Consider the following 144,179-nt stretch of genomic DNA (forward strand, 5'->3'; position numbering starts at 1 on the left):
GCCTTCTTTGCTTGGACATCAGTATTAGGGAAGATTTTGACTCAAGATAATCTGAAAAGGAGGAGACAGGTTGTGGTCAATTGTTGTTGCATGTGTTTGAGAAATGAGGAAATAGTTGATCATCTTCTTTTGCATTGCCCTATAGCTTGGGACTGTTGGGTTACGATGCTGACTTTGTTCCGGGTTTAGTGGGTTATGCACAAGTCTACCAAAAGTTTGGTAGAGGCTTAGAGAGGTTTAATAGTGGGGGCCCAACCTCGTGACTTCTAGAGGGTCACGCCTTTATGCGACTGGTGGTGCTTGTCGCTTTGAAAGAAATAGGCGATCTTTTGAAGGAAAAGAGACTCCTATTGGCATTCTTGAAGTTCTCCATTATTAGTAATCTTTTTTGTTGGGTTTTTGGAAGAAATTGTAAATCTATGAATGAGATTGTTGATTTTTTTTGGACTCTTTGAGAGTTTAGAGGTCATATTAGGTCTTGTGTTGTTTCTGAGGGATGCGTTCCCCTTTTGAAGGCTTTTTGAATACATCTTTACTTCTTTTTTTTTTTTTTTTGATAAGTAATACATCTTTACTTATTAAAAAAAAAGCTTCCTTCATAAAACTAAACCAAACGGGACCCTTTAGTTTTATCATTAACAACCTCAACGCTTTTAATGATATTTGTAGATTCCATACTTTAGATTAATATGAGAATAATGTGTATAGTTTTATGATTTTGTCAACCTTGAGTTCCACTTTATTTTGACCACAAATTAGAAGATCTCAGGCATCCCCTAATCCGATATTAACTATACCTAGAGCCTCTACAAATATGAAACGCAATTATTAAGAGAGTTCCAGTGCACATGATCAAAAGCTTTCCTAAAATCACCTTGAAGAACCCTTAATGGCTTTTTACAACGGCAAACGAGCCAAGCCGAGCTTTGGTGTGCTCAGGTTCGGCTCATCACAGCCAAAGAGATGCTCAAGCTCAATCGAGCTTTAGCTACCCATGACCGAGCTCAGCTCGGTAGTGCGAGCTCGGCTCGGAAACTCGTTTATTTATACCAATAAATAATAATAAACAATAAGAATGTATCTCTACATATATCGATCTTCAGCGTTTGATCTCCAAAGTTTCACACAGTTGAAACGCACTCCCACTACGATTTCGATCATTATGCCAATATGAAAAGGATAGTAGAAGTGACACCAGGTGAAAGGAAAATGAGAGAGGGAGAAAGAGAACGCACTAACCTGAGCTTTGAGGTACGCTATAATGTCGGTCGCTTGAGGGGCAGGGGTTAAGTTTGATGATAGAATGAAGAGAAGAGAGAATAATGTTTAGGGTTTACAAGGGATTACAGGAAATGGGCTTAGGAATTAATGAATGGACTAGGTTAATTTTATTTTTGAAAGAGAGAATTATATCAAATTGGGTTGGGTTGTGTTGATGGGCTAGTTTATTTTTCAAAAGGGAAATTAATATAACAATTTTTTTTTTTTTTTTGATAAATAAAATTTTATTAAAAAATGCTCAAAAGGGGAGCGGATCCCAAGACAAATACAAAAGACCACAAAGGCCTCAAGCCTTCAAGGAGGCCAAAAAGTCAACAATCTCCTCCATCGAACTATGATCTCTCCCTGAAACCCAACAAAAAACAGTGGAAAGAATCGAGAATTTAAGCACCGAAATCGACATCGCCTTTCCTTCAAAATATATCATATTCCTTTCAAGCCAAATACACCACCACACACAAAGCGGCATAGCCCTCCACACATCCTGACAATGAGCCCCCACAGGGCAACCTCTCCACGCCTCAATCAACCCTCTAGAGAATCCTGGCATAACCCAAGAAAAACCAAATAAGCCAAGCATCAAATCCCAACACTCTCTAGCCAAAGAGTAATGAATGAGAAGGTGATCCACTGATTTCTCATTACGAAGACACATATAACAACGACTGACCACCACCTGGCTGCTTCTTCTCAAATTATCCTGGGTTAAGATCCTTCCCAGAACCGAAGTCCACACAAAGAAAGCCACCTTGAGAGAAGCCTTAGAACGCCAAACAGACTTCCAAGGAAAACGAACTCCAGGATCAAACGAGAGACACCTGAAGAAAGACCTCACCTCAAGCCGCCCCTGAGAGTTTGCAACCCATGACCGACAATCTGAATCCTCCTCCACAATCCTCTGGCGATACAACAGCTCCAAGAAACGAATGGCCTCCTCGATCTACCAGTCCTGAAAGAAACGTCTGAATCGAACATCCCAAACCAGTCTCCCATTATCAAGATGATAACAGTTAACCACCATGTCCTGCCTATCTGAAGCAATCCTGTAAAGCTGAGGAAAAGCGATGGCGAGAGGAACATAACCACACCACACATCCTCCCAAAAACAAATCCTCCACCCATCTCTAAGACGAAACCGAATGTGTTTGGAAAAATTATCCCAACCCTTCCGAATAAATTTCCAAACCCCCACCCCCCGAGGTTCCCTTACTTCTAGAGAGAACTCCACCCTCCTCTCATCTCCCCAAAACGACAAGCCACATCCTCCAAAGCCAACGTCTCTCCACACCAAACCTCCACAACCATTTCCCAAGGAGGGCCTTATTAAAAGGCACCAATCTACAGAGACCCAACCCACCATTCCGGATTGGCCTGCAAACCTGGTCCCATCGCAACAAATGAAACTTAAACTGTTCACCTCCACCCGCCCACAGAAAATTACGCTGCAACCTCTCAATCCTTTCCGCTACTGAAGAGGGAATTTGAAAAAGAGAGATAAAATAAGTGGGAAGGCAAGAGAAGGTGCTCTTAATCAGAATGACCCTACCTCCCTTGGAAAGATACTGCTTCTTCCAACCCGCCAACCTTCTCTCAAATCTATCCACCACTGGATCCCAAATCCCCACACACCTCGAAGGAGCTCCCAGAGGCAAACCTAAGTAAGAAATGGGAAATGAACCGGTACGACAACCAAGAATGTCAGCAAAAGCCTCAATCTCAAGGACCTCCCTAACCGAAACCAAAACACTCTTGCCCACATTCACCTAAGGCCGGAGACAACTTGGAACCAAATCAAAACACATCTCAAATATCTAATCTGGGACACATTCGCATCACAAAGAACTAAAGTGTCATCAGCAAACATCAAATAAGAAATCTCCAACTGAGAAACAGCATCCCTACCCACCCGAAAGCCCCTCAAAAGACCGAACTCGGTAGCCCTTCTCATCAATCTACTAAGGGCCTCCATCACAAACAAGACCAAGAAGGGGGAGAGAGGATTCCCCTGTCTCAAGCCCCTTGAGCTAGAGAAAAAACCAGTAGGAGCACCATTAACAAGGATCGAAAAATGAGCACTGGAAATACAAAAATGCATCCATCTCCACCACCTATCACCGAACCCCATCCTCTTCATCATGTAAAGAAGGAAGCTCCAACTCACATGGTCATAAGCCTTCTCAATGTCCAACTTACAAAGAACACCCGGGACCCGACTACGCATTATGGAGTCCACACACTCACTTGCAATAAGGACTGAATCCAGAATCTGACGACCTCCGACAAAAGCGTTTTGGAGTCCGAAATGATGCCATCCAAAACTTTCTCCCTAACAACCAACGCCCCCCCCTCCCCTCTTTCGGAATGAGAGCAATGAATGTGGCATTCAAGCTTTTCTCAAAAGATCCCCGAGAATGGAAAGCATGAAAAGTGCCCATCACCTCCCCTTTCACCACCTCCCAGCACACAAGAAGAAATTTCATGGTAAAACCATCTGGACCTGAGGCTTTATCCCCATTGCAACTCTTTAAAGCAATCAAAACTTCCTGCTCAGAAAAAGGCAACTCCAAGCCCAAGCACTCCTCCTCAGAAATAGAGTCAAACTGCATCCCTTCAAGCAAAGGTCTCCACTCAACAGTCTCTGTGAACAACTTCTCAAAAAACTCTGAAAATCCTTTGCAGATCTCCTCCTCCTTACAACGAATAACAAATGGGTTCGTTTTGGATTGTTGGGCTTGGGCTTGAAATAAATTCAAATGGTTAAAACAACTATTATAACGTAAACATATGAAATTAACCATTTGTTATAATAACCTATCAACAACATAGCTTTCTCTTCCCTTGTACCCCCAAATACCTCCATGTGCAACTTTATAATTTTGGTCCTGAGTTTTTCTAACATATACAGAACTAAACTCCTAGCTACCCAACTAATATTACATCTAAGAGCCAAAATTACTAGAAGTATTGGTGAGGGAGCTATATTGCAACCAAAAAAGATTGCACCAGATTTGATTGGACTAGATCCCAACACTAGGAAAATGGTCTTAAGTAGTCGTAGGAAAAGTTTTCCGACAGACATGGGGAAGTTTAAATGCAGTCGTTATTGGTGAGGGAAACCACTTTCATGGATGAAACATTCTTGAGTGACTCATCAAGAAGACATCTACAAATGAACTCCTGAAAGCCTCTCATGCTCTAGAACTCCCCACCTACATGTTAGACCTCTTAACGACATCAAATCCCCGGCCACACACCATGGATGTCATAAAAATCATTGCAAAAGCGGGTCAATATCTGAGCCTATTTGCCCACGAACCACACTAGTCCACCAGGAATCCAAATCTCCTAAAAGAAACCTCGCAGAAAAAAGAGTTCCATTTATTTACTACCAAAAATTAAGAAATCAAAATTTCCTAAATAACCAAAAAACCACCCTAGTAACCAAAAAAAGTTGGAAGACAGATCTAGTAAAAGTAGCCGCCTCCAAACACTTTTCACTATCTTCCTATCAGAAGATTCTACTTATAGTTTCCTATAACAAGATATCAAGGTTTGTTTTCATAATGCATTCCTCAATTGCACTTCTTTTCGCCCTAAATTCTAACCAGCAAACAGTTCAACTAATTATTGAAGAGAATCCTTGGAAACCCCTTTGCCTTGCAAAGTCTTCCTCTTACACACATTCCGGTATAAAGATACTAATCACTCTCCTCATTAGTTCCCCTTGTACCCTATTCATCTGAGCCACTAAGAACTGCATAAGATTTTCAAGCAAGGTAAGGAGCAATAAAATTTTGCACCTTCAATTTGCAAAATGCTTAATTCAAAATTTCTTCAGATACTATATTATTTCAAGTAAAGCCAGCAAAAGAGTGGTGCATAAAAGCATACATACATATATAATGGCAGCAATCACTTGTATGATTTTATTTTAAGCAAATGCCATCAAATGATCTTGTAGGACGTCCATAAATAATAATATCACAATCAAATAATAAAATCACAATCAAGAGAAGAAATTGCATGCCTAGGATATGGAGAGAGAACCTTATGACAACAGCTTTATCAGTGTATCCTTCCCGTCGCTCACGAAATGAACTTCGCACCATGCTCATTGGCTGCAACAGAACAGAACAAACAAAAAAAAAAGACGAATAATTTGATTTAAGTAGGTATAGTAGTGCTGGACATATTTTATAAGTAGTATTAAACTTTGTTTCTGGTAATAAACCTTTGTTAATATCTGCCCCAGAACTTGGGAACATTGAACAAAACCAATCAAAAAAAAAAATTCCAGTGCAGAAGAGTTTACTTACATAGTTCCTCTTTGCCAATATTAGAAGCCTAATGACTCTCTCAAGTCCATTTAAAATAAAGTACCTGGAAATATATAAATTAAGACAATTAGATTAGCGCTCTTTTTTCTTGTGGGTTTTGGGGTGAGGGTGGTGGCGGCGGTGTGTGTGTGTGTGTGTGTGTGTGTGTGTTTGTGGGGGTTGAAAGAATTCTCTTTGTAAAGTTTGACACTTATAATACCAGAATGAAGCCAAGTACAAATATAAAACAGTATATGAAAACAGAATAAAAAATTGTCGCAATTCAGAAGTACATAAAAGAAAATTTACAGTCCAAAATAGAAACAAGTAAATGTGCAGCAAGCTACAAGAACTTAAGAAATTGCATTCTAACAAGAACAGTCCATTACCAACAACAATGCTTTAGCTCAGAAACACCATTAAAATAAAGCAAAAATACACATTTACAATGCATGTGACAGGCTGATCCCTCCGAATGCACTTGGAGAACGGCAAAACAAGCAATATCAATGTGGAGCCCTACTAAAGAAATAATGGGTACAAATCCATTTCATATCTTAGATGTCTACTTTTATGGAGACATGGTCAACCAAACCCTTCTAGATCTTCAAATTTCAGATTTTCTTTTTTGAAATCAGAAGTGTGATGGAAATTAGTACAATTTGAGATATTAAATGTTTTACAAATTTTATTTTCTTGTCAACCAAATTGGTGCACATTTGGCTATCAGTTACGTGAGTTTTCTTCCTTAGGGTTGGTGATTTTATAGTTCATAAACATGTTTGCTAGGAGTTTCTTGGTTTAAACATTTGGGGATAAAAACAAATTGAGCCAGTGGGATAGAGACCAAGGTAATGGAATTTTCTAGCAATTCAAATATACTGAGCTGCTATACGCGAAATACTTGCAGAAACAATTGAATCGAATATTTCTGATACAACAATCCTTCATTTTTATGTAAACATGTTGTACAACAATTTGCTTCTGGAAATAAAATCAAATGTTAATAAATGATATTGCCCCCAAAATCATAAACAAATTTTTCATAAATAACTCATACACATAGTTGTTAAAGGCTCAAGGCGCACTAAGGCACCAAAGGCCTTCTGGAGCCTAAGCTCAAGGAACAATACAGGCGCGAGCCTGATCGAGGCGCCTGTGTAATACAATAATATTGCATATTTAAACATCTATTATTATATATATTCAGAATCAAGCACTAACTGCAATTAATGTATGTAGTGAACCATAAATTTATGAAATTTGTCAAATATTTCATAAGTTTAAACAATACAATATATGATATAGAACATTTTAATTTAGTGGTCACTAAACAAAAGGGAAAATGATATGAATAAATGAAAAATAAATAAATACCAGGCGCCCCTTTTTTGAGCCTGGAGCCTACCAAAAAGCGTGAGACTAAGGGCTTTATGTGAGTCTGAATGAAAGGACTTGGCTTGTACTAAGTAAAGGCGCTCTAGCTGAGCCTTGAAGAGCCTGGGACTTTTTTGGAGCCTAGGCGTGCCTTCAACAACTATAGTCATACATTTTTATTTTTATTTTATTTTTGGCTAGTAAAGAGTCATACGTTCTTTTTCTCCAGTTGTTATATGACTTTATAAGTTGAACCTTTGTTTGGTTTTGGTCCATTTATTTTTTGTCGTGGTTAAGATTCATTCATTTTATGGTAATTATGTTATCTACCTTTTGAAAAAATTATGGTTTCCTACTGTTGCTATTTGACCCACAACTCAGCTCAACTCAAGATAAGTTTTTTCCCAACTACTTCGGGTTGGCTAGATGAATCCTATTTTTCCATTCAATCTATCTATTATTATAGCCTCACTCAAACCACAAGTTATCATATTTTTCCTTACTCTACCTACGTTAATTTGGTCCTGGCATTCCCCTAACATTACCTCAATGTGGACAATGCCACTATTCCTAACTGGCACATTTAGCGGTCTGCACACGTTCAAACCATCTTAATATATTTTCTCTCATATCTCCAATTAGTGCTACTTCAACCATCTCACGAGTATATTCAATTTTAGATTTATCCTTTCTTGTCTTAAAATATCCATTTCAACATTCGCATTTATGCAACTCACTTTATGCATGTGTCATTTTGTAACTGACAGTTGATCTGATTGCTTTTTTATAGAACTTTCCTTTCAATCTTAGTGGGATACGCCGATTGTGAATCACACAATATACTTGATGCACTGTACCAATTTGACCTATAGAAGTATATTTGAATTGCATGAAAATAAATGATGGGATTATATTCGATTCTTTTAAAGTGCTAATAATCCAAACTCTCGAAAAAAGAGAATAGTGATAAAACAACTTGTTTCCTTCCTATTTCTATTTTTTAATTTCCATTCTCCTTGTGAACAAAGTGATTCTTAAATAAATTCTTTCATATGCCAAAATAGGGGAAAGGACATCACTTTTGTTTCCTTTATCTCTCCATTATATTAATTAATACTTCCCTTTTCATTGAATCCTCCCTTTTTCAGCTACCAAAAAGTGTAAGTGGTGTTAAAGCATTCAACATTCAACACATAACCAGCTTTAAAACCCATTTCCATAACCTTACCATTCACCTTCCTACTGGCCTTTAGCCTAAAAATTGAGATAGTGTATTTATGATTAGAAGCCTAAAGCTAATGCAATGCCAATCATGGGGGGGGGGTGTTGGTGGGGGTGGCAATAATAATAACAGCAACAACAACAAGAATAAATATTGAGATAGTGTATATATGATTAGAAGCCTAAAGCTAATGCAATGCCAATCATGGGGGGGTGGTGGTGGTGGTAATAATAATAACAGCAACAACAAGAAGAATAAATATTGCTAATGAATGAATCAATCAGATTTCTAATCACATAAAAAATTAAAAATTGAGGTACTTACCCACCCATTTCTGATGACTCTTCTTTGCGAGAAACTAGTTCATGCGGATCAGCACCTCTCAAGTAACAAAGTTTTGACTGCATATTATATTTTCCACGCATCAAATATTAGATGATAACTAAAAACGAGATCAAGATCGTATGTGTGAACAATAATAATTCACAAATAAACGTTCTCTTAGACAATGATCAGGAATCATTTTGGGTTGTAAATTAACCGATTTTGCATTGGCTTTCAAATCATTAGCAAACAAATCTAAATACATATGTCGAAAAATCTGAAGTCAGCATGCAACATTGAAGAACACACGTAATTATTGTTCAGACAAACTGTGCTTTTGCTATAAGAAACAACTAAATTTATAAATATATACCGTAGTTATTGTGCAACTATAACTTGTGCAAAAGTCAGTCTTATGATAAAAAGTCAGCTCAAACACTGAAGACATGATTTAAGAAAATTATCGTTTTATTAGGAAATTAAAATTTCACTAACTGCAAATTCAGCTTATACTGCGTTGTCCACAAGATTTTAAATTTTTACTCTGCTAAATCCGACACGCAAATCATTGTCATATAAGTCAAACACCAAAAATTTATTAATTCAGTAAAGCTTAAAGAAAACGATGGGGTAATATTTCCCTTGTTATTTGATGTTATATTGTTCCAAAATTAAACAAATCAGAATTCAAAAATAAAAGAACCAGTCAATCAAAAAAATTGGCTGCAGCAATTATCCTCAGTTTGATCTTTAACGCAGATCATTTCAGCTTATATTATTATTTCAGATAAACTTGTTAATTGGTCTAGTCCTCTATAATCTTATTCCATACTTTTTTACCCATTTTACTGTTCTGTCCAAATTTTCTGAATATAGAACATCAGTAGAACACTATATCCATCAGCAGCAATCCAAATCTAACAAATGCCACAAGGGCAAGTCACTTCTTCGCCATATGCACCATTTGTACCAACCACCAACTCAAAAGAGTCAAAATCAAAGTTACCAAAGCTGACATTTTCTAATAAAAAGGCATGTTTTTTTTAGCATTGAGATAGATAGCACATTAGCACCTGTGATAAAATTGGGAAATAGCATAAAGTAGAACTAACCTTTAACATTATAGGAAGCTGCCCAAAATTGAACTTTTCTCTTATAACAGCATCCCCAACATCCCCGTATTGAAAGCAAACATCAATCAAGAACTTCCCGTCATATGAAATTCTAGCTTGTCTACACTGTTTTCAGTAAAATTCATACAATCGGTGAATTAGAGACCAATGGTAAAGATTAATACATGGGAAGGCAAAGACTTACTTCGGAAGGATACAACTGTTCAAGCTTTATCCGGGACTTGTTTTCCTTTAGAGGTCGGTATAACTCCGGTTTCCCCAACCAGAGTATGATAAAGTCAAGAAATATACATTTAAATCAAAAAAACAAAAGAAATATATATATGTGTGTGTGTACAATCGCATATACACACATGGGCATGAATGAATGAAAGGATATTTCGAAGGGTTTTCTTTTCCTCGGAAGAGATTTTGTAGACTTGGATTGGCTTGATCTTCATGAGCATCTCTTCCAGTCCGCGTTCGATCATGTAATCGAAAGACTCTATGTGGTGCCTGAACAGCTCTCTCAACGCCTCGTAGTCCGGCGCCGTTAACGATTTCGCCACCATCTTTTTCTTTTCTTCTCTCTTCTTCTGCTGGGTCTCAGCTGAAAAAACACTCTCTGACACTCTCCCAACCTAAAGTTTTTTTTTTAGGGCGGAGGGTTCTAAAACCTTTTATAACAATAAATGAGGGTTTTAGAGTCTAGGGCATAATTGGACTTGTACAAAAATACCCATGTGGTGTGTATATGAAAAGAAAAAAGGGAAAAAAAATTACCAAATAATTTTACATTTGATGCATCTTGTACAGCATATGTGTGTGTGTATAAAAGAGATCGTTAATTCCAGAGGCACTTATTTAACAATTCTCAAAATTGAATTAGTAACGAAAACAGTTTTGAAAGTAATTTGAATATTTTTGTATAAAATGCTAATAATGAAAAGGTCCAAATCACTATATGCTTTCAAATACCATTATTTAATTTTTATATTTTGATAAACTCAAATACCATCATTACTGGATATTATTGTGTATAATACTAATAATGAAAGGGTCAATATCACTTTATGCGTTCAAATACCATTATTTAATTGTTATATTTTGATAAACTCAAATACCATTATTACTGGGTGTGTAAGTACAGTGTTATATTCCAAATCTAATACCAATTCATTAACTAAAGAAACTAAATATAAATTATAACCGATTTATTTTTAAAAATTTAATAATATATAATCAATTCTATGCGATATTATATAATGCATAATATGTTATGACTATATTACCTAATTCTATAATACCTAATATTTACATATTATTGAAATCCATCTATAATTTATCTCTCTTTATATATATATATATATAATAAAAAATGAAATATTTTTTTCATATTTTAATTTTCTTCTTCTGACTTATTTTTTTCATATAATTTATCTCCTTTTCTAATCATCTAGTGATAAAAGCATCTTCAGCGATCGGTTAAAATATTCTTTTGTGTAAAACATACGCGATCACGTATAATATGTAAATTTTTTTAACTCCACCAATCTGTTAAGATACACAAATGTGTCAAATTGTTTTGTCTTTTATACAACCACATTAGCATATTTCATTTCTCCTTAATTACAAAATTGGGGAAGTAATAAATAAGAAAAATAATTTATTTTGGAATAAATTCAATCACCCTATGTATTTTATTTATTTATTTGTGATTGAATTACATTAACTGTGAGTAAAAATCACAAGCCAAAAGTAGAGATCACTTGCTCACCTGCATTATCATATCAAACCATGCTAGAAAATGACACTTATTGGATTCCAAATCCAATCCGAGCCTACATTTTTTGCCCAATCCTGCTCAACTTTGCTTTGGATTTTAGCTGTTTTGTGTGGCTTGATGGGCTTGACGTCTTTGTTGGGATCTTGGATTGTTCCATCGTATTCTCTCTTTTGTTTGGGCTTCGCTGTTGGGCCTATGTTTTGTGTGAAATTTTGGGCTCGATCCTTACTACTCCCGTCCCTTTTTTTGTTATCCGTTTCATAAACTGTGAAATGGGTCGGAGTCCCTCCCCATAGTGCATCCAAAGAAAGCTCCTTAAGGTTTGACTCAGTACAAACAATCCCTTAAGTCTATGCTCGACTGCGTGAATTTGCTATATTTTAGTATAATACTGTAATGTACTATTCACTATTCCACCCACTGAAAATTAGTTAGAGCGTGGATGTGAATGTTATTTATGATGGGAAGGAATTGAAGTGTACGGAAGGAATGGAAATGAGGAAAGGGGGAGGAAGTGGAGCACTTCCCCTCCCTTGTTTTGGTAAAAGAGAGTTATAACACTTCCCTTCCTCATTTATTTCCCATTAAACAAAATTTAACCAAATAATACTTGAACAAATGTAGCAAATAGGATAATCCAATACAGGTGACCTAGTGACACCTCTTATTTTAAAACTTAAAACATGAAAATAAAAGCTAGCAGTGCAGGTGTAGGAATGTCCACCACCGTGCACGAACTCAACGTTGGACGAGTGGGGGGGGGCAGATGCCCCCACTAAATTTTTTATATTTTTATTTTATTCTTTAATTTTTTTAAGATTTATGAAGATGCTACCACTAAAATTACAATTTACCTCCACTGAATTTTTTTTTTTTTTTTTTTGTATTTTATACTTTAAATTTTTAAGAATTTATGAAAATTCCACACTAAAATTACAATTCGGCCCCAGATTTTTTTTTTTTTTTGCATTTTTTACTTTACATTTTTTGAAATTTATGAAAAAACCCAATTGAAATTATAAAAATTGACCTACTATATAAGTTTGCTCTCACAAATTAGAAGTCCACTCCCTTCACAAAATTTTTTGGGTCCGTCACTGCACCGCGGCCACCACCTGAAGCTAATTAATAGTTGAAGAAAGTTGAAGTTGAATAGGATCCATTCTGAACTCTCTACAAATACTTCATAGTGTTTGTCCGTGGCAATGGATTTGTACATCGTTGGATAAACTGATGAGCACAGAAGGAGCATTATGACTTGTATAATTATTTCTCAGTTTAGAGGGTATTTTTTTTTTTTTGGAATTTCATTTAAGTGTTTAGAGAGAGTAATTGATGCTGGGAATTTATGTAAAAATAAAAATACAAAAATGCTACGCCCAGTGAACCATCTCCTTCACTTGGTAAATCATTAGGTATGCAACATTCTAAATTTTTGTTTTGTTTTTTTTTTTTTTTTTTTAAAGAAAAATGGACAAAATTGGATTGCTTACATTTAGTTGAGAAATTGAAGTCTAAATAAGATTGATGCAATTAACAAAAAGAAGGGTTACACAAGTCATCAAACTCAAACATGTAAATTGCAAAACCATATATAAATCCTGATTTGTGGAATTCACATGTAAAGTTTTCCCAGTGATCTGGCAGGAAATATTTCAAAAAGAAAATATAGAAATAAATAAATACAGAGATAGGCAGATAGTTGTGAACATTAAATCGGTGGTCATAAATTCACAATAGCATTGTCTACAATTGAACTCAAATAAAGATTACTACAACTGTCATGTGCTAATTGTTTCCAGCTTGCATGACCTGTACTACGTAGTACATACCAGTCTCAAAGAGACATTAAAAAGAAGGGAATAGTCACAAGCATTGATATAATTAAACTAATCAAACATTGGGTAGATATATGATGGAAGTGGTTGGAAAACCAAAACCTATGACATCAATTGACTCGGCTGAGTTAATTACTATGCCATTTGCAAGTTCTGTGTTTTTTTTCTTTCATTATAAGTAGAAACATATGCCTATTAGGCCAGTCTGCCTAGAGAGCCTGATCAGGATACCTGTCGAGGCATTCCAGCCAAGGATTCCTTGAAGACCTCCTAACGCGGCGCATTGATCGCCAAACAATGCTGTTGCATTTGAAACCGGAGCCAAACGCGAGCTGCCAGACACGGTCGCTGCCCCTAACCCTCCCCTTGGCTTCCAAGTAGGCCAACTCGTACCAGATGCTGCTGCTGGAGGTGTTGCCAAAGCGGTGCAAAGTCACCCGGGAGGCTTCCATGTTGTTGTCACTCAGCTCCAGGTTCCTCTGCAGCTCGTCCAGCACTGTCTTGCTGGCTGCGTGCACGCAGAAGTGCTCGAATGCAAGCTTGTAGTCGGGAATGTAGGGCTTCGATGGCTGCTGCGAGCCCTGGCCACCACCGAACAAGTGCCTCCACACTAATGTTGCGAAAAAGATGAGTTGCTCAGAAAAGGGCAGCACCAGAGGCCCTAGTGTGGTGATGTTGGTTTTGAGTGCATCACCCCCTATCTCCACCAGATCTTTGCTGATTTTTAAACCCTTGAACCGTTGATCGTCTTCTTCTTGATAAACACTCCTGCAAGATGATGAATCGTAATTATGTACTTATATGTGTGTGTGCCAACAAAATCCAGACACCAACTAATAAACAGCTCGATTAATTTACAGAAACTTATAATTTGGCAGGTCCAGAATCTTGGGATCAATGCAAAATTTTGATCAGGTAGTATATAGCAATTAATTAGGTACAATAAGAGGTTACGGTTCGAAACATAAAACAACCTTTCCACGTGGAGCTAAAGTTGCATACATCAAACCATCTAGACTCTATAATGACGAGAACCACATCCGCTAGGCTAACTCCCATCCTATGATGGCCTGAATTTGACTCCTCCGGAGTCTAAAATTGGACAATGAAACATTCAGTCTTGCTTAAAATGAACAGAAAATTAAGGGAAAAGAATAAGACAAGTAATTACATCAATATATATTCATATCCTTTGCATTTAATATTGCAGTAGTTGATTGTTGAGTTCATTTATATGATCCATCGAATACACTTACGTTAAATATTAAGAGCAACCGCTCAGCAGGTGGTCCACATCGGGCCAAGTTCATCAATGAGACAGTTGGGAATTAATACCAAAAAATTAATTGCAACCAACACTACAGTTTCTTTTTCTTTGGCTTTTAACTTGTGTAACAGGATTTGATATGTACATATATATATACACAGAGAGAGAGAGAGAGAGTAAGAAAAGCTCTTATCATACTATAATACTAATAATAGATAAAAAAAATAAAAAAAAATTCACAAACCATCTACCTTTTGGCCATCTGAGAAAGCATAGTTTTCATGAAGCATATATGATTATATGGTTTTTGAAATCAGTAACTTAAAAAATATTAGTTCTGCAATCACTTTGGTTAAATTAATCCTAATGAATTTATGATCATGAAGGACTGGGGAGACTACTATCTCAGACATATATATAATATATATAGACACACAAACACATTAACACATGAATCAGTGACAAAATTAATGAAATTAAATATGTATGAAAGTGATCTATTATGAAGTAATTCATGATCCGAATAACTTTATGGTTAGAGGCATTCGAAACATTTAATTGCTTGAGTTCTCTAAAAATGGTTTTCAAAAGTACAGAAAATAATAATTATTTATACAGAATTATAAAGGAAATTAGGAAAGAGCTGTTATCTTATAATAGTTCTCTTAATTGAATTTTTAACAGATTTAAATAATTATCAAACAAGCATATTATTTCACAAATTTCAGATTTTTTAATTCTCTAACTGGTCTAAAATAATTGAACGAATTAATAAACCTGAAGCTGCGATCATCGGCGCCTTTGTGAGTGCGAACAATGTGTTCAAGGCGGTACTTGGCGCGATGGTAATCACGGCGGCGGTTGGAGAGGAGGACGGCGGAGCAGCCCATCCGGAAGAAGCAGTTGGGAATGAGCATGGACCGTTGTCGTCCCGGGTACCAGTTGTAGCCCACCATCTCAGTGCTGACCACCACCGCATGGTTGTTCGGGTTGGCCTGAAGCATGTCCCGTGCCAAGTCCAACCCTATGATGCCAGCGCTGCAACCCATGCCACCAAGATTGAAGCTCAGGATGTTCCCTCTCATCTTATAGTGGTTTATGATCATGGCCGACAGGGATGGAGTTGGGTTGAATATGCTGCAGTTCACCACCAGGATCCCGACGTCTTTGGGACGCACACCGGTCTTCTCGAACAGCTCGTCGAGGGCTCCGAACATCACCATTGATGCTTCTTCGCGGCCTACTTTCATCGTCGCGCAATTATCCGGCGAACTTATCACTCCTTTTGGGACGTAGCTTTCGTCTCCAATGCCGGATGACTGCAGAATTCTCTTCTGGAATTCAAGACTTGCCTCGTCAAATTTTCCGGATTTTCGAGCTAGTTCCACCATTTCTTCCTTGGACACCTTCATTAAATTTGGCACATGCGTCAAGACAACTTTTTCTTAGAAAATTTTAGATTAGAGGGTGATTAATATTAATATAAATGAATATAATAATCTAATCATTCTTGCATGTATACGAACTCATCATATATATGCCTTGAATTTGATATATGTATATAATATATAATCAGCAAATTACCACATAAGTGTTCAATTTTAAGTATTGAATATTGTTAAAAAAATAAAAATAAAAAATTAAGTATTGAAAAAAATTGGATTAAAATCGGTGAAATATGAATTGGAATATGTAATATCATAAAACAATATGGACTGATTTGACTTCTGCATGCAAAAATATTAAGAGTTGAAATATTTAATATCGTAATTGACTGATTTGACTTGCAATATGCAATAATATTCAATAGCCAAAAGAACAAGAGTCCTTGATGCGTAAGTGAAATTAATTAATCCCACTTTACTGCATCTATTTAGAGTCTTTATTTTTGCTGTCACCATTCTGGTTGAACAGTTTCGACTACTCTTATCACTATTCTGATCATTAGTAACATGATAAAATGATAAAAAAAATTGTTAGTTCATAAAACAAATAATTTAATATATATATACATATATATAAATGTATGTATATATATATATATATATATATATATATATATATACCTTGAGATCATCATGGGGTTTGTAACAGGCGAAATCAATGAGGTAGATGGGGCGAGGACGAGACATGAAGTAAACTGAGAGGGTGAACACAAAGACAGCAAAGAAAGAGAGCACAGTGGCAAGATCATAAGGTGCAGTGGTGCTCAAATCCCACACCTTCCTCCACAGCTCCTCCTTGCTAAGACTACCCACCTCAGCACTAAACACCAGCACCAACACCGGTATGGTGGCCAAATAGATGGCATGGTTTATCAGATAATGGTAACCCAACTTCACATACTTGAGGTTCACCGACTGCACAAAGTCCGGCAACCGCCGCCTCACCCTCACTGAGAACGTCGGTGATCCGGCATCAGGCCCCGACGACTCGATCCCCCGGTTAACGATTTCGGTCTGCAACAAATGATGCTCCGATCCCGCCATTTTTGATCGCTCCATCTCATCAAATTAAGCACAACTAGTTTAGTACTCTAGTATAACATTGGTTTGTGGGATTGGAATGGTGGTGGTAGAACATATATTGGTTTGTGTATATAGATAGATAGATAGATATATAGAGGGGGGGTTGAGGATATATAAGCAATGGAGGTGGGTGGAGGATAGTTAATGTCCACAACGAACATGGTTATGTGTAGGTGGATGATTTCAACTGCCTTAAATTCTCGCATTAATGAAAAGTAGTTCAAATTCAAAACCTCTTACTTGCATGTAAATGTATAACGTATGCAACAACAGTGTCTTTATTTCTTTCTTTTTTGGTGTTCTAAATTTTCTTGTGACGATTCATTGTCTGCGAAATTACTAAAATGTCATCCCCTTCATTTTTATCGCATTTTAGGTTCAAGATTAATTAATGACCTCCAAAACGTTGATTTGACTAGCTACCATATTCTTCAAACGTGGACTTTTGGTCACATTCTATGATACATCACGCATGTGTTTGAAACTTCAAGTTGTAAGCAAGCACGCATATGTTTGAAAGAGCATGCTTGCTTAATAAATAAATAAATAAAAGTTCATGATCTACGAACCGTTTAGTGACTGTACATTTTGGTCCATACAAAATTTAACAAATTAAATTATATATATTTATCACCTTATAATTCACTATACATAGATATGTATAGATAGGCTCGTGATTGGTGAGTTGTTCAACCAACTGTTACCAAATTAGGAGGTGGCGCCGTCCATTAATTAGAGTAATTTAGCGCATGCTAAGTGCTAGCTAGCGTGGTATTTACTATGTGCAAACATGCATGCAGGCAGTACTAAAGATTTTAAATGTTTTTTTTTTCCTTCTTCTTCTTTTTAAATAATATTAAATGGTTGGGTTACCACGTACCATTAAACTTGCAATAAGATTATCTACAGACCTTTCAAAAATAAATAAATGAGACTATCAACATGTACGCACGTGTAGTTTATATATATATTGCTCGCAGCAGCTTTATGTTTTCAATCAATTAAATATTCTAAGGACAAATTTAGTTACTATTTGAAAATTCAATTTAATATTTAATTCTGAATGTATTAGATATTTATTTAATTAAATGCATTTGATAAATCAATTTGAATATCATTAAAAATTGTAAGTACTATTTAAAATGAGATAAAATTTTAAATGATAGAGATATCACTTATCACTGAATGGTAAACGCTGAAATTTTTAAAAAAATATTTAATTTTTAATTAACACTTAAAAACTTCAGCACTTAAAATTCAATCTCTTAAAATTTTTAGTACTTAATTTTCAGTTTTATCAAACAGTACCTTAGTATTAAATATTTGATGCACCCGGTATGTATATCATGTCATTTGCATGCTCACCCAATATGAATAAACCATTGTATCATACTCAAAATAAAAAAACTTCCTTCGGTTAACTGAAATGATTATTCTAGTTGATGACGTTATATGGTATGCTCGGCTCATCCAATATCTTCTTGTATTAATTAGAGATAAACAAGCAATCGAATGAAATTAAAACATGAGTAATTTGTATTGTAACTCTGAGGCCTAGTTTGGTACTCATAAATGAAATGGGTATTTCATTCTAACCATTCTCTTGAAGTATGACATTTTAAAGTGGGAATGACCATTTTTTTGGAATGGAAATCTTTTCAAAAAAATAAAAATACATTTCCATGTCTAAACTGATGGAATGAAAATTCATTCCAATAAATAAAATTCTTGGCCACCACCACTGGTACTACCACCATAACCACGGGTTTTCGTTGCCATTGCCCTCCACTACCAATGAGAACAACAACTTCTAAATTTGCAGCAATAAAAAAATTGAGTCTCAATATTTTCCGTGTAAAAAAGTTAAATGAGAGTAAACATAAAATAATGATTATTATTTCATTCATATATATACGTCTTTTAAAATGATTATTTCATTTCATTCTCAAGTCGATGAGTCACTGAGAGAGGATCGTCAAACCCACTCCATCTCTTATTTGAATTTCGAAATTAAGACTCGATATTAGGTATGAGTCGTATGACATTTAATAAGTTGGTTCAAATCCCAGCTGTAATAAGGATGGCAATGCTGAAGAAAGCCTTGAAGGTGCATTGTGTGTTCTTTATTGGTGTCCTCACCTCAAGGCATTATTCTTAGGGACCTTGCCAAAACTCTCTTGGACTTTTCATAATCTTCTTAATCTTATGGTTCATCAATCTCGCCCCATATTTCTTACCAAAATAAAATACAAGAACACAACTCTAATTCATCAAAATGTGACGTTAATGAATTAATTAAGCAGGTAGCTCCAAATTTACTTTTAATATAGACATAATATATATGATGTTATGTTTGACAGACATGGAATTGAAACTTTGTAATTGAAATTGGTGGAATTAAAAAAAAGCAACTAAGAAAAATGAACCAAAATTTTTTCCAATTCTAAAAATTTCAATTCTAAGACTTCAATTCCATACCGCTAAACACAGCCTGAGAGACATTCAATCTAACGCATCAAAAACATTTATAAAAAATAATTCTCTTGTCCAGCATGGAGTCATAAATTTAGTTGAGAGGAGGCAGCCATTACAATAATATATATATATATATATATATATATACACCAAAATAATAAATTACAAAGGAGATATATTTTTTGAATTTTAATTCTTCAAAATTTTGTGGGACCTGTTGGAAGAGAAATGACTTGGTTTTTTTTGTTCGAATTTTGAAAAAATTGTTGGCAAATCAGTTAGAAAATAAGATGTCTTTTTGAATTTTAGAAGTTTTTCTTAACGTATTTTTTTTAAGAGTTTAGTGAGGGCATGTTTATAAAAACCAAAATTTTAGTATATAAATTACAAATAAGTATATTGTCCTCTGAGACCCGATCCAACCGCATTCGAGAGTCAAGATAATTTTGGCCCTCTCCTTACAGTTACTTGCTTGGACGACTCAAAATTTATACTGTACATGAAAGAACATTAAACAATAAAAATGATTGGTAGTGTTCACACACACACACACAGAGTATATTATACATAACCCCCTGTACTAATTTTTTCATTCAAAATACCCCCACTAAAATTAAATACCCCCCTGAACTAACAAAACCCATCAAGTTGCCCCGAAATGACAAAACTACCCTTCTAAGTTAATTGAAAATTTAAAACTTATAACATTATTGTAAGATTACAAAAATACCCTTGAGTTGGTGGGTCTACTGTTCATCTCCATCTTCCTTTGATTTTAAGCACCAGAAACCCATATTCATCTCCATCTTCCTTTGATTTAGATTTAGAGCATTCTGTTGTAATTGTTGTTTGATTTGTTTATATTGACTTGTTTGGTTGAAAAGAAAAATTGAACACGGGGGAAATTTGTGTGAAAATATAGCATTGTGGGTAGTTTTATTCGCATAAAATTAGAGAGATTCTACAAACACATATATATACACTGGACTTGGTGTGTGAATTTACATTCCTGCATATGTATGGGAAGAGTTCTTCTTTGACACACTTAAACTCATCTGCACCGAATTCTCGTGATCAATCGGACACTACTCCTCGACCTCATCGGCGATTAGAGCCATATCCAGCTCTCTCGCTGACCAAACATCCGTTGCCATTGTCGACGACGACGTAATTCTGATCAACTATATCTCGCCGTTCACTCTCAACTGCTGCGACGATCGCAGCGGCCATCACGACTGTGATACCCCCGAATTTCCGGATGCGGGTTGGCCAGGCCCACGCCCGATAACCCGAGGATATCAAATCAATTAGCAATAATCGAACACAGAATACAAATAAGAAAAAATAAGAATAAATAAATCGCTGAAAAGAAACTAGAATAATAATCCAAAAACCTCAGAATAAAATTTAATTAACAAAGAATGATTCTGATACATCCTACTTCTCTATTCCTATTACGACTCGGGAATTCATCTAGTGGACCCTTAAAATCTCTCTGAACTCAAAAGATTGGAAATGAATCCCAAGTCTAAAATATAAATTAAAACCCTGGTCATCGGTGGAGTGAATAATTGTATCTGCTCAGCACGATCCAGCTCCAAGTCTGGAACTAACAAACACCTGTAAAAATAAGAGTGGGTCAGGCCCACATGCAAATTCTTCTCTAACTACAATCCAAACAGTGACTCGATACGCAGATACACCCTAAATATCCCAACAATAGCTATCTAGTCCATACATATATATATATCCACACTAAGGGACATTCACTGGACTACAGTAGGGGTCTCAACCTGAATAGAAGGCAACATGCGAAAACGCACCCAAAGGTGGGCATGAGTACCTAGACCTAACAGGGTACACATCAACCTACTATAGCCAGCTACGCATCCACTGCATATACGCACCCTAACCAACGAGTCTGAGGCTCAAGGTCATCTCGTGGTACCATAAACATATATATAAAGTCCGTCCAAAACCAGGGTATGTAGTTCAAATATTTATTGAACCGATATACAATAAATAAGCTAGTTAGTCTATTAACTTATTCAGTTGATATGACTTAACTATCATCCATTAATCCAGGAAGCCACTCAACTTAGTTGCAGTTGATTTGACTTAACACAATTAGGATTCAATATTTTTAAATCCATTCCTTTAATCCATTAGGTTAGGTTTAGGCGTTTTGAGCTAAACCGTCCCCTAGTATGTCACCATCCCATACCGGTGCATACAATCCTCCATATCCATGTAATTGACAGAATATATTTATTCAGCAATTTAAATCTAAAACCATGTAAAAATTACAGACTATCAATAACTGTACAGCAATTTAATAACTAAAACCAAAAGTCAGGTAATTGCAGAATAGTTTATACCACACTACAGCAATTATAGTTCAAAACCATAATCCAATTACTTGTATGATAATATCTAATATCCCACAATTAACATCCAAACCATGTAAATTACAACCTATAAATAATAGTATAGCAATTTACAATCCAAAACCATCCCAAATAATTACAGAAGACTATTTATAGTTTCAGCAATTTAAATCCAAGAGTTAAACCATGTATTTGCAGGAAACGGTTTAAAGGTTCAACAACGAGCATCCATAGCATGCGTAGATCACATCTAATATGTCAATGACTCTATCATGCATTAAAAATAAGTTTTTAAATCACATTATAGTCCCATAAATTGCTAGATTAATTTGAGCAACTTAATTTTCTCCATCAGGTAACCGCGTGCTAAGTTGTATACTGATATTTTGTTTAATCTGTTAGCACAGAGCCCCAATAAGCTACAAGTCTAATTGTTATTCAAAATACTCCATCACACATTTAAACTTTAATTTAGAACTATATTATAGCCCCTTAAATTGTCAAATTAAAACTAGACAACAAATCTCCTTTCAGCCGTTAACCGTATGCACAGTTGTTAAATTAGCGTACTGTTAATTTCATTCACTTAAAGGTCAACCTTACTCAATTTAAGGACTTAATAACACTCACATCCAACCTTCTAATCCCTCTGTAAAACCCTAGAGTCAATAGAAATGTTCCCATGCTCCAACAATATCCAAACAGTTCGTAGAAATTTTTCCAGAAAATTACTATTTGAAAGAGCCTGCTCTAAATTCCAAGAGCAGGCTATTTTTTGAGCCTGGAGCCGGCTCTAAGAATGTAAAGCCGGCTCAATGAGTGTGGAAGCCAGCTCCCACATCCATGGAGCCGGCTTTTACCTCCTTTGAGAGCTTCCAGTCCCCGTTTGCTCCGTCCTCGTCCTTCTGCTTCTTCTCCGGCCTATGTCCACCCTTCAGTTGATTTCTAAAACTTATCCTAGGGTCTTATTAATACCAAAACAGACTCCCAATGGTTTTAGAATAATAATTTGAAATCAAATACAGAGATTTAACTAAGCAATTTACTAGCATACTTAAAGAGCAAAACTGGAACAGACAATAACGAATTTATTTCAGACCACTTTCTCAGACAACAGATAATGAAATTTGACATATAATAATCATGCAAGATCCATTTAAGACTCAACAAATTCCCTAGAGTCTAAAATTACAACCGGACTAACAAGCTTTTCCAATAAAACTGAAAACAGATGTGTACGAATTCTGTAATAGATTCGATTACAACCCAAACAGATTATCAATATAACATACAATTAACATGTAAGTTTTAGTTTATAATTTATTTAACTCTAGAAACTACCTAGGTGCACAGAACACAAGCTAAAGGGAAGGAGAAATTAGAAGAACTTGCCTGTAGCTTTGGTCTCAAAACTGTGTTGTCGTCTTCCTAATTTCCGGCAACCACTGACCACCTTCAAGCCTCCTATGGTTTTGGTTTAATCCACCACAACTCTCCCTTGGCCCTCTCTGTTCTCCTTCGAAGTTTTGTTCTGTTTTTCTCTCGTTCAATTCTCTCCAAACTCTCTATATTTTCACTGTGTCGTGAATAGGGTTATCAAACCTTAGGGACGTATAAGTTATATATTTATAACTAACTCCAAATCCTAAGTCAATAAAAACCCTAGACGTAAATCCTAATTAATTATGTCGGCAAGCCCATAAAAATACTAAAACCCTAAAGGATAATTCATACACTTAATTTAATTAAACAGTTACGTCCATACAAGAAAATAATTAATAATACAATTAAAGTAAGCATAGCAACAAAAAATACAATTAATTTAATTAAAATATACTTAACCAAATAAGACAATTCAAATACAAAACTAACAGTTTAAAACAAATAAACCAATTAAACATTTAAGCAACTAGTCACATAAAAATGCAATAAAGATAATTGAAATTCCAATTTTATCCTTTTTAAAACTAGGGGGTATTACAACGACTCTCTTGTAATACCCCTAATTTTAAAAAGGATATTCCTGGTATTTAATGGTATTTAATTTATTATTTAAGTGCATTTTATTTGATTATGTGTCATTATTGTTTTTATTAGGTGCTTAATTGTTTTCTTTGGTGGTGATTTAATTTATTTAAATGATATTTATTTTTAGTTATTTGATTGGAATTACTTGTTAGTGTTTTAATTATTTAATTGGCATTAATGGTTTAAGTGTAATTGGTTTAGTTATTTGATTGAAATTACTTGTTAGTGTTTTAATTATTTAATTGGCATTAATGGTTTAAGTGTAATTGGTTTAATTATTCTATGTGTGTCTTATTTTATGTGTGTCTTATTTGGTTTAATTGGGTTTACTAATTATTATTTTATTCAATTAGATTATTTGTTAAGTATTTAATGGTGAATAGGGTAATTAGGTAAATACATCTAACTAGGGTTTTAATTACAGTATAAATTAGGGTTTTATATTATAGCCGTCGTAGGTTTCTACGTTAAATGGATGGGCCGGTTAGGATTGTGAGTTGGACTTAAATGAACCTAGGGTTTAGGAAAACTCTATAAGTATAAGTTAGACGTCTGTGTAGGGTTTTTTTTTAAAAAGCACACGTTTTGTGGAAGTGGAGAAGGAAAAACGCAGTTTTTCACATTCTGCCAAGGTTTGATCAAAACTCCGATCCTGCTTCGTCCGTGGTCCGATCGAGCTGAATTTTGGAAGAAAGGTTTACGACTCAGTAACGCACAATCTGAACGGTGAAGATCAGAGTTTGACCTCCGGAACAGTGATTCGTACTCGTGAACAGTAACTGGGTCGCACAGGTTTTTTCCATTCTGCCTAGATTTCATCAAACATCCGATCCCGCTTCGTTCGTGGTCCGATCGAGCTGAATTTTGGAGGAGAGGTTCACGACTCAGTGATGCACAATCTGAACGGTGAAGATCAGAGTTTGACCTTGGGAACAGTGATTCGTACTCGTGAACAGTAACTGGGTCGCACAGGTTTTTTTTCCATTCTGCCCAGATTTCATCAAACATCCGATCCCGCTTCGTCCGTGGTCCGATCGAGCTGAAATTTGGAAGATAGGTTTATGACTTAGTGTTGTATAATCTGAACGGTGGAGATCAGATTTTGAGTTCGGGAATAGTGTTTCGTACCCGTGAACAGTAACCGGGTTTTGGAACTCGCCGGGATTTTTTAAGAAGACGACGTTGAAACTTTGAACAAAAGTTTCTGAGGCAAGATTCTATCCTTACTCTTTCCCTTAGGCTTCATACTCTTTGCACTCTTAAATGATTCCAGGATTAATGAAGATTAAACCAAACTAAAATGATATCTGTTTTGCTATGAAACTGGTAGTTACAGTAGTGTTGTATGCTTGTTCAACCTAGACTAAGCATGTTTGTGGATGCATTGTGGTTCTGTGGTTCACATTTTTCCTTACCACTGCTAGTATAAATTATTGGAAGGATGGGTCTAGATGATAGCTATCTTAACTTCTGTAATAGCAACTGTTGGAACTTAAATAGTAGGAGGATTTGAGTTTAACACTAGATCGGTTTTGTGGAACACTATAATTTGAGCATGTCTACATACATACTGTGAATATTATTTTGATGCTTACATTATCACAGTTAGTATCAACTGTGGAGGTTAGGATTTTGTGATACATACCCTACATATCTGTATGTCATTTGTAAGGTATTAAATGGAAGTTTTAATTAATTCTGTCTTTATATCAGATTAAAGGGAACAACTTAAATTGGGCATGTATATGTTGTTGTTGTGACCCTGTTTATCAATGCTTATTTTATCACTGCTAACATTGAATGTTGGATGTTGGAATTTAGTTGATATATACTTGATTTATTGGTATTATTGACTACTGGAGGATTGGAAAGTAGGCACCGGTATGGGACGGTGGCATACTAAGGATGGGTTTGGTTTTTAAAATAATACCATTACCCACCTACTTGGAATAAGGATGGGATTAACTAAAAGTTAAGTCCCGTGGATTTGTATTGTCATGGCAACTACTTGTTGAGCGGCAATACCAGGGATTTTGGATGGATTTTATATATGTACTGTTATGGTGCCTTGGTATGAGCTTGAGCCTCAGGACCGATGGCTAGGGAGCATATATGCATCGGGATGTGTAGCTGGCTACGATGGTTGGAGGTGTACACTGTTTAGGTATAGGTACATATGCCCACTTCGTGTGCGTTTTAGTATGTTACCTCTATTCAGGTTGAGACCGGCCTGTAGTCCAGTGAGAGTCCTTTAGTGTGACTATATAAATATTTACAGACTATCAGCTATTGTTGAATTGTTTAGGATGTACATGCGTATCGGGCCTCTGTTTGGATTGTAGTAGTATAGAACTTGCGCGTGGGCCTGACCCACTTCTATTTTTTCAGGTACACGACAGTTCCAGGCTTAGACGTGTTCGTGCTGAGCAGAGGTCTCTATTCACTCTTCCGACGATGTAGGGCTCCCTCTATAGTTTTATTTCTGGACGTTTATTACAGTTGTTCTATCTTCCGTTTGGATGTTTAATAGGGGTCCACTAGAGATGGATTCCCAAGTTGTAAACTGATGGAGTTTTGGAGTTTGGGTTTGATGGATTTTAATAATTATAATATTTTGCGGATTCTATTTTTAATTCCTTCCAGCTTTAATTTCATTTCTTAATTTATTTTGTATTCCGTGTACATTATAAAATATTAATTGTTTGATATTCCCTCGGGTTTGAGCCTGGGCCTGATCAACCCGTGTCTCGGATCCGAGGGGTATCTCAGTTGGTATCAGAGCACTTCAGGTTCAAGTGTCTCTAGGATGTTTTCGTATTAAGTCTTCCGCGTAGCGTTTTCTCTTGAATAGAGCTTAAGTTAGGATTCATTGTATTCCTTATGGTTCGTATAGAAAGGGTACTGACGTCTGTCTTTTCGTGTTAATAGATGGTTAACGCTAGAAAGAGACAGAACATGCAAGGAACTAGGAAGGAAAGGAGAACGACACGTAGGCAACAATATCTCCTACGGCGTCAGCAAATGGAGGAAGAGCAGCAAAGGCTTGGGTTTTATGATGACATGGATCAGTTTCAGGAGGAACAGGAGAATGTTCAACAGACTCTGGACCAGGTCAGAGATCCAGAGATTCCTCCTCACCTCAATGACCTCGTTGCTCGGGTTATAGAGGCTGGGGTAACAGCTGCACTTCGGAATCAGCCTCAGGTACAGTCGGCACCTGTACCAGCACCAGTGGTTCAGACGGATTCTTGGGGAAAGGCTAGGAGCTCTTTCACAAAGGGGAGTCCACCTGTATTCTCAGGCTGAACCGATGCGAGAGCAGCTCACCAGTGGAAACAGGACATTGAGCGTCATCTTCGTTTGGTTCAGTGCACGGAGGTTCAGAAGCAGATGCTTGCTACTTTCAAGCTAGTTGGGGATGCACTACGGTGGTGGGAGTCAGTTACCACCTCAGAGGAGAGGATGACATTGTCTTATGATGAGTTCAGTGCTCGCTTTGATGAGAAATATTTTCCCTATGCAGTCAGGGCAGCTATGAAGACCGAGTTTCTAAGTCTGTAGCAGGGAAACATGACAGTGGCGGAGTATGAGCAGCAGTTCACACGCTTGTCTCTCTTTGCACCGGAGCAGGTGGATACAGAGGAGAAGAAGCGCAACAGTTTTGTCAAGGGACTGACGTGGTCTATCAAGAGAGCTATTACAGGTAGTCTAGCCTATACTACCTATGCTCAGGTAGTAGACGCCGCTCTACAACAGTATCAGTTGACTGTGGACATCAGACAGGCTCGTGGTGAGAAGCGGGGAGATAAAGACTCTACTAGTCAGTCAGCTGAAAAGGGGAATGGTAATGGTCACCGGCAGAATGACAAAGACAAGTTCCAAGGACAACAGCCTTGAAAGAAGCACAAAGGTGGTTCAGATGCTCACCGGAATGGGGCACCTATTCAGAGGCAACAGAATGAGGGACCACGGTTGATCAACTAAACATCAATCTTCGCAATAGCACGAATCATTGTAAAATAGGGCTATTGGTCGGGTAAGTCGAACCACTGGGACTGCGCTAGTCTATGGCAACCTAAGTGTCTAGAATTATTCTTAGAATGATAAGGGGTAATAAGGGTTTGTTTGATGGTCACTAAACTAGGAATTCAAAGTGCATAAAACAATAGTGTGCTAGGAAGTAAAGAGATAGAACAATAGAGAAGAGACTAGGGAATTGACTTCACCACAAGCCATATAAACATGCAAGACAACTACAATATCTTCAAGAAGTTCACACATTCAAGAATTAAGTATAATCCATCAAAGGTTGGCATAAGTCATCTATCTAAACTAGGGTATAGAATGAAGTATCCTTCCTAAGTTATGAACTATCAAAGTCCTCAATTTGTGTGGTAAGTGCACATGAAGTCAAGAACTAAGCCATAATCCATCAAAGGTTTCCCTAAGCCATGGACTATTAAATTTCTTAGACAAAATGCCATTAAAACTGTTGCATAATCTCATCTTCATTCTCACTATAAAGATGTAAGTAGCATAATCGTGAAGAAACAATTTATAAGACAAGATAAGAGCCTCTACAAGATTAAATATGGAATGAAACACAAATACATCAAAGTGTATCTCTAGATTGGACAACTTGTTACATAAATGCAAAGTTCCCCAAATATAAACACAATTAATACATATTTACTTGACAAATGTTACATCAACTCCCTAGGAAGAGGTTTAGTTACCCATGGTAGCTCTAGATAAAGGAGGAAGCAAGGCCTCCAACTCCATTTTCGTGCTCCCTTGTGTTGGCTTGAAGAACTCCTCTTTCTTGCTCTCTTCTCTCTCCCCTAATCTTGTAGAATGAAACTTAATGTCAATGTGTGGCCTCCTTCCCTTTATTAGATATCTTATCCACTCTAAAAGGCCACCAACCAACATCTCCAACCACTTCATTAAAGAGGAAAACAAAATGAAGAAACCAAGGTGCAAGTGGGCTGAAATGAGCCATTTCCGAAGGGCATTCTGCCCAAATTTCGAGTGCTCGAAATAAGGCCTCGAGCACTCGAATTTAGTGTAAAAAGCTCCATGCTTCACTTGCTCCGCCCAGACCTACTTTGATGAAATGTCCATAACTTTGCGCTCCAAACTCCGAATGATGAACCGTTTGAAGATTTGGAGAGATAATTTAGAGATTTAAATACTTCATGTTTTGGTAGAGATCCAATTCTCAAGGATGGTTGGTCGAAAATGAAGATCAAGGCAAAATTGCATTGCTGCCAGGTAGTTCTGCGCACCTCTGGTAACAAGGCCATAACTCTCTACTCTGAGCTCCAAATGACAAACCGTTTGAAGATTTAGAAAGCTAACTCAGAGCTCTAAATATGCCATTTTATAATGGAAGTCCATATCTCGAGCTTTATGGGTCAAAAGTGGCAATCAAAATCGAGCTTCACTGCTGCCAGAATTTCAGAATTGGCTCCCCTCTTTTGTAGACATGCTACTCCACCCAAAAAGCCCTCTCTCTCCTCCAAGAAACATCCCCAACCAACTCATAAAGAGAGCATACAAAGTTAGCAAATTTCTGAGCACAAGTGGCTGATCTCGTGAAGCAATCTGCCATAATTTCGAGCACTCAAAATAAGGCCTCGAGCACTCGAAATTTGGCCAGAATGCCCTATGCTTGGTTTGCTCCGCCCGGACCTACTTTGGTAAAACGGCCATAACTTTGCGCTCTGAACTCCAAATGATGAACCGTTTAAATATTTGGAAAGCTAATTCAGAGTTCTAAAAACTTTATGTTTTGGTAGAGATCCAATTCTCAAGTCTGATTGGTCAAAATTGAAGAACAAGGCAGACTTTCATTGCTGCCAGGCAGTTCTGAGCACCTCTGGTAACAAGGCCATAACTCTCTGCTCCGAGCTCTGAATGACAAACCGTTTGAAGATTTAGAAAGCTAACTCAGAGCTATAAATCTTTCATGTTATGAAAAAAGTCCAATTCTTGAGTTTGGTAGGTCAAAATGGCGAACAAAGTTCGGCCTTCACTGCTGCCAGAATTTCAGAATTGGCACCTTGATATTCAAAAACTCTACAAAACACCCTTCTTGCTCCTTTATTGCAATTGAACCTGAAAATGCACAAAAATATACAAATGAAAGTAATCTACATAATTAAACGAACAATGGACTTAACTAATGCAATTAAGGGCGCTTGAATATGCAATATTCGGCGTTTATCAACAGGTAGGACAGGGTCAGCCACAGGCTAACCGACAGAAGAGGCCATTTGGTACTTTCCAGGGTACTTGTTACACTTATGGAGAGTATGGTCATACCACCAGGCAGTATCATAAAGTAGGACAAGGACAGGGACAGAGACAGAGACAGTATGTGCAGCAGGGACAGAGGGCGCCAGTGCCTCTACCAGCTCCACAGGTTCCACGGATTCAGGGACAGACACATCTGGCTTTACCGGTACCGCCGCAGACTCAGGGACAGACACCACAGCAGTTGCACTATGGCAGGGTGTATAACCCCATGCCACAGGATGTTCAGGCATCTCAGACTATTGAGGGTAAGTTTCTTATTCATGGTTTGCATGGACGTGTTTTATTTGATACGGGTGCTACACACTTATTTGTAGTTAGGACTTTTGTTGCTTTGTCTGGGATGAGGACGAGGGTATGCACTAGACCTCAGGGTATTTCTACACCATTGGGTGATACAGCTATTATACATGAGAGTGATGGACCTGTGACACTAGATATTGGCAGACTCAGATTTCTAGCCAATCTATTGGCCCTGGACATGCACACTTATGATGTGATACTTGGGATGGATTGGTTGTCTCACTACCATGCCCAAGTTGTTTGTTTTGATAGATCTATTATTTTTACCATACCTGGTCAGGATATGTATGTAGTAGCTATGCCACGTTCTAAAGGGGGCGGTAGCACCTATTTGTTCCAAGTGGAGGAGGAAAATGAAGAGGGGATTACTGTGTCATTGGATAACATACCGATTGTACAGGATTTCTCGGATGTATTTCAGGAGATTCCAGGGTTGCCACCTAGTCGCGAGATTGATTTTGTGATAGACTTAGCTCCAGGCACTGCGCCTATTGCTAGGGCACCCTATAGGATGGCACCGGTAGAGATGAGAGAGCTGAGGGATCAGATTCAGCAGTTACTCAGCCAGGGTTTTATTCGTAGGAGTACATCACCTTGGGGAGCACCGGTTCTGTTTGTAAAGAAGAAGGATGGTTCGCTTCATCTGTGTATAGAGTACAGGGAGTTGAACAAGGTTACGATTCGTAACAAGTATCCTTTACCCAGGATTGATGACTTGTTTGATCAGTTAAGGGGAACCACATATTTCTCCAAGATTGATCTGCGTTCTGGGTATCATCAGCTGAGGGTCATGGAGCAGGATGTTCCTAAGACAGCATTTCTCACGCGATATGGTTCTTATGAGTTTCGAGTTATGCCGTTTGGGACGACTAATGCACCTGCAGTATTCATGGACTTAATGAATAGAGTCTTCCGGGCTTATTTGGATCAGTTTGTTATTGTCTTTATTGGGGCATTTTGAACGAAAAAATTAGTACAGAGGGGTTATGTGATTTTTCCCCATATATATATATATATATATATATATATATATATATATATATATTTTCTAGTTGGTACTCACACACACATGTTTTCACTGAGATTCGAACTCCTAATCTCTTTTTAAGAGGTAAGAACTTGATATCGCTAGGCTATTGGCCTGTTGATTATTAACACATATCATACATGTGACATCATGTAACATGCATACCATACATGTAACATGTGTCAATCTTTATTAGGGATCAAACTATTTTGGTTTAGTACTGCTCGATTAATTAATGCATGTTACATATATGGTATATGTCAGCACTGTCAAAATAGTTGGACCCCAAATGAAGGTTGACACATACTATACATGCATTAGTTGATTGAACGCTTCTATATCAAAGGATTGATTGGGACCAAAGTTCGACTCCACTGTGTTGGTGGGGCCTACATATTTTTTGAATTTGGTAATGGAAAATTTGAGTTTAAAGTTAAATACATTTAATTTTAAATTCAATGTCCTAATTTAGTGCTCTAAATATAATGTACTTAATTTTGAAAATTTCAAAAATAATATTCATGATCTTACGGAAATTTGATAGGGGTCGTCTCTCAGCTCTAAAGCCATCTGCAGCGGACTCGCGAAAACCCAATTTTCGCGAGCCAAGGACCAAATGGGCGCACAGCGCCTTAGCTAAAATGCGTGGGCGCAGTTTTTGCTCGCGGGCCTGCTCGAGGTATTCAGCGAGCCAGCCCGCGATTGCTGAATTTTTTTTTTTTTTGTTTTTTTTTTTGAGTCTAAACGACGCCGTTTCTACTGCACCGTTTTTTGTCTTATTCCTTTGCTCCTTCCATAGTGTGCCGCAGATTTTTTTTTTTTTTTTAAAACCTAAAAATACTTTATTTTGAGCTCTTTTTTAAAATAAAATATATTAAATAAAAAATATATTGTTTAGGCACTGTTTGCCAAAAATAAATTTAAAAAGCTTGTTTTTTTTTGTTTTTTTCCCTTAAAATTTGTTTTATTTTTATAATTTTTTTGTTTTAAATTTTAAATATATACCACAAATAATGCATTTGGCCGTTAAAACACTGCTTGGCCGACACAAATAGTGTCTTAACGGTTATAATTTTTAAAAAAATATATATAAAAAAAATTTAAAAAACTTTTTGTAAAAAAAATAATTAAAATTACAAATTCATCTATTTAAAAATATAACCGTTAAAAATATAGCCATTACAAATATAGTCGTTTAGGAAAACTTAAAAAATATATATAAAAAATTAATTTTAATTTATTATTATTATTTTTTTAGAGAACGAAAATTCAAAGAGTATGCTGAAATGTATGTTTTTGGAGTGTGAAAACTGCAAACGTAGCCCTTAAAATTAGTGATGTAACTCTTGAAAAAATTGATATGGCATTGTCAGAGAGCCGCTGGTGCAGTTCGCCTAACACCTATGGTCAATACATAACCTTCCAAATGAAAGCTCACCACCAAAGAAAACAGTGAAAAGAAAGAGAAAAAGTCACAGAAAACAATGATAGTACTGTTGTGAAATGAAGTAGTGCTCGTCTTTGGAAATGGGAAACGATAAAATGTATCGCATGCATTTAATTTAGTCATAAAACCCTTGTGTACTATTAATATATATATATATATATATATATATATATATATATATATAACATAATTAAATAATATACATTCTACACAACTAATAAAACTTTACCCCAGTATATGTGTTAATTAATTAGTGAAATGACAAAATTAATCCTAGCATTTAATGTTAAATTAGAACATTGAGAATTATTATTTTAAAATTACAAATTAAATTTTGTGAGATCCATTCTAATCGTGCTCCTTAATTTAGTGAGTGTTTGCTTTCAATTTGTATAGACCTCACAAATGTTAAATTCGTAGTTTTAAAATAACAACTATCAATAATTTAATATAATATTAAATAGTAAGTTCAATTTTGTCACTTTACAATCCAATTAACACTTAAATTGATGGGATAACATGATAGGTTTTGTTAGTTTTGTGGATTATTTGATTATGTTAAAGTTATATGAATACTTTTAATAATACATGGAGGTTTTATGATTTTACCTTTTTAAGTTATTTAATGTTTGCTCACGATAAAAGGTGTAAAATTGTGAGCTGAAACAATAAATAAGCGTAACTTGAACTCTGACGAGGTTTGGACAAAGAGTAATGCTTTGAAAAGCACTGAATAAATTATATACGAATAGAACGCTCAACGTTTATTATTTTGATCTCTCTTAAAGATTTGGTGAGTGTGCTTAATAATACCTTTGGCATTTTATATTCGGTATAGTTGTTGACAAAATTTTATAAATCAATAATTTTGTCCTTCTTTAAAATTCAATATAGTATAATATTATAATATAAGGGTATTGTTGACTTTTTATATTCAAAATCACTTTTTGATTGCCGACAAACGAATTTAAAAGAGGTCAAAATAATAAAGATGAACGGTCTATCAGTTTGTAATTATTATTATTATTATTATTGTTATTATTTTGAATAGTAAAGCAAACTCACATATACGTGCCTCCACCGAGACTTAAATTCCTGACCTCCCATTTGAAGGACCAAGTTTGTACCAGCTGGGTTATTACCCATTTAGTTATCGGTTTGTAATTTGTTCAAACTACAGGAGAGGTTAATGTATTTTATTATTTACTTCTCTTTTTTCTTTTCACAGTTTACTTTTAATTTAATTTTTTGTTTCTTTTCACAGTTCACATATCGATTTGTAATTTGTTCAAATTACAGGAGAGGTTAATGTGTTTTATTATTGAATGGGTGTTTTGAGAGTCAATATCATTGCTCCGAAGAATTGTAAACTTACCGAAAGTCTTGTGTTGGAGTCCATATCATTGCTCGGAGAAAAAACCAAGTGAACGAAGTTTACACCACCTCCAGAAAAGCTAAAGAACTAGCTAGGCCGACTTACCGTTACTGTTATGAGTTACGCAGTACGAAAGTGTTAGTTCATTAATTGTGATTAACACTCAAAATGATATAGGTGAGGTGATTAGGTCAACTTATCCAATTTTTGTGATTGGTTAATTTATCTACAAATATGATCGACATCCACAATTACAAAACTAAATATTGAAAAGTAAGGCAATTTTAAAGATATGACACCAGAATTTTAGCGAGGAAACCAATTGGAAAACTATGAGGATCCACTATATATGAAGTAAAGTACACTGAATTTTGACTCAGGCTCACACTCCTTCACTCTATCAAGACTCAATCTGCTAAACATCCTAACTTTGCAACTTCTCGTACAACAGCTCTTGACTTCAGACTTATGCCTAGAACCTTATAGAATGATTGTTGGTAGATCAATAACACTCCACGAATGCTTTGATCCGTTTAAAGTATGATCTTCTTCATCAAATCTAAATTTTATGTGAAGGTAAATATATCACGCTTCTTAAAATTTCTGAATCTTCAATTAAGCTCCAATTCCGATGAGATAGGGACCAACACTCCTAAATCACTCTTGTGTTTATGTGTGTACTCTTAAAACAAAAACATAAAAATCTTGTTTGATTTTCTGAAGGATATCTCTAAAAAATGCTCTCTCAAAATAATGAATTTTTGTTCCAAAAAGGGGTCCTTAATTTTGAATAAACGAGAGATTACATAAAATTTTGGATGACCTAAAAACATTTGGAAAACAAGCCAATTTCGTGCACAATCAATATAGAAGAAGTTTACCAAAAATAGGAATCAAAACAAATTAAGAAACAAAGTTACCAAAAAGGTCAGAAGAACTTGAACCGGTTCATTCAAGTAGGGCTGAACCAGTTCAAGTTGGCTAGTAGAAAATTTAAGAAATCGACGTATAAACTTGAACCGGTTCAAGTGGGACTGAACCGGTTCAAGTTGGCCAGACTTCAACATCTTGAAAAGCCTTGAAAAGTTGAACAGGTTCAAATGTTGTTGAACCGGTTCAAGGTACACCGTACACAATGTAAAACTTTTCTCAAAGCCTAATTTTGAAATCCTCAAGTGTCCTCACACTCACATACCATACTAAGGCATTGTTCTCATCATCACGGACTATATCGAAGCACGATCACTTCTTCAATTCTACCAATTCTGCTTCCGATCTTAAGTTTTGACAAAGCAAACAAAAATCTACAACTCGATTGGACTTGTTTTGATAACGAAATTAGCCAAAATACAAATTTATATTTCATTACTATTTCTACAACGAAAAATTACATTCATAGTGAAAAACTAGACCGAGTTACTGATACAAACTGAAGATAAAAATGATGAGACGACAATATAACATTCTATGAACCCACGACAATATTTATTTAGAAAATATCATTACATATAATGATGTCATCATAATGTTATTTCTTAATATCTTTACTTATTTATTTATTGTACGATTGAAGTTTTGGTATTGAGTAGCCATGACTCTTTGTGTGATTGAAGAATTATAAACTCGCTATTACATATAGAAAAATTACTACGTGATCCTAAATTATTAGTATCTCACCAATCACTATTATTTAACTTTTTTAATGTATCAAAAGATAACTGACCTAAATCATTTAATAATTTCTCATCATACGTGAGGAGGGCTTTTTCATTCATGCTCCCTTCCCATTAAGCTAAGGTTGGAATTGCCAAAAGCTGGCTCTTACTTCCCAACTTTTGAGCAACACTTGAATCCCTGCAGCAATTATTTTATTTTATTATTATTTTTTTCCTTTTGATAGGCAAAAGTTTCCTTCCCAAGAGCAGAAAACATGTTGACCTTTAAAAGCTTCGCATCTTACGAAATAATTGATGCAATGGCAAATCAGATACTTGTACCCTCGTTAAGGGTGGAATTGACTTTGAGATTGTATTGTCCAATGAAATTATTGTGTGTGTGGATTACTCTCTTGACAAGATTGGTTACCAGACAAAACAGTCACTCCAATACCTTCTCCTTTTATCTCCTTCATTAATTGAATCTTGATTCAATGCAACTAACAAACAATGGAGATTGATATCCTTAATAGGGTAGTTCGATCTTGCCTAAAACACACAGCGCATTAATTAATTAAACTGTGATGGACTATAGCACCACAAAAAAACTGCTTAGAATTAAACCTTTTCTAAAAAATTTAATAAATTAAGGTAAGAATCTTGATTACTAAAAATTACTTAAATACAATAAATCTGAGTAATTTGAATTCCTTTAAGACTTAACAAAAATTTCAAGATATTTAAAACTAAAAATTTGGTCAAAAAATACCCTACTTCAATAGCAAAGTTAATGATTTCTACAAGTCGACCCATTTTCAATCACAATAGGGTCTTCCTAAGTCAAATTGTCCCGAAATTCTGTATCAACCCACCCATTTGGCTTTCTACCAGTTCAAACCCATTCGGCCTTGTAGGATCATATAAGTTTTGGTAATTAGTATATTGTAGTGTCCAATGAAAGTTTTATATTGTTTATGTGTGTATGTAATCTCCAGACAAGAATTGGTTACCAAACAAACAATCACTCCAATCCTTGATCTTTATTCGATCTCCTTTGTTGAGTGAATTTTGATTCTATGTCATAATACAAACAAACCAAGTATATTGATATTCTTGGTTGGGCAGTTCAATCTTGCCCTAAAACACATAGCACATTAATTAATCACACATGTGAGGCTCAAATTTATGACCTTTTTCTAACAAGTAAAAACTTAATACCGTTAGGTCAGTCACTTATTGTTACAAGACACTGAATTTGAGTCTCGTGTATTCTATAACTCCAAGGAAAGGAGATGAGAGTAAAAGGCCAGGGACATATTGGGGAATTTAAAGAACAATGGTGTTACTTGATAGAAAACAGGTGTTTTGACAAGGACAGAAGGTTGTTGAAGGTCTTTAGACATGGAATCATCGCCACAACAGCCAGTCAAATAAAATAAATATGTGTATATAGAGACCGTTGAGCATCCACCTACCCATCTCCAATCCACACCCAATAAATGAATGAAGAGTAATAATAGATACACCAAAAGCATATAAACCAAAATAATGGTTTTTTCGGTTCTGGGATATATATTGGGTGAGATCGCGATGGTTAAAAAAAAAAATATATATATATATATATATACATATTTAGACCTATTTATTTTAAAAGCGACAAGTGTAGTTGAATAATCTTTAGTTATTTATTAATTTATTTAAAAATTTAAAATTGACTCAATGTTCTTATCCACTTCATCAAATGAATAAAAACTCATTAAATCACATATGATCTAATTTTAGGTCTCCTATTCTTCCTAACTTGTCAAGTCCACCATCACTCCAAGCCATGACAAGATAATATGAGATATTAGACCAAAGTTGGATATCATGTCAACATTGATCAATAAATAAACAAAAATATTGGATCAAAGTTGGATATCATGTCAACATTGATCAATAAATAAAAAGTTTTAATGAAGCCACCTCTTGACAAGCATTATGAGCTTTTGATATTGGTCACAGAATTAAAATAAGAATTTTTTAATTTTTTTTTTAAGAAAAAAATTGTCTTTATAATTATAAATGTAGAAATATTTCGAGATTCATTGATCAATAAAAAAAACTAAAGTCTCTTGATAGTATTATTGTGAACTAAATATCATGATATCAACTATGTGCTTTTATACATTTTCTTGAAAACAACGGAGCCTAATTCTCTATAAAGGTTATCGAATTAAGCATGACAATGCATATGTGTGTGTGTGTGTATAAATGAATATGGCAACTTGGTTGAACATGAAATCCTAGCTATTCTAGCTGATGCTAATGTTTGAGGAATTAAAATGAGTTTTGATTGCAAGCTAAATTAATATGGGAGAGATCATGAAACTGAGCCACTGGCTGGGCCAAAGTGAAGACAAAGGTGGTTATGATGATGAGCTCACAGCTGGGAAAAAAAAAAAAATTAAATAAAAAGCAAAACAGTCAATCTGTATTTTAAGTAGTGAACAAGCAAGTTGGTAAACATTTAGCTAATTCATTAAAAGCCTTCTAAATCATCCTTATCTCAAGTCCATCTTTATCTCTTTTTCACTAATGAAATTAAGAAAAGAGATTTAAGTGTTTCACCCACTAAGGACAATAAAATAGGACAACTGAGTTTATATCACACACACACATATCATGATGCAATTATTCAGTTACCAGTCACCATAATAAGTTGGCCAAATTTAAAGAAGACCATGTGCCTTCAATTTTGCAGCACATGAAATGTATAAAACGATAATTCACCAGAGACCCCCTGTGGAAAGTTTGCTACTTTAATCCAAATCATGCTGACAAATTCAAATCAGGGATCATGTGGCTTAAAAGAAAGTTTGCTCCTTCAATTCAAATCATGATGACAAATTCAAATCATATCATGTGGCTTAAAAGAACGTTTGCTCCTTTAATTCAAATCATGCTGTCAAATTCAAATCAGATCATGTGGTTTAAAAGAAAGTTTGATCCATCAATTCGTATACGCCAAAGCTGGTTTGAGACTTTCCACTTAAAATGATATTATCATCAGCAAACAGAAGACGTCCAACTTAAATCGATTCTCTTTGCATCTCCAAACTCACATAGCGTCGTCGTAGAATTACATAGTATTTTGTATTGCTGCTTAGAACTTTTTCGTTACTCAACCCTCAGTAACTTTTGAAAGAAGGGAAAAATTGAACACTCAACACAGACATTTTAGTCGATGCTCCATTTCATCCCAAAAATCATTTAATCCACATGGTTTGGTAACATACAGTGCGTAGATATGATCATAAACCTTCTCAATATCCAGTTTGTTCAGTTGGTTATCATCTTCTATCGATTTTCTAGCTTTTTTTTCCCCCTTTTGCTGTAAGTGATTTCTAATTTTCTATAGATATAAACAAAAATACTAAGGCATACCCGCTACTTACAATGAGCTATCAGAATAAAGCACAAAAGATCTCTCAAAATAGCAAGAACAATAGCAAAACACAACTCCTACCATTACCATCTATTAGTTTGGGAGTACATAACTTTGAAACAAGAAAAGATCTTTCAATCTAACAAGCTCAGTTATATCCCTTTGAATAGATCTCACATTCTTAAAATAGATGGGAGTGATATCTACTACACCTCTTTCCCAACTAAATATAGTAAACAGATGCAGCCAATAGCAGATTGTTAATCTGATTATTTTGTTTGTTCAGTAATTCAATTTTTAATTAACCAAACAGCTTCAGGTCAGATTGCAATTGAACCACCAATTCAATCCAATTTCTTGTAACACTGCTCCAAAGCATTTAAAACACTAAAAACAGGGATTGTTACATGGGTAGCGTTAAAAAATAAAAATAAAAGGACCTTAGTTTTAGGTTTTGCATGGTGAGCTAAAAGGACCAACTCAAAGATATCCCCCAGGCATCAAATTTACCTACTAGAATAGTGGGTGAGTGGGATGACCATAACATCATCCAGATGAAGCAAAGATATCCATCAAAATTACCTTCCAGAATAGTGGATGAGTGAGATGACCTTAAAATCACCATTATGAAAGTGAGACCTACATCAGATTGGATTAAACTTCTTTGCCAGTGGACTTAGAGCTCAAGGTTCAAGTATGGTTAAAGATTTAAGCCCCTTGTAGTTTATTATTCATGATGTAGCAATACAAATTTATGATTTATGCTTCAGACATTCTTTCCTCTCTTTTTTATGATAATTACTCAAAGGTACAAAGACAAATTGAAGAACTCACCTTTATACCCTCTAGGGCTCAAAAATGCATCACCAAATATCATTTCATATTTTAAATCCAATGCCACGTTGCATATATTCTGTTCCATTCTTTATCAACATGGTCGGGAAAGACCACACTAACTAGTAAAACAATACATAAAGAATTAAGGACGAGTTTCATCGTTCAGTTACTTGTAAGAGCACTGCTACAACACACCTCTCTGGCAAAAGCAAAACCCGGAATGTTTACAGGAGTTTTGAACCAGACCTAGAATACGTGCCAAGTTAACTGCCAGTCGTCGATGAATCAGATAATAGGAGGGTAACCATCATCTTGGCAGATTCTGGGCCATCATTATTTACACTTGGTATAATGTTTACAGGAGAAATGAGCTTGACAAATTCTCTGAGTTCAGTAAAACTGCTATGCTCACTGTATGGTACTTCATACCTGGAGACAAGGGAAAACAATCTTGAGTATGCACACGATCACACGAATTAATATTCATTAGTTGTTAAAAGCGAGAAATGCAGACTAAGACAGATGTGATGAGCTTGTCAGAATCTTTTAATTTGCTAAAACAGTTAGGATTAATGCTTTACATGGCAGCACAAAGAGAAGCAAAGTGGATTATTAACAGTTACACACTTCACAGAACCACTATAAAAGCAGCATAATTCTACTGGAGTCAGGGAATTGTTTATTCGATAAAGGGAGTGCAAAGCATCAGTCTTAATGAGAACTATGAGATGCAAATAATTGAACAGGTGAAAAAGCAGCCAACAAAGGTTCAAATGGTACCATTACCAACATTAGTTGCTATAATGTGCCTGCATAATTTATTGATAGTTACAGAGGTATTCTTGATGAGTAAAACTATAAGATGTTGCTGTTGCTAATTGCAGTACCATATATACAACAACAATTGTAAAAAGAATCATCAGGAATGCTAGCAAAAATAATAATAATAATCAAAAGCCCTTGACTTGCCCAATTAATTTTGAAAAGAAAAGCCTGAGGCTACAGAACAGATGACATCACTTCATACAAGTACTGTTACTATATTGTGCAATTAAATCAATTAACTCAAAGAGTTGAACTATCAAAAGTGAAATGTTCCCCATCCAGGGTTGAACAATTCCTTTCACACCAGTTCCAGCTGACTGAAATTTTTTCAATTAGCTGGTAATTAAGCATGTTAAGGACCCCTATAACTGCTTACTGATAGGCAAACATTGTGGCTGCTTCCAATGATACAAATTTAGATGATACAGAAGTAATATTTAGTTGGCCAATGACAAGGAACTGGAAGACACCTAGACTATTTCCAAAACTCTTATGCAGAACAAGTAACAAAAAATGAAACATCACCTTATGATTGTTCCCTGCTGACACCTTCTTCCTGGAGATTTCTTCTTTCCTTTACCAAAAGTCCAACCAGTCGGAGAGAAAGCAACTATAAGGCTAAAACGACTCTGAACAACAAGAACAAACAAGCTTTAGCAGTTCAAATATATATATATTTTTTTTAAAGTTAACAAAACATGGGTGTATCTCGTAGTTGTCAAAAACACCTATGTAGTTTTTCTGGCCGTATAAGCAGTAAGCCCAGGTGTTTAGAGGGTCCATTCAAAGAAAATCTTATACCACTTGTCATACGTTATGTTAGTTGGATCATTTGTAAAATTATTATGATGCTGACAAAGAAGTTTCTCATTTCTCCAAAGAAAAACTAAATATAAAACTTGCTAACATTCATTTAGCAAAAAGAACAAAAGGAAAGAAAAAGAAAAAAGAAAATAATTTGGTTAACTTCCAAGTAATATAAGAAGGGAAAATATATAAGAAAATCTGTAACACGACCTGATGGAATTTCTAATTTGTGTGCTTATGCATATTTAGTGCCTATCATCACCATTCTCAAGTTACAGTTATCTCCACTTTCACTTTCTACTCCAATTTTTGCACATATGGTAATGTATATTTCTAGTACCTTTGCTCAATTATCCATAAGGGAAGCTCAAAAGAGGTAGTTACCCATAGAAATAGAGTAAATCAATCAAATGAATAACTTTTCCGGAATTGTTGTCAGACCATCAGCCCATACAAGTTAACAAAAAAATTGATTAGGTGACCAGTAAGGCTAACTGTAGTTGTACTAAACAAAGAACTGGGCCGTCAAGAAATAGCATGCTCAAGAAAACAAAACAAATAGACTTGCAAGAAGTTAGAAGCAGCAAATACTGAGGACAAGATGTGGAAGAGTCACCTAAGATGTTTGATTAAGTGAAATAGACCAAATTCATGTGCCAATAAAAATGGGTGACATGTTTCTAGTCATTGGAAATACCACAAAGACAACAGGTCGGCCCAAAAATGTGAATTAATGCAGTAAGAAAGGATATAATAGCTTATTATCTGACAGAGTTTAGCGCTGGAATCTAGATAAAACCGAATGGTAAAAGAAGGATTTGTATACCAAGATCCAAGTGATTGCATTTTTGCTTTTTTCAGTTTAATCAAGTTGAAATTATAATAAATGTATTTCAAATGACATTATTCTTACTACCTAAGAAAGCTTACTTGTACTCATAACACTCCAAAGAATCCCCCTGCCAGCCTACCTGCATGTCTACAAGCTAAATGTAATGGCCGGGTGCTTGCCATCTACCCAATAACTTAAGGTATTAGATAGCGCTGTCTACCCGTCCTTGCTCAAGACCTAACCCATCCTTGTCCGATGTGGGACAAGACTCATGTGACACTAAACATCCATCCTTGAAAATTTTCCAAGGCATTCAAGCACTCATGAAGAAAATAGTTTGGAGTTTGGACAACACTAGTCTATTGTTGATCTAGAACTCGTCTTCTCTAACATGCTAACTTTGCCTTCAATTTTCCTCTGTTAACTATTCATCTCATATCTTTTGGAGCAACATTATGAACTTCCACAAACCTTCCAATTTTGGAGTGAATAAAGAAAAAATCCAGATCTATTATTGAGACCGTCAAATAATTAATTTATAAAATGAAGTAATAATTTTGCACCCCTCACCGAATACTGATTAGATACATGTTTTAGTCGTTTGAAGCTTGCGAGTGTCCACATAGGCACAACATGAATGTGGCTCTCCTGTTCATTTAGTGTCAACCACTGCATATCTTCCTTGGGTAGCCCCAAACATTCCAAAAGACGCATTTTTGCCGCAGTGACATAGACTTTCTTACGGAGAACACGAGCAACCTCTAAGAACAGCCTTTCCTTTCCTGTTAACAAATAATAAAATAGCAATAAAGTTATGTAAGTGTAGGTGTGGTGTGTGTACTTGTTATTGTGTGAACAGGAGAGGGATGTGCAGTACAAATAATATGATCAGATATACTTTAGAGGGGAGCATTTATATGCGCACACACATTCAGAGAGAGAGAGAGAGAGAGTAGTGGATTCTACCGATCGTATAGCTACCAATCAGAAACAAAGTTTTTGGGTTGAAAGCTTCAGCTTGGATGGCTTCAATAACAAATTGGATAACAGCCTCCTGCTTTGGGAAGTCAAACTGCAAGGGAAAGCAAATAAACTTCTATTTCATCATTTCAATATGAAAGAGACAATAGAACTATTACCCAGTGTTGGACCTACACAGGGTGTTGGGAAACCAAATTCGAGATAAACCTAATCTTTAACAGTATATCACACAAAGTGACTGCTATCAAAGTTGAGCCTAGATTGTATTTGTGAGTCCAAAAATTTTATGATTATCCCAAGCAATGGCCCCTTAAAAATCTAATACCTAGTTGGTCTCCGTTATCTAAGGTGCTAGGAGGGAAAACTGATACAGACTTGACTTTTGGCATTACTTGTACAAAAAGACCGCCCCCAAACTTGAACCAACACTATCATTCTTGGAAGCCGAAGCTTTTACTACTTCATTAACCACCAAGCGTGTATATATGCATATAACCCACTAAAACATGTATTTGTATTTATATACGAATTACATGCATATGAACATTATGCTCCTGGAAGTAAAAGGAACAAATTAACAGCAGTGGAAATGTATTGTCAGGATTGCATATGCTTTATACATAAACTTTACTAGTGAATTCACAGATAATGGTATATCCAGCTATAACTATTTACAAAGTAATAACTCTGTGACAAAGTATTTAGCACACCACCTACGCTGAATGTTTAAGTTGCATGTTAAATTACACAAAAGCAGGTGACTATCTAGTACTTGGAAAATTATAAACTACTAGATTTTAATATAATTATATCACATAGAGGGTGTGTTAATAACAGTGTGGTTACCAGTCAGTACCCCATGTCTCCATCAAGAACATATGTCTGTACATGGAATTTGGACTCCCCAACTAACTATGAATTTGGTTCTTCTTTCCATGTGGCAACAACAAGCGTTGAGCCAAGCTTGTTAGAAACTAGGGCAGAGCTCAACAGACTGCTAGGCAAAGCTTAGATTCTTTAAATCCTATTATGTATTTGAAACTAACAGAACATAGCAAATTTATACGCTCGATTTTGAATTGCCCATTGGTATCAGCTTTTTTTAGTCAGGTTGGATTATAGACTTTAAACTAAAGGCTATTTGACACTGCAATACTCAGACAGCCACATAAAGTGCAGCTTGGTCAGTTTGCTTTAAGTACATAGGAAAAAATCTTCCATTCCAAGACTTACCTGGGGCTTACAGTAAGTTGTATCAAGGATGAGAGTTTGGATGGGACATGTCTGCAAAAAAGACATCTTTGCCATATCCGCACTAAACCGAAAATCCCCCGTGTGAAGAACAGCCTAGATGCATGAAGAACCATGGGATCAATTCCAGAAGCAATTAAAAGTTAAATATCCAAATATTGATACGGTGCCCTGAGGAGTCAACTTGGACCACACCTCACCATTGGGAGGTTCGAATAGCATTATAACAGAACCTGGGCAGTGGTTTGCGTCGAAGCAGGTCACATCAATTCCTGCAATACTGATCTTCTGGTTGAGTGGTAAAACTTGTAATTTGTCCCATGAGATCCCGAGCTTCATATTCACAAGCTTAGCAGTGATCAAGGAGCAATAAATCTTGCCATGACAGAAGGACCTCGTAAGGCCTTGATAATCTGCAGAAGCAAATGCAACATTGGACTTCTTTGGAATTATGAGGTAAATTGGTGTTATAGTAAAAACAAAGTACTATGAAATTTGCAACTTCAAACAAATGAATGCAGTAGAAAGATGAAAGAATTATGTTGTGAGATCCAATTTTCAGAATGCCAGTTAGAAATAGGAATGTCAGCATGCAGGATGGTAGCAGACCTCATATTTCCTGTTCTGTTCTACTCTGTTTGAGAAGACAACTTGATCAGGTGTTGTTATGCTTTAGAAAGTTTGTATGATAACATAACTTACTGAGCTGCAAAGATCCGCAAGCAAGTTATTCTAGATCCATCACAAATGTGAGAGATTGGACACTTCATTGTTCGGCTTCGCTGGGCTCATTTTCATCCCTAAGATAGCCTCATCACAGAAGACTGTCATAGAAATAATGGAGGCATGCCTATGTGGAGGGTTCTTGAGGCCAAATCTAAAACCAAGAAGGCAATACCTCCACTATTAAAAGCCTATGTACAGGCTTTCACAAGGGGCTACAATTCTCAGTAAATAGTATAAACCTTATAGTGAACTTTTTTAGCAAAACCTTGTCATACAGATGCAGGAAATCAAAACACAAGCTAGCTAACTTCTTCTCTTGATGTAGTACAGTCATAAACTTAATAAAAAAATTAATCTAGGATAGTGTAAATGAAGCATTCAGTTTTCAAAAGCCCAAAAATACAGTGCAAATAGAACTTATTCTAGAGTGATCACATATATGATACTGGTCAAGACAATTACGTCCAGTGTGTTCTTTTTAAACAGATTATGTAAATAACTAGTAAGATTACGTAGTAAAAGCCCTTACTTCTGCTTGAATATATTTCAACCAACAAAGTATAATTTAGCTTAAATAACGATGAGCACAACTGACTTACGATCTAGATGAAAGTGAGTAAGAACCCAATGAGAACAGTCTCTTCTGAGATACTTAAATGCATCCTGCACACGTAGTACAAAATGAAATTAGAAGTGAAGCTTACATGACAAGTTTTTTTCACTGAAAAAAAAAGAGAATAATAAACAGAAAAAGAAAGCAGCACAATACTCATTGATTAAAATTCAATAAATTGATAAAACATATAGAAAGAGTTACAGAAAGTGCAATTTGTTCATAAATTTGATTCATTATCTGCAATGAGAATAAAGAACAACAAACATAACAAAAATCTTTATGATGAAAATATAATTAAAGACTAAAAAAGTATATTGCTTATGGTAAAACTTCTACACTTAATCAGAGTGACAACAACACCTAACTGATCAAATGTCATGATGCCAGCAACATTCAACAGAGCCAACCACCAAGATAGACAAATGATAACCAAATGTGGTCATCTAACATCAATCTCTCTCTATTAGAAGAGATTAAGAATATAATTCATGCTAAGTGAAAGGCCATTTCCCACTCGAAATGGTGTTCCTGGTATGCAACACCATGACGGAATGTCCCTGAGTTTTCTATTTGTGACATGTTTGCTGGGAGTAGCATCATGCTAAACCCCGTGTTTAAAAAACTAGAATGCTGGAAATGAGACCATATGGTCAACCCAGCAAATTTTAACCAGGTATAACAGTTTGAAGGAAAGTGAATGCATGCACTTTATACGTAGAGAAGAGGAAAATCATACAATCAAAGTACATTTATCAAAAACCACAAAAGTGTAAGAAATAGAATACATATTACTAAGTGAAAGGCCATTTACCACTCGAAATGGTGTTCCTGGTATGCAACACCATGACGGAATGTCCCTGAGTTTTCTATTTGTGACATGTTTTTTCTCCGTAATTTGTTTACGACCAGAACCTGAGTGTCTTTTCACCACCTCAGATTGTCCTCTGGAAGAAGCACCATCTTTCCTTCTATCAGCAACAGAGCCTGGAAAAAAATCTGTAATTAACTTGTTTGCGGCGAGTTTACTGTTGTCATTAGCTACAACTTTCGAGGCATCCGAATGTGTCTCTGCAGTCTTAGTGTCTTCCTTCCTAAGTTCATTCAGAGCATGAACGATCCTTTTCCTAGGACCAAGAGCAGTAACACCTATGCTGAATAAATCCTGCAAGTGAATTATATTTTTTTTAAATATAACATAGACATTATTTGGGTAAAATTTTCATTCAAAAAACAGTGATGTGATGGTCAAGCAATCTGCAATAGCACCAACAAGTCAAAAGCAGGCATCCAGCACAGGAAAAATGAAATGGTTTGACTGCCAAGAATTTAAATTGTCTTCCTACAACCCACCAAATAAAAGGAAAAAATTATACTATAGAGCACATTACTCGTACATTTATACTATAGAGCACATTTCTCCTATATTTATTCGTAGATGGTAAATGTAATTTATAAGATAATAAAAGAAAAAGAAAAGAAAGAAATATGACAAAGATAAATTACATAGAAACATACTTAATACAATACGAAGTAAGAAGATTTAGTATTAATCATGCCTAGGTCTTCTACCATTTACATAAAATATGATGGTGATATCACTTATTTGTGCATTAGATACTACTTTACTAAATATATATATATAATACAATAATAAAAAAGCATAATAGTACACACTATACATTAGATTAGGCTGATCTAGATTAGTTGTACAAGCCTCATCCTTTACCTAACCCTTCCTTGTACCTTGAGTCAGGTCGGAACTACTCAACTCTTATTCTCAAAACTTCAGCAGGGAAATCAACCTTGCAACAGTAGCCACAAATGCTCATGGAATGTGGATATTTTCAAACCACAATTCCCACACATGCATATTCTGTGCATACCTCCACACCAACTTCATGAGTAGGCAGAAAAAGGAAATCGCATTCCACACTCTGGCACAACCAATATTTTATACTTGGACTCATAATGAATATGAAGTAACTTTGTACGTATAGAATCATTTAAAACAATGTTATGATTTTAAATTAGGTTTCTGGAAACTAGAATCATTTAGGAGGCAAGCCCACTGTGACTTTTTTAGAGTAAACGACCCTATATAAGATGAAAAAATAAGTATGGTTTGTATAGGATACCATAAAGCATACCTCATCTGTCAACCACTGCAGAGTGTCCCAATCAATCTCTTCCCGGACAAAAACTTCCTCATATCTAGCTAGACCAAGACTGCGTAGCCATGCCAAGACAGGGGAGACATCAACAACTTTCCTTGGAGATTGAACAGGAGAACCATCAAAAACTTGACCAGGACAGTGTGGTCCTGGGTCATCATTGGGAAGAACAACCTGCAAGCAGTAACTTAAAATTCATTTTTAGATAAATCTGAACACCACGCCTTTAGAATTTTCATGGCAGATCCAGTATATCTGATGATTATATGATAAACTATTTTACAAAAATCACCTTATAAGTTTTAAGAAGGATTTAAAGGTAGGTTGCCAAGCAAGAAAACATTTAAGAAGGCCTATAGACATCGCTAAAATATTGACAGGAAAACTGAATAACTATGCAATCGGAATTAATTTCCAGCATACCCACCAAAACTGTACAATGACTGCATATTTCATCTAAGAATGTGTTTTCATAGAATAGCAATAAAACTCTCAATTCAAAAACTCACATAGCTGGTTTATCCAGGAAAGTTGTATAGTTATAAGAAGTATATAGAAAAAAAATTATTACAAGTGAAGAGTTACAAATGAAAAGGATAGTGGAACAAAGAATGAAGGATAATGGTACTCGTGGTTCCACGCTCTTGGTACTTTCATAGGGAACTACGAGAAATGAAAGGGAAATACAGAATTTTGCAAATCATGGACATAGAAATGTGATATATGTGAATCTGAAAAATGTTTTGGATGGATTTGTCAACCCATATCGTCAACAGTAAGATAAAAAAATCTGCAAATGAGAATTACAACAAAGATCATAACATGTAATGTGCATACACAATTAGACACTACCTACTCACACATGTATATCAGTACATCACAAATTAGCTAGACAATAAGAAGAATTACTTACATTCGTAGATTCCTCCTTGTCAAGGCATTCGTTGGTGTGAAGCAGCCGCAGTTCATGATTGAGGTCTGAAATGTCAATGCCGCACATGGGACAATGAACAGGAGGACTACTGTGTTCGGAAGCACATCCTTTGAGGTGTCCATTGGATGAGTCATCGTCGTCTTGCTTGTCGGCCTCAGCACATAACTTGAGTAACACATCAAGCTGCGTACCGGGTTCGAAGTACTCCTGGGATTTGGAGTCATTACCCTCATCCATACTGCTACTGCCATTATTACCAGAAGAAGAAGCAGCAGCATTGGGGTAGCAATCGAGTATGGATGTGAGTAATCTGGACTCTATCGAATTGGATGAATAAGTACTCTTATAATTTGATTTCTTGAAACCCTTTCTCTCTCTAGTACTAATATCTATATCAGTCTCCTCCTGCACATGTCTAGCATTAGCAGTACTACTGACCCTACTGCAATCAAAATCTATGGTAGACTCTATCGAATCTAAACCACTCCAAACTGCTAATTTATCATTGAAATTGCAATCTCCTTTAGATCCCAAGTTCTCTTTGCCGGCGGGATTCAAGTTGGTGGTGGAGGTTTTTGGTCTTTTAGGTTTAGATGATAATGATGATGGTGGGCATTGAATAAGCATAGAATTGGATGGTTTGAGAGGCTGTCGTGAGCTACTGATATGGGTTTGGGTTTGGGTGTGGGCTGTGACTGTGAGAGGTAGAGCATCTTGGAAATCATCGTCGTCGTTGTTGGAGATAGATGCTGCTGAAGAGGCGAGTTTATTATCAGTAGTGGATTGTGAATGGGTTTTCGGCTTGGATTTAGGTGCCATATTTCGGGAATGGAATGGAATGATCTACACCGAATATATAGAGAGAGAAAAGGGGCAGCAAACAGAACTCAAAAGGGCATTGAATGACATTTTAAAATTCGAAACACTAGTGAAATGGAGGGAAATGGGCCAAAACTCTTAATGGACCATGCCTTCTTGGTCTGGGCTCTTTCCACCTTTGGTGGACTTGTGGGAAAATTAAGTAAATACCACGGAGTACTAGTATGAAAAGAAACGAAAACAAAAAATAAATAATAATTGGATTTTGTGGATTAAATCTTCCGAACTTTTTGAAAGCTACAAAGAACCTCCATTTTATTTTTAAAATTTTTTTATTTGCGAAATAAATTAATAAAATAAATAATTGTAATGCTGCAAATATCTCCTTAAACTATAAACATGCCGGATATCTTTCTCGTTGCTTCTAAAGTCGGTTTTTACTCCATCAACCTGCACTCACCCAAAATTATACCAAAAAACAAGACCATGTGGGCAGATCATTTTCTTCTTCTTCTTTCATTAGCTACGAGGACTCAACCCTTACCTTCGTCATGGGAGGTAGAGGAGATAGTAGCTTGTGGTAAGAGGATATTTTTGTCATCTCAAAATTTGTCATTCAAAAAGTAAAATAACTTTGTCAATTAGGTCCAATTTGCACATATCCAATGTGTCCACAAACAATGCTTGCTTGAAATGGATGACAAGTATTTCATACAATGTAAAGGTGAGAGAGTAAATCAATGCTTATATTTTTTTATTAATTGGTACTCACACATTCGTATTTTTTTTGAGATTTGAATCAACGAACTCTCTTTGAGAATTAGGGGTCTGATACCGCTAGGCCACTGACCCGTTAACAATGCTCATATTAATAATGCAACAAATACATTAACGAGTTATATTATAAATTTAATAATAATGTTATAGCACAATGTGACATATTGCATATTGTTGTATATTCAATATAAATGTGTTGCATAATTTATTTAAAAAATTGTTTCGTGTTACATTTCGTGATGTAATTGTATTACATTGTGATATAGCGGGGTATTGCACTTGTGATATACTCGTATGCGTTAGATCAATCCACAAATTTCCTAAATAATCAGATTCAAGACAAGGACGAGGCACCTCTTTTCTAAATCCATCCCCACCAATGAATTTTTTATTTTTCAAAACCTGATTCGGAAAGCCCCGCATTGGGGTTGTAGTGAGTTGAGGACGTCCTCAGGTGCATATATATATATTTTTAAGAAAAACACGTCAAAATTGAACAATTATAAGATAATTTTGTAATTTTTTTTTTTAAAATTGCCAAATATTTAACAATAATAATAAAAAAAATGTTGTCAAAATTTAAATTTATCTTAAGAAATAAAGAAAAAAAAATATAGCTGATAAAAAAAAATTACTTCTATATTAACTATTAATAGCAGGTTCAAAACATTGCTGATTTTAAACTTTTTTTTTTTTTCAAATCCGTCCCAATAGGACAGGATGGGCGGGTTAAATTATAATTGTATTATTTTTTTTAGAAAAAAAAAAAAAAATACAAGGCTCACTAATCACCCGATTCAGCCCAGCTAATAGTTCCAAAAATAAAAATATAGTACTAAAGAATGTCTGCTAATTTAAACCAACATTATACGTGAAAATCACTGCCCAAGTAACTTTGGAGACCAAATTGCCCTCTCTTTTGTTTGCTCCCACAGATTATAAGCAAGGGTACCGGCGACCGGCGAGAAGTGTTCCGGCGGCAAATACCAGTATGTATATTTTTCCTGAATCGCTTTTTCTTCTTCACATCCAACACTTTATCTATCTATCTATCTATCTATCTATCTACTTATCTCACTCAAACAAGGCAAGAAAACGGCAGCTACCTAGGTGTTTCTTGGCGGCGAGAAGATTTCTGGCACGGCATCTGATCTCTCTCGTCTCGCACCTCTCTCTATCTCTCGCATATATGATCTTTCGGGCAAATGATCCTGTTTTAGTGACCACAGTTGAGCAAAACCCATCACACCATTGATCAAAGTTAGTATCTAGAACTGCTGATTAGAGACACTGACTGGTTTACAGTTACAGAGAGTGTAGTTAGTCTTAGTTTAAGGACTTGGATTTGGGTGCGAGAACAGAGGTTCTCAAGTGGATTTATTGGTTCTCTCGAACAGATTTTATGGGGTTTGCTCTTTGTTTTTTTAATTATAAATAATTGGGTATTTCTCAGGATTGATTTTTACATAATTTTCATAATGTTAGATTAGGTTTCTGCAAATGGATCTTAGATTGCACCGCATTTTGATCACCATGGTTAGATTTAATACAAATTTATTTTTACATTCTATTTCTCTTTTGGTAAATTTGATTTTTCAGCATTCACATTCATTTGATTTATTTTATTTTTTATGGTTTTCTTTATGTGATCAGTTTCTATGATTTTCAATGTAATAAAATTCGATGTTTATGGATTGATACTCTTGTGTGTAACTTGACTGGTTTTGTGGCGCCTTAATATTTTTTTAGGATTGTATTTTTGCTCTTCTTTTTCTTTCATTAAATAATTGGATCTTTGTTTTTCTTTTATGTTTTTGACCATTACTTTATTATTTTTTTTGGGGTGATTTGAGATCTATAATTGATTCATTTATAACTGGTAATTCAATTGGGTTTTGAGACGTTTCACTCTAAAGCTATCATTGTTGGTTTGATTTTGACAGATTGGAGATGCAAGTAGGTAGTTTAATTTTAGACCGTAAGACAATGTTTGTTTCACTAGAAAGCTATAATTTTTGGTTTTGTTCTCAGACCAACAAATGCTGTTTATTCCTGAACATGGTGTGTTCTTTATTTGCAGGGCATAAATAAATAAAAAAGAAAAACATGGGTGGGGAAGATAGATGGTGTGTGGTGACTGGGGGGAGAGGCTTTGCTGCTAGGCATTTGGTGGTGATGCTCATCCGATTTGAAATGTTTTCAGTCCGTATTGCTGATTTGCCCCCCTCTATCAAGCTGGACCCAGACGAGGAGAAGGGCCCCCTTGGCGAAGCTTTAAGGTCAGGCCATGCACAGTATATATCTACTGATCTTCGAGACAAGTCCCAAGTACTTAAAGGTTACATTCATCTGCTCTTATATCTATATGGATTTCCTTTGTCCACCTTTCTTTTTCCTTTTTTTTTTTTTCTTTTTTCTTCTGTCCACGACATATAAAAAAATTTCAGAGAATTTCGGATTCTTTGTTTTACTAGCCTTGGATGGTTAAAACATGTGTTTAAAAAATTAGAATTAACACACTATTACATAGATGTAAAAGTTTTCCTTGCTCAATGGGTATTCTATTTCATTTGTTGACCTTATCTTGCTTATTATTTGGCTCTACAGCTTGCCTAGGAGCTGAGGTTGTTTTCCACATGGCTGCTCCGGATTCATCCATCAACAACTACGACCTCCATCATTCAGTTAATGTTCAAGGTAAAAATACCTCTGTTAAGAGTTTTACAAATTAAACTTTAACCTGCTTAAAAAATTCTGTCACCCTTCTGTTTCTAACATCGATACGTATTCAACTGTGATCTGCAGGAACAAAGAATGTAATTGACGCTTGCATTGAGCAAAATGTTAAGAGACTTATTTATACTAGCTCTCCTAGTGTGGTCTTTGATGGAGTTCACGGAATATTTAATGGGGATGAATCATTGCAGTATCCAGCTAGGGTATTACCTTCAACATAATTGTTTGCCATAATTACCTGTTGTAAATTCAAGTATGAATTGTTAATTGTGATTATGAGCAGTGTAAAAGCTTACAACCTTATTTGCTTATTTGATTGAACTTGTTTCATTGGTTGACATAGCATTTGGAGCACGTTTGAGACTGTTGCTTTGGATGATTTCTTATCAATTGTTCTCATAGCATTTCTTCATCTTCTTTTCAGGATGATATTTAGGTCAGTTTATAATTTATAGGAAAGAAACATCTACTTTCTTCTCATCATAAACTGGTCATCAGATTTTGTTGACTGGGGAGAAAGTTATAGGTCAATGGACCACCAACCTCTTCAATATTTTCAATGAAGAATTTCTATGTACGTGTTTCCAGTTGCTCTCTCCATTTCCTTTTTTCCTCAATGTCTTTCCTGTCTAGTCTCCAGAGTTTCTATATAGACATATAAGGTGAACACAGTTCATCCATTTCAAATGCTTCCTTATTTATCTCTATGCTTTAAAGTGGAGGATTAAAGTTACTATCAATAATAGCATAATTTAATCAAGGAATTTTGTTTCACATATGTGTATGTGTTTGGGAATTGTGTGTTGCCGTAAATATATTTGTTGCGTTATCCTCAATTTTTAATCTCATTGCCAGCATTTTGTGTCTTCTTTAGCTAATAATTAGTTACTTACCCAAAAAAGGAAAAAAAAGAAAAAGAAAAAAGAGAAAAGGCTATTAAAAATTTATCTGTGTTAAAGAATTGTATCTCTCCAATTGTTTCAGCACAACGATTCTTATTCAGCAACCAAAGCCGAAGGAGAGGCACTTGTCATAAAGTCAAATGGTATGAATGGGCTTTTAACATGCTGCATTCGTCCTAGCAGCATATTCGGACCTGGTGATAAGTTACTTGTTCCATCTCTAGTTAATGCTGCAAGGGCAGGGAAATCCAAGGTAATCAAGTGTATTGTCCCAGCTATTTAATCAATTTTTTAGTGTTTCATGAGCTGGTTCTCATAATGATATATGAATTCAGTGATGTGATAGTGGACAACTAAATGTCCTGTAAATGACCTATAAGTGACAACTTTATACATCGTTGCACCAAGTGTGTGTTTGATGTCAATGACTGTGCCTTATGCGGGAACTCTTGTTGTCAACCTGTCAAGTGTCAACGAGTCAGTTTTCATAAAATTCACCTCGACCTAACATAATAAAACTTCAGCCATTTTCATATAGTCATTTTAATACCAGGCCATTTCAGCCCACTTAAGTACGGGAAACCATATTTTTCTTCAAATCCATATTGTCCAGTCCTTGCTAAATATCATGTTTGTCATGTGCCTACCAATTATTTTCATAAGCATCAGACACGTTTGGTTGGACAAAGATATCTAATAATTCATGTTTATTAATATAATTGTGCATAGAATGACTGAACTGCCTATGTCCTATACTCTGTTACATTAAAATATTATTTTACTACAGAAACTAAAAGAATAATATTTAACTAATATGAATATTTAGTTGTATTCCAGTATATTTTGATAAATCCTCCGTTTTAGGCACTTACCCGCACCTGATACATGTACCCTAGTCCATGTAGGATAGATCTTGGCAGTTCCATGAGTGTTATCAAATATATATATATATATATATATATATTTCCCTAAAATAGTTGTTTCTCTATTAGATAGAATTATAACTAATATCATAACTAATTGTATCTCTCCATCAAGCAAAATGAAGACCCTTCTCCTTTTTCCTTTCCATTCAATTCAGAAGTGGATAGAAAGGAGGAAGGAAATAAAGAGGCTCTTCATTTGCATTTGTATACTATATAAAAACACAGTGATAAAGTAGAGTGACACCCGTCCCCTTCCTGCTCAACCAAATAGATAGTTCTCTTTTCAATGAATGTTATTGGTAATTGGACAGTTTATGTCATGTTTAATCTTTGGGTAATTAGTTTACTGGTAAAATGGGGTTGTAGCCTAGTGGTGGTTCCTCACCTTCTAAATTAAAAGGCTGAGGAAGTCTCCATAGGGGCAAAGTGGGTGCGTGAGTTTCAAATAGGAAAAAAAGTGTGGTTGTGTAATTGATTGATTAACCAGATGACTACGATAATATATTTTGGTGCCTTTTACATAGATCGTTCTTTATGGAGCCTATGACTAGTTGGTTACGAGATACTCTTTGACCATTTGAATATTTGTTTTTGTATTGGTGAAGAGAGGTGTATTTTACATGTTCTCGATGATCTTATATCACATTGCTTTTGCTTTAGTAAATTCTAATATCCCTTTTCTGTTTGTTCTACTTTAAAATTTCAGTTCATCATTGGTAATGGCAATAACATGTATGATTTCACTTACGTTGAAAATGTGGCACATGCCCATATATGTGCTGAACGAGCTCTAGCATCAGAACGGATGGTTTCAGAGAGTGCCGCAGGAAAGGTAGTATTTCAATTGTTTTCAGCTCTTACTGTTCTGTATAAGTTATTGTATTCTACAGATTAACAAATGCTTTGAAAGAAAAATTAACAAATGCATCGAAAGAAATGGAGCATATGTTACTGTATATTCAAAGCATCAAAAGAGGTACTAACCCTTGAGAACAAACAATAAAAACTGTTGACAACGAAGTTTAGAGGCCCATAGGAGTCTCCATAGTAGGGCCTCTAATCTCCTCCATGGATTTACAATCTCTCTCTATAACCCAACAAAAAAGAGTGCTAATAATAGAGAATTTTAACTCCCCCATAGGAGTCTCCTTTCCTTCGAAGGACCTCCTATTTCTTTCAAGCCATAAACACCACCAAATGCAAAGAGGCGTAACCCTCTAAAAATCACGGACTTGGGCCCCCACCATACAACGTCGCCAAGCCTCAATCAAATTCTGGGGGATTTGGGCATAACCCACTGAACCACAAACAAACTCAACAGTAAGACCCAGCAATCCCAAGCCACGGGGCAATGCAAAAGAAGGTGATCAACCGTTTCCCCATCTCTCTTACACATGTAACACCAATTGACCACTACCTGTCTTCTCCTTCTTAAGTTGTCCTGGGTTAAGATCTTCCCTAACACCGATCTATAAATTTTGCAATGTAGAGTCTTGGTGTCATATTCTAGCCGTTCATTTATGTGGTAAATGATGAGATAAAATCTAGAAAAAAAAGCTATTGTTTTGCATGTTGTACTTGGGTATTTAACCTGTTTTGAAGAATCTATTTAACATAGGATCAAGACATGTACAGCCAAGACTATGGTTTCTCCGGAGATCTTCATAACCAGAAACACTAAAAGGTTCTGAAGGACCGTAAAGTGGTGTTAACACGTTTAGTGATACATATAACTTGTTATGAATTAATCCCTTATGTATCAACTGTGATACCACTTATTAGGAAGTAATCCGTCATTCATTCGGCGCAACGAAAGCACACACAACAAAATAGAGATCTGAACACCACACGACATACAAAAAATACAAACACACAAACATACACAATATTTAACGTGGTTCAGCCCCACCTGGCCTACGTCCACGGAGAGAAGAGATTCCACTATTCATCATTACAGAAGATATTACTATGGTAGATAATACACGCTCAATGTCTCATCAGAAATTACTCTGGTAAAGACTTTGAACACCGGCCCATGTACACGCACTCTCAATACTTTGGCATGGTGTCAGATACCTAAGTCTTCCATGATCTACCACTCCACGAGACCTCCGCTCGCCATCGGTGTTCACCACACAACATCATCTCTACCCCCACACACTCACATATTTCTATGAGACTATATCACTCTACCCTTCATCCTCACAGTGCCCTCTGCACCTTCTTTTCTCTCTTCTATCTCACCTTCTTCTTCTCTGCTTTCCTTCACCATGCACTCCTACATTTATAGGACATTCTTGGCCGCCTTTAGCCAACAGGAAATCCACCGCCTGTCATCAGTCAACCATTTCAGCTCCTTGTACAATCTGTTTCCTCATTTCTTAGTTGTCACTTTTCTTCCATCACCAGCTACACCATCTCCTTATAATCACTCACTGTCACGTACACAGGTAGACCACATCCAAACATATCACTCATCCAATTACCAAAACCCACATCACTCTAGCCAATTACCAAATTCCACATCAAGCAACCAATACATTTTAGGTCATCAATGAATTTTGGCCAACATCTAATATAACTCGTGAGACACACTGACAAGTTTCCTTTTCCTAGATCCTCACTGGAATATCTGATCTCCTAGAATTCAAAATGCCTTAAAGCACCTGATAAAGACAAGCTGAGCAATGTATTTGGCCCCTTAAGCTAGGGTTTTAGGAGTTTGTTTAGGGTTTCTCAGGTCTGTATGAGTCCTTGGATTGACAAATTTGTGATATCATGCTGGTTTTTCAGGCCTACTTTATAACTAATATGGAGCCTATCAAATTTTGGGAATTTTGCTCGCTTATTCTTGAAGGTCTTGGCTACGAAAGGTACTCTTCTTCTCCCTTCCGTTCTGACTCTATGCATCCAATTATCTTGGGGTGGCTTATCATGTTCAGGCCTTTTAAACACTAAATTCTATTAAGGTGTTTTAATTGGGGGACTTGGCGCCGGTGACTTTACCCTTTCACTTTCAGTCAGTTAAGAGTCACTGTTGGAAAACAGAAACATCATGAAGTATTAAATATATGCTAAAAGAAAAAGGAATTATATATTAAATGCTTAAATGTCTTGCCACCTGCTAAGAAGGGTGAAAAGCTAAGAGATGATGGGAAATCACAAGCCTGCTTTTTCAGCTTTTCCATTCCCAGAAAATTGAAGAACAGATAACAGTTTCAAAATATGTTTGGCAGTTTGGCTGAAAATTTTCTGGAACTGTTTTTTGAGAACTCAGTTGAAAAGGCATAATTTCAGACATCAGCCTTTTGTTGTTCCCGAAAACTAGTTTCTGTCTTCAGAAAACTGTTTTCAGGTAACTAAACCAAACAATCTTTACAATATTCTTAGCTCACAGATTACACAAGCAAATTTTCTCTTCCCGCAGTTATCTTTTTAATTCTTGCGTGTTCCTTACTGTCAATTACATTTTTTCTGGCTTATTGTATGATGCCATGTAAAGTAATGCTTATTAGCTATTGAATTAAATTGGACCAATGGATTGATTGTCTTACATAAAGAATGAACCAAGTTATAATCACGCGCACCTATATTTTGATTTTAGACGGGAAATCTCTATCACTCTCGCTTTCTCAATGTGAATGTAATATTGTACTAAATTGTAGAATTACTCCCTAATTTATGACAGTCATTCCTTTATTGACAATTCTTGCTTTAGTGCTTGGAATCTTCTACATAGGATTCTTCTTGTAATTGCATATCCATGGTTGGCTACTGGCATAGATTGATATTCTTATCATTGACTAATAAATAGGCAAGATGATTCTGAGTCTCTCACTTCTGTATCCTGTCTGCTTCTGAGAAGGCATTTACCTGATTATCAGGTAGTGATGACATAAGTGCTAATTTATTTAACTGCTGTCTTTGGCATAAATGTTAGCGACGCTAGGTGCTAGCCTTTAGTTGCTACTTACTAGGTTGGATTTGTTTTTGATATTACCTTTTAAATGTTCCATCATATAATAAGCCATAACCGCCAAATGTTCCATCATCTAACAAGCCATTTCTTACTTAGGTTTGCCTCTGGGTGCTCCTTCGAGGTGTGTGGGGATTTGGGATCCAGTTGTGGATAGATTTGAGAGAAGGTTGGCGGGTTGGAAGAAGCAGTATCTCTCCAAGGGCGGCAGGGTCACTCTGATTAAGAGCACCCTCTCTTGTCTTCCCACTTATTTTATCTCTCTTTTTCAGATTCCCTCTTCAGTTGCGAAGAGGATTGAGAGGTTGCAGCGTAATTTTCTATGGGAGGTTAGAGGTGAAAAGTTTAAGTTTCATTTAGTGAGATGGGATCAGGTTTGCAGACCAATTCGGAATGGTGGGTTGGGTCTCCGTAAATTGGTGCCTTTTAATAAGGCCCTCCTTGGGAAATGGTTGTGGAGGTTTGGGGTGGAGAGACATTGGCTTTGGAGGAGGGTTGTGGTGTGTCGTTTTGGGGAAATGAGAGGAGGGTGGAGTTCATTGGAAGTTAGAGATCCTCGGGGGGTGGGGGTCTGGAAATTTATTCGGAAGGGTTGGGATGATTTTTCCAAGCACATTCGGTTTCGTCTTAGAGATGGGAGGAGGATTTACTTTTGGGAGGATGTGTGGTGTGGAGATATTCCTCTTGCTCTCGCCTTTCCTCAGCTTTACAGGATTGCTTCGGATAAGCAGGCCATGGTGATTAACTGTTATCATCTTGATAATGGGAGATTGGTTTGGGATGTTCGATTCAGGCGTTCCTTTCAGGATCGGGAGATCGAGGAGGCCATTCCTTTCTTAGAGTTGTTGTATCGCCAGAGGATTGTGGAGGAGGGTTCGGATTGTTGGTCTTGGGTTGCAAACTCTCAGGGAGTTTTGAGGTGAGGTCTTTCTTCAGGTGCCTCTCATTAGTTCCCGGAGTTCGTTTTCCTTAGAAGTCTGTTTGGCGTTCCAAGGCTCTTCTCAAGGTGGCTTTCTTTGTGTGGACTTCGGTTCTGGGTAGGATTTTAACCCAGGATAATTTGAGAAGGAGAAGCCAGGTGGTGGTCAATCGTTGTTTTATGTGTCTTAGTGATGAGGAATCTGTGGATCATTTTCTCATTCATTGCTCTTTGGCTAGAGAGTGTTGGGATTGGATGCTTGGCTTATTTGGTTTTTTTTGGGTTATGCCAGGATCTGCTAGAGGGTTGATTGAGGCGTGGAGAGGTTGCCCTGTGGGGGCTCTCAGTCAGGATGCGTGGAGGGCTACGCCGCTTTGTGTGTGGTGGTGTATTTGGCTTGAAAGGAATAGGAGATTCTTTGAAGGAAAGGCGTTGTCGATTTCGGTTCTTAAATTCTCGATTATTTCCATTCTCTTTTGTTGGGTTTCAGGATCATAGATCGTTGGAGGAAATTGTTGACTTTTTGGCCTCTTTGAAGGCTTGAGGCTTTTGTGGTCTTTTGTGTTTTCTTGGGTTCCTTAATCCCATAAAATTACAAAATTAGTGGAACCTTAATCCCATAAATGCATTTTTTTTTTTCCTATCAACAGTTCTCAAGGGTTAGCCCCTTATGTGAATATACAGTAACTTGTGAAATGTTTTTTCACATAATGAAAGTAACTTATAGAACCTGAAATTGACTTGTGGATTATTGTAACGGGTGGGCGCTTGCCCATTTACCAAAAAGCTCGAACTATTGTGTAGTGCTGCATACTCACTCATTTATACCCAATCACTTTCCCATCCGATTCCGATGTGGGACAAATGACCCTTGTTACATTCTCCTCAACCCAAACTCACAACGCCCTCGTTGTGGCTCGGGCCACCCTGCCTACCCGGGCTGCTCACCCAGACGCCTTCCGGGCCGGGCGCTTGGCGTGACACCGGATCAAAGACTGGGTCTGGCTCTGATACCAACTGTAACAGGTGAGCGCTTGCCCATTTACCCAAAAGCTCGAACTATTGGATAGTGCTGCATACCCACCCATTTATACCCAATCACTTTCCCATCCGATTCCGATGTGGGACAAATGACCCTTGTTACAATTATCCATTAATTAATTTCCATAACACACTGGGGATCCATATGCCCAAAACAATGGACATCTTATGTCATGTTTGGTGGAGTTTCCTCCTCTACTTGATGGAGAGGATGGGGGTCAGGGGGCGATGGAGGAGATGGATTCTTTTTTGTATCTCTAGTGCTCGTTTCTCTGTCCTTGTGAACTGAGCTCCGACTGGGTTTTTCTCTAGCTCGAGAGGCTTGAGACAGGGGGATCCGTTTTCTCCTTTCCTTTTCCTTTTTGTGATGGAGGCGCTTAGTAGATTGTTGAAAAGGGTTGTGGAGCTGGGTTTTTTGAGAGGCTTTCGGGTGGGCAGGGATGTTGCTAGTCAATTGGAGATCTCTCACTTGATGTTTGCGGATGTTACTTTAGTTCTTTGTGATGTTGAAGCGTCCCAGCTGCGACATTTGAGATACGTTTTGGTTTGGTTCCAAGTTATCTTTGGGCTTAAGGTGAATGTCGGAAAGAGTGTTTTAGTGCCGGTTGGGGATGTTCCTGATATCGAGACTTCTATTCAGATTCTTGGATGTCGCACAAGCTTTTTCCCCATTTCTTACTTAGGTTTACCTTTGGGAGCCCCTTCCAGATGTGTGGGGAGCTGGGATCCGGTGGTGGATAGATTTGAGAAGAGGCTGGTGGGTTAGAAGAAGCAGTACCTATCCAAGGGGGGACAGGTCACTTTGATTAAGAGCACCCTTTCTTGCCTCACCACTTATTTCATCTCCTTTTTTCAGATTCCTTCTTCTGTGGCAGAGAGAATTGAGAGATTACGATGTAACTTTCTTTTGTGTTGTGTTGTGTGTGTGTGTGTGTGTGTGTGTGCTGGGGGGGGGGGGGGGGGTTTCAAGTATCATTTGGTTCGTTGGGAGCAAGTGTGCTGTCCTATTCGGAGGGGAGGTTTAGGGATTAGAAGGTTGTTGCCTTTTAATAAGGCTCTTCTTGGGAAATGGCTTTGGAGATTTGGGGTTGAGAGGCAGTGGCTTTGGAGGAGAGTTATTGCTAGCAAATTTGGGGAGAGCAGTGGTGGATGGAGTTCTCTTGAGGTGCATGGTCCTAGGGGGGTGGGGGTTTGGACTTACAGTCGAAAGGGGTGGGACGCTTTTCGCAAACATGTTCGTTTTCGGATCAAGGATGGTAGGAGGATTAGATTTTGGGAGGACCTTTGGTGTGGGGAGCTTCCCCTTGCTCTTTCTTTCCCATGACTTTTCAGGATTGCTTCTAATAGGCAGGCCTTGGTGGTTGACTGTTATCATCTTGATAACGGAAGACTAACTTGGGTTGTTCAGTTTAGGAGGCACTTTCAGAATTGGGAGATTGAGAAGGTCACTCGTTTTTTGGAGTTACTGTATCGCCAGGTGATTTCTCATGGGGATTTTGATTGTTGGCTTTGGAATCATTACTCTCAGGGTCGATTCGAGGTGAGGTCTTTTTTCAGGTGTCTTACTGTTGGTGATGGTGATCCTTTCCCTTGGAATCTATTTGGCGTTCCAAGGCTCCCCTTAAGGTGGCATTCTTTGCTTGGATTTCTGTCTTGGGTAGGATTTTAAGCCAGGATAATTTGAGGAGGAGGAATCAGGTGGTTGTCAAACGTTGCTACTTCTGCCTGCGTGATGAGGAGACAGTTGTTCACCTTCTGTTGCATTGTAGCATGGCTAGAGATTGTTGGGATTTGATGATCGGATTATTTGGGGTCCCTTGGGTTATGCCCCGTTCCGCTAGAGGATTGATTGAGGCTTGGAGAGGTTTCTCAGTTGGGGCTCTCAGTCAGGATGCTTGGAGGGCTACGCCTCTCTGTATTTGGTGGTGCATTTGGCTCGAGAGGAATCGGAGATATTTTGATGGAAATGAGAAGCCTATTTCTATGCTTAAGTTCTCCATCATTTCCATTCTTTTTTGTTGGGTCTCTGGGAGAGATTATCGTTCTGTAGAGGAGATTGTTATTTTTTTGGCCTCTTTGAAGGTTTGAGGCGTTTTGTGGCCTTTGTTTCTTTGGGATTCGCTCCCCTTTTGAGCGCTTTTTATAAAAATCGTACTTATAAAAAAAAAGAAAGTTTATGTACATTTATTGTTATACATGCTCTCTCATATACTCACTCATACGCATTGCCTACATAACAACTACTATATACACCAATATCCTATGCCTATATTTGTGTCTATAGTTTCTTACATGATTAGTTTGCATTTTATATATTGATAAATTATTTTTGAAAAAATTTGATCAAATGTTAGAGATGAAATGAAGATTATATATATATATATATATATATATATATATATATATATATATATATATTTTTCATGCAAAAGATTTAGCCAAAAGTATTCCATTCTGTAAATTACTATAGTGTTTATTTTCATGCTCTTCCAGCTCCTTCATGAGATCTTGTTGCCTAGGTTATTGCACATGGAGCTTTTGGCATAGTTCAACCTGGATGACTTAAGGAAAAAAAAATTAAATGTGAGATTCTTGTTTCTAGAATATAAAAATGTTGCTCATTCTTTTCTTGCCAAGGGAGGAATTTTAATTATATTATATATATTTGTGCATTTAAGTATAAAAAAATCTCCAGACTGGCTACTTGGGTTATGCAAACAAAATTGTTGATAGATGGAGACAAGGGGCTTTTGGAGGTGAAACATTGAATCATTTCACTTGAAAGATTACGGATTTGGGCAGCTCCTTAGAAGTGGAGTTCAATGCGTGTTTAGTTAGCTTATGGCTGACACATGGGCCTAAAAAGGAGTAATTACCCGTTTTAGTTTTAGAGGTTAACACTATCCCCTGTGCTGTGGTTTTGAGGAGTGTTTTTCGGGGAGTAATTTTCTTTTATATTGTTTTTTTTTTTTTTTAATTCTTTCATTTTTCTTTGGAAGGGCCTCGTCTTTCCCTTGTTCCCTTTCTCTTTCTCTAATGCAATTTCTTGTTTTCTATCACATATAACATAAGAAATTTGTATTCTCTCTTTCTTCATATTTTTTTATTTATAATAACATATATTTGTTGAGGAGCCAGAAATTACATCATATATATATATATATATATGTTTTTTTTCTTGCTTTCTGATTTTATGTAGTTTGCAGGCCAAGAATTAAGATTCCTGTCTTTGTTATGATGCCAATTGCACGTATTGTGGAATTGACATATAAGCTGTTAGCACCCTACGGAATGAAGGTTCCACAGCTAACACCATCAAGAATCCGACTCCTCAGTTGCAGCAGAACATTTAATTGTTCAAAAGCAAATGATCGAATTGGCTACACACCCATTGTGCCACTTCAGGTTTGTGATCCCATAAAATGAGTAAAGTTACACCTGATTTTTCTAGCATGAGATAATAAAACTGTAATTATTATCTTAAATGAATGAATTCATTCTATTTGAGAATACTTATGGGAGAACTTGAATGAATATGCACTAAAATTTCTATTGAGGTTGAGAGAGACGTATTTGATGGTGTTCTCGTAATTTACAGATAACCCTAAAAATCTGATACACACACACACACACACACAAGTATAGCTTATTTACAAGATAACCCCAACTTTTTCCATTAATTACACTATTATCCAACTCCCCCCCTCAAGTTGGAGCATAGATATCTATCATGCCCAACTTGTTACATAATTCTGAAAACTGTGACTTTCCTAATGCCTTAGTAAATACATCTCCCAACTGATCTTTGGATCTCACTTAAGTAGTAATTATCTTCCCAACTGATCTTTGGATCTCACATAATTAGTAACTACCTTCTTGCTCATCACCAAGTCTCTCACAAAAATGGCAATCTACTTCGATATGTTTAGTTCTCTCGTGAAACACTGGATTGCTAGCAATGTACATAGTGGCCTGATTATAGCAAATCATTCTCATAGGCATGTCATTGGAAAACCCATCCCTTGTAAAAGAGATTTTACCCACATCATCTCACAAGTTGTATGAGCCATTGCTCTATACTCTGCCTCTGCACTTGATGAAGAACACTAGTCAATGATGACGCAACGATGAACACTGACGATGATGATGACGAACACAACCAAGACCAACACTGGTCGTGTGAGAACAGAAGATGAAAACCTGAAAGAAACTCAATCTCTCGATGATCACGAAGCCAACACACAGGCACAACGATGACACCCTCTTTGCGCAAACAGTGATGAACAATTTAACGTTAAGATCGGTGCTCTGATACCATGTTGAGAGGTTGAGAGAGAGAGACGTATTTGATGGTGTTCTCATAAATTACAGAGGCCTAAAAATCTGATACACACACACACACAAGTATAGCTTATTTACAAGATAACCCCACTTTACCATTAATTACACTATTATCCAACAATTTCCATATAGGTTCTGTCATGTTTTGCTGAACCTATATAAATCTTGGAGCCTTGCATTGCTGCAATCAGTTTGCTTGTGAAATGCAGTAATCTGGATTTCCGATTGATAATCACCCCTTGGATGAGCCACTGGATAATAAATTAACTAGGTTAACGGTTCCCACACCTAGAACCCCAATTAACCTCTTGACACAAACTGACGCCAAACTCTCCACTCAAGTCTGCAGGCTGATTGTCTGCTCGTCAGTAGACTTTACTCCTCAAGAAACCATTTCTCCAATGGTTGTCCTTCTTTTTGATCAAATTCCGATCGGTTGAATTGAATTGCTTCGATATGCTGATGAACTCCTCGTTGATGGATACTCAATCACATAGGATGGTGTTTGAGCGAACCTTAAGTTGAGTAATTGGAAATTTTACTCTCTAGAATATTAGAGGCTTAGAATCATATTCTTGGCTAATTATAGGAGGCCCTATATTTTGGTAAGTAAAATCCTTTTAAAATTCTGACTTGATGGAGTTTCTAAAAATATTGTTCCGCCGGTGCATATAACCCAATTCAACACTTAAATCTGAATGGGTTAAGTGTTTATTCAATTAAGTGCATTTGATAACGCAATTTTAGTATCACTTAAAAAATGTCACTGAAAATGAGTTAAAATTTTAAGTGACATTGACTTCACTTATCACTGAATGCTGAACACTTCTAATATATTTTATTTTATTTTATTTTTTTCTTTTCTAAATTTACAAATAGTCAAATACCACTTAAAAATTCAGCTCTTAATATATATATTTTTTGATAAGTAAGATTTTATTGAAAACGCTCAAAAAGAGGAGCGGATCACAAAGAAACACAAGGGCCAAAAGGCGCCTCAAACCTTCAAAGAGGTGAAAAAAACAATAATTCCTCAATAGATCTATAATCTCTCCTTGAGACCCAATATAAAAGAGTAGAAATAATAGAGAATTTAAGCATAGAAATAGGTTTCTCCTTTTCCTCAAAATATCTCCGATTTCTCTCGAGCCAAATCACCACCAAATACAAAGAGGCGTAGCCCTCCAGGCATCCTGCACGAGAGCCCCAACAGAGACACCTCTCCAAGCCTCAATCAACCCTCTGGAGGAACAAGGCATAACCCAAAAGGCACCAAATAATCCAAGCATAAAATCTCAACTGTCTCTGGCCATGCTACAATGCAAAAGAAGGTGATCAACTGTCTCCTCATCGCACAAGCACATATAACATCGATTGATCACCACCTGATTCCTCTTCCTCAAATTATCCTGGGTTAAAATCTTTCCCAGGACGGAAGTCCAAGCAAAGAAGGCTACCTTAAGGGGGGCCTTAGAACGCCAAAGAGACTTCCAAGGGAAAGGGCCTCCGGTGCCGACCGAAAGGCACCTAAAAAAGGACCTAACCTCGAAACGGCCCTGAGAGTTAGGAACCCAAATCCAACAATCCAGTTCCCCACTAGTACTTAATATTTTCAGTACTTAATTTTCAGTTTTATCAAACAACACCTTTGAACAATACCCTTAATGGTTCTCTTCATCAACCGACGCTTTGATCAATGCTCTAAGGATTTCACAGTAATAGCTTTGTGATCCTTCAATCGGTAATTGATGCTCTCGGGACCTCATTCAATGGATCAACCAATTCATGTAGGCTCTTTGTTTCTCAATAAACATTCAGTTTTAAGATTTGTAGAAATCCTTTATTTTTGAAAAACATTTTATTGTAAACACTTTTATAACAAAACTTTGAGCCTCTTCAAGATCAAGTTAGGTCATTCTAGGTCTATCTAAGGTCGATTTACCTGTGCACTAGATATTGAGCATTTTGATTTCTCGTCGTGTTCTTTGCAAATCTTTGTGTGCATTGTTTTCAGTGGTTGTGCTTATATGACTCATTACACTACACATTACAACCAAAGTTCTGAGTAGGAAATTGCCAACACATGACTCATATACTTAACAATTTTAATTTCCTGTATGATGGTTTGCCTATTGTTTATGAATTTCTGCAGGAGGGTCTCAGGAGGACAATTGAGTCATACCCACACTTGAGAGCTGATATTCAACCGAAAAGGCATGGGCCATCTAAAGCTTCTATATATCTTGGAAGCGGAAGGGGTATAAAATTGTTGATTCCTTTTTTCTCATTAATAACATTGTTATGCCTGCCTGTTGTACGTCCAAATGCTATTAATATCCTAGATACATTCAAATATTTTGTTGCAGAATGCAGGTCCATGTAACCATTTATTCTGTCTATTCTCCCCCCTTCCCCTTCCCCACCCCCCGCGCACGCGTATTGTAGGAATGCTATATACCCTAGATACTTTCATAAAATTTCTAGCAGAATGCTTTGAGGGCGGCCATTCAACCTAAAAGGCATGGCCCATTTAAAGCTTCTATATATATTGGAAGCGGAAGGGGTATAAAATTTGTAACAACCCACTCTACCACATTGTATGATATTGTCCGCTTTGGGCCCAAGACCTCATGGTTTCGTTATTGGGTTTTACCCCAAAAGACCTCATTCCAATTGGAGTGTACAAATTCCACATATATAGCACTTCCCCTTTCCACACCCAGGTGATGTGGGATTGTGCACCTGTTTGGGCGAGTGCACGAGGCACAGGCAGGCTACCACACTAGGCAACCCTAATTAAGTTCGAGTTGAAAATTTTCAACTCAGACCCAACTTTGATTATAAAAATAATTACCCAAGTCTGAAAAAAATCAAATCTAGCTCGAGTTGGCCCTGCCCAAGTTGCACCTTAGTTAAACAGTTAGGTGTCTTAGTGAGGTTGTATAATAGTGCTACTTTAGTATGTTAAAGATACCTAAAAAGAAGGGAAATGGGAATTAAAATCCATCCAGTTGATAGACAGCTTGTGATTTTGTAATAAAACCAGTTGGTCTCCATACTTGTCCCAATTGGATGAGGGACGATCATTATGTAGATTAATCTCATAGCTTTCCTGCTCTCATCGGACAGGTATGGAAAGCTTATAATCCTGTTTGATGAAGTTTCATGCCTAACATTTGGGCCAGGTATAGCTTTGCATATATTCTCTTAGTTCAACAGTAGTTTTGTAATAAGCTAATGCGCATATTAATATGCATAAATGCGCTCCTTTAAATGGCTTAATTGGATAACTTGCCTGGGATGGGGGCAGAGAACGTTGAGAAAGATGAGGGACGATCATTGGGTATGTTAATCTCATAACTTTCCTGTCCTCATCCAATTGGGACATGTATGGAATGCTTATAATCCTGTTTTAAGCTGTTTCATGCATATTGTTTGGGCTAGGTTTAGCTTTGCACATCTTCTATTGTTCCAATACCATTCCTAGTCTTGCAATTAGGTGTATATAAGCATATCAATATGCATCAATACACTTCTTTACAGGGGTTGGGTAACTTGCCCTGGGTTGGGGTGCCTCATTCCAAGATCAACCCTTCTCCATTAAGGCATTTGTTTTGTTGTATAGGATTCATTTTCCCCCCTTCTGAATGGAATGATTCTTATCTATGTAGTACATATTCTTTAATTTATTTTATATATTTCCATACTGGAAACTCCAGTATGTATGTGTTGCACAACTTCTAAAGGAATGACACTTGTCTTTCATTTTCTTTTGAGATGCCATGTCATACACCTCATGTTTCAAGCATCAATTCTAATGTTCCTTGTTATGTGAATTATAATTCTGATTTGGTTTTTCATTTTTTTTTTTTTTTTTTGAAGATTTTCCTTTTAAATGAGGGCCGGTCAATTGATTGATCCAATATAGGCAGAGAGGGACCGGTCATGAATGTTGACATGCCAGTTAGTTGTTAGAAAAACCTACTCTATCTGGTTTTGCAGATTAAATGTGTGCAACCATAGAGGCAAAATGGGTGTGCATTGCTTGCTTATCCCCCTGGGGACAAAAAAGAGAATTTTTCTAACAACTAACTGGCATGTCAACATTCATGACCGGTCCCTCTCTGCCCACCAACATGAATTTGACATCAGAACAAGGAGAAATAATGCCAAGCTGAGATATGGTCATAAATTAACCTTAAACTCAAATAGTTTATTGTTTGATTAAAAAAACTGGCCCCAAAGAGGCAAATGGTTGGAATTTATCTTATTTTTTATTCTAATACATGTTTGCCATTGGAGTATCACTGAAAGAAGATAAAGGGTTGAGCTACACTGTCTCAAACATGGATATATATATATATACACACACACACACACACATATAAATATTTCAAACTTGGATAATAAAATTGTTCCAAATTCATTTGATCTACATTACATATGAAATGATTTGTGAATAGGGATCCAACATCACAAGAAGTGTTCCATAATTTTCTTAATCTGTGTATTATTTAACAGTTCATTATCACTGCTCATTTTGCAGTTGCTGACACACTTCTTTGGAGGGATAAAAAGCAGTCACTCACCACATTGTTAATTATGTTCGCATTTTACTTTAATTTTATAGCATCTGGATATACCATCATCACTGCAGTATCACGGCTTCTTCTGGCGGCATCGATCTTCTTGTTCATTCATGGCAGATTACCTAAGAAAATGTATGATGCCTTTTATTTTTGAAATTTTAATATACAAACTCTTACGTAATCAAAATTATTAATCTTACAATAACAGCAACAATTTGGATGTGTGGCGAGATAAGAAAGGGTAGATTTAGAAATAGACGCATTCAAGAGATGGTTGAAGTGAAACCATTGGAGATGAAAGGAGAGAAAATTGATTAAGATGGTTTGAATGTGTGCAAAGAAGACCACTAAGTGCACCTATTAGGAAAAGTGACATGGTCTACATTGAGGTGAGGGTAATGCTAGGGGAAGGGAAAGATGAAAATTAACATGGGTATAGTTAGTAAGGAAAGATATGGTAACATGGGAGTTTGACTGAGACTATTGTGTTAATTAGAACAAAATGGAAAAATAGGATTTATGTGACCTACCCCAAGTAGTTGGAAAAAAGGTTTTGCTGACTTGTATTTTTTTTTTTCTGATAAGTAAAGATGTATAAAAAGTGCTCAAAAGGGGAACGCATCCCAAGAGAACTACTGTTTTGCTAACTTGTATAAGAATATGATATTCATCAGAGGGGCAGAATTTCATAACTTTTCTGTATGGCCACATATGCAAATCCATCTAGTGTTACCAAGTCATCTAATAGGTGTAATCCATAAGCCCTCCATTCTAAAATGGCTGTTTAATAGTGAAATGATATGGTTCAATGGGAAAGACAAGCATGTTTAAGAATGCAAACTCTTGGCTATAAATGACACTTCTTATTGGTGCAGATTGGGATATTCAGTTGAAAAAGTTCCTGAGTCAAATTTCCATTTCTCAGAAGAGATGTCGCACCGAGTGGTTGTGTCAGTGGCCTCATTGTGGAACTCTGTGGTAAATGGTTTAAAATCTCTTTGCAAAGGGAATGACTGGATGCTATTCATCAAGGTATTTTGCATTGCATTAATGTCTTATCTGGACTTTGTGTGTTTTTAGTTGTTTCTAATTCATGAGCAGAGTGTGCTGGGAACATAGGACTTGGGGGAAAAAAATGTGCTGGGAAATAGGGTTTCTGGTTTCTTTTTCTGATGTTCTACTAATAGTAATATTATTCAATAATCGTCTGCTACAAGATCCAATTAAATAATCTGGAGAATATTGCTAGTTTTCACCTTAAACAGCAAATTTATTGCTGATTGTTAACCAACAGCCATTTAAATAGTTGCCAATCTAATTATGATGAAATGGACAGGAGAAGTTACCTAGGTCTTTTTCTCTGGGTTCTCTTCTATTTATAACAAAGTAACTTTACATAAGAGAAGCAAACATTTAATGATGAAAGTACTATACTTATAAAAGTAGTGATGACATTTCCAAAATGGGGAACATAATGATGGCTGTTTCATGTTGCCTTCCTAATTTGATTATTGTCGCACCTCCATTGTGCGTGGATAGCTCTAATTCCCAAGTAGCATTGAGATAGGGGAACAACTTGGGCTGGTTTTGTAGGGTTAGCAGTCAACCCAGGGTTGATCGAAACTGTGTACGACTCTGCACAAGCCCAAACGAGTCTGAACTATGCAATTCAAGTCCAACTCGACATTTAACAAACTCGGTTTGTGTTGTTCAGATTTGCGAACAAAGATTGAAGAAAATACCGAGGAACATTTGGACAACAAAGTATGGAATAATCTCCTGAAATCCATATACTTACATATAGTCAAACAAATTTTCAAGCAAGAATGTGTTAGCGAACTATTGAGCCTAGTTGAGGGATTGTTTGAGATTGACTCGTTTGTTAATCAAACTTGTGAATTTTGTTTGAGCTCGATTCGTTTATTAAATAAATGACACGAACTGAAGCCCTAAGCAAATGGAGCGCGAGCTATTCCATGAACAACTCAGTTCCTTCGCAGCCCTAACAATCCTATATCTTACCCTATATCTGAACAAGCTAATATATTAGTCACTTTTGTCAGGGATTGAGTGCCCTACAAAGTCTTTATTGACATTTATTAAATAAAATATGTTTGAGATGAATTATTGTATTGAGTAGTTCAAAGAGTTTTTGATCTAATTGTCCATTTATTATGATAGGATGAATTTACATGCACAAAAAGTAAAGGCACGTGCATAGGAGATATAAATTCATCGATATTCGTAATTATTAATGTTCGCACTCAAAGGAATATAATTGGACATTTTATTTCATGAGTATAACTGTTGGTTTCTAACTGGGTGGAAACACCAATTGGAGTGACCTAATGATTCTGTCGTTAAAGCTAATTGAGACGATCATGTTCCACTCAAATTGCTTCCGCTTTATAATTATTTCGGGCTACCCAACAACATTGTCATGCTGCATTGATAGGGATGGCAACGGGCGGTTTGGGGCGGGGATCTCATTCCCCATCCCTGCCCCCGTTTAATTTTCTTAGCCCCAAAACTGCCCCAAAACAAATTAAAATTTCACCCCCCCACCCCATAACCACCCCCGCCCCTTGCCCATATAACCAATTAATTCTCAAAACCTAGAGAATGGGAAACAAACCTGAGCTGATTTGTAGGAATTGAGCGTGCTCTCAGGGGCCTACTTGCGCTCCTAACTGATCTTGAACTCAGCGAGATAACGATGATAATCACCCTCAATCTTCAGGTAAAAACTATGGAGTTCCCAGCGGAAGCCAAAGGGATAAGCCTCAAGTCAAATAGCTTGAGAATACTGTCACAGATGGAGGAGAGCTCGGACTCGATCTTGGATATGTAGTTTCTGATCATGGAGACGTGGTCCTCGTTGCAAAGGCTCTCCTCCTGCTCAATCGGGAAGAGCCGATGCCGAAGACGAGGAGGTATGCGGTAGCAGGAGACGGTTTTGGCGGTGGAGGTGGAGGAGGTGGAGGTCGGCTGAGGCAGTCGTTATCGATTCTTAGGAGAACGAAGAGAGAGAAGATGGTGAAGGAGGCCGCCTTAGGACTTGTTTGCGGGATGTAGTTTTGCTTGGTTTCGTTCTCAGACTCAGTGATGGCCACCTTAGGAGTTAGTACTAGGGTTTCCAATGTATACTGTATGTATATATATTTTAGGCTAGTTTGGTAAATACTATTACATGGGCGGGGGTTAACTTAGTAATTTCACAATATAATCGGGGCGGGGAGGGGCGGGGGTGGGCAGGTTTATTTCCTCATCCCCGTCCCCATTTAGATAAATGGTTCCCCAAAACCGTTTTAAACGGGGTGGGGTGGGGCGGGGATTTTTGCCATCCCTATGCATTGAGATATAATGTGCATAGTCTTATTAATGATTGTCATTCTGCACATGTAATAGGAATGTAATATGTTGCCCCTGTTGTATCTCCATAACCAGCCAATAATCAAGCTGATTTAAATTTCGTTATTGCCTTGTCTATTATCTGTTAATTATTGAAGAATATACAAGGTGCATGAAGACAATGCCCTTTCATCTCAATGGATATTTGTACCATGATTCTGTCTACATAAGCCATTCTTTTATTGTAAGTTTCTGTAACTGAAACTTAAACAGAGATATTGCAAGTCATGTAGATTGTGCTATAGTTAGTGCCCTTCCTCTAGAAAAGAAAGGTGCAACAATCTTGTGTTCTGTCTCTTACCATACTTGATATGCTTATCCTTTAGGCAATTTTACTCAATTATTTCATGCATTTTCTAAATATGCTGATGAAACAGGTGGTTCTTTCTCTATTGGCGCTCATTCTCATCGAAGCCATTTCACTGCAGGGCTTGTTTGTTTTAGGTTTGTATTCTTTGTCTACATTGGTGCGTCTTTTAGTTGCCTACATAAATTTACATTTTGACAGTTCTTTCGATTTCAAGTCAGTTCAGAGATTTCTTTTTTCAAGACATTTTGACTTATATAGCATTTGAATTACTGCTGCAGAAGTTTGGGATTTCATTTTAGTTTTGATCAGAACCATCTTCTTCTTATTATACAGGACTTCCCATTGTCTTTGTTGCTTTTCTTGTGTATGAGAAAAAGGAGGAAGAGATTGATGGTCTGGTTCTGGGAATTCATTCATTTGGATGCAAATTAAAATCCAATATTGCCAAAAGATTAAGCAACTCCAAGTAATTCAGTAGTAGTGGGCCATCAGCAAGCCTTTGCTAAGTGACATCGCCAACTTCATTATATGCTTGGAGCTTTATAGCTGGTGTGCAGGCGATTTCAATGTGGCAACTGGCAACACTGTATTTGTTTCTTGTGACATAAATTTTGTTCTTCTCTGGTTATTTTTTAATTTTATTTTTGTTGTTTTTTACAAATGTACTCGACTCTCTAATTAAAATACGATTTTTATTTTTTGGTTGCCCTTTTTTTCTTTTTATGATTTTGGCCGGACATGGTGAATGTTATGTTTTACATGGACCATCATGTTATAGAATCATGGATGCTGGCAATGCGAGTTAGGACTGTATGCATACCCTAAAATGTGATTTACAAGCGTCCCAAAAACTTAAAGCCACTGGAAACTTGGTAAAGCAACAGCTCGTAGGCAAACTCAAGCATAGGGTTCCTTACCTTGAAAGGGTACCATGCTAGTAGTAGATCGATTTCAAGATATGGTTCATTAAGAATGAATCGCGAAATGCTTGGTTCTTAGTTCTTACATATAATTTCTTTTTCACTTTACCAAAATAAAGGGGAAAAAAATCTATGGTTTTGCCCAGCCGTATTTAAAAATTAAGAACTCCTCTCGCATAAGAAAAGATAAGTACTAGTTTGTTTTGTCAGATTTTTTGAAATTCAACCCATAATTTAGTTAATTTGATTGTTTCCAAGATAAAGTTATATTTTATAGTCTTGAAATACTCTAATGTTCTATTTAATTCATTAACAAAACCTATTTTCCTAATGTTGTTGGATGGCCACACATCACCCAAGTCAGCCAGTCTCCTTTAAACAACTCTCAGGCTCTCCAATGTTAAAAGAGTCACAAAGATTAGGTAACCCCCTGGACCAATTGTAGCCCAAGTGGTGGGTGAGCCTCATGGTGGGGCGTGAGTGCCAGTGTTCGAGCCACCCATCCTCCCCTTCCCCTCTAACCCATCGCCGGGCAAAAAAAAAAAAAAATGTCGTATTAAAAATTATTTACAAAATGCGAAGGAAATGTACAAGATGCTATATGATATATACACAACATTATTCTTACTTACATCCTCCCTAAAATGCTCTATTTTATGAAGAATAAATAGGGGGAGGTCAAAGATTGAATGGAAAATGGCCTCCATCGTCGAAGATGGAATGGAAAATGGCCTCCATACTTCACCAACGAGAGCTTTCCTTGTCGTTGAAGCTCAAACAGCATCATCAATGATGAGCCTTTTTTGCCGTTGAAGCTCATACAGCATGAGGAGTGCCGCAGAGTCGAAAGAACTCTTCTTATCAGCTCTTTGCTCTCCAGTGAGTTCGAAGACACCAGAGTCAGGTATGGTCAACGTGATTTTAGAGGCAAAACTACTAAAACCTTGTCTTTCAGCGCGTCCATTAAATTGTATGGGAGTTCTGTACAAGATGACATCACACAGAGCCCAATTTTAGAAATGAGTGTTGCTAAATTGAAGGGAAGAAATTTCTATAGCTTTACGTATTGAGAGTCAACAAATGTCGAAGCGAATAATTTAGAAATATCAAATTGCAAAAGGAACTTGATTGATGAGTAAGACTTAATGGGGCAAACCTTGATTTGTGTTCTGTTGCATCAAATGTAGGCATTGGCCATTGCTGTCTCTTGCAAAGCTCAAAAAGTGACTTTCGAGGTCCTCCTTTGTTCATGTCAATCGATGCAATAACTGCCAAAAAGGGAAGTTACTTTCATTACACCAAATTATGAAGATATGCTGAGGTTGCTCTATTCAATAATGGAAGAGTACAATTGCACACTGGTACTCATAGCAGCACCCTCATTCTTTAGTAGAGCAATTGGTAAAACAAGAAGAAAAATTCAAAAATAAAAAAAAGGAAAAAGACAATGACGAAGAAATTAACTTGGTCCTTCACTCAATGAGTTCTCAGGAAATATATAATGCAGAGAATATGCCGTTTTTGTACAGGACGGAATGTAATCTACTCACCATCTCCTACAGACCCATAATAAAATCTAGTTCTATAATGTTACATGACAAATCAGCTTGAATACTAAACACACGTAATTATTTTGAGATACTATGGAATATTGTACAAATCCTAAACATATAACTGTTCAATAGATGATTTTATTTTGTCCACTGAGATATCAGATCTGCTTGAAGTTCCATTATGGAAGTATCTAACAAGCAGTATCTAAACTCATGTATCGGTTTATTTTATTATTTAACCTTTAGTATCAAACTGAAGCATGAGAATTAAGATCAGTCTGTACCTGGAATGTTTAGCTTGGGATCACAAGCTTTCCCAGAACTGTCATCGCTGAGGGTAGTAGCTCCGATCAGCTTTGAGTGCAACTCAGTGGTAGTTTTCTTTTGCCTTTTGTTGCATATCGTCTCTGTTTGGCCACAATCAGTATTACTCGAGTCTGGGAAAGACGGAACACCAACATTATCAGGGCCCTGTTTTCTCCTCTTTGCATATGATATTCCTCTATTCTGTTTCAGATTTTCAAAACAAGAATTACAACATTAGAATAGTATGACGGATGAAAAGTTGACATGAAGATGGGATATGCAGCTTCTTTAGTCAACAAACAATACTAGTTAATAGCCAAAAATTCTCTATTCTTTGGCATCTTTGCTATGTTTCATGAACAAGCAAAGCATCAAAGACATACAGCCATCATGAAACTGGAGCTAAGTTGTTAGTTCATCATACTTCACAAGAAGCATTAAACACATGCAATTATGTTGGGATATTCGAAATTAGTGTGTAATTAGCGCACAGGGAATTTTTTAAATGTTCCTTATTCAATAATATAAATAGATTGGGCATAGAGATGTCAGATATACTCTTAAACCCTGTTCTTGATGTCAGATATACTCTTAAACCCTGTTCTTACTTATCTCTTTTCCTCTCGTTCTCTAATGCATCTCAAACCCTAATTTTGAAGCCCAGTATCAATACATGTTATATTTCAACTAATTTTAAGAAGGAAATATTTTAGTTTATTTATTAATTTCATTACAAGAAGGAAAATATCTAAGTTTATTTGTTAATTTACTTATTCGTTATGTTTGGCTAAGCTCATTAAATCTCCAAGTAATTTTCTCATCAAAAAAATCACCACAAAGAGAGGGGATACCAGAAAAACATGAAACAGGATTTTTTTTTTACAAAAACAACTGCAAGTAATCTATTTTTTAAAAAACATAAATAAAAAAAATATTTCTGCAAGTAATATTGGTCTCATGATTTTTTATTTTTATTATTTTTAAATAAGATAACATTAGTAGAAGTGCAGAAAGAAATTTTTTTGGTAGCATATAAGATATATAGAGTCTGAAATGGTTCCTGAGACATAAAGTGATTCTGAGTGATAGCTAAATCATTTTGCTAAAACATGAAAAAAATAGAAAGACCTTGAAAGACCAATCGAATAATCTAGTATTTTATCTTACATGATGTTTTCATTGTCACCTTTGACAGTGATGCAATTCTAGAAAAGATTAATTGAAAAAAACAACAGAATGCAGGCATTTAGAGGAGCACTAACAAACCTCCAGGTCCTTCAACAAATGAAGAGCCGCTTGTCCCTTTGCAACTTTTCTATTCTGCCCAAATCCCTCACCAACCAGAAGAACATCTTTCAACTGTACACTCAGCTCAGCACGCACCATTTTTCCCTTTTCAATACAATTTTCTTTTATGAAGTACCCAAGAGAATCACATAGTTCAATCAGTTCCCGTAGAGGAGGCAGTTCAAGCTTGTCTGGTGTCGCAATTGGAGGTAATATGGGTTTGAATATTCTCCACACTTCATCCAGATTAAGCTTGGTGTCAATTAGTATTGCCCCTGCAATACTCTCTACCACGTCTGCAAGAACCTGTAGCAGAAGAAGGGATGAGCAAACTGATTCTTGTAAATACGAACATGCAAGAAACGAAACCACAAAGCAGCAAGTACAAAGAAGTGGAAGAACAAACATCTCAGTAGCTAGAGTTAAGCCTGTTCTTAAATTGATAATCTATAGAAAAGTAAATATAAAGTAGGGTAAAGTGCATAAAACCCCACCTGAACTATTTCCTCTCTCAAGAAAGTTAAGAAACCCCCTTGACCTATTATTTAGACAGTTAACCCCCTAAACTATTCCATTTTTTACAAAATTCCCAATGCTGTTAAACTTCCGGATAATTCAGCTCTTCAAATCACGAGATGAAGCCAACTTTTTTAAAAAGACATTATTGCCCTTTTGTCACAATTTATCAACCAGTAAATTGTGACGAGTGCTTTAGAGAGAGAAAGATGTAAGAGAAATAAAGATGCAGTTGATTTCTCATCTTAACCACCATAGAACCAACAGCCGCCTCTGGAGGTCGCCCCCATTGTCGCTGCAGCCGCAGTGGGTGGCGATGCAGTATGTTGTAGCAACAATAGTAATATATAGCACCAGATAAATGCCGCTGCTGCATTACTCGCCGGACAGCATGCCGTACCACCTCCACCTTCAATATCAAGCTCGACAATAACATCGGCATCAGGGATCTCATGACCACAAATGATCTGGGTCAACTACCTCCACAATTGGATGGATAAGAATTACCACTATAACTGGTTTGCTTCACCAGCGAGATATACTATCAGTCCTTACCTTTTCAATTTGTATATATACACATCATATATACATAGATAATAGTATATATTGTGGTACAGAAGATTAATAACCCATCATATAAATATGTATAAATATAATCTGTAATATGAAACATATATTAGAGTTTAATTTTCTTTGAACTAGCTAGTTGAGTTGTCACAATCCCATTGGACAAGAATTCACATCGGAAATTTCTGTTGCTATAAGGGGGAAATTGTGAAACAGCGTCATTTATATAATGGGTAAAAATGTAATTTCAAATTTCCGTTAATGGGGCAGTTGTAGTTCAAGGGGGGTTTATGGACTTTACCCTATAAAGTACAACAGATACAATGTTCACCTCTGTGTTGAAAAATTAAAATGGGCCAGCGTAAGAACTTACCTTTGAACCTTTTGTGCCTTGGAGTGACTTGGTGGTGCTATGAGAACCAGAAAGAGACTTCACGTAATCAGTTATTTGACTTAAAAGAACTCCAGAGCAAATTTGAAGATGCTGATAAAGGTCTCGTCTCACAGCAGCAGCCGCAAAACTTTCATTGTTAACAGAGGCTGAACGCAAGTCTGTCAACTCCCCTGGATCAATATCTGTGTGGCTTTGGTAGAGATGCCATGTGATAAGTATGTCCAAAACAGAATCGCCAAGAAATTCAAGTCTCTGTCAAAAAATCATGAAAAAAGAAAAGAGCTACATAATATGGAACCTTGTTTTAAAATTGTATGCAGTCAGAAGAATACTATGCACTCAAATCTAGTCATTTGCTTAAATATGTCAAAATAAAGTTCAGCTTTATAAAGGAAAGTAATATATCTAGTATCTCCAGGAATCATTTTGCATGTTGTTATAGAAATATTTAACTGCCTATAGCGCAAAGCGAGAATCAGGACAGGAGAAAGTGCAAGAGCGCAAAAGTATGGAGTAACTTAATGCCTAAATGAATTATAGTAACTACAGAATACAAGTATAATATATACATGTATATCAACACACACACACAAATATATTAGTGTAATTCATAGCATAAGAATTTTTCTATACCAGTATAGCTTATCAAAAAAATATGTATACCAGTATAGGTCAAGCGATAAAATAACTGATGTACCATTGAGGTATGCGTGCTCTAACAGTCGGAAGGCCGTCCAAGACTTGGCAGGTCATAGTTTCAAGTTCACATACATATTTCAAAAAAAAATTATTACGTTTAGGTGATTTTCAGGCTGGCAAGTAATGGATACACTATTTACCCACAATTTCCAAGTCAAGGAAAATGTTCAAAATTCAATGGAATACCAATGATTCATGATCCCAAGATGAATGACTGACTAATTGGTGATGACTAATACAAGGACTGGCAATGCATCCACGTTCAACTAATAAATCCAGAATCAGAGAAGGAGCATAATCCACCCAAGCGATGTATCCGCACTCAATTAATAAATCCAGACTCAGAGAAGGAGCACAACCCACCCAGGCGCTCTAGCTGGCCTAAGTAAACGCTCTCAAAATCTTTTACTGGAAAAGTTTGTTTTAAGTTACGCCAATTGCTAGGTTCTGAACTTAGACTGTTCTGTTTCTTTCTTTATTGCTCAAGACCCTTAATTAGCAGTACTAAAATGAAAATATAGAAATATAAAATTCATAAGGAACTTCCATTACTACCTGGTAACAGTAGTCAATCCCTAATTCTTGCTCAGTTGAATGTGTTATGGCCTCCAGTAAGAGACCTTTGACAGAGAAATTATATGCAAGCTTTGCCTCTAGAGTTTCAATCTCATTAGCCCTTGGGATGTAAGAGTGGAGAGAAGCACTTTTAATAGCTTCATCTACAAGTGAGGGGTCAAGTTCAGCATCAACACCAAGCCACTTCATCAATTGAAGGGCTGCAACCAAGCCACCACCAACATAGTAAGCTCCTATTAGTGCCTCAACACAATCAGATATGCTTTTTGAACCCATCCACCTATGACCTTTATCACAGCACTTCCCAACCATAACTTTCGGGTCTTCAGTGAGAAATTTGCTGTCCAAAGGAACTTCCAACGTATCCACCCCACATGAACAAGGACAAGGAAATATTGAACGCTGTCCTGGAGCAATCCAACGACGGGGTTCAAAAGCAGAGTCTCGTATGTAACCCTGTCAACAAAAAATGCAAAACACAATAATTTAAAGACAAAATACAGAATGCTTTAAACAATCCACAGATGCACAAGAAAATAGAATGCACTCCAAAGGCGTGTAAAAGTTGGTTTGCCAAAGATTGTAAGCTGGTAAATTTTACAACAATTATTGTGCACAGATAATAATGTGATATTCTCTTGCAAAGTTTTGGAAAAATGAGATATTTCTAGATCTGTGGTTTTCAAAAGAAAGGAAAGGAACAGCTAAATATTATTAAACAAGTAATTCTTTCTAATACTATTTCTAAGATATGATTATTTATTTTGATGATATGAAAGATTTGATTTCATCAGTGGGTAATCTAACTGGTCATGAAACCAAATTCAACCATAATCTCTCACCAACGTCACCCATACTCATGTCACTCTTACTCTATGTGTGTATATACACACATACACAACTGAACTCAATATCTCAATCCATCTCAATCGTTCAAGTTCAATCTTGCATTATTCTTGTTGTAAATAATAAAATATAAGTGAAGAGATAAATGAAACAAGAAGAACACAAAGATATGACGTGGTTCAGCTACTAGGGCCTACATCCACGGCGCAAAGAGCTCGAAGGGCTACATCACTCTTATAATATTCTCTTTTTTCATACACAATAGAATGGTGGAGGCTCCTCTATATAGGAGAAGAAATGATGAGAATGGAAAGAGATAGAAAATAGGAAACAAGGAGGAATTTTCTCCACTGATTCCTCTAGCAACAGTAAATCTGCAATAATAGGAAACAACATCAATTAGTCAAGGATTTTCCTCCACTGATTCCTCCATTAAATCTTCAATAATTCTAAATCTATGTCCCCATATTCTCCATCACTGCCAACTGCTGCTATCCAAGCCCCGAAACTATGTCATCAGCAACCACCATCACCTTGGTCTCTGAAAACCAAATACCACTTCCTAAACCAGTAGCAACGCTCATGTCACTCTTACTGCATGTGTGTATCTAGACACATACGTATAATTCCAAATTCCATTACCAATTAATAAGAGGTCCAATCTCTAATTAGTACATACACACGCACACCTCATATACAGGAACATATATCTACCCTCTCGAACTTTTTTTTTACCTTGCAACCAGTCAAATGAAACTCGTGAGCACTTATTTATTTATTTTTCCTAGTTGGTACACACACACACCCCTCCAAGGAATTGTTTGCACCTAGCAGGAATCGATCCTAAGACATGATGCTTCATGAAGCACCAGGGCCCAAGTATTTTCCAACTAGGCTAACCCCTTGGGGTTCATTTACTTGCTACTATTCCTCTAGTATGCTAGATCTATATGTTCCTGGATAAGAGGTCCAATCTGGTATACAGTTTTGGATAAATTGAACTCATCTATTTTCCCTTCAACTTGGTCTAAGATCACATGAGATCATTGATTATACTTCTTCGTATTGGAACAGCAATGAGCTTAACCAAAAGGTCAGGAATCTCTCTTTTGCTGCCTCTGTTGTCTATATTTTGGGAAAAAGAAAAAATAAAATAAAAACAAAAACAAAGGAACTCAAGATATTACTCAGCTGTTCGAAGGAAGGTTTCTTATCTTTCCATCTAAAGAGTCCCAGGATAAGAGATTTATTGCCTGAAGATGGTGTCATCCATATTAAGTCATTTCTCTTCTTTGAGTTTTAACTGTCTCTAGTTTACTGGATTCAGATACTCGAGAATTTAGATGGCATTATCCACATTGGTTGCTTGTTATGGTGCTTTCTCTTCATTCTAGAGCTCCTCTTTAGACTTTAAATTGGGCTTGCCAGGGTCACTTCTCCAAAAACCCAACCTATGGCCTGGGCCTGGAAGTAGTCAACCAACAGTTTGCTTAGCTCAAGCTATTAGTTTGTTTGTGACCTTGTATTTTCCTGGGGTATGCCTTGCCCTTGTGTTTTATACAGGTTTCTTTCTCTAAGATATTCTGACTGAAATTTCCATGCTATCTTCACTGAAATCTAATATTTTGACTACTATTGCCTGAAAATAGTGTGTGGAAGGATCTATATGGCGGTCATCCGTGTGTATTCGATAGGGGCTTTTACATTGAGTAAAGATCAAAGCAGAAGATGCTGGGAAGGTAGTGGAAACCACCACAGCCATATGCACAGACACAGCCACCGTATCCAATACCAAATGATGTACCAAGCGATGATGATCAAGATGTACCTTCGCGTTATGCAGTTTCAAGTGATGAATGTGATTTACCACAGCCATATCCATAGACCCAAAAAAAAAACAATAAACATAACTACATAAACCTAACTTGTAAAAATTCTTAATTCTATTTGGCTTCCCCCCTTCTAGTGGTACCATACCTGAGAGTTGGAATATAACCCTTACCAACTATTGGAGACGAGGAAAAGCTAAATACAATGAAGAATTCCTATAAATTAGGGCTACATAATTATGTTTATGGTTATATTAGTAGTGTTTGAATTTTAGGATTATTTTGGTATTTTCACGGTTTTAGGATTAATTAGGGTTTACTAAATATTGTGCATATATAAAGGCCAATATTTAAGCAAACAATTCAAATTTTGATTATTTAAATATTATCGCGAATTTGAGAATTCTCTCCGTGTCTACTTCTCCCTCATCATTCTTACTCTTCTCAATCCATCTAACCTATTTTTTCAATCTGTCTTCTCATCTCTTACTTTCATTCTAGTTCTAAATCTGTATTAGAACAAGCCTCCCTGTCCTACATCAGTTTAAGACGAATAGTGTTGTTTTAATACAGATCTATAACCAAGACGAAAGAAGGGGATGAGAATGAGAGGAGAAGAGACTAGGAGGAGGAAGCAAAGGGGGTGTAGGGATGGCAATGGGGCGGGTTTCCCATTCCCCATCCCCGCCCCCGTTTAATTTTGGTACCCCTGAAACCGCCCCACCGCCCCATAACCGATTATATTTTTAGGGCAAATCATGTTAGCCTCCCCAGTTGCCTCCATCTCTATTCTCGTTCTCAACTCTAAACTTGCCCTCTCTCTCTCTCTCTCTGCAACTGCAAACTACAAAATCTACAAGCAGCAGAAGGTCAAAACCCATATATTTTAGTTTATCTATCTGTCTGCAAGAATCAAAAGTTCAAAACCCATACTGGCATATCATTACAGATTGTTCAAGAATCAAAAAATCAAAACTCTGAACTTGCCCTCTCTCTCTCTGCAACTGCAAACTACAAAATCTACACTCTCCAACGACTCATCCGGATCTGGTCTGACTCGATCCAATCCCGACTCACCCACCAACTCGTCGCCTCCCAAACTCACCCAACAGCCTCCAGATTCACAGTCAAACCAACCAAGAAGTTTGGACATCAGAATTCCTAGCTTCTTCAGGTGTCCAATCTCACTGGACGTCATGAAATCCCCTGTGACTCTCCACAACGGAGTCACCTACGACCGCTCCAGCATCCAACACTGGCTCGACGACGGCAAACTCACCCAACAGCCTCCAGACCTCGTCCCCAACCACACTCTCCAACGACTCATCTGGATCTGGTCTGACTCAATAGCAAAATGAAATGGTGGATGTATTCAATGACGGGTTTGAGATAGAGCTCAGAGACAGAGACATGGCTGCGCCTCAATAGCAGCGAAATGAAAGTGATGTCTAAAACTGAAGTGTAGGGTTTCCAATATATATATATAGTGAAGGTTAATTTGGTAAATATATTAACATGGTAGGGTAAAGTAGTAATTTAACATATTAAACGGGGCGGTTATGGGGCGGGGATCTTAGTCACCCACCCCCGCCCCGCAACCGGCCGGTTTTTTTTTTTTTAACCCCCATCCCCACCCCATTTAAGTAAACGGTTCTCCAAACCCGCTTTAAATGGGGCGGGGGCGGGGCAGTTCACCATCGGGTTGGGGATTTTTGCCACCCCTATCAATGCGGGTGAGAAGACAAATTGAATCAGATAGGCTGGATAGACTGAAGGGTTGAGAAGAGAAAGAGATACAGAGAGAATTCTCAAATCACAATAATACTCCATCAATCATTTCTGAATTGCTTAGTCACATAGAAGCCTTTATATAGGCAAAATCATTACCAAACCCTAAAAACCTAAAAATAGGAAAAAAAGAAAATAAACCTAAAACTAAAATTACCAAAAATAATAATAGGCATAATTAAGAAAAATCATAATTTACATCAAGCCATAATTATATTTATCTTTTCCCCTTCTCCAATAATAAGTGTGGGTTATATGTGGTTCTAGCTCTTAGGTCATGCCTTGGTCTCCATCAATTTCGTTCTCCATCAGGGGGTGCTTGTGGGTTTGAAGTCAACAGGAGATCATTTTAGGATCAAATTGGGCTGCGGCTTACAGATTTGAGAAGACAAGTTGGTGAGAATTCTAGCCCAGAACAAGAAGAGGTGGTGTCTGTCTGTTTATAATATCATCCTTTAATTAATTAAAATTTAGTCAACTGTCAGTTGATTAACAATTTGGACTAAAACTAGGATTGATCCCTAAATAATATTTGAGAAGGGACCAATATCAAAACCCATGTAAAATTGTGAGACTTAAAAATCATGGGGAGAAAAAGAAAAACTCAAACTTTTATACTAGAAAATCTAGCAGTAAGTTAACGATGAGAATAAAAGGTCGGGTTTGATGAAAGATCTGCCTGTCAAAATAGTATAATTATTAGACATAATAAGAAGTAACCAGTCCAACGGGACTACACAGCTGCTAGCAAATAACACATCTAATACCTGTAAATGGCGATCAATTCCCAATTTATATAGGGTTGAGTTACAGACAGCCCATGAGCGCTGTGCCGATAATTGTCCTTCATGTTTCTTGGGATATTTTAGAAAGAGGTGGCAGCTAACGGCATACTTCAACACAGAATCTCCAAGCAACTCTAAACGCTCCATTGAAAAGCTTTCACTACATGTAAGAGTTGTGATGGCTTCCAAAATCTAATCACAAAATAAATTAAACAGATTCAGAATAGTAAAAAGGTATTCAAAAGAAAATGTATGTAATCAAGTTAGTATTTTCAATCAATGAAACACAAACCAATGAGCTTGATATATGAAAGCTGCTAGAATGGCAAGTAATCTCTTCTCTAAGCTGGCTGGCCAACATCAGAGACTCCAGCCGATTCATTAAGGAAGGTAGCAAGTAAAATGATTTTAAAACATCTGTAGGTACATCACAACCGACAAGAAGCTCAGGTGGCATGTGAGCATATTGCCGTTCCTTCTCAACAACCATTTTATCACTACCTGCAATTTTTAAAAATAAAAAAGCATTACAACATGTCAAGAAAAAGTGTCATCTGTCTGCATATCCCTTGGTTTACTTTCTGGAAGGTTCGAATCAACATTGAAGCTATAAGTATAGATTGAAGCGGGAGCCAAAAGATCACATCCAAATGTTACCTCAAACTTCATCAATTACACAATATAAAGAAGGTAAATGACTCAAGAAACCATGTGAATTGGAGTTATTAATTAATTCAAAAAGATCTAGAAAGTCCTAATTGAACTGGAAAATTTGGTTAAGATTGGCTTAGACTAAATCAGGAACTTGAATTCATTTAAAACTAATTATCAATTAGTTTGAAAATAATTATAAAGTTCAAAATTGAAAATTATTTAATTAGGAATGAATTTAGAAAACTTGGATTTTGAGTTTAAGTTGAAAACCAATTTACTGCAGAAGAATGAGTGATTGTTTAGTAATATACTTAAGGGTAGGATTGGCACCATAGCGCTGATTCATCACGGTACACCAAGTCCCAAACTTGACTAAGAAGGGGTTAATATGTCTTGAAAACTCTAAAGAACTACAACTTTCGCGCCGGGGGGTGGGTGGGGTTGTGGTTGGTTGTTGGTTAAAACACATAAGCTTGAATATTAATATTCATACATAAGAACACCAAGAATTACATGGAAAGCCCTATAGTAAAAAACCACAAGACCCAAGTCCTAGTTGACCTAACACTTCTTTGATAAGAAATTGCCTCAACTATACAGTCAATAATATGGCAAACAAGCTGTGGGACAAAGAAGGGCTTAAGGAGGTGTTACGTTATGATAGAGACTTCTATTTCTTCAAATTTCACAGCAGAAAAAAATATATAAATAAATAAAACTGATCCAGGAAGAAGGGCTTTGGCATTTTGTTGATATGCTGCTAACATTGAATAAATGGCACAAAGGCATGAAATTCCTGAAGTTAAAATGGAAATGGTACCTACTCGGATCAAAGTTCTCACTATTACTTTGGAATGCTGGGGTGAGGGAAAATTAAACTTCCCACGCATCCCGTCTATATAGATTCACTCTTAGAAAGCAAGAAAAGACACAGGTTTGTGCAAATATGTGTAGAGATGAAGCAGGTTAAGACCTAGTGGAAGACATCTGAATCAATGAAGATTGTATTATTAAAATAGTCAAATACCAATGGAAACCTTTATCTTGTGCTACTACCAGTCCCTCTGAAATTCCCCCTAAAGGGCTTTCTTTTGGGTTGGGGGTAGGGGGGTGAACATGAAAACAGAGATATTGAGAATAATCAGGAGCAGGTGAAAAGGGAAAGCTACTGTCAGTTCTTCTATGAATTTTAGAGTTAATTCTGAATCTGGTGACTTGAAAACCGCTGAAACTTTTGCTAAAAAAGGTCTTTCATTTGCTAAACAATGAAAGAGACCCAATAAATGCATGCCTCTTTAAAAAAATAACAGAATAAAAAAAACACTATAATACCTCTTAGTCCTCTTCACAAAATTCGCAAACAGTAGGAAGAAAATGTGTATGTGCGAGTACCAACTAGGAAAAAAAAAAATGTGCATGTGCGTGTGTTATACTGTGTTTGAGAGAGAACTTTTCTTATAGCATTTACGAATGAACATTGTCCACAATTTTTCTCACTCAAACACATTTAGAGTTGAAAGAAAACAGGTAAGAGAATGAATTTATATTTTTATATTTTTTATTTTTAAAAAAAGCAACTTGAGAATTGTATTTATAATTAATAATAACAGCAAAGCACAGAAAGATTTCAAAAAAAAGTTCGCTAGTCCAGACCACAAAACTCTGGATTGTGGGGGCAATGTACTCACAAAAATTTATATTATATTAGAGGTTTAGCATGCAAATTACGAACCTTGACTGCTGAAATCCACGAGAAGGTTGTGAGCCTTATGACTTTGCTTTAGTAACAACAAAGGCTGTCCTGGATGCTTCAGTACAATCCCATACCTGATCAGGGATAACATTTTAGTTTAGAAAGTAAAAAGTAGAAAAGCAGAAGGAAGGTATGCAGCAAACAGAAAATTCATATAGTATCAGAATTTGCGAACAGAAAATTCATATAGTATCAGAATTTGCGTACTTTTTGTTGAAGTAATCAGCAAAGGATGAATAACTAGAATCTTTTGCATCAAAATTTCCATCAAAAGGACTTTCAGCAGATGTATTATCAACTGCATTTAGGACAGAGTAAATTCTTCCAGTATGAATGGCCAAGACCACCATCCCTCCAAGGTCGTTTATAGGAACTGATTTATTTGCCAAGTGGATAACATTTGTGCTATTGCAGTCGGTCCAAACTGAATCTGTCTTATCAATTAACGAATTTCTCCGGTCACCATTAGATTGCTCAGTACTTAACCAAGCATTTTTCTTCACAAATTCCACTGCAGAAACACAAGAGTCTATTGCCATCCAGTTAATTGTCCAAGGTTCACGACTTGGAATGTTTAATGACTCCAAGGGTAAAAGCAAATACATGTTTGATGGGTTCCATAAATTCTCTCCCGTCTGAAGTAGAAATTTTCTTCCTTCCCTTGATTGTTTTGATCCAAGGAATAACTTCCCAAATAGCCCATTAAAAAAAAATTCTTGAAAGCATTTTGCTTTCAACACCTGGTTCGAGACAACAGAAAGCAAAAAAGTATAATGAGAAGTATTCAGATGAAAAGCAAGCAAAGTTAATGCAAAATTATTCTTGAACCTGTTCAGCATCCAGATGTATATGCCCAGATGAAGAAACAGAAGCTTTTACAAACTTTGAAACTAAGTAAAGCTCCACATCAGCATTTCCTACGTCATCATCTAGCTTTGACTCAATCAAGAGAACAAAGCTGCAATAATGTTCATCAGCAATATTGCAAGAGAAATCGATTTTGTGGGCTTGAAAAGATGCACCGTCAGGATTGTCTCCCCAAGATCCGTATAGTGCACGCGTGCAGGTCGTCCCATGTAACTCCTTCCTCTTTGTTGTTCCTACAGACAGCATGAGAAACACAAAATGACTTAACAAACGATGAAAACCATTAACAAAGGCAAGTTCAAGACCAAAATTGCAACCTAATCCCACGTTTGGCTATAATCCAAGACGCCAATTACTCAAAAACCTCTGATAATACAGCCTTATGGTTTTCTGAATCCCGAGATAATGGAAAACTTCATGTGAAACAAAATTAATTTGCCAATCAATTAAGCAAGCATGAGCATCAAAGAATAATAGAGGAAGATAATTCAAATCAAGTCGAGACAAATTTCCTAAAGGAACTCTATGAAATAGGACTTTAATATACCAAAGATGCTTCTTGATGACAAAAAGGAATCATGAAATCAGACTATGTTTAACATATATAAGCAATGGGGAACAATGAGCTAGGTTTTAATATCTACGGGGGCTACAAGATCTTGACTAAACCTGCCAAACAAAAGCAGTAAAAGCTACAAAATTCCAAAAAGCTACATCAGTCTGGTCTCCTGAGCCTCACAAGACATGATATTATAGAAAAGAGAGTTGCAGTACAGAAAAGTGAGATGGTGTGGAGAATAAGGATAATATAATTTAAACTTACGACAAACAACAAAACAAGCAGAGTCAACAAATTCATCAACCACCAACAACAAGAAGAAAGAAGAGAACGAAAGAACAGAGACAACAATGAGAAAACATGGAGTAGATAGTGATGCAGAGAGAGATAGAAGCCACCAACGTATTTCCAGGATACCTGAACCAACTTCTCTCCAACATCAGAAATAGGTGAACTGACCAACGCTTCTAATCTATCCCTTGCTGACATGTCAAAGTTCTTTTTATCCAAGAGCGTGGCAAATAAATCACTCAGTTTACAAGGGCATTGAATGTGATCACTCAAGAAATTTAGAGAACCCTAAATCATAAGGTTACAACACCGAAGTATAGTAACTCAAAACCACACAATTCTAACTTCACTAGCAGAATTCAAAAGCAACCAAAACAAGCTAAATCATGCAGGAACTCACATATGCTTCAACTATTACTAATGCCACCAACCATTGATTTTACTGTGTGGAGGACATATAGCCAAATTGTTGGTTTATGTATCTTCAATACACATAAGAAAAATTGTCATAAATATGTGTGCAATTATTGTTATAATAGACACTAGCTAAAATTTTATGGCATTTATTTTAAAAATATTAATACTCTATTGTATACAACAGGGGGAGGTTGACACACAAAGTTTATGCGATGTTCTTAGATCACCTCATGATTGGCAGATATACAAATTGAAGCAAGTATCTTTTATGCACTTTTTCATTACTAAGATCCTAAAAAGAACTAACTGGAGCATAATTTCTATGAAAGATCTCACTTGGAGTCATATGAAGCATGATACATCTGATATGCACTTCAATTGCAAAAATACTCAAAGTACTTCGATTTGGTTCAGATCATACAACACAACTAAAATAAATGAAAAGTAAAATTTCTAAAGAAGGCCAAGGTTTTAAAGAAACAGGCACCACAACATAATCATCTTTGTCACATGTAGGTTTAAAAAAATATGCCCACCTGCACCCAAAATTGATTCTTTGTTCTTTAGAGTAGACTCATTTTCTGTAGGCTTTTCTTTGTAAGGGAGAAGACGATCATCAAGAGCTCCCATCTGATGCAACTTTTTACAAGCCTCCAAACATACAAGCTTTTTTGATAACTTATAATTCCCACTTAAAGGACCAACTATTGTTTGAAAAGCTGCATTAGGAGGTAATGTTAACTTGCACTGATACAACTCTCCTGACAACAAGAACTGAAAACTGGGCTTTTTATTGAAGTACCTAAGTGGAAAAAATTAAATAATTAGGGCTTGAAACCAGATAAATGCTCAAAATCACACTGGTGGGAACAAGAGAAATAAAATAGAGAAGGGACAAACTAGAGAGGGAGGAAGTGCCAAGCAAAGACAGTTATAAAAAAGAAGTTGAATGGAGAAAATATTTTCATACTTATCGCCAGGGAGCTTTTGACAATATTGACGGATGACACTGACACTAGAATCTGCAGTTACCGAAGCTCCAGTTGCATCTACATAATATGAATCTGTTTTCTCAATGTTACACGATTTCAAGATGTAGGCATCAGGGTCTCTATTTATAGCTGTATCTGTCATAGAATACTCGCTCCTAATTATGTCAAACATTTGATCTCTTTGCTTTAAGTTGCCCCTGCAGAAATATGTACGGTAAGAATACAGAATGTAAATTACTCTTGAGAAAACAAATGTTGAGAACACATGGCAAGCATTTAAGAAGAAAAAAACAAAAATAAAAAAATAAAACAAAATTGTATTCACCTCTCAAGCATCAATACAAATCTGGAGTCATTTTGGCGAGCTCGTCCCCGTGATTGAACATAACTACGAACCGTCTTTGGCAGGTCAAAACGTATAACAGAAGTACAATTTGGGACATGAATTCCCTCTTCAATCACATCTGTAGCAAATAGTAGGTTGACCTAAAATGGAATGTTATAAAAATTAGTGAGAACTATATGGAACAGCTGCAAAACTTAATGCAAATATACAAAACAATGATTCAGACACCTTCCCGGAGCGGAATGACTCCAATGTTTCTTTTTGCACTTTTGGTGCCAGCCCATCAACTGATGAATTACTCCCAGTTAAATAAGAAACTGTGAAATGGGGTAAGTATGCAGTTTTCTTCATGACTCTTTCAATAACTTTAGCTGTTATAATTCTTTCAACGAAAATGAGACACAGCACTTGCCTAGCTCCTCTGCAACCAAAAAAGAGAGGGTAAGTTATAACTGTTACAATAGTAAAAAGTGGAATAGCCAGATAGCAAGAGTTGCATTACCCATATGATTGAAAAATTTGAAGGAGTTCATGTAATTTTGAAGATATAAATCCAGTAGCAACTGTTTTTGAAACATCAGATCCAACATCCAAAAGATTTTCATGGCCTGAGAGATAACAACATTAAGAAACTGGTACGAGTGAATAACTCAAACTTAAAAGGAGAATTCCAGTCCCCACATATCGAATTACACAAATATTTAGCATCATCAAGGCAAGATGGCCATAGAGTCATAGATAAATGCATCAAGCATATAAACCCATAACTACACTGTTTCAGATCTTTTTCCTTCTCGACTATGAATTATACTATCAAGCAAAAAAAAAGATCACAACTCGAACATTTTTTATATCAGCAAGACTGTAAACAGTATAACAATGACATCAGCAAAAGAAATTCCCACAATATAAAAGCTCAAATGATTCCATAACACGTATAGAAACATAAAGGATATAACTCCGAACAAAATAAAATAATTCGCAAAATTCATTAATTTGAAATTCAGACAATTAAAAAAAAGAGTTTTTAAAAAAATGGTGGTAATTGTTTTACATTATAGGTAAAACAAGCAGGAATATACATCAAAACACCGTGCACACAAAAGAAATGTGTTTTGTATCTCCTGAACCAAGCCTTTATCAATATCACTTGAGTTATTTTCAGAGTATAAACTTCTCTTCAGGCTTTTCCCAGATTTCCCTTTAGAAATCTAGGCTCCGACGGCGCTTGGAGTATTTCTAGTCTTCCTTACTACTGTAAGAAGACACGTTTTTTTTTTTTTTTTTCTTCTCTCTGCTTGCTTCAGGTCCCCAATAATCCATTAAACTGAGTACTGGTATTACTGTATATAGGGAAAATAAAATATAGCAACAAAGATAGCTAGCAAGAAACAAATAGTATAGATTTTGATAAATTTTGTAAAAGTAGATAAAGATAAAAAGCTGCCAAATAGCATACCATATGGGCCATATGGCAATGATCCACCAACAATAGACAGCACTTCTTCAAGATAATATTTGTACTGTAAAGAACCTCTTTTATGAAATTCACATTCTTCTTTGGCATTGGGAACTTTCTCTATACAAACTTTAACAGCCTAAGGAAGAAGAAAACATACACGAACGTCAAAATCGAAGCCAAAAGAGAAGACCAAAAGTATTTCAACATAAATGGAGCTATGTAAGACAGGAAATTATTGAATCAGGGAATATTATGATAAGATCATAAGAAATAAGTGTTATAAACAGAAAACGGAACATCAATATAGACAAAGCATACCAACAAGGAAGAACCTAAGAAAGATCTCTGGAATTTCCTTTAATGTCTCCCAAGAAGCATTTAGACAAAAGTTTAGAAAAGTTGACCAAAGCCCTTTTTTTACTACCCTGGCAAGAAACACTCACACACACCCACTTGCCCCTATAGGGACTTGAAACCTAGACCTTCTACTTTGGAAGGCGAGAAAGTACCACTAGGCTTTATTAGATGAATTTGGTGTTTGGTAATAAAACTGATGCCTAAAAAAATCTTGCTCCTGTAAATGATCATAAAACCATCAGTTTTGCCACTCACAGATTAGAATCTTTCACCATTATATTTATAGACTACTTTTACTGATCAGAAATAAGAAGAGAAAATGATAAATTACTTAATGAAATAACTTTTATCTAGACGGGCTATTTCATAATTCTTTTCATATATGTCATTTTTAAGGCTATTAATGTTGAATAGTAGAATTACTTGTATGAAAAAGAAAAAATAAAAAATAAAAAATAAGATTATAAAACCTAGGTTATCAACAGCAATTCATATTTCCTCCTATTTTCACTTACATCTCCTCTTCTACAGTAGAAGTTATTACACATATAACCATACCTCAAAAGCACATAAAAGACCAAGATTTTCAAGGCAATACAAAATCTTTGCATTGTCATTGGAAAACCGCTTTCTAAGTGTCTTATAGTTATCATCCATGTCCATACAGTGACACGGCAGTGAATCTTCCAACTTGAGCAACAAAGCATCAAACTGTTCATGCCAAAAAAAAAAAAGGGATTAGAAAAATAACCTGTCAAATATATATCAGATATTGTGTGCACAGATTCAACAAATACATACATATATACATATATAAAAAAATGCATGTATTATATGCATGCATGTATATATGCATGATTACGTGTGTCTGTATGTGTGCGCTTAGGAATACCTTCACCAACGAATGTTCCAACTTTGCTTTCAAAACCAGATCAGAATACACTGCTTGGTCATAAAATCGACAAGTTTCTTTTGCTGAGGGGACGAATTCTTCCAGTTCTGTTTTATCCTCAATCGTATAAATCTGCATAATTTCATAACAAAACGCTTATCAATCAGCATACATGTGTGATACTTATGATCAATGTAGCCTTAATTTTACAACATTAATTTCTCAATATACTAGAATTTACAGATGTATAAGCAACCTGCGAATCCAAGATGCTTTCAAGTTCGGATATTTGTTCCTCACAATCCATGATGGATGAGACACCTAATGTCCAAAGGCATACTAAAAGTTAAAACATGCATAAAATTATCTATTATTTAGCACCATGAAAATTGAAAACTAAAATATAAATATATAGTGAATCAAACACTGAGAAAATTGAAATAACAATGTGTCTTAAAATTAATAAAAAGGGAAAAGGAAACAAAATATTCAAACATCAAGCAACTTCTCAGTAGATAAAAATTCAAATATAAAAGCCTGGGTGTGGCCTGGCTTTATCTCCCTATTATAACAACCTGGGTTTAGCACTCACAAACCAACGAGCCATTACAATACATGAAAACGTTAACATATATATGAATCCCTTATAATCTAGTCCAACACTTTTTCTGAAATTAGGCCTAAACTCTTATGTTTGAGCAGAAACATAGAAACATCATTATAATGTGTAATGGTGCAGCACTGTAACGACCCACTCCACCACATGATATGATATTGTCCGCTTTGGGCCCGAGCTCGCACAGTTTTGTTCTTGAGCTTTACCCCCAAAAGGTCTCGTACCAATTGGAAATAACACCACCACATATAAGCACTTCACATTTCCCTTACCCAGAGGAAGTGGGATTATGTACCTGTAGATCGCCCAGTGTAGTAGTCTGCTAGTGCCTCGCACCCAACCACAAGGTTGCCACGATCACCCCCCTTGGGGCCCAATGTCCTTGTTGGCCACACTTCCAGCTGGTCAGGTTTTGAGACTATTTGTAACAACCCACTTCACCACATGATATGATATTATCCGCCTTGGGCCTGAGCCCGCACGGTTTTGTTCTTGGGCTTTACCCCAAAAGGCCTCATACCAATTGGAGATAACACCACCACATATAAGCACTTCACCTTTCCCTTACCCAGGTGATGTGGGATTGTGCACCTGCAGCTCGCCCAGTGTGGTAACCTGCCACTACCTCGCACCTGCCCACAAGGTTGCCGCAAGCACACAAGATACCAAATTGATGCAAAATCAGTAGAGAAGGGAGAAAAGAAAAAGAAGAGAAGATTAGGGAAGAAAAAGAAGAAATTAGAAGGAAGAAGCTCTCTCAATGTTGATTTTACTAAAAATTGTCAAACTCAATGTACAAAGCCTATATATATATATGCACTAAAATAAAGCACAATTTCCAAAAATAAAATCCTAAAGAAATAAGGAGAATCTCAAATAATAAAAGATATGATAAATTTGATGCGGTAAGGACCACGACCCTAGATTATGATAAAGAGACAGATCAAAGTCCGTAATTTAGACCTAGAGGGGAGTGAACAGGTCTTGACGGTAATTTAAACTTACTGAAAATTCAAATCTAAATCAAACCCAAAGGCTACGTTTGGTACGCGGGAATGAAATGGAATGGGAATGGAATGCAAGTACAAATTGAATGAGAATGGGAAAGGAATGGTATGTCATTTTCACTCTACTGTTTGGTTCTGAAATGAAATGATGCAGGAATAAAATGATTATTACAATTCTAGTGTTTGGTTAATGGAATGAATTTTCTTCAAAATACCTTCCAGAAAATCAACCCAAAAAGGAAAAGGAAAAGGAAAAAGATGAGAAATGCTAGTTGTATTAAATATATATACCTAATTCACTTATCAAATCAAATATTATCAAAACCCGAAATAGAAAAAAGAAAAATGATAAGAATTGCTCTATAGTTCATGAATCCTCCAGGATCTGTGATGATTGGTCTTTGAGTTTTCAGCAATACCTTCAAAATTCCGTAATTGCAACCTCTTAATCTTCTTACAACTCCTACAAAGCCAATTCAGACAGTTATCACCAGCTTAGAGTCCCAGATAGAGAAAGAGACTCTAATGGCAACACAAAGTTGAAATTTCTTCTGATCATTTCATATCTATGTTCTTCTTCAGAATCAAATTCATTGGAACTGTTAGCAAATATGATAGCCACAATTTATGGAATGACTTACCATATTAGCAAAGATTTGATTATGCTATAGAATATGCTATGATTTAATTTAGATTTGATTTAATTTCCATTCTTGTAATATGAGCATGTGCTCTTTATATCTATAAATACTAGAGTCGTGAATGAGTGATTAATCTCATTTAAGCCTTTACACAATTCTCTCCTTCTTCTTCTTCTTTTTATATTTCTTCTTGGTATCAGAGCCAGGGTGGTCCGACTGCAATAAGGGCATTGCGAGTTCAGCACCACCCATTCGGGAATGGTCTGAGGTGAAATCGCCCATATGGGAGGTGTCGGGTAGGCAGGGTAGTCTGACTTCAATAAGGGCGTTGCGAGTTTGGTATCACCCATTCAGAAATGGTCCGAGGAGACATGGTTGTTTCTTTTTTATGGTCTGAGGAGACATTGTTAATTCTTTCATCTACATTGTTTAAAACATATGTATGAAGGGGAATGGTCTAAGGAGACATTGTTAATTCTTCTATCTACATGTTTTAAACATGTGAAGGGAAATGGTTTGAGGAGACATTGTTGGTTGTTTACGATCTGAGGAGACATGATTGATTGTTTATGGTCTGAGGAGACATTGTTAATTGTTTATGGTTTGAGGATAATTTTTGATTTGCTGATCGACACTTCATTTGAGAGAAAATCATCGCTAGTCAGATTTGCACTCTGCAACTTGTAGATTTTGAAGAAGGGTGCTAGCAAGACCGTGTTTGAAGATGCATTGTCCAAGTTGGGCACCAACTTGGAGGGGAGTGTTAGCAAATATGATAGCCACAATTTATGGACTGACTTACCATATTAGCAAAGATTTGATTATGCTATAGAATATGCTGTGATTTAATTTAGATTTGATTTAGTATATTTTCTTGTAATATGAGCATGTGCTTTTTATATCTATAAATACTAGAGCCATGAATGAGTGATTAATCTCATTCGAGCCTTTACACAATTCTCTTCTTCTTCTTTTTATATTTCTTCTGGAACTCAATTCTTTGCCGGTGAAAACAACAAGGTCTTCTAGAGAGAGAAACGAGGTGATCTAGAGAGAGAGAGAGAAAAATAAGGTAGTTTACCTTAAGTAGTTTAAGTAATTGAGCGTGAAAGCCACATGAATCCGAAAAAAATTGGCTCAGGAAGGGATTATGGAGATGATGGAGTCAGGAATTCATTTTGGCCATGATACTATAAGATGGAATCCTAGAATGGCACCTCATATCTTTGCAAAGTGTAAAGGCACTCATATTACATTTTTTTTTTTTCATATTCATATTACCACTTTTACGAATAACTAATTGTACCCTTCCTCTTAAATTATTAATCTTTTCCCAAACTATTTCAAGGACTGTTTGACACTTTATCGTTGTAGGCAAATTCCAAATTTCAGGGACTAGAAAAATCCTACACTTGCATGCACCGTATTAACACCAGAGCACATGGACCAACAACCAAAACTCTAGCATAATGTATATAATAATACGCAAAGTGGAATCCCAACAATTAGCTACTTAGATACTTCCATCTCCCTCTCACCGCGAAAAATGCTCCAAGAGAATTACCCTCAAATTCTCTCACATTAAAGCTTGACAGGTTAGCCATTCCACATCCCCATCCCCATTTAATTTGGTACCACCCATAGCCATTTAAAAAACCACCCCTACACCCCATCCCCGGTCCCAACAGCCCCACCCCATTCAAATCCCTAAATTTCCAAATTTTTGAATCTCAACCTGTAGCCCCTACCACCATTAGGGGTGCCCAAAAAACCGATCAAAGCAGTGAACCAGATCGCACGGTTTGGTCCGTTCTGCTACTGTTCAGTTCAATCCCGATTCCAAAAATAAAGAACCGTTACTTAATGGTTCGGCTCTGGTTTAAGGTTCGGTAGGACCGAACCAAACCACTAACTAAAAAAATTTAATATATATAATTCTCATCTAAGTATCTAATGCTCTCACCCTGTCCTGTTCTCCTATGCTTCCTTTCACTGCTCCCTCCCTCCCTCCCTCCCCCACTCTCTCTCACAACCATCTACAACGACCACACCTCATCCTTTACGCATTAGTGCCTCATGCACAAACTGGGGGACTGTGAGCAAGCAAGGAGATCATTGACAACAATCTAGTGGCTGATGGCGGCAATCTTGGTCCTTACCGATTAGGTGTTGTTGGTGATCACTTTACATTTGATACAAGTGCAATCCCTAATGTTGCAATTTACATTTCATCTTAACTTGCGGATTCTCTTTGAGGAAGTGAGTGTACGAAGATTTTTGCTGTGTTGTTCAAATTGATCAATCAAGATTTGAGGAATTGTTCCAATTATTGCAATTTCAGTATTTCATTGTACAAGATTCGAAAATTCTAAGAACAGGTTTTTATTTCTTTCATTTTGAGTTGAATGGGAAAAAGCTCAAAACCGTGAATAGAACCGAACCAAACCGGTCGTTTTTGGTTCGGTTTTAGAGGATTTCCGATTCTAAAATTTTCGGAACCGTTAGGACTGGTTCGGTTCTAGTTCAGCCTAGAACCAGTCCGAACCGGACCGTGTGAACCCCTAGCCACCATAACACAGAGTTTACTCAAAATCAATCGCTTATACTATTCCTTGAACAAAAACCATACCAAAATGCCCTGTAAAAGGACAAAATGCAGCCAGGTGTGGTCAAGTTGGTAAAGATATGTGTTATGAAATAAGGATCGAATAGGAGTTTATGAGAACAAGAGAAAAATTAATAACAAGAAAATAAATAGGCACACACAAACGAGACAAGGATTTATACGTGGTTCACCCTCACAAATAGGGTTACGTCCACGGGCGATGATGATTCGTATCACTATAAAGAAGAAGATTACAAACTGAAGAACTTTTGGTTCTTCCTCACAATAATCTCTCTTCTCACACCACTCACTCACCAACAAAGAAGACTCACTTAACACTCAAGAAATACCCCAAATAGTATATGGTTTACACAAAGAGAAAAACCCACCCAAAGACAAGCTTTAAGTGTCACCTGAAGATTGCACACACAAAAGGATTTTCTCACACGCACAAAACCAATATACTCTCTTGATCCGAATATTGTCTTACTCTTGGATGCCTCTCGGATGCTTTTCATCGAATGAATGCAAGACTATTTATAACCAAAAATATACTTGGTGTCCAAGTATATTACAAAGCTTCCTTTGGAAGCCAAATAACACTTGTTGCCCAAGAATTTCAAAGCTTCCTTCAGAAGCTAAGAAGGAAGCTTCACCATCACACTTCTTTAGCCAAAAGATTTTTTTGCCATGTCATAAATGAATTTTAGACAAATTTATAACAATATGAAAAACACAGTAATCAGGAGAACTAAATCTCTGGAAGACGTAGCCGGTGAGAACCAAAGTTGACCAAAGGGCAAAAAAATACCCATCCGAGAGACGATGGTCAGATCATCAAAGTTTACAGAAGAAAAAACATTACCAAAGATGGTTATTGTCAGATCTGCTTCGATCTCCTTCACCTCAGTTTGAAGATGGCGATGGCCACAGTTAGATGATTGGAAGACGAATCCAGAACCACTGATCGAAGAGACAAAGACAGCAAGACCACAGATCGCCAACGGAAATCTCTAGAAGGGCCTAAAGGGCGTGCAGCTGAATTGATATAAGGCTACTAGGGTTTTCTTCAGTATATATACTTAGGATATTTCGTTATGTATTATAATATATAGGGGTAAAACAGTAAATTCCTAATATAAACAATGCGGGGTTGGCGACTCTCCCCTGCCCTGAACCCGCGTGGTTTTTTCATTACTAAACCCGTTCCATTTATATAAAAAGGTCCCCAAAACCATCCTAAACAGGGAGGGTACCTACAGGGGGTGGGGTGTTTTGCCATCCCTATCAAGGACTCTTCGATACTTTATAGTTGTAGGCGAATTCCAAATTTCAGGGATTAAAAAAATCCTACACTTGCGTGCACCGTATCAACACCCGAGCCAGTCGGTGACATGGACCAACCACCAAAACTTTGTCATAATGTATATTAATATACACAAAGTGGAATCCGAACAATCAGCTACTTAAATTTACTTCCATCCCTCTCACCACGAAAAATGCTCCTAGAGAATTACCCTCAAAATTTCTCACATTAAAGCTTGATGGGTTAGCCATTTCTCACCTTAGATACCATATATTCCTATCATTAACTCCTTTTTATGAAGCTTTCAACCAGATTTTCATAAACAAGGAATAGAAAATTATTCTATAAAACTCCATAAGAAGAAACTCAATAAAATTAGCTAATTAATACAAAATCGCAACAGAAATTACTGGACAAATATTTTATATCCAGTTTTTATCTAAGATCACTAGTCACCATACGTTTTGATATAATTGTGACCAAAACCAAGTGCAGGTCTCTATTTTCCCTTTCCTCATTTTCTTTTTTCCCCTCTTGTCATTTGCATTGGTCAAATGGTACAACTTCAGAAAGCATCTTACATAGGTAAAGAACGCAAGCAGGATTAAAAGCTCATATCGAAAGTTCAAATTGATATAAAATCAAGGAAGCAGCATTGTTAGTTAAAGCAAATAAATGCACCTCAAAGATATATAGAAAGCACCCACCCGTTCGTTCTAGGCCAGATCCGATACATCTTATTTGAAGTAAATTTGAAAAAGGGTAACAACTAACAATCGTAACAGAGAGAAGAGCAGGAATTGATCGTAGTTATTTTCAAAACTTACCTAAGACAAAAGGTGAGAAACTTACCTTTTCTAGTTACAGGGGACGCAGTCATTCCGAAAACCTTTGGCTTTTCGTTTGATTTGTGATAAAATTCCTTCAAGCGAAACATGATACAATCATTAACATGTTTGATCGTGGCAAGATTGAAAATAATAGTACTAATGAAGGATAGAATTTTTTTTTTTTTGATAAGTATGAAAATGAGTGATGGATTTTCTACTCACAAATGATATTTACCTTCATTATTTTTGTATACGGATGGTTCCCAGTAGCATGATGGCACTCATCAATTATCATTAAGGAAATCATTTCAATACTCAAGAATGCCTTCCTCAAGGCATCCAGTAAAATCTGAGGTGTCATGACTAGAACCTGTAAAATAGGGGGGAAAAGACGTATAAATGCATATTACTATCTAGTTGTAAGCAATGAATAAATTGATAGTGCCAAGCAACGTCTAGGAGTTTAAGGGGAAAAAATCCAATTTTGAGCATGATCCATAAAAGACAGTCTTATGTCTCATCCAGTAAAAGTGCATCAAGAAATATTGATTTTTTTTTTTTTGAAGGGTAAGAGAGATTGATATATTTAATATCAATTACCTACACTTTCTTCTCAAACTCATACTTTTGACAGTAAATGAAAAAAGAGAGAAACATTAACCAACTCTAGTAAGAAAAGGAGAATAACTTTGTAGTTTTAGAACACTATTAAATTCCTTCCTGAAATAACCTTCTGTCCATTAGTCTTGCCAACAAAATTTCAAACTAATAAATATACCACCATCGATTCCTTATCCAAGAGTGCCATATTTATTAAGTAACGATTCATAGATGAGAATTGAAAGTTGAAGTAGTAAAGAGGAGATTCTCAGAAGTAAGTAGTCTAGCTCCCTAACAAGCTCGATTTAAGTAATCATCTTTAATTCGTATATTGTAAAATGAAACTATCAACGAAAACAGTCAAAATGGGAGAAAGTATTTAAATCCCAATTTAGATCTTCATCGAAAAAGAAAATATCAAGTTGTTTACACCCCAGCTTCCATGCAAGTCTTATGTCGACTTGAAAAGTCTAGGCTGCCCTGGGCTTAGTTGTTGTGCTCAGGGAAGGATACACCAAAGCAGCCACTTATTCTGTGCATGCTATTTACAAAATGCCTGCAAATCAAGATAAGCTGATTGCATAAGGAATTCTCTCTCCAGCATTATGTTTTGAGAAACACCGTAGGGTGTAATTACACAAGACATATGGAGATGTACCACAATGAACTGGGGACACTGAGTAATCCTGATAGTTGCAATCAGATAGTCCTGTGCATAGTGCAAATTTCACAAGGAACTCATCTACGAACAAGGTATAGTGGCTGGCATTACAGCAGTTATCTATCATTCTTTGCATGAAGATGTTTATCAAGATAAGGAAGCTTGTCCGATCCAAGAGGAACATAAGGGACAAGTTTGTGTGCTTAAAGGGTGTGAAGGATTCCCCAATGGAGCGTGTCGCGTCTCAGCATTGAAATATTTCAACATATAGGAAGTGTTCTGCTAGTTGTAGTTGAATAAACTTACAGCTGATAGTTATATGTTGCTAGCAGTAGACAACATGGATTTCTTTACTAAGATTCATTGTTTTGCTTGTCCTTGGAGTATGCCTCCTAGGTTTTGCGTTGTTACTCAGGCATCTCATGTCGTTTATTTTGGCTATATAAAATTTGTTATCAGTAACCAAATATGCGGAGAAACTCAATTTGACAAGTAATCCCCCAAACCCAAATGCCAATAACAAGGTAAAGTATGAAACATTAAATTGATTTTAAAAAAAAAAAAAAAAGAACAAGAAGAAAAGCGAGGATGAGATTTTTCAAATAACAAAGCAAAATATCAGAATAAAATAAAAAGGATCAAGATGGAGCCATGCAAATATAAGAATTACACGGCATTTCAGTAAAACTAAATACTGTAATTATCAGAGGGGTGGTGTCAAGAGCTCGGACTCTCACATCATGTTCATTAATTTCCTTTTCCCAGCAGCTGGCATTCCATTCATCAATCCCTTTGGCTCCATAGTATTCTTCCACTTCAAGTTCTGCATGCTCCTTTATAACCTTACATTGCTGCAATGCATTAAAAAATAATAAATTTTTATTTTATTTTATTTTTTCTACAAAAAGACTTCTCTTCAACGTAAACTGCAAACCAGGCAAAGGTATGTATGTGGTTATATATGTATAAATATATACATGTATGTATATGTGTGTGTGTGAGAGAGCTATTAACTAAAAAGACCATTATCCTCAGGGTGCGGGAAAACCACTTAAAACACACATACACACACATTAATTTTCCCAAGCAAAAACAAATATTTTAAGAATCTCAATAGAGAAAGTAAAAATTAAGTTGGGATAAATTAACTGAAAGAAAAATAAACCAGAAACAACCGCTTAAAATACACACACATAACTTTTCCCAAGCTAAAGACAAGTACTTTAAGAATCTCAATAGAACAAGTAAAAATTGAGTGGGATAAATTAATTGATATAAAATTAAACCAGAAGCAACTACTTAAAACATACACACATATATATTATATAAAAATTTCCCAAGCTAAAGAAGAGTGCTTTTAAGAATCCAAATAGAAAAAGTAAAAATTTAGTAGGGGAAGATTATTTGAGAGAAAAATCCACACCCAAAATCAAACTAAAAGAAATTAAAAAGAAAAGAAAGTGAAGTTACATTAAGTGAACTAAATAAATAGGAAAGAGAAATAAATGTACCTGTTGAACAAGATGAACAGTAGGAGCCAAAAAAACAATCAATTTCTTGAAAGCTTGGAGCTTTATAGATTTAGCAATCTCTTTGATCATCATAACAGCTATCATAGTCTTACCAGCCCCAGTTCCCAGCACAGCTATAGTGTTTCTCCTCAGTGCAATTTCATACACCTTAAGTTGATACCTAATTAAACAAGCAAGCCCATAAATCACACATACATATATACATACATACACTAAACATGCAAGCCCAGAAACCATACATTAATTGATGCCTAATTAAACATGCAAGCCCAGAAATCATACAAACATATAATTACATATATACATACAATATCAATTAAAGACATACATATATACATTGTATACCTTCTGGGTTGGAAATTTTTGGGATTGATCAGAGGAGTAGCATCCATGGGTTCAGGGTCGATGGAGTCCATGCACTCAAACTTCCTCTTCAAAGGGTTCTGCACTACTGCCTCCTCCGCCGCCGAATGCATGTTGAATATATATATATAATTGTGGATAAATAAATTTCTAGAGGATTGAAGAAGAGAGAAGCCCTAAAGAGAGAATAGTATGAGGGAATATGTGTGTGATTTTTGATTCTCTCTATAGGCCAAGGTCACAAAAGCATGAATGAATGTGTGTACTCTCTTTCTTCTTCTTTGCTCACACAGACTGTGAGTATGTGACACAGAACAAATTGCTAATAAATGTTAACAATTATGAAATTAATAACCCTTCTCGAGTAAAAAACAATGTAATTAATAACCCAGACTGTGATTCTTAGCATGACCATTGTAAAAAATTGAAAATTGGGGTATCAGAAAGAAAGGCTGGGTGTGAACAGTAAATAATGGTCACTAATTATATATGTATATGTGGTAAAATCTTCGGGGTACAGTTGATAGATTTTGGTGTTTTAGCGATGTGTCGCGCGTGTATAACACGGTCTTGTTGATTTCAGACACATACATGATACAACTGTGTGGTGTTACGGAACTTGAACTCCAACCGTGTGATTTCAAGTTCAGACTTCCGATGTCATGTTTTCAGTGGGTCCTACTTCTGCTCCTGACCTACTTGCTCCGTAACTCACAGTTCTTTCAGGAGTCGGGTTTTTTTTCTTTCCTTTTTTTATTTCTTTCCTGCAAATTGAATCCTGCTCTTCCTTTCTTTTATTTTTTTTATTAGATTATGATCTGCTCTCGTGTAGTAACTAAAAATTAGTGTAACATGATTGAAATATATATTTTATTTTGGATTTAAGTTATGTTATATCTTTGATTTATCTTTAATTTAATAGTTTATTTTTAATTAGTTATTTTATATTTTCGATTTAATTGCATTGCGTGTATAAAGCTTTGAAACTTTGTACAATATAAAATTGATGGAGTTTGGGGCTAAATTATATAATTTCGAATTAAATTAAAATATTTTTATAAAAAATAATTTTTTTAAAAAAAATATGTCCATACATTTATATCAAAGATGAAATTGTCGAATGAGACCCTCACAATCATTGTGTCTCACTCGAGTTTCAATTTTACTTGTATTTAAAACAATTTATATGTAAATATGTTTTTCTTAAGATACATTTTTTTTTAAAAACTACATCTACAACCAAAAAATATTTTTCTAAGAATAAATCAAGTGTGGTATGACCGACCATAAATTCTAACTGTGCACACAGAACCGAATCGGAATTGATGCTTCGATTTTGGTTTTGGTTCCAATTTTTAGGAATCGTTGGAAAAGGTTCTGGAACCGAAACCGTATAATAATTATAAATATTATATTTTTAATTATATAATTACTAATATATATATATATATATATATATATATATATATATATATTGATACATACAAAGAGATATATATAATAAAAATATGTTCTCATGCATAATATTATACATCAAAATATACTACGAATTGATTTAGAGTCATTAATTTAAATATAAAAAAATATACAGATTCGAAACCAAACCGATATCATGAAACTGGTTCCATGTCTTAACAATTCAATTCTTAGATATCATTGAGATCGATTCCTCCAAAAATCGAAACAGTGTACACCCCTAATAAGTTCGTTCTTTATAATAAAATAAACTATAACATAATAGATAATGCCAAAATTATGAGTTTGTTTTGTGACAATACCAAGGTGATGCATGGTTGGAATGCGTTTGTCCATTATAATTCGAACCGAAATTTCCTTGTAACAATAGTCACGTTTAAACTTACTAACGTGACCCTCTATTTTTAAATGTGGAGGAAAAATTATTATATAACTGTGTGGTGTTACGGAACTTGAACACCAACCGTGCGATTTCAAGTTCAGACTTCCGATGTCATGTTTTCGGTAGGTCCTACTCCTGTTCCTGAACTACTCGCACCGTGACTCACAGTCCTTTCAGGAGTTGGTTTTTTTTTTTTTTCCCTTTTTTTATTGAATCCTACTCTTCTTTTCTTTTATTTTTTTTAATTAGATTATGATCTTCTCTCGCGTAGTAACCAAAAATTAGTGTAACATGATTGAAATAATTATATTTTATTTTGGATTTAAGTTGTGTTATATCTTTGATTTATATTTTATATTTTCGATTTAATTGCATTGCATGTATAAAGCTTTAAAACTTTGTACAATATAAAATTGATGGAGTTTGGGGCTAAATTATATAATTTCAAATTAAATTAAAATATTTTTATAAAAAAAAAAAACAAAAAAATTGTTTAAAAAAGTATGCCCATATATTTACATCAAAGAAGAAGAAAAATTTGTGGAATGAGACGTAATAGTTATGAGGCTTACCCCGCACACGTGATGGCCCTCACAATCATGGGCGGAGCTTTTAATGAGCTAAGTCTAATTTTTGTGAAAAATTTAGTACTACTATGTTTTTCAATTCAATCTATATGTAATCAATTTTTAATACTATTATTTCTCTTCCTATCAGCCTAATTTATAGTACTGTTCTTCCTTTTCCTATTAGTACAATCCATGTGTGATATGTAATCAATTTTTACTGCTCTTTAGTCACTTCCTCTCAACACGTAGTGATACTTTTCCTCATAGGGTTTGGCCCGTTTAGGGGTCTAGCAAGGAAATTACATAGACTTGAGAAGAAGAATCTCTCTAAGATTGATTTTTAATTTTTATCCCCTGAAATTTTTGATTTGATATATAAGAACATCATCACTTTTCGGTCTATTTTTTAATATATATAATATATCGTTATTAAAAAAATTGTTGTGTTCATCTTCAAATTTTTTATTATCTTTAACCCCCTTACTTAGTAATTCTGGCTCTACCCTACTCACAATCATTGTGTCTCACTTGAATTTCAATTATATTCGTATTTAAAAAAAATTTATATGATTTATTTGATAATTAAATTACCATCTTTGATTTGGTAAGTTGATATCTATTTCACCATATTAAATTTGTTAATTACAAATAATATGTCAATGTATGGTATAGATCTTCACTATTGTTCTTAAAAAAAAAATTAACATCAATTTATGTTTTCATTAAAATAATTCACCAAATATTAGTTGAAGACCAGCCAATAATTATTTCTGGAATCTCAAAGTCGGAGTTCCCGGGGTTATTGTACCCTACCCGTGATAGTGAGAGCCGTTGGATTATAGATGTGGTGGTGGGCCCCACCACATCCAATGGTTGGGATGCCCTTGGTACCATACACCGGGTTATCTAATAATTTTTCCTCCTTTACGAGTAAAATACATCGCGCTGACGTCACCATGAATCCTATTTCAAATCCGGCGGAGTAACATTCAGAGAAAGTGAAAAAGTACATAATAGCCAATCACTCTGTACTGAAATGATTGACATGTCTACTATTTCCACGATAATCAATTACTATTCTAGAAGGCGCCTCAAGCGTGCAACCACAAGTTTGGGACCATCATTTCGTACTATTTCACAACAGTCAATACAGCTCTCTCTCACTCTCTCGCTCTCTCTCCCATCTGTATATATATAAATATCTGTTGTATATTTATAAGTATCTGTTGTATATTTTCCTCTCTACCTTTAAAATAAATTGTTTCTAAAAATTGAACAATGATATCACTAATGGTCTTAAGAAGTTTTCATAATTAATTAGTATTAGATTCCTTTCAATTTATTTGGAGTTCTTTTGAGAACATTATTTTAAAATATTATTACTATATTCTAGTTGGTTGAAAAAAAAAATTACAGCTTGAAGATAAATCCAAATGAGCTGTAAAGATGCGGAAGGCAGCAAGAGAATGTACAAGGAGATGTTGCCATCAATAAATTACCCTGTTTCGTCTTAGAAGAGGGGATTGCCTTACAGCACAGTGTACAGGACAATAATGCAATGAATTCAATGGTTTTGATTTTATTTTCTTATTAATACTTTAACTAAATTTCATTCCTTTCCAATTTCAAAGCACTGATTACGTTACTCTCAAAAAAAACAAACACGATATTATTGTTTTTCTGAACCTAACTTATTTAACTAAAGCTTTGTTGCATTATTTAAAATTGTGAAGTAAATTGAAGATAGAAATTCTGAAAAAAAGAAAAGAAAAAAGGAAGCAATTAGGATGAAAATGCCATGGCCTTTCATTTATTCTTTGCTCCACATTTATTTTGCTATTATCTTTTTTCATTTTATTCCCAGGGGTGTTAACTTTGATCTTCATCTTCCTGTTCTTCCATTCCTTTTTCATAATATAACCGTTTAATTGTGAAAAAAATGAAGGTATTTGAGATCATAAAATTAGAAATGAATTTAATCCTTAGAATCCAAATTTATTTCAGGCAACATTTGGAAAATGGTTCCACCAACTCATGCAACCTGCAACCCTAGAAATTTGAAGCACAACAAAGAGCATACAATTTTTAAGAATTATGACAAAAGAGAAAGAGCTTCAAAAAATGGTAAAAACGAAAGGAACAATAGGATTAGAAAGATATAAAAATTAAAAAATGAAACTAACAATATATTTACTTATTAAAAAAAGGCTTGTATGTAAATTTCTTGTCAATGAAAAAAAAAAAAAAAAAAAAAAAAAAAATTATTTACTTATAAAAAAAAATATGATTTACATGCAAAATTAGACACAAAAGAGGGTGAAAAAGTTATTTATAAATTAACAAAGGCTAGAGATAAGTTAACCAGAGACATTGATCAAATTAGACGAAGAAATAGATCAAATTTGGTTCAGGAGAATGATATATTAGGTAGATAGAAAATTTATTTTCAATACCTACTAAATGAGGTCTACCTTAGAGTTGAAGTGGAAACTACGAATTTAATGTAGGAATCGTAAATAAAATCAACTAAAAAGTCATGAATCAGGATGCTGTAGCTGGAAAGAACATGGTAAAAAAGAATTAAAGAAAAACAATGTTCACAAGTGTTTGTTTATAAAAAAATAAAAATAAAAAGACTTGTTCATCCATGGGTTGATGAGTGACCACTTAGTACATCCTTGTATTACTGATTCAGTTCCCTACCCAAAACTATGAGTCATGAAAAATGCATCTTGCAGGAGTTCCTCAGCATTTCAAAAAGCTTCCTTTATTTTACGCTAACATTTCCAAACCGTTCCTACCAATCCCATAAGCCATGACAGCTTGGAAATTCAATTTTCAGGTCCATACCAACACACTAAGTCGGGGTGAACTTTCCCAAGTTCAAAACATTTTCCTCCGCTTGGAGAACTGCTATTCAATTATACAATCAGTGTAATTATCGGAGGGTGCGTTTCATTTTTCATAGAGAGTACAAAAGATTCTACTAGTCAACTCAACTTGAAGATCCTTATCCCAGCACATGAATTTAAAACAGTAAGATGATAAACAGACGAAAAAATTGAAGTCGAGTGAATGGTCATCAAGAAGTTTGAGCTTGAAAAACTAATAATAATAATAATTACTAAGCAATGATTGAGTTATAATTACCAGTAATCGTCACATGAGCAGATTCCATCCCTGAAGCGATGGAAACGATTGGCATCTCTCAACACAATTTCCCGTTCAGACACCTTAGATATATATTTGATTGCATTATGGCAATCCCCACAAACGCGAAGGTTTTTTATCACCCGGATTGTTGCGAATGGAGGAGTGCTTATCAGTCCAAAAGCTATTGCAAGCTTCTCATTATGGTAATAGTGAGAACGCTCTTTTTCTTCTTCCTCTACATCAAGTAGCACATATTCGGCATCAGGGACATATCCTTCTTCTTTGATCAGTCTAATTAAATCTTCTACCTTATCATGTATCTTATTAGATTGTGGATGGGTTCTGTCATCCACCACAAACAAATGCATTTTATTTTTCACATCAATCCAACTAAACCCCGGATCCTTTTTCACATTTTTCATCTTCATCATTTTTCTAATATTAGTTGACTCATTCCATTGATTTCAAGCAGCATAGATATTAGATAAAAGAACGTAAGCTGCTGAGTCTAATGGCTCCAAAGCCAAGAGTTCAGTTGCTACCCGTTTTCCAATTTCTGTGTCCCCTTGAACCCTACAAGCACCAAGCAGGGCTCTGTACATGGAAGCAGAAGCTTCAAAGGGCATTGATGCAATCAGATTTGCTGCCTCTTGAACGAGTCCTGCACGGCCAAGGGCATCAACAAGGCAAGAATAATGCTCGATCTCAGGCAGAATTCCATAGTCTTTGTACATAGAACGGAAATACATGTAAGCTTGGGAAGTTAAGCCAGATGGCTACAGGCCGAAAGAACTCCTATAAAGGTCACTTGATCAGGTTTCATTCCATGATGTTTCTGTTGGGATTTATATGCCCTGGTATAGCAAATTCCTATTTGGATTATAGTGATATAAGTTCCTGACGTTTCTGAAATATTTATGTTTTATACAATTGGTGAATTCAATATATTATGTTTCGATTCATTATACAATTAATAGTGTCCACTTAATTACAAGAAATATTTATATATGTATGTGATGGCGATCAATACATGAATATAAATAGTAATCATAAATGGTTCATAGTCGGTAATTATGGATGGACTCGTAATTAATTAAGACATGAACTGGATCCGCGTTAGGTTGAGATATATTGTGAGAGCCGTCGTATACAATTACTCCCTATCACTGTCATGGCATTTGACTCTTAAGCATGAGAATAGTATAAACTCTTTTATTAATTAATAATTACTTTGATTTGTTCGGCAGATTTTTCGGGATTCTTAGATCGACACTTTAGATAGTTATGTAATTAATAGTTAGAGGGTTATATTTTCAATATTTGCATCATTGCTACTTGTATTTATTTTGTATTGATTATGGCTGATCACAAAGTAAATTCGAAGGCCTTCGTGTATTTTTAGACAAAATGATTTATTATATATTTATTTATTTAAACTATTATTTTTATCAAACAAATATTTTATTGTAATCAAGCTAGAAATAATCAATGGTACCAAAATAAATATATTAATTAAGTAGTCGGATTGATGGCTTTATTTATCCGATAACTAATTTTGCATAGAGGGGTCAAAGTGCAATATTGACTTAGAGGTTATTTATTATTTAATTGGAGTTCAATTAATTTCTTTTAGTGGAGTAAAAATTAATTTACGAATTAATTGAATTAGGTCTATGGACCGGGTCAATTATTAATTCATTATAGCCAATAAAATAATGAGCCCAAAGGATTCTCACTCATAGCCCAACTTGATATTGGAATTCTATTAGATTTGAGACATGTGAATTAGAGATTGAGAAGGAGTTATTGTTTCCTTTTCTTTATCTTTATGTTGCCTATATATATACATGGTTTATGTATATTTTAGGGGTGATTTTTATGAGAAGGAAAAAGGAATATATTTTCTCTTTCTAGAAAATTAGGATTTATGTTCTCATCTAATGGAGGCTCCCACAAGCCTAGTTTTCCAAGGTCATTCATAGAGGCTTATGAGTGATTCCTAAAGGCAAAACAATTACCAAGAAGATGGAGATCCAAGGAAAAAACATATTGCTAAGGGATTTACAATAAGTGAGAACATTCACTTTAGAGAAAAGATTTAAAGGTTTACTCAGACCTTTGATGTAAGTATTTAATCTGTTTAATTGAATGATACATCATATTTTATTTTTACATAAAACTTGTCTCTATGTGATAAATCAAGATTTATGAATAAAAATCCCTTGAAAAGTTTTTAAAACTAGCACGTTTCCTAACAGTGGTATCAGAGCATGGTTTGATTCATTACTAGAGATCATGATTTTATGAAAATCATCATTCATGGATCTAAATTTATATATGCATATGTATATATTTTTATATGATCATGATGTATGTATAATTGTGAATGGATGATGATGTATGCTTGGGCCATGGATGAAGCTTATAGGTTATTTGAATGTAATTTTATCTTTCGATGAATGTAATTAAGGCTTTGATTTAGCCGTTTCAAAGTTCAATGATAAAATTTAATTTTTTCCATTGTATTTTAAATTGTAAATTTATTTAAAGTCATGTAATCTTGATCAAAGGATGCTATGAAGCTTCAAGAGGGTCCGAAAGGGTTAAATTCTGCTTCAGTAATTTTCTGGAATTTTTTTGAATTTTTTGGAATTTTTCTGGAATTTTTTGAAGCTTAATTTAATTTTCTGGGATTTTTAAAATATTTTCTGGAATTTTTCGGCGATTTGCCGGCGACCGGAGTATTACCGGCGGCGAGAGGCACTGCCGAAAATGAGGTTACATAATCCCATGCTTTGTGGTACACCATATAATGGTGCAACTGGATTCAAGACTGAAGGATCAAAATCATGTTGTTGGTGCGGATCAAGTGCTTCGCACCAAAAGGTGAGCCTGGCGCGTGTGGAACATATGCCAGGAGGTTGGCTTGTGAAGACTTGCTGGCGCGTGCATCTCACGCGCCAGCCAAGGCAATGAACTTTCCCACGCGCGTGAAGACGCGTGGGAACGCGCTGCAAACTCTCCCACGTGCGTGAAGGTGCGTGGGAGCGCATGAAACAATTTCCAACCTCCTCCCAGCACGTGCAGGCGCATGGGAACGCGTGACACACACTGGAAACCTCCAGAAGTGTGTGCAGGTGCGTCAGATGAGTTTTGAGGCGTCCAATTGTGTCTGGTGGCGCGTGGGATCGAGTTGCAGCCTCCTGCAGGTGTATACAAGCTGATGAAGGACCCTTGCGCAATACTTAGAGCAATTAAATGTTAAAAGCTGATTCCATTGGCCATTTTATTTGCTTTATCTGTCATTTATTGATGTATGTGATGTATGGAATAGATAATTGTTGATTAATTATTATTCATGCATTGGATCAATGATATTTAATTAAATGGCTTGATTTATATTAATTAAATTATGAAAATTAATTGGATTTGATTACTAATTAATTTGAGGGCACTTATTGGGAAATGGAAAAAAAAATAAAAAAATAAAAAAAAATTATTTTTGTAAATTATTTTTAAAGTGTGCTTCAAATTAAATATTAGTAAATCATTTAAAGTCCAAATATTTTCTAAATTTAATTGGATTAATATCAAGGCATTTTGCATGCATTATATCATGTAAATGAATAATATGAAAACCCTAATTATGAATGATTAAAAATTGAGTGGGAGCAGGGATTTTTATACATTACCATATGACCTTCGTTATTAAAATCATTGTAATTAGATCTTCAAAAATAAAGCCCTACGCACGATTTGAAGAGTCTTAATATTACAAGAATGGTTGTCTCATGAAAATAAAAATATTAAATGTTTATTGTAATTAGATCTTTAAAAATAAGGCCATACGCATAATTTAAAGAGTCTAGATTATAATGACAAGATATTTAATGTTTTATCTTTCATTAGAGCTTTAATAACGTTATACACTCAATTTAAAATCAATAATGTTAGCTCCCCAACGAAGTGGTCTACACTAGGTGATTTTAGAAAGGCTAAACAAAATCGGGAATCATTTCATATAGATAAACAAAGCATTGTCTTAAGAGATATGGAAATGATGGGATTTGCCCGCCAATAGCAATAATGAACTTCGCCAACCGAATAAGTTATTGGCGTATTGGTTATCCGATTTTTCATGCAGTGGTTAAGGGACCCACATATTATTTTAATGCAACTGTTCGCCTAATAGCAAATGAATCTCAACAATAGTAATAATGAACTCCTCCAACAGGATAAGTTATTGACATATTGATTGGTTGATTTATTATGCTACAGAGTTAAGGGACCCGCATTAATTAAAAGGGATTGTTCACCAATAATGATAATGATCTCTTATTCAATTGAGATTTATTATATTATATGGTTAATGTAATACCCCTAATTTTAAAAAGGCTATTTCTGGTATTTAATTTATGATTTTTATTACATTTTTATTTATTTAATGGATTACTTGAATTAATTGACTTATTTGCTTTAATTAATTATTTGCATTATTTGCATTAGTTGTGATTAATTGAGTTAATTGTTTTAATTATTTATTTGGCTTTAATTTTCATTAAATTATATTATTTGATTTAATTACCTGATAAAATTGTTATTAATTAATTGTTTTTTTTTTTTTTGAATTTACTTACTTATCGTAAGTTAGGTTTACAAGTTTAGGTTTAAATTTACATGGGTAGCCGACGTTGATTATAACCTAGGTTTATCTATGGGCCGAGTTATATCTTTATGGACTTAGGGTTTCTGTAGTGTTTATATATATGTGTGTATACGTTGGTTTAGGGTTACAAATAAAACCTTATTCACCATAGTCACGTATACAGTGAGATAGGGGGAAAACAGAGCGAAAGATTGAAGGGAAACACTGAGTGAACTTGGGTGGTTAGCAAAGCATCTCAAGGAGGAAGGAGCGGGGTAGGGTGGAACTACAGGGTAGGACACGAACATATCACACAGAGACGGTGAATTAGAATTTCAAATCTGAAATTCAAAGGCAAGTTCTGTTCTTCTCTCTCCTGTTAATTCGTGTTCTGTGCATGACTAGTTGGATTCCAGGGTTAAATAAAGGTTAAAACAGATTTAAACCAACATAGTAACATGTTTTATGCATACATGAATTTAGTTTAATCTTTGAATTAACATCGTGAATTATCTGCTTTGAATAATTTTTGATGTTCTGCTATTTGTATCATGTATGGTGGATGTTTCAGTTTTGTTGCGGTTGGGATTAGTGATGTGATTAGATGTCTTGTAATCACTCTAAGACTGAGTTTGAACTCTAGAACAAGTGCTTAGAACAATATTTAATTGCACTAAATTAAACTGAAGTAAATTTTGTTGGAACTTGCTTAAAATTGGACAACAGAGGTTCTGTAATCATAGCTTTTAAGCCTGTGTTCCATGCATGTTTTAGTTGAATATCAGTGGTTTAATATATGCCTAGGACTGAGTTTGAACTTGAACAAAGATTTAAAAACATCTCAGAGACTCTGTAATCACCGGAGTTGGAGCAGACGAAGCTGGATCAGGCAACGGTTGCAAAGGGGAAAGGAGCAGGCTCTAAATTACCAATAGAGCCGGCTCAAAGTGGATGGAGCCGGCTCTATAAAGGACTTGGAGCTGGCTCAATGTTGAAGGAGCCGGCTCTAAGTGAATTTTAGAGCAAGCTCAATGTTTTTGTTGAGCCTGCTCTATTCTTGCCTCGCACAGTAGTGTTTTAATGGGCTGTTTGGGTTTTCTGGGTTCTGCACTTTTTTAAAATTGTTTTAAGTGATGTATGGGACTGTATAAGACTGGTATTATGATGGAAAAATATAAATTCATAATTGGATTGAAGGATAGAGCAAGGAGAACCTAAGAGGAAACGGGTAGCTTGCACACTGTCTAGTTGGTTTTAATTACTGTAACTTGGCAAAGATATTTTATATAATTTAATTATATATAATCATATATTTTTACAGTGTTATGAGTACGGTAAATTAATTACATTTAACTATACTTAGCTTGGATTTAAATTGATATTTAATTTGTATCAATTTATTGGCTGTTTTGGAGGATTTAAATGCTATGTCTTATTCTAGCTATTTAAATGATTGGAGCATGATATTTAGGTTCTGTAGTGAATACCTAATGTTGGTATATGTATGAATTTATACAAATGCATATACTGGAGGATGGTTGTTGATTATATAGTGTTATTTTAATAACTATGTTATAATGGAGGATTGTGTGTACTGGTATGGGACGGTGATATACTAGATATGGATTAGTCAAACACTAAATCCTACCTAATTTGGATTAAGGTATGGATTAACCCTATGAGTTAAGTCCATCACCTACTTGTAATACCCCTAATTTTCAAAAGGATAGTCTCGGTATTTTGTTTAATTGTTTTCTGTTCATTAATTGTTTTGAATTATGTTTTAATTGACTTTTTAATTATTTGACTTGCTTGACTTATTTGTATTATTTGAATTAATTAGTTGGTTTATTTGTTTTCTTTGATTTAATTAATTATTTGAATTATTTACATTAATTGTGATAATTGTGATTATTTAAGTTAATTGTTTTAATTATTTATTTGGCTTTAATTTTCTGTAAATTGTATGTTATTTTCTGTTTTACGTTAACTTGGAATTTTATTGTTTCTTTAATTGAATTAGTAATTAAATGTTTTAATTAATGACTAGGTATAAAAGTGTGGTTAGGGTTTTAGTTCTGTTTAGGTTTAATTTAATGAGCCGACAGGGTTTATAAACTAGGTTGTGTTTATGGGTCGTGTTTCAGACTTTGGATATAATTGGACTTAGGGTTTTGGTTGCCTATAACTATATAAGATAAGTCTGCTTAGGGTTTAAAAAAAAAAAAGAAAACCAAAACACGTCTGTGGAAATAGAGACGAGGAACAGAGGAAATTGTAGTAGGAATTGCCGGAGATCGTAGAAGACAACGTAGAGATTTTTAACAAAAAAATCTCAAAAGGCAAGTTCTATCCTTACTCTCTCCCTTAGGCTTCGTGTTCTTTGCATTCCTAAACTGTTCCAAGATTAATTGTAACTTAAAACGTTTCTCTGTTCGTGCTTAAGTTTGATACACACCAGTATGTGTTACATGGTTATTAAACTGTTAAAACTTGATAGTTGTGTGCATAATTCTTGATTTAAGTTCATGATTAATAATGGTATAAGGACTTAAACATGGACTGGGAACACATTAGGGTTAGGTTACAGGTTTTGGAAGTCAGAACAGTGAGGCATAGAGGCTGTAGAGTCCATCGGAGAAGGGAACGACGAAGCAGAGAGGGAGGGAGCCGGCTCTCCTTTGAAGGGAGCCGGCTCCCCTTAGTGTGGAGGCGGCTCCAAGAAACTGGAGCCGGCTCCAATGTTTAAAGGAGGCGGCTCTAATTCTTGGAGACGTCTCCTTGCTCAGTTTTTCAATTTTTCTTCGTTTCTAGTTGGTTTTTCATGCAGTGGATGATTCTGGAACTTTTTAGATGAGGTTAGAACTGAATATGTAATGTTTATTGGTGCGACTGAGCGTGTGCACAAAATAATGCACAACACTTTAGGTTTAGAAATAATGTCAAGTGGGCACCATATTTTAAAATTTATAAAACCACTAAACACTTATACTATGGAGTATGAAGTGAGCAGGGATCGTCCCAAGAGATCTAAACAATTATAGGTTTTCCAGAATTGAATTCTACTTTAGTGCTTATGTGATTGCCAAAAGGGTTTTGTTTGTGATTAAAACTAATTTTAAACTAAATGATTGCAATAAAGAAATAGAGTTTAAGAGATTGGAAAGAGACTTAGGGTGTAGGATTCACCACTAAGCACATTCCCTAACTCACTCACTTTCAACTAATTGGGGAAATAATACTATGTAATCTATATGTGGCTAACAAGTGCAATGAAAAGTGTAAAACATCAATTTCAAGTATGAATCAACTACCTAATGACAATTAAACTAAGTGTAGTGCAATTCACCCATTCAAAGCATGATTTATCAATCCAAGTTACAAATTTAACACACATTAATCTAGAAGATAATGCAATTGTGACAAAAAGTATGGAATTCAAACATAAGTATGGATGGTCTACTTACCTAATAATTGAATTGCAATTAAATTAATTAAACTTAAATTAAACTAATTAAACATGAATTTAAAACTAATTAGACAACAAATTAACCTAAACATGTAGTACCATCCATCAAATGGAAGCATTTTTCATCAATTTAAAACACAATTACAACTAAGCAATACCATGCATAGTCATCACAAGAATCAATTAACAAAGAATTCATGTGTAAAATTTGTTTATCAATCAACCACACATAAGACAATATGAGATTAATACAGATAATCAATTGGAAGAATTTAATTCATAATATTCAAGACTATACACTAATTACATAAATTAATCCCCAAAAAAGTATGAAAAGAGAGAGAGAATAGGTTACATGCTTAGGGTTTATCCAACCCTAAGTAGAAGAATCAGCCACTCATGGTTAATGGAGTCGAAGACAGGATAATCCCCATCATCTGCTTCATCTTCTCTGAACTTTTCTTCCAAACCCTAGCCTGTTCTTGCTTTTTCCCTTTCTTCGCGTGTTTTTCCAGAGAGAAAATACGATACTACGATACAGAAAAAATAAAATAATAAAATAAAAACTTCTTTTCTTTTCTCTAATAATCTTTACCTAAATAAAAACTAAAACTAACCCTAATCTAATGGCTCACTGGGCTTTAAGTAACAATCTCATTAAAGCCCAACAGTTCCCAAAATGAGCCCAAAAATTAAATAAAAACTATAATGTTGCTAAGTCCTGGGGGATCGATCCCCCCAGAGTTGACAAATTCCTTTAAGCCTTATTCAGCTCTATTTTTGCCCTGGGCTATTTGGTTTGCTTCTCCATCTTTGGGAACATCATCAAAGGCCCGAAATTGACCGCTTTGTGCCATTGTCTGAAAATCTTTGCTTAACTCCAAAAAGATTTAATTGGACCGTTCTTAGCTCATTTTAACTTTATTGCCCTGAAATACACATAAACATAAATTAGGACTAAAACATAAAATTAAGATAGATGCAAAGACTGAAATACCTTAACTTAGGTGCTAAAATGTGCAACATTTAAGCACTTATCATTTATAAGAGCCTCATGTCTGGGTTAAGGTTCTAAAAGGAGTGTTAATTAATCTGTCCACTTGGAATAGCTTGGACAGTAAAAAACTTGAACAAATAATTATACTATGTTTGGGTTGATAGACTTGCAGTGGTTAGTTCTCTGTATTAGTTTTTCTGAGATGAACAATGGTTTCAGAACATGTTTCACCATATACCATGATCTTGTATTTGAATTATATATGGGTAGGATGCATTGAACTAAGTTTTAAATTTAGCATCAATTGGATTTTGTGAAACAACCAAAACTAAGTATGTATATATACATACTGTAATTCTATCTTGATGCTTGCACTATTACTGCTAGTATCAACTGTTGAAGGAAATGAACTTGTTGATGGTTATATTAAATGTTTGTTATATCAACTGCTGGATGTGGACTCTACTGAGTCTGTGAAACATTAGAGATTAAGCATGCCTATGTATATGCTAAAGTTTTGTTTTGATGCTTTCATTAGTACTGCTAGTATCAATTTTTGGAGCATGGACCTTGTTGATATTTACCCCAAATGTCTGTGATATCAACTACTGGATGTGGAATACTATTAATATTTACACTTAGTATTATATCGGATTTTGTGTAACAGTATGTACTGACTACGTTTACTCTACTTATTGATGCTCACATCACTGCTGTTGTTATCAATCATTGGATGTATGGAATTAGTTGATATTCGCTTCAGTTGCCGATATTATTAACTGCTGGATGGTTGGATAGTATACACCGGTATGGGATGGTGGTATACTAAGGACGGTTTGGTTTCAAAATACCAAAACCTACCTATTCTGGATTAATGAATGGATTAACTAAAAGTTAAATCCTATGGATTTGTAGTGTCATGGCAACAACTAGTTGAGCGGCACTACTATGGATATTGAATGGATTTTAAATATATTACTACTATGGTACCTCGATATGAGCATGAGTCTCAGGATCGACGGTTAGGAAGTGTATATGCATTGGGATGCATAGCTGGATACGATGGTTAGAGGTGTACCCTGTTTAGGTATATGTACATATATGCCCACTTCGTGTGCGTTTTAGCATGTTACCTCTATTCAGGTTGAGACCGGCCTGTAGTCCAGTGAGAGTCCTTTAGTGTGACTATATATATATTTACGGACTATTAGTTATTGCTGAATTGTTTAGGATGTACATGCGTATCGGGCCTCTGTTTGGATTGTAGTAGTATAGAACTTGCGCGTGGGCCTGACCCACTTCTATTTTTCAGGTACACGACAGTTCCAGGCTTAGACGTGTTCGTACTGAGCAGATGTCTCTATTCACTCTTCCGACGATGTAGGGCTCTCTCTATAGTTTTATTTCTGGATGTTTATTACAGTTGTTTTATCTTCCGTTTGGATGTTTAATAGGGGTCCACTAAAGATGGATTCCCGAGTTGTAAATTGATGGAGTTTTGGAGTTTGGGGTTTGATGGATTTTAATAATTATAATACTTTGCGGATTCTATTTTTAGTTCCTTTCAGCTTTAATTTCACTTCTTAATTCATTTTGTATTCTGTGTTCATTATAATATATTAATTGTTTGATATTCCCTCGGGCTCGGGCCTGGGCCTGATCAACCCGTGTCTCGGATCCGATGGATTCCCGAGTTGTAAATTGATGGAGGATTGTGTGTACCGGTATGGGACGGTGACAAACTAGGTATGGATTAGTCAAACACTAAATCCTACCTAATTTGGATTAAGGTATGGATTAACCCTATGAGTTAAGTCCATCACCTACTTGTGTCATATCAATCAAATAATTGAATGACTTAATATGGTTTCAGGATGGATTTGCTTTACATTTATCAAACCACTTTACAGATGGTTGATATTTTGTAATAGGAGGACACGGACTTTATATATTTATTTATTATATGTGCCATGGTATGAGCTTGAGTCTCAGGACCATGGTTAGGGTGCGTATACTGCCTAGGATGGATAGCTGGACAGAGGTGTTGTTCCCTGGTAAGTCTAGATACACATGACCATAGTATGTGCGATTTGCATGGTATCTCTATTCAGGCTGAGACAGACCTTTTTGGACTAGTGAGCGTCCTATAGTGTGTACTTATACATATATGGACTATTCTAGATATTGTTGAGTCTTTCTAGTATGTATCTGCGTATCGGATTCCTGTTTGGATTGTAGTAGATCAGGACTTGCATGTGGGCCTGACCCACCCTTATATTTTTCAGGTACTCGTCAGTTCCAGGGTTAGAGTTTGATCGTGCAGAGCAGATACAGACTTCTATTCTACCGACAACGTAGGACTTCTTTCCAGATATTAGATTTGGATTTTATCTTCAGTTTTCTTCCATGCAGTTTGGGATTTTATTAGGGGTCCACTAGAGATGGATTCCCGAGTTGTTAAACTTATGGAGTTTGGATTGTCAAGATTTAAATATTTATATTTGAGGATTTATTTTAGTTTCTTTCCGCTCATTATATTATTTCTTTAATCACTTTGTATTCCGTGTTCGTTTTTAAAATATTAATTATCTGATATCCCTCGGATTTGGGCTTGGGCCTGATCAACCCGTGTCTCGGATCTGAGGGGTATCACAGTTAACAAATTCATTTTAATTTTAAATATGCATGATAGTATTAATAATTCACCTTGCATATTGTATGAATGCATTTTTATTCAGATCAATTATGTCTAATCCATGTTATCTGTTTGCTAAAATATTTGATGTATGTGGACCTCATTTATAATGACTGTAAAAGGAATTTAGATATTTTATTCACAACGTAAATGTACAAAATGTATTTAATACTCCTATACCTAATTCATTTACTTTAAGATACTTAATGAGATATTTTAGTGAGATTAGATAGGGCGTATGCCTACGTACTATGTCAAACTTGAACACCATCAAGATAGCCTAAGGAACTTCAGTATGAAATCGAATTTTGGAAAATGATTGTTTATTAATTAAAAATTAGCTGGAGATCAATAGGGCTGACTTGGGTGGTAAGTTTCAAGCTGACATGATTATTGTCTTGTTCCCAAACTCGTTCGACTCTTTTAGAGTGAACTAAATAAGGAATCAGTTTGAGTTCACACTCGCTGATATTCTTATAGAATTGGTAACAAATGAAGGGATAATCAAAAGTATAGGCATTCCTATCAATCTAACCTAGTTTATACCATCTTTTTCTAGGCCCAAGTGGAAGGGCAAAGTAAAGAAGAAGGATGATGATAGGACTAGGCTAGCACAAAACATGGGTATCCAAAAATTAAAGGAAATAAGGCAGTATATGTTGAGGGCGAAGGAAACTGTTTCTTTTGCCGCTAACTAACACACTAAAGGAGAGAACTGTTTAAGCAATGACGTGGCATAGGAAAATGTATATTTAATCATTGAGCCATGTTATGTAGTTGTATCTATTAATTCCTGATGGATAGATTCTGGAGCCACTAAACATGTTTGCAATTCGTTGCAAGGATTTCAAGAATCCAGAAGTCTCGATGATGTGGATACATATTTGTCTTTTAACCTGATGCCAATGTTGTAGCAAAGTCAGTGGGAGTATTACATCTGAAATAAGAGAGTATGATGATATTAGTATTAGAGAACTATCTTTATGCACAGAAGTTAGACGCTATCTAATTCTTGTGTCACTTGTGGTTTTTAAAAACTGGATTGTTATTTTGTAAAACTGGTTTATAAAATTGAATAGATATGCGATTATTTCTGGTGCATTGAAGCCCTTAAGATTTGCAGAATGTAGAAACTAATGTTGCATCTTCTAGATTGAATGCTAAGAGAAAATTTGTTATTCCTGACTCATTATATTTTTAGTGTCTATTTTTGGGTTGTAATCAATCAAAATGAGATTCAAAGACTGGTCAAAGAAGATTTATTACCTAGTGAGGCAAAGGAGCCTAAACCAAACTTGTGAATCCTGTTTTGCAGGATAGATAACTCTAAGGGCTTAATCAGCCAGATGAAATAGTCATAAAGGACAATTGGAGTCGGTACATACAGACACGTGTGGTCTTAAGAACATCCAAGCAAGATTACTCACGTTTTGGATAAATTTATCTGATGCAACACAAGTCTTAAATTTTTGGTATATTCTGAAAGTGTCAAGACTGATGTGGAGCATAGATTAGGTAAACTTATCAAAACACTTCGATCTGATCGTGGATATGAGTATTTCTTGGGATAGTACAAATATTATATAGTCAATGAGGGTATTGTGTACCAGTTTTTCGCAATTGACGCTCAATGGATTGAGGTGTCAAATAGGAATAACAGAATTCAGCTTAACATGGTTAGATCTATGAACAATTATGCTACATTATCTCTTTCATTTAAGAGTTTAGCGTTCATGATATCGATGTGCATTATGAACTGCATTCCATCTTAGTCTGTCTCAAGGATATATTTTAAGCTGTGTTGTTTACTAAATCTTAGTTTAAATCACATGCACATATGGGGTAGTTTTGCACATGTGCACTTGATATGGACAAGTAAGTTGGAAACTGATCATACGCATGATAGATTTGATAACTACTCTAAAAGTCACTAGGATGGATTATTTTATGATCTCAATGATAAAAGTTGATTGTTTACACTCACTGTTTATCTATAGGAGAATCATATTATGAATCACATACCTAGTAGCATAATGTTAGAGATTATGGTATGAGTACCAGATGTACCACATGATGAACACACTTATTATAGAGATTGAGAATAATATATGAATTCCTGATTGATGCGTCAGCATCATCTAATACACAGATTCCTGCATCGGTACATTATTGTAGTGGGAGGATTATCATCCAATCTGACAGAATCATGTTTTTAGGTGAGACCTTTATGGACATTCCTGTTAAATATGAGTTGGACCCAGTAAGCTACATGGAAGCGTGAACCGATATGGATATAGATCATTTTGGCAAGTTGCTATGAAATTAGAGTTGGAATCTATGTATTCTAATAAATTCCGGGATCTTGTAGAACTTTCTAGTAGGGTGATACCTATGGAAGACAAGTTAATCTACAAAAAGATACCAGAAGATTTCTTAGTGAATAAATCATGAGTGTACAAGGGAATGTCATTATTTTTCTGATTCTATATATATATTGATGACATCCTACTCATTTAGAATGATGTGGAAGTTTTGTCATCAATAAAGAGGTAGTTGTTCAATTACTTTTAAATGAAGGATTCTCAAGATGTAAGCTACATTCCTAGGATCATGCTTTTGCAAGATCAGGTTAAAAGGAAAATAGGCTTATCTTAAAAATCCTACATTGATAAATTTTTGACCAGGTTTGGTATGCATAACTCAAAGAATGAGTTCTTACTTTATTGATATGGATTGTTCTCTCTACTAAGTAGTTTTCCAAGACTAGCAGAGGAGATTGAGCAAATGATACTGGAACTATATGCTTTGGCATATGGGAGTATATGCCATAGTTTATACCAAACAGGACATCGCTACATAATAGGGATAGTCAGATGATATCAGTCCAATCCTGGACTTGGTAACTGGTCTGTTGTGAAAAATATCATTAAGTACTTTAGGAGAACCAATGATCTCATACTCATTTATGGATATGATGATATGGTCCTAGTCGGGTATGCTAGTTATGATTTTCAATCAGAAGTAGATACTATGAAGTTCATGACTTAGTGTATGTTCACTCAATGGAAGGGAAATCAGTTAGTAGATTGTTAAGCAGATTTCAACTGCTAACTCAAACTTGCAGGTGAAGTACATTGCAGCCTTAAAGGCGGCAAAGGAAGCCTTTTACTTTGATCTTACTGATTTAGAGGTTGTGGAGCATACTATCCTGCCTATCGAGCTATATTGTGACAACAGTGCAGAAGTAGTCCAAGCCAATGACCCAAGGTTCCATAGAGGAACAAGGTACACTGAGAGGAAAGTATCATGTTCTACATGATATTGTCTGGCAAGAATATGTACTCATGGCTAGGACATTGCAGTGGAACACAATTTTGTTGATCCATTAACAAAGATGTCATTGATCAATAGTTTTGATCAACACCTGGATAACATTGGAGTTAGATGCAATCCGAACTGGCTATGAGGGCAAGTGGGAGCTGTTGGGATTTATATGCCCTGGCATAGCAAATTCCCATTTGGATTATAGTGACATAAGTTCCTGACGTTTCTGAAATATTTATGTTTTATACAATTGGTGAATTCAATATATTATGTTTCGATTCATTATAGAATTGATAGTGTCCACTTGATTACAAGAGATATTTATGTATGTATGTGATGGTGATCAATACATGAATATAAATAGTAATCATAAATGGTTCATAGTCGATAATTATGGATGGACTCATAATTAATTAAGACTTGAACTGGATCCGCGTTAGGTTGAGATATATTGCGAGAGCCGTCGTATGCAATTGCTCCCTATCACTGTCATGGCATTTGACTCTTAAGCATGAGAAAAGTATAAACTCTTTTATTAATTAATAATTACTTTGATTTGTTCGGCGGATTCTTCGGGATCCTTAGACCGACACTTTGGGTAATTATGTAATTAATAGTTAGAGGGTTATATTTTCAATATTTGCATCATTGCTACTTGTATTTATTTTGTATTGATTATGTTTGATCACAAAGTAAATTCGAAGGCCTTCGTGTGTTTTTAGACAAAATAATTTATTATATATTTATTTATTTAAATTATTATTTTTGTCAAACAAATGTTTTATTGTGATCGAGTCAGAAATAATCAATGGTACCAAAAGAAATATATTAATTAAGTAGTCGGATTGATGGCTTTATTTATCCGATAACTAATTATGCATAGAGGGGTCAAAGTGCAATATTGACTTAGAGGTTATTTATTATTTAATTGGAGTTCAATTAATTTCTTTTAGTGGGGTAGAAATTAATTTACGAATTAATTGAATTAGGTCCATGGATCGGGCCAATTATTAATTCATTATAGCCAATAAAATAATAAGCCCAAAGGATTCTCACTCATAGCCCAACTTGATATTGGAATCCTATTAGATTTGAGACATGTGAATTAGAGATTGAGAAGGAGTTATTGTTTCCTTTTCTTTATCTTTATGTTGCCTATATATATACATGGTTTATGTATATTTTAGGGGTGATTTTTATGAGAAGGAAAAATGAATATATTTTCTCTTTCTAGAAAATTAGGGTTTATATTCTCATCTAATGAAGGCTCTCACAAGCCTAATTTTCCAAGGTCATTCATGGAGGCTTATGAGTGATTCTTAAAGGCAAAACAATTATCAAGAAGATGGAAATCCAAGAAGAATGCATCTTGCTAAGGGATACACAATAAGTGAGAACATTCACCTTAGAGGAAAGATTTAAAAGTTTACTCAGACCTTTGATATAAGTATTCAATATGTTTAATTGAATGATACATCATATTTTATTTTTGTATAAAACTTGTCTCTATGTGATAAATCAAGATCTATGAATGAAAATCTTTCGAAAAGTTTTTAAAACTAGCACATTTCCCAACAGTTTCATATCTTTGAAAAGGTTGAGAGCTTCTCTACCATGACCGTGCTGAGCTAAACCGACCAACATGGCATTCCACAGGGCAATGTTTCGAACATCTGTACTTTTAAATAAGCAATATGAATCTTCTATCTTCCCACACTTGGCATACATGTCTATAAGCGAGGTCCCAACGAAAGGGTCGGAAGCACAATCTGACTTGATCAAGTTTGCATGAATTTGTCTTCCTTGTTCCAGTGCAGTCAAGTATGAGCTCGCTTTGATGAGGGTAGCGAAGGTATACTCATCAGGTGCTACACCAGATTGCCTCATCTGACGGTACATTGAAAAAGCACAGTCCTCATCTCCATTTTCTACACACCTGGAGATTATAGTTGTCCATGCAATATCATCGGGTGCAGGAATCCCTTGGAAGACTCTGTATGCATCCACCATGTCTCCACATTTAATATACATATCGAGAATACCACCACTAACGCATAAATCTGAGTCAACCCCGACTTTAATTACATAATCATGAATTTGCCTTCCTTGTTCCAGCCATACCAAACAACCACAGGCTTTAGCCACAGTTGCAAGTGTGATCTCATCTGACCTTTCTCCACTTTTGTGCATCATAGCAAAGAGCTCTAAGGCTTTATGCCCATTGTTGCAAATTATATACCCATGCATCATGGCGTTCCAAGTTGCCGAATCAAATTCATCTTTATTTTGAAATAGTAATTCTGCACTTTCCATTCTTCTGTTCCTAGAATAAACATCAATAAGTGCTGTTGATACGAAAGTATCACTGATGATTGCAGTTTTTAGTGCAAGAACATGAACTTGTTCACTCAGACACAATCCTGCAGTAAGTGAAGAGCAAGCCCTCAGGACACTCGCCAATGTAAAATGATCTGGTTTTAAGCCATCATTAACCGTATCCCTAAAAAGAGTCATTGCTTCCTCCTCCAAACCACTCTGCACACAACTTGATACCATTGAATTCCACGAAACTAAATTCAGTTCCTCCATGGTGGTGAAAACCTTTTGAGGAAAACTTAAGTACCCTGTCTTTGAATACATGTTAATGAGATTGTTTGCAACAGTGACATCCAAATCAAAACCAAACTTCACAGCCATGCCAAGAATTTGTCGTCCCAACCCCGAATCATTTATCCCTATTACAGCAGCAAGAGCAACAACAAATGTCACACTATCAAAACCTACATTTGATCTGTGCATATTCCTAAAGCATTCGACAGTGGATAAATTTTCACTAGCTTGGTGATACTGAGGCAAGTATTTATTCCATGAGATTACATCTGAAGTATCATCCTGCAAAAACGATTTCGTTGCATATGCTTGAACTTGCTGTGCATACTTATTGCCTTCATCAAATTCGACCTCAGAAAGCCCGCCAAGAACACAACGAACACTGACATCATCCGGACGCAATTCACTCCGATGAAGCTCGGCGAAGAGAAGAAAAACATCTTTCTTGAGGCCCATTTGGCCGCATGTCTTGAGCATCACATTCCATAACACAATATCCTTTTCAGTTTTAGGCATGTCATTAACCAAAACCCGGGCATCCCTTACTCTTCCGAATTTAGAATAAATATTAACAAGAGCACCTGAAACAAATGCATCCCATTCCAAACAAATTTTAATGGCATACCCATGAACTGTTTCCGAGGCCCATATATATCCCGACATCAAACACAACTTCAAAACAGGAGCTAAGGTGAGTTTGCTAGCCAAAGCAGCAGACAATCGAAATTGACGGAAAAGGAAGAAACCCTCTTGGATGCCATGGTCGTCATCAGAATCAGCAGCGTGCGCGTAGGCGGCGAGAATAGAATTCCAAGTAACGAGGTCTCGTTGAGGGGCATTATCGAACAGGTGGCGTGCGGAGGAGAGAGAACCGCATTTGGAGTACATGGTGATGAGATTGTTGGTGAGGAAGCGGTCTGCAGGGTGCCCACAAGTTACGACGAGCGCGTGTACGCATTTGCCGAGGAGTAAGTTGTTTATGGAAATGGCGGTGCGGAGGAAAGGGAACCATTCCGAGGAGGAAAAGGATGATGATGAACAGTTAGGAGGAAGAGGAGAATAGAGGGCGTTGGAGAGGTGGCGGTGAAGGAGAGGGACAGGGAGAAGAGTGTTGAAGGACGTTGCTGCGGCGGGTCAGAGTTTGGCTTGCAAGTGCAATGTTAGCATTTCTTTGGATACATCCCCTTGGGTTCCCTCGAAATTTCAAAGTGTCCATATTATATTTAAATTGAATTATTTTTATTTCTTTCTAATTTCACAATTTTTATTTCTAAATTAAATATATTAATTTTTAATAGTTAAAAATATCATATTTTACGAATGAGAAGACTTTAAAAAAATACCTTATTTTTCATTTCATTTAAACAAAGAAAGTTAGCAATAAATCACTTTTCTTCTCTAGAAATACCTCTTCCAACTTTCTCATATGGTTTTTCTTCATTTTTTTTTTCTCTCTCCTTTATTAAGCTTTTCAGTTGTTTGTTTCATTTTAAATAGCAAAAGCTTATGTCAAGATAGAGAGTAGTATATAACGAACGTGGTAAAAAAATATTTAACATAACATGATAATGATAAAGATGACTTATTTAATAGATAGGTTAAAACTTGATACGATACGAACACAATACGATAATGATAAAGATGATTTATTTAATAAATAAGTTAAAACTTGATACGATACGATAACTTGAACCGTATTAGCAAGTTGTGTCAATCCCATTAAAAGATCATTCAGATCATGACTTGAAGTTGAAAGACCATCTGCAGGATTTGAACGATGATCAGTTTTGAAATTTGGGTCTTTTTTTGTTTGGGTTGGGCTGAGGCCTTTTCAGTTTTGCATCTTTGTATCTCTTGGGGGCTTAAGCCCTTGTTGGTTTTGTAGTGGTGCTAGCCCTGTGGGATAAGTTAGCCCACATGCTATGGCCGTTTGGCTTCTACATTCCATCCTCATTGTATAATATAGACTTTGATTTACCTTTAGACAAAATAAATAATAATAATAATAATAATAATAATAATAATAATAATAATTGGTGATCGTAGTTCCTTTTTTATTTTATTTATTTATTTTGTGGTCCGGAGGACAACCTTTTAAAATTGATCAGAAATGAAAAGAATATATTGTGGAGACAAGGTAAGGAAAAGATATATCTGAGATGAAAGTGATGGATGTCGACCAATATTGTACAATCATGTCAAGACAGCATGACTCTACTTAAATCTAAAATATATCAGAAACGAAAGAGATGTCCCATATATATATATATATATATATATATATTATATATATATATAAATGGGCAGTCAGGCCAAGATGGCAAGACACTTCAATGCAGAAATTAAAGAGAGTTTGGTGAAGGAGTTAGGAACTTTAACAGGGGCAACTAGAAAGTCAGAAAGTGCTCGAAATTAGAGAAGACAGAGGCTGAGAGAGTGGAGGCGGCTCCACCCTTCAATGGAGGCGGCTCCATTGAAGTGGAGCAGGCTCCACACTCTTGTGGTGGCGGCTTCAAGAGGGTGGAGGAGGCTCCACACTTTTGTGGAGCCAGCTTCTCTTTTGTAAATGCACAGTAAGTGCGTTTTGTTGATTTTTTTGATTACAGGGGCTTAAATGTAATTTTTGAAAAGTGATGTGGGGTTTTAAATGTTTAAAATTAACCTATTAAGACCTTAAAATAGTTAGTATATGCTAGTGTGTTAATATTAATGGACATCGTGAATTTTTAAAGATTAATGTGCATGCTGTCCAGGAAGGAGGAAGACTTAAATTTCTAGTTTGTTTAGCCAATTGAATGGACTGAAATGAAAGATATTTTAGGGATGTTATATCAAAGATATATAACACATAATTAAGGCCTAGGAATGTGGGTGTGTGATCTGGAAAGGGACGTCATGAAATTTAGATATTAATTTAGATGCTGTCAGGAGTTGAGGAAGTTTTACTCGCTGGTTATGTCTTAACTAATTTAAATGGATTAGTATCAAAGTACTATTGGGGTTTCATAATGTGTAGTTTAGACTTCTAAGTGTCATTAAATCATGCACAGGATTTATAGTTAAGGATTGAATGGATGTCGTGAGATTTGAATAGTAACCTGCATGCCGTCAAGAATTGAGGAGGATTTGATTTCTGGTTTAATTTAGCAATTCAAATGGACTAATATGGAGGTATTTTTGGCATTCTAGTATAATGTGCTCAGTTATAATTCTGTTTATCATTATATTGTGCTATGGATGTTAATTGATGAACTGTTATAATTTCTGTTCTGTCAATTTTATGGATATGGATGATTTAAATTGTTTATTGTACTTTAGCAATTTAAATTGAGAATATATGGTTAGAATTATATACCGGATACATAATAGAACCTTGCATATATTTGACTTCTATTATGTTTGTTTCTGTATATACTTGATGTTCATTTGAGTGTGCATCATTTATGGATCATATGCATTATATGCACCGGTATAGGACGGTGGCATATTGGGGATGGATTAGATTAAAAAGCTAAGTCTGTATATACTTGATGTTCATTTGAGTGTGCATCATTTATGGATCATATGCATTATATGCACCGATATAGGACGGTGGCATATTGGGGATGGATTAGATTAAAAAGCTAAGTCTTACCTCTTCATACATATGGAATGAATTAACTAAAACAGTTAAATCCTATATGGATGCATGTCCTATCAACTAAAACAGTTGAACGACATAACGGATGTTTGTTTTACTTTTTTGAATTAGGAAGGATTTATATATATATTTATAGTATTGTGATATGAGCTTGAGTCTCAGGATCATGGTTAAGGTGCGTATATCGCAAAGGTTGAGTAACTAGATATAACTGATGTTCCCTGACAGGAGATGCACATGGTCACTGGAAAGTGTGATTTACGTGTTTCCTTCTATGCAAGCTGAACTACACTATAGGCTAGTGAGCATCCTATAGTGTGTACCTATATATATATATGGATTATTTTAGTTATTGCCGAGTTATTTAGGATGTATCTGCGTATCGGGTTTATGTATGGATTGTAGTATGATGGAACTTGTATGTGGGCCTGACCCACTCTTATTTTTCAGGTTTTCGTCAATACCAAGCTTAGAGTTTGATCGTGATGATGCAGATTCAGACACTCACTCTTCCGACTACATAGGATTTCCTTTCGTATTTAGTGATGGGATTTTGGTTATGTAATTTATTTTCATTTGTAATTATTAGGGGTCCACTGGATGGATTCCCGAGTTGTACGGATTGGGAAAATTAAATTATATTAATATTTGTATTTGGAGGATTCTTGTATTTAGAATTCTTTTCAACTATTATTCTATTTTTAAATCTTTTGTATTCTTGCTTGTTTACATATTAATTGTTTGATATTCCTCGGATCTATGCTCAGACTTGATCACTCGTGGCTCTAGGATCAAGGGGTATCACATGTAGCAATTTTGAAAAGTTGAGGAAAAGTGAGGGCGAGAGGAAAATCCCCGCACCAAATATCCTCCTAAAAACTGGTCCTCTTACCATCCCTGATTCAAAAACGAACATGTTTGGAAAACTCATCCCATCCCTTCCGAATAACTTTCCAAACCGCCGCACCCCAAGGGCCACGCACCTCTAGAGAACCCCACCTTCCTCTAGACTCCCCAAAGCAATAAACAACGACCCTCCTCCAAAGCCAATGCCTCTCCAATCCAAATCTCCACAACCATTTTCCAAGGAGAGCCTTATTAAAAGGCACCAGTCTTCTAAGACCCAAACCTCCATAACGAATTAGCCTGCATACCTAATCCCAATAAACCAGATGAAACTTAAACTCTTCTCCTTTACCCCCCCTACAGAAAGTTACGCTGCAATCTCTCAATCCTCTTCACAACTAAAGAGGGAATCTGGAACAGAGAGATAAAATAAGTAGGAAGGCAGGAAAGGGTGCTCTTAATCAGAGTGACCTGACCTCCCTTGGAGAGATACTGCTTATTTTAACCCGCCAACCACTTCTCAAACCTATCCGCCACAGGGTCCCAAACCCCAACACATCTTGAAGGGCCCCCCAAAGGCATCCTAAAGTAAGAGATGGGAAAAGAGCCAGTACGACAACCAAGAATATCAACAAATAACTCAATCTCAGGGACCTCTCCCACCGGCACCAAAACAATTTTACCCTTATCACCTTAAGGCCAAAAACAACTTGGAACCAGATCAGGACACACTTCAGATATCGAAGCTGGGACACATTTGTATCACATAGAACCAAAGTGTCATCGGTAAACATCAAATGGGAGACCTCCAACTGGGGAGCAGTATCCCTGCCCACCCGAAAGCCTCTCAAAAACCCCAACTTAATAGCCTTGCTCATTAGTTTACTAAGGCCCTCCATTATAAACAGGAACAAGAAAGGGGAAAGCGGATCCCCTTGTCTCAAACTCCTCGAGCTAGAGAAAAAATCGGTAGAAGCACCATTCACAAGAATCGAAAAACGAACACTGGATATACAAAAATGAATCCATCTCCTCCACCGATCACAAAACCCCATCCTTTCCATCAGGTAAAGAAGGAAACTCCAACTCACATGGTCGTATGCCTTCTCCAGGTCAAGCTTACACAAAACTCCCGGGACCCCACTATGCAAACGGGAATCCACACACTCACTAGCAATAAGAACTGAGTCCAAAATCTGACGACCTCCCACAAAAGCATTCTGAGAATCAGAAATGACGCCATCTAGAACTTTCCGTAACCTTGAAGCAAGGACCTTAACAATCAACTTGTAGAAACACCTTACCAAACAAATAAGGCAAAAATCCCTAATATCTATCGCCTCCCTTCTTCGGAATGAGAGCAATGAAAGTGGCATTCAAGCTCTTCTCAAAAGAGCCCTGAGCATGGAAAGCATGAAAAGAACCCATCACCTCCCCTCTAACCACCTCCCAGTACTCTAAAAGGAATCTCATGGTAAAACTGTCAAGACTTGGGGCTTTGTCCCCGTTACAACTCTTCAAAGCAATTAGAACTTCCTCTTCAGAGAAAGGCTCCTCAAGACCCGAGCACTCATCGCTAAAAATAGAGGCAAACTGAAGCCCTTCAAGCAAGGGTCTCCATTCAACAGTCTCAATGAACAACTTCTCGTAGAACTCTTAAATGCCCTTACAGATATCCTCCTCCTTGCAAAGAAGCTCCCCTTTCGCCTGAATCCTCCCAATATGATTGCCCCTTTTATAACCATTGGCCAATCTATGAAAAAATTTCGTGTTACTATCCCCTCCTTGAGTCACAAAGCTCTAGACTTTTGTCTCCACGAGATCTCTTCCATGATCACAATCTCAGCAAACTCCGCCTTACACTCCACCCTCCTAACCTTCAAAGCATTTGCCAGATCCCCTTGACCCTCTGCTCTATCAATATCAGCAATCTCAGCCAGAACCCGAATTTTCCTCCACACAAGATTCTCGAAGATATCTTTGTTCCAAATCTTAATACTTCCCTTCAAGAGACGCAAATGACCTGCAAGCGAATGACTTGGGGTGCCAACCACCCCGAACCCCTCCCACCAAAGACAGACTCTTTTTAGGAAACCCTCAGCCCGAAGCCACATATTTTCAAATCTAAATAAAGAACGTCTACTCCGTAACCCGCCACAATCCAGCATCAACGGAACATGGTCAGAGATAGGACGAGCCAAAGTAGCTTACACAACATCAGAAAACATTTCCTCCCACTCCTCGGACACAAGGAACTTGTCAAGCCGAGAGAGAGTATGGGGAGAACGTCCATTAGACCAAGTAAAAGGCCCTCCCTCCAGAGGCAGATCAATCAACCTAAACTTATCAATGAATTCTGAGAAAAAACTCCATATCAGAAGTCCATCTACCCCCCGTCGACCTCTCAAAAGGAGATTGAACGTCATTAAAATCTCCTCCAACACACCAGGAAAGCATCCATCGTCTTCGAACCTCCCCCAATTCCTCCCAAAGCAGATGACGCACACTATCCTCCGTAGGCCCATAAACACCAGACTAGACCTAAGGAACACCATCCTCCACCAAAGAAAAAATGCATGAAACAAAGAATCTCCCAACATAAGAATCCACCATAGACACCCATCTATTATCCCACATGATCAAGATGCCACCCAAAGAGCCAACAGTATCCAAAATAATCCACTCCATAAATCTCCCACCCCAAAGACAATGCACCACCCTATCCGACGTCTAAGCGAGCTTAGTTTCTTGCAAACACACCACATGACTTCCCCCTTTACGAATAATCGACTTCACCACTTTTCTTCTGACTGAGTCATTTAGACCCCGGACATTCCATGAAAGAATTTGTAACTTCATAGGGAAATAGTAGAATTAGCAAACCCTTTGTGATACCCCCGGATTTTCAAATGCGGGTTGGCCAGGCCCACGCCCGAATACCCGAGGATATCAAAAACAAATCGGCAATAATCGAACACAGAATACAATTATGATAAAAAGGAATAAATAAAATTGCTAAAAGAAAACTAACACGATAATCCAATAATGAAAATCTCGGAATAAATTTTATAAATAAGAACTATTATGGTACATCCAAACCTCCAATACAAATACAACTCGGGAATCCATCTAGTGGACCCCAATTCAAAACCCAACTTAAGATAAACTGAACTAAACAGGAAATCCAAAACTAAATATAAATAGTAGTCCTACGCAGTCGGAAGAATGAGTGACGGTCTCTGCTCAGCACGAACAAGCTCTAAGACTGGAACCGTCCGATACTTGAAACATAATAGTGGGTCATGCCCACGAACAAGTTCTATTCTAACTACAATCCAAATAGAGACCCGATATGCAGATACATCCTAGACAACTCAACAATAACTATATAGTCCGTACACATATATATATCCACACTAAGGGACTCTCACTGGACTACAAAGAGGGTCTCAACCTGAATAGAAGGCAATATGCAAAACGCACCTGAGTGGGCATGAGTACCTAAGCCTAACAGGGTATACCTCTACCATCATAACCAGCTACGCATCCTTCTGCATATATGCTCACTAACCGTCGATCTTGGGACTCAAGCTCATATTGAGGTACCATAATCATATATATAAAAATCTTACCTATCCATCCATCAAAAATTTAGTAAGTCGTTCAACTTGTTCAGCTGATCTGACTTAAGTATAAGTAACAAGTTAGTCATTCAACTTTGTTCAGCTGATCTGACTTAAATATTCATAGCAAGTAATCCAGTTAGTCATTCAACTTTGTTCAGCTGATCTGACTTAAATATAAGTAGGATTTATTTTATAATCCATTCCTTTATTCCAGAATAGGTAGGAGTTAGCGTTGTGATCTAATCTGTACCTAATATGCCACCGTCCCATACCGGTGCATAAAATCCACACATCCAATAATTGATGCAATAAATGCTAAATTTAAACATCAATTAAAATCCAGAGCGTGATATAATGCTAATCAGAAATATAAACTGAGCACATTAATCTAATTCATGACGTACAAATATAAAGCGGTACATCAAATAGTCCAGAATATCATAAGTAATATCATATATTCAATTATTGCATTTAATCTAAACAATAAAACAGTTCTAAGTAGTATGCATTTAATTACAGAATAAGAAATTAACATACATCTCAAATAGACTGTAAAACATTCACAGCATGATTAAACTATTTCAATTCAGTTGATTGATTTAAAATAGTTTAAAACAATATCCATAAATTAACCATTATGTTAATTTTATCCCAAACCTAGCATATTATTGTATATTATGCATTCCAATTAATTGTCGGGTCCCAGAAATTCATTAAAATTATTTAACCAGACCCAACCATCCCTATATATAAACTCCCGTGCCAAAATCCTACACTGAACCACACAGACGACGGTTACAGGAACCAATCGACATGTTTTCTCCAGGTGTCAACCGGTTTACACAAACCGGTTGATGTAAAATTAGCAAGTGTCAACCGGTTTACACAAACCGGTTGATGTAAAGTTAGCAAGTGTCAACCGGTTTACACAAACCGGTTGATGTAAAATTCCAGATGTCAACTGGTTTCTCCAAACCGGTTGACATCTAGCCCAAAAACGTCCACGTGAAGCCTCGTTGTCTATCTCCTCTCCGACTCCGGTGACTCTGTTATCCTCCGTTAAGGTTCCTAATAGTATGTTATACGTCCCAATCAACCCTAAACATTATTTAAAGCCTCCGCGCATAATTTAAACAAGAATCACGCAAAGCAAATTCAAAACCCATCAAGTTATAAAATCAACATACACATAAATATAAGGCACTGTAATTTATCTTTTTATTATGCATATATGATTGATTTTACCCATTAACGATCCTGGAGTTATTCTAGGCATGCACAGAACACAGATCAAAGGGAATGAGATAGAAATAGAACTTGCCTTACGCGTTTTGAATACAACCCAACTCCTTCTTTTTCCTAAATTAATCTCTGTTTTCCGGCGACCCTTGGTTGCCGTCGAACCTCTCTGCTGCTCCGTGTTAGACCCACGAGCAACCTCCATTCTTCCTCCTTTGGTTCAGCCTTAATCCTTGGCCGAAATCCCTCTTTCTCTCTCTCGGTCTTTCTCTAAAAAACTCTCTGTTATTTGCCTCCTCTTTATACGTATGCATAAGGGGTTTATAACCTTTCCCCAGACACAAACACACATATATATAGCATATTACTAAACCCTACTCCTAATCTTACCCCAACTCTAAAACAGCCGTGAAGAAAAGAAAAAGAAAATAAAACTAATATAGTAAATTTATATTTTAACTATATAACATCACGTATATACATAAATATGTATATATATATATATATATATATATATATAAGCTTAGTCTGTCAAACCAGATATACATACATATATATATATATATATATATATATATTAACAAAACTTTAATAATTATATATATATACTACCGTTTGCAATATACTATATAAACAAAATATATATATCTGACCATAATTATATTAATATTATTTTTAATATTAATAAATATTAAATTCCTATATACATATATACCTATATATATATGTACATCCATCTATGGGTAAATATACGTACCCATTAACCTCATATCCAAATAATACATGTGACCCAATTATTTGGTCCATTACTACTGTCCAAATCCATATCTTTTAATTTAAATAAAAATAAAATAAAACAACATGCATAATTAAAACATTTCACTACACATAACAACAAACCAAATTTACAATGAAGTCACGTAAATCACACAATTCAAATTAAACAAGCAAGTCAAAAAAACATATAAACAAATAGCCAAATAATCATATAATTTAATAAAAAAGCAATTAAATCAATTAAATAAATACCGAGACTATCCTTTTAAAATTAAGGGTATTACATTCTTTTCCCCTAACAAAAGGAACTTCGTCCTCGGAATTCGCCCTCACCGTCTTCCATTATTTCTGGAAACGATGAGTGAATGACATCCTCCTTTTCCCAAGTAGACTCCATTTTCTTATGATGGCTCTATTTAACTCCAATGTATTAAATAGTATACACGGCTCCTATGTGTAAAGAAAACAATAACTGGACAATAAATATGCTGGTAGGAGGGCATATGAAGGGCCAGTCTGCTGAGATGTATAGGTATATCTGGCTAAGAGGTAGAACCTGAAGTGGTAATACGACGTCTCTGCATGGGGGGATATCTATCCGCTGTATCATCCTCTGGAGCATCGCCTGCTGCGGCTGCCTGTGTTGTTGCTCTCTGCTGCTCTGCCTGTAATCTCTTCATATCCCCGTTTGCCCTGTTCTTACGACATGAATTGAAAGTCTTATTCCACCAGGTCAGATCATAAGCTCTCTTCGCTCGCTCTGCATCAGGCTCTGGAATCTCCTCTGGGTCAAACTGATACCCCTAGTCTAGAAGCAGCTGAGTAATCAAATGGCCAAAAGGTAAAGGCTAGGTCTCTGCTCTAATACTGTGCGTGTGATGCAAGTTCTTCCAGAACTTATGCATGAGCTCCCATATAAGTGCAGGAATAGAAATCCAGTACCCCTGATCTAGACAATATAGGGCCTGAAAGATCCCCTCTCGCCGCTGAGTGCCATGGCCTGTCAGGAATGTGCAGCACTGCATTAAAGAACCAATACCAGGGATCAACCTTGACCCGGTCTGCAAAGGTATGCCCCTTAAATGCAGCATGTGGAGATAATGTAGCTACCATGGTCAGCTCAATGGGAAATAGTGGATGTGTAGGGTACAGAGGCTCCTGAGAATCATCAGTTAATGGAGAAGTGTGAGGGCAGCGACTGGCAGCAGTTATGGCCGGAATAGAAATATCAATCTCCTGGCCGTTAATGGTAGTGTGCAAAAGAAGTTTACCATCCTTATCCATCTGGAGGTACTGGTAGAATAGACCAACCAACCGAGGATAGACGATTGTGTCTGCTGGAGTCATAATGGCAGCACTGCCCCGCCGCACAAGCTCATTATAGGACCACCTAGTCTGGTCCAAGGTAGCGAATAACTCTGTATCAAATCTGTACTTGGTCTCTCGGGTCTAGCGTAAGACTCAGCGGGAACCTCGCGGATAATAGCATGCTCAGCGTCCATGGCAGATGGCTCAAATTGGACTGACGCAGAAGATGAAGAAGATGAAGGGGAAGAAGGCTTTGCAACTGGAGATTGAGGCTGTGGAGCTCTGTGAACTCTTTTCTTGGCAAGAGTCTTTCTTCTACGCTGCATCTGCAAAAACACAAGTATAAATCAGTGCACAGGTATTAGATAAGGTAAGCAACTGATAAGAAAACACAAAGTATGCCGGAATCGAGTAGAAACAGAGAATAAACAAATAAGATCATGCTTGTGCAAGAAATAATGAAAAAGGCTTCAGAATTAACATTCAACATGCTTCAACTAGATCGGATAGGTCAAAACACAATTAGCAATGACAATAAAGTAGTGATGGCATAGAAGGCAGAAAAGTCACATATGGAACATTTTAAGTAACAAGATGATCACCAGGACAAGAATAGGCTGTGATGTGCATAAAGAATGCAACGTACATTCACAAACCTAAAGCTCAAGTGGATGCTGCAATGATATGACAAGTAGACGCTAGGATGACATCATATCAATTCCTAGCAATAATGTCTACAAGTGCAACAGTTAATATCAAATGAAGTAAACAGGATAACATGGAGCATAGACTCCGGGCAAATGTCAACCTAGAACTCAAGAAGCATGCATGTGATGTAATAAAGACTAAGTAAACGGCACGATTGCAAGACACTACAATCCAAAGCAGGTTATGACAAACAAGATCAAGAAAGAATCCTGGACATGGTATGCAGCTAGATGGCATATATCTGAATAATGCACGGATAACAACAACTCCAAACAAAGAAATATCCTGTACTGCAATGCAACAAAATCAGGGTCCTATGATTACTTATGACTCGTGACTTCCTCTAAAGCTGAAATGAAGCAGAGAATGGTTGACAATTGAGAATACAAGAAGCTTACCATCTGGAAGTCAAAATCTAGACCGGAAAGTAATCAAGAATGGAACACAAGTGTAAGATATCAACAAAATGTCATTCAACAGACAAATATGATTACCAAGCAAACATATTCCCAAACTTGGTTCAAATTGCATTACAGAATTCAATTGAGGATCAACAAGAGAGACTGAGGCAAAAAAACAGATACAACATCCAAGTCATGCATAAAAATCATCATTTTTGCAAGAGAAGATCAAAATCATTATAAGGAAGGTCAAAGGACATCAAACTTGTGCCCTAGCATAGCAAGAATCAAGAATTATATCACAAATAAGTTCAAAGGCACTTAACATATGCAAATGGATACAAAGGAATCAAATGGAACAAGCTTCAACTCAATCAAGGGCATTTGGTCAACTTTGGAATTTCTCAACATTTTTGGGGCAAAATTGAAATTGTTGAAAACTTTGGGCTTAAGACATTCAATGGCATTGTAGAAAAACTTTATGACAAGAATCATGCAATGAATGTTCAACAAAAGAAAGAAGCATACAACTCGACTTCTCATTTTCAAATAAAGTTCAAAATTTTCTTTTTTAATCATTTGAAACCCAACAAGTGTGATCATAAAACATTTTAACACTTAAAGATCATTTTACCAAAACAAAGCACTTGAATCAATCAAAACTTTTCAAAGAGGACCATTCAAAACATTTGAATACATGGAAGACAAGACTTAGCATTTGCAATTTCAAAATCACAAATTCAAGCCAAGTCATGCTTGCACTCAAGTTAAACAACTTAGAACACATCCATGCATTTCATATTTAAGCAAATGAAACAAGTTGGAACTATACTTACAACAATTTAAATTTTTCAATGCCATTCAAGTTCAAAAATATATGAAATCCAAAGAAATTTTCCTTTTATTCAAAATATTTCTTTCTTTACAATTCAACTTCAACATTTATGTTTGAAAATTCTTTTCACATTCCATCTCAAATTCCAAAATCAAACAGCATGCTTTATTGGATTTTTAAAAAATCAAAGTTCAAAAATTTTACGAAAATCCGACATGATCTCCCCTTAAAAATGGACATCAAAAAATTTAAAAATACAACAAACATCCATATATATATATATATATATATATATATCATTCAACAATCAATTTCAACATTCAACAAGGGACACCGCTCACAATCAATCCACAAAACCAAGTAAATTTGCCCGTTCTCCTTCTAAATAACTACAATCAACAACAACAAACCAATCTCTAGGATATCCAAGTATGCCCATCACCATTCAACAAAAATCAATATCCAAAATCCAAAGGCAAGTGTTCTAAAAAAAAAAAAAAAAATTTATTTTTAACAAGTTAGGCATTTTATTTTTTATTTGTTTTCAATTTTTATATATACATGATTATGTAGAAATGACAAATAAGATGCAAAACAGAAAAACAAAATAGCAACAATAAAAATAAAGTAAACAAAATAAAAATAAAAATAAAAGAATATTTGGCAAATACCTGACCCAAAGAGGTGAAGAGGAGGGTGAAATGAAGAGATTTGGGCGAAAATGGAGGTTTTCAAACCTCGTTGGAGTTGGAAGAGATGATCGGAGACTCGTCGGAAAATGTAGACGCTCGCCGGAGCTTGGAACCGGATCTCCCTGGCCTAAATCGGCTGGAGATGAAGGATATGACGGAAAATAGAGAGGAATGGAGAGATAGATGCTGGGATTTAGCCTTGGGGCCAAAAATCTTCGCCGAATTTAATGGTGGAAGCGGTGGGAAGCTTGGGTTGCTTGGTTTGCTCTCTGGCTTGAGAAAAGAAGGAGGGTGGGTGGTGGTGATGGCTATGTGAGGGAATGAGATAGATTGAGAAGATGAGATGGATTGAGGGAGAAGAGAGAATCCGGAGAGAGATGGGAAGTGAGGAAGAGCGGTAGGTTAGGGTTTGGGTGACAAAAAAAAATGAATAGGAAGAAGAGAAAAAAGAAAAATAAAAGATAAAATAAAAGGAGGGAGAAGAAAAATAAAAATAGGAGAAAAAGAAATAAATAAAAATTTAGGAACTGAACGGCCAAAGGGATTTCCGGAAAATTCAAATGACGCATTTTCGATCGATCGAAAGATTTCGATCGATTGAATTCTCAGCTTTGATCGATCAAAATTAACTTTGATCGATTGGGATAAACATTGATTGATTGAAATGGAATTTGAAAGGTCCTCAATCCAAGTGATTTAATCAATTGAAGTGGGACTTCAATCAATCGAACTTAAGTTCGATCGATAGAAACCTCACTGGCAGTATACAAAATGCAAGAAATGGCCTGTAAGCCAGATTTTTCAACTCAACTCATACTAAACGACGTAGAAAACATAAAAACTAGAAATAAGGTAAACCCTACGAAATGCACTAGTCTTTAACGTCTCTAGCAAGACGTTGGGCTCTTTTAGCCTGGATCAAAGATCTTGTTATGCATCCCCTCCTTGGCGGGGTGAATGGACTTTTGAATCCCACCCAACAAACCATTCCCGAAGGAATTTGTTGGATTTGATTCAAAGGAGATTGAGGGTCCTTTGTCAATAAAACTTTTGGGCTTTCATGCCCTTTCAACACTTGGTTTTAAAGCAACATCCTTTGAAATCATTTTGGAAGGCAAACCTTTTGAAATTCCATTTTCAAGCAAAAACTCAACTTTTTCAAATTCATTTGTAAGACACTTTTCCACAACATACACTTCTTCATGCTTATCCATTGAATTCGGGGTTGGATTAAAAATGTTCAACTTCACTTTCATGCGTCCAAATGAAATTTTCATTATTCCCATCCTACAATTTCTGTTGGCATTTGCGGTTGCTAAGAAAGGACGGCCAAGGATAACGGGAATTTGATTTTTGGGATTTGGAACCGGTTCTGTGTCAATGACAATGAAATCAACCGGGAAGAAAAATTTGTCAATTTTATTCAATGCATCCTCAATAATACCCCGGGGCTTTTTGATGGATCGGTCGGCTAGTTGCAAAATTACCCACGTCGCTTTAAATCACCTAAGCCCAATTTGACATACACCGAATATGGAAGAAGATTAACACTTGCTCCTAAATCAAGAAGAACCCGGTTAATGACATGGTCACCAATGATGCAAGAAGTAGTAGGTGAACCGGGGTCTTTGAATTTTGGGAGAGTTGTGTTGCAAAATGGAGTTTACTTGCTCGGTCAAGACAACTTTCTTTGGTGTTTGGCTCTTGTTCTTCCTTTTTTGGGTGCAAAAATCTTTCAAAAATTTGGCAT

At 36.0% G+C, this 144,179-nt stretch overlaps 7 protein-coding genes across 9 annotated transcripts in view; 1 reads left to right on the forward strand and 6 right to left on the reverse strand.

The window, feature by feature from the left end:
* Positions 1-10,283, reverse strand: part of LOC132280967 (DNA-directed RNA polymerase I subunit 2) — an 88,088-nt gene extending 77,805 nt beyond the window's left edge. Inside the window, exons 1-6 of one of the 2 annotated variants that reach the window (XM_059782711.1) lie at positions 10,033-10,283; positions 9,838-9,920; positions 9,633-9,758; positions 8,521-8,597; positions 5,598-5,661; positions 5,329-5,399 (exon numbers count right to left, since the gene is read on the reverse strand). In XM_059782711.1, the coding sequence (XP_059638694.1) occupies positions 5,329-5,399; positions 5,598-5,661; positions 8,521-8,597; positions 9,633-9,758; positions 9,838-9,920; positions 10,033-10,204 (593 nt within the window). In that variant the 5' untranslated portion in view covers positions 10,205-10,283. Of the gene's footprint in view, positions 1-5,328; positions 5,400-5,597; positions 5,662-8,520; positions 8,598-9,632; positions 9,759-9,837; positions 9,921-10,032 lie in introns of those variants that run through there. The other variant, XM_059782712.1, reaches the window with a different exon arrangement.
* Positions 10,284-13,117: 2,834 nt separating this feature from the next.
* Positions 13,118-17,139, reverse strand: LOC132286632 (3-ketoacyl-CoA synthase 10). The gene is made up of 3 exons (XM_059788993.1): positions 16,590-17,139; positions 15,301-15,929; positions 13,118-14,024 (listed from the first exon to the last, which is right to left on the reverse strand). The coding sequence occupies exons 1-3, from the start codon at positions 17,025-17,027 to the stop codon at positions 13,466-13,468; spliced, it is 1,626 nt and encodes a 541-aa protein (XP_059644976.1). The 5' UTR covers positions 17,028-17,139; the 3' UTR covers positions 13,118-13,465.
* Positions 17,140-40,328: 23,189 nt separating this feature from the next.
* Positions 40,329-50,333, reverse strand: LOC132285934 (uncharacterized). The gene is made up of 10 exons (XM_059788171.1): positions 49,453-50,333; positions 48,516-48,713; positions 47,180-47,530; positions 46,352-46,415; positions 45,222-45,439; positions 45,009-45,122; positions 43,761-43,866; positions 43,365-43,576; positions 41,681-41,784; positions 40,329-40,759 (listed from the first exon to the last, which is right to left on the reverse strand). The coding sequence occupies exons 1-10, from the start codon at positions 50,290-50,292 to the stop codon at positions 40,594-40,596; spliced, it is 2,373 nt and encodes a 790-aa protein (XP_059644154.1). The 5' UTR covers positions 50,293-50,333; the 3' UTR covers positions 40,329-40,593.
* A 1,591-nt stretch (positions 50,334-51,924) lies between these two features.
* Positions 51,925-74,928, forward strand: LOC132283264 (3beta-hydroxysteroid-dehydrogenase/decarboxylase). 2 transcript variants are annotated; one of them, XM_059785197.1, is made up of 13 exons: positions 51,925-52,058; positions 53,150-53,407; positions 53,677-53,766; positions 53,875-54,008; positions 54,790-54,960; positions 56,340-56,465; positions 58,427-58,506; positions 64,776-64,974; positions 68,063-68,168; positions 70,457-70,631; positions 71,375-71,531; positions 74,288-74,354; positions 74,554-74,928. In XM_059785197.1, exons 2-13 carry the CDS (start codon positions 53,176-53,178, stop codon positions 74,688-74,690), a joined length of 1,674 nt encoding a protein of 557 aa, XP_059641180.1. In that variant the 5' UTR covers positions 51,925-52,058; positions 53,150-53,175; the 3' UTR covers positions 74,691-74,928. The 2 variants fall into 2 exon arrangements, with proteins under 2 accessions (XP_059641180.1, XP_059641181.1); XM_059785198.1 differs by lacking the exon at positions 51,925-52,058 and adding an exon at positions 52,095-52,329.
* A 743-nt stretch (positions 74,929-75,671) lies between these two features.
* Positions 75,672-105,373, reverse strand: LOC132283263 (endoribonuclease Dicer homolog 3). Its single transcript, XM_059785196.1, has 25 exons — positions 105,020-105,373; positions 104,654-104,834; positions 103,880-103,993; positions 102,117-102,251; positions 101,904-101,973; positions 95,133-95,197; positions 94,877-95,008; positions 94,543-94,695; positions 93,625-93,763; positions 92,668-92,773; positions 92,394-92,586; positions 92,145-92,305; positions 91,798-92,016; positions 91,364-91,629; positions 89,522-89,793; positions 88,901-89,433; positions 88,673-88,767; positions 86,579-86,787; positions 86,269-86,478; positions 81,018-81,494; positions 79,743-80,015; positions 78,266-78,592; positions 76,978-77,200; positions 76,297-76,408; positions 75,672-76,121 (listed from the first exon to the last, which is right to left on the reverse strand). Exons 1-25 carry the CDS (start codon positions 105,148-105,150, stop codon positions 75,914-75,916), a joined length of 5,004 nt encoding a protein of 1,667 aa, XP_059641179.1. The 5' UTR covers positions 105,151-105,373; the 3' UTR covers positions 75,672-75,913.
* A 21,820-nt stretch (positions 105,374-127,193) lies between these two features.
* Positions 127,194-134,219, reverse strand: LOC132281730 (pentatricopeptide repeat-containing protein At4g33170-like). The gene is made up of 2 exons (XM_059783405.1): positions 133,370-134,219; positions 127,194-129,481 (listed from the first exon to the last, which is right to left on the reverse strand). The coding sequence occupies exons 1-2, from the start codon at positions 134,217-134,219 to the stop codon at positions 127,266-127,268; spliced, it is 3,066 nt and encodes a 1,021-aa protein (XP_059639388.1). The 3' UTR covers positions 127,194-127,265.
* A 4,478-nt stretch (positions 134,220-138,697) lies between these two features.
* LOC132286136 (pentatricopeptide repeat-containing protein At4g33170) overlaps positions 138,698-144,179 on the reverse strand; it is an 18,009-nt gene continuing 12,527 nt past the window's right edge. Inside the window, exon 3 of the mRNA XM_059788401.1 lies at positions 138,698-140,119. The gene's annotated coding sequence lies outside the window, so the exon portion shown is untranslated. The remainder of the gene's footprint in view (positions 140,120-144,179) is intronic.

This window comes from Cornus florida, unplaced genomic scaffold, assembly GCF_030987335.1.
Source record: "Cornus florida cultivar Cherokee Brave unplaced genomic scaffold, ASM3098733v1 CherokeeBrave_3.0.0_Hap2_Chr11, whole genome shotgun sequence".
Classification (NCBI taxonomy): Eukaryota; Viridiplantae; Streptophyta; class Magnoliopsida; order Cornales; family Cornaceae; genus Cornus; species Cornus florida.

Bases quoted from the DNA above. Each gene is read 5' to 3' on its own strand.
- LOC132285934 (XM_059788171.1), bottom strand. From the start codon at position 50,292: ATGGCACCTAAATCCAAGCCGAAAACCCATTCACAATCCACTACTGAT. The intron at 45,123-45,221 runs GTGTGGTCCAAG...TCATGCATCTAG, and splicing joins TCGAACCTCCCAATGGTGAG to GCTGTTCTTCACACGGGGGA. The intron at 43,867-45,008 runs GTAAGTCTTGGA...TTTCCCTTGCAG, and splicing joins CAACTTACTGTAAGCCCCAG to TTTGACTTCCCAAAGCAGGA.
- LOC132286632 (XM_059788993.1), bottom strand. From the start codon at position 17,027: ATGGAGCGATCAAAAATGGCGGGATCGGAGCATCATTTGTTGCAGACC. The intron at 15,930-16,589 runs GTATATATATAT...AATTTAATGAAG, and splicing joins AACCCCATGATGATCTCAAG to GTGTCCAAGGAAGAAATGGT. The intron at 14,025-15,300 runs GTTTATTAATTC...ATCATCTTGCAG, and splicing joins GCCGATGATCGCAGCTTCAG to GAGTGTTTATCAAGAAGAAG.
- LOC132283264 (XM_059785197.1), top strand. From the start codon at position 53,176: ATGGGTGGGGAAGATAGATGGTGTGTGGTGACTGGGGGGAGAGGCTTT. The intron at 54,009-54,789 runs GTATTACCTTCA...CAATTGTTTCAG, and splicing joins CATTGCAGTATCCAGCTAGG to CACAACGATTCTTATTCAGC. The intron at 54,961-56,339 runs GTAATCAAGTGT...TTAAAATTTCAG, and splicing joins CAAGGGCAGGGAAATCCAAG to TTCATCATTGGTAATGGCAA.
- LOC132283263 (XM_059785196.1), bottom strand. From the start codon at position 105,150: ATGCATTCGGCGGCGGAGGAGGCAGTAGTGCAGAACCCTTTGAAGAGG. The intron at 88,768-88,900 runs GTACGCAAATTC...ATCCCTGATCAG, and splicing joins GCTGATTACTTCAACAAAAA to GTATGGGATTGTACTGAAGC. The intron at 80,016-81,017 runs GTAGTAATGGAA...ATTTTTTGACAG, and splicing joins GGATTGACTACTGTTACCAG to AGACTTGAATTTCTTGGCGA.
- LOC132281730 (XM_059783405.1), bottom strand. From the start codon at position 134,219: ATGCCACTTTCATTGCTCTCATTCCGAAGAAGGGAGGCGATAGATATT. The intron at 129,482-133,369 runs GTTTGAGAAGTG...GACCCGCCGCAG, and splicing joins TGGGACCCTGTGGCGGATAG to CAACGTCCTTCAACACTCTT.